We start from the raw sequence: 144,179 nt of genomic DNA, 5'->3' as shown, positions 1-144,179 counted from the left end.
GTATGCCGGAGTCTTGTTTTCCAGAGTTGCAGTTATTCGCCTTTTCTTCTTTTGTCCATACTAAAATATATTATCGCATTAATACAAACTACAGTATTGTACACTACATTGTGTAATAAATAAGCGTAAAGAAACGTAAAAAAAAAAAAAAAAATCCAACACATAAATATAAAAGTTCTCTACAACTAAACAGACATACCCATCTTGTCGGGGGGGTTTGGGATAACACTGCCACTGTGGGACATGTACAGTACGCACACTGAAACAGGACGTAAACCAACAAGAGGGACAAAAATAATACTGACAGGTAAAAAAAAATAAAAACATGGTTAAATTAAACTTCATTTTGTCACCTGAAGAGACTTGAGGATTTCATGATGCGTGAAACAAGTGCGCTGAACGAGCTCAGGGAAGGCAGGAGGTGGTCACCATGAGAAACCAATCATCTTTGTTAAAACAACATGCTTGGTGATTATTAGTCGCTCAGATTAGGAAAAAGAAATCATCTAAAATCTAACGCATGAATTTGCAGGCTCAGCTCTCCTCTGTCTGCAACAGTGTTTCGGTTTATTGTTTGATCGGGACCCGGCATTTGCTGGAAGCTTCAACAGCAACGTTCAATGGCACTTCTGATATGCATGCTTTCTCATTTGATTTATTTATTTATTTTCGCAATTATTTTTGCATAAGGCTCTAAGTTTGTGGATGAGATCAGAGGTGGTGAGTAAAAAGGCAGACGTTTTGGCTTTTCAGTTTCCTTTTCGTGAACGACTAGTTGGCTATTTGAAACCATGATAAGTTGAGCTAACTGAAATGCGGCTAAAATCACCAGATATTCTTGCGCATTTGTAAGAAAAGTAAAATAATAAGAGACAGAATGCAGTTTTTGGGAGGTTATGTTCCAAACTGTTTTAGTGTCCAGATTTTCTAACAAGACCAAAAAAGTTCATTAGTGGTTTTTTGTGGTGGATTTAGTTGAGGGTTCCTATGCAGTCTTGATACAGGTATTTTCCATCCATCCATCCATCCATCCATCCATCCATCCATCCATCCATCCATCCATCCATCCATCCATCCATCCATCCATCCATCCATCCATCCATCCATCCATCCATCCATCCATCCATCCATCCATCCATCCATCCATCCATCCATCCATCCATCCATCCATCCATCCATCCATCCATCCATCCATCCATCCATCCATCCATCCATTTTTTTCTTTTACATTTATACCAATGGGCCAACAACGGCTTTGGGTTTTGTTTGGGAAGAGTTTTGAATCTTTTCAGGAACCCTCTCTGGTGACGCTCACTTTTTATCACTCAGAAATGGAATTGATCATGATTCGGCCAAGCTTGACTAACAGAAATAAAGAACATCAATACTGCCTGGTTCTAAAACGCGTTAGCTCTCAGACGTTTCTCTCCTTAAGGCTCTCAGTCCGACCCCAACAACAGAAATCTGAACTGTAATGCTAAACGGTGTGATGGCGTAGCGCGATAATACTGACGGGTTCAACAAACTCAGCCTGTAGGTAAACCGAGCCACTTGTAGTGCACAGGATTTGTCTATTTTTTTTTCTTCCAACTTAACAAAATACTGACTATTTTTTGTTCATTGGCAATAAAAAGATATAGAAATATCTCCCAACTGTACAGCTTTTAAAGGTTAAAATATGAGTGATAAAATTAGTAACACTGATAAAAAGAAAGGACCCAAGGTGTTTTAGTAATAAAACATTATCTAAAACGTGTCGGCTCTAGCTTCCAAAGTCTGTATAATGCATGTCTTTCGTTCGTTAAAATTCCTCTTCTTCTTCTTCTTCTTCGTCCTTCTGTTTTACAAATGGTTCTTCAAACAGAGGGAGACGTTCTCCTGTGGGGAAAAGTCACTAGTATTTTTTCAGGCACACCTGGATTTCTACACAGTAGTGAAGTGTCAGAGTGAGCGGACGCTGATCCTCGGCGCGGGGCGAGGAGAGAGTCTGATTGTGTCGCACGGAGAAGCCTACTTCCTGCTTCAGTCTGTGTCTGTTTTCTCCTCCGGCGTCTCCTCCTCGTCCTGAGAACCCCCGCTCCGATTCGTTTCGCCTCTGCTCTCCCCTTGGCCCTCCCCATCCGCCTCCTCGGCTGCACCTCCCTCCTTATCTATCACCTCGTCTTTATCGGCGTCGCTTTCCTCCTCCTCAACGCTCCGCCGCATCTCCTCCTGCCTTGTGTCGACTTCCTCTTTCTCCTCCGTCTCTAATGTTCCGTCCTCTCTCTCCGTCTCCATCTGCTCCTCCTTGCTCTCCTCTTTGTCCTCTTCCTCCTCGTCCTCTATCTGCACCACCTGGATGTCATTCATGTCCACCACACCCTCCTCCTCCTCCTCCACCTCTTCCTCCTCACTCTCTTCGTCCTCTCTGGTGCTGCTCCCTCGCTCGTCTGAGTCCAGTAGAGAGGGCGCCGTGTCCTGCCTCTGCTGCTCTGCGGGGACCTCGCCGTCCTCCTCCGCGGGGCTCTCCCGTCCTCCTGCCTGGCTCTGCGTCTCCTTCTTGCAGTAGGAGTAGCGGTGGTTCATGTGCTGGGAGTAGGAGCCCGAGTGGGAGAAGCGCTTGCCACACTTGTCACACTGGTACGGCTTCTCCCCTGAGTGGAGGCGCATGTGTTCGATCAGGTGGTGTTTGTGTTTGAAGGCCTTGCTGCAGATGCCGCACTCGTGAGGTCGCTTCCCTGCCGAGAGAGAAAATAAAATCTGCGTCAACATGTTCAGATCATTAAAAACATGCGTTACTTTAAAATTGTCTCTAATTTGCCCCAAACTGCTTCTGCACTCACACTGACGTTGAATGATGAGCATTCAACACAAGCCAATGATCCTACTGGAAGCACTTTGTCGCCCTCCGGTGGTGCTACTTTACCGTTACCTTTACCTGTTGTGGTCATTCTGTGTCCACTATCTAGAACAAGCCACCTGAAATACTGTTGATACATAAGTTTTACTCCATGGAATCCTTATCAGTAAAAACACAGAAGTTTTGGTCCCAAGTTTTGGTATTTTTTACCAGTAGATATCGGAACACTGCATAGGAAGGTGATTTTCCTCTCATATCCCATCTGTTAAGCTAAACAACTAAACATATAGAGTATGTAGCTGAAAAATAAATCAGCTGAATCTCAGTCAAATTATTGTCTGAATAATGGAGTAGTTCCAAGTTTTTTAACGGATCTGTCACAGAAGCAGCAGCAGACCTGCCGATAGCTCAGCTGGAAACCCTCTCTGAGACATGCAACATGTTCAATTCAACTCAGTTCAGTAATGCTTTACTCGGCCCACAGGGAAATTAAATGTCATGCCTCATATCATCCTAGTGTCTTCAAAAAGTCGTTGCGGGTGGTGACGATGTGGGTAGGAAGGTTCTCTGGTAGCAGCCAGTTTCACACTGAGTCTGAAGAGGCCTCTGACTGAAGATTGTTTCTATATGACAGTCTCACTCAGCACTCCTAATCCACCTCATTTGCTTTTGCAGCTCATCTTTAACTCAGTAGGCCGTATGGTGAGAGATGTTGGAGTAGGGGATGTGACTCTCGCTCATTGTGATGTGTGGAACTTCTTTTCAACTTTGTCATCATAGTTCAGGTATCATTTTAGTTCTTGAGTTGCTAGTCAGCTGCTCCCATTTGTTAAAAAAAAAAAAAAAAAAAAAAAAAAAAAAACTCCCCCCAAAAAACCACATTGTTGCCACGGTTATGTATCATAACAACTGTCTGAAAGGGAAAACATAAAGTAGAGGTTTATGTACGTGTTAAACTACTAATTGATCTGAGCACTCAAACAAGTCAAAATACGTTAAAATATAATATGCACCAACATATTTAACAAGAAAAAAATGTCCTACTAAATGGAGGGATGAGTGGAAAACAAAAAACAGTCCTCAGGTCCCCCGCATTGTTGCGTAAAATGTTTCTACACCCTGAATGCTGAAAGTGTGCTCCATCATCAGCGTATCTAAGGAGAACATTTCAACACAAGCAGCTAGTTTCACCTAAGATGAGGTCACTTGGAGCTGAAAACTGGGCTTCAGAGCCAGGTATCAGAGTAATAAAGAAAAAGAAAACGCCTCTGAGAGCGCTGACCTGTGCTTGGCCATGGAATCATCATCTTCTACTGCTCCAAATCACTACCAGAGATCGCTTCTTGCAACATGCGGAGCCGTACATGAGAAACTGGCAGTGCAGAGGTGGGGAGTTGGTGGAAATAAATTCTCAGACCTCTTCTGTGAGTGTTGAGTAATACCTGCTGGAATGGAGGTGTCCACCCTTCTTCCAGCTCAAAATTCCCCTTCGCATGCACTCTGACTCATGTTTCCAAGCACAACAGTGAGTGGTGATGAGAGGGGTTCCGGTTCTGAGGGACCTTTTGTTTTTCTCTTTGTTTTTTGCTAGGTTTGTGCTCTGTGTGCGATTTATTTTATTTTTTTGTCACGTTTACCTGTGTGTTCGTATTTGTGTCTCAGTAGCGAACTGCTCTTTTGGAAGATCTTGTCACACAGGTCGCAGGCGTACATGCCGCTGTCCGTCTTCTTCATCTTCTTCCTCGCTGGGCCCGAGTCGGAGTCGTTCTGCTCGTCCACGACCGAGAATCCCTCTGAGCCCAGCTCCAGCCTCTCCTCCTGGGAAATGAGACATCGGCATTATGATGCTGATTATCTTTTGGTTTTCCTTTCTTTCTCACAACACAGTGATTCACATCTGCAGTGAAACTTTGCATGGAGTGATGCTGAGTCATCAGCTAGTCACGGTTCTGTCTGAGCAACAGCAACAAGTCCTTCCTGTTCCGGTGGAGCTAAAACCTCCACTGGAGCAAAAGGGTGTTTGGCGTCGTTTGTGTTCTGTTTTACACGGCAGATCTATGCCAATCCATTTAACACTAAAGTATAATACAACAACAGGAAATCAATGCAGCAGGCAGAGGTGCTGCCTTCAAACTGATTCAACAGATCAATATGGTGTATACAACAAAGAGTAGCACGTGTCCTCTGAGTGGAGGCAAACACAGTCACATTTCTATCCATCCTGACTGGTCTCATTAAGTCTCTGGGCCAGAAAGCTCTGTAAAGTTTCAATATGTAGTTCTCAGACATGTCCTTCTTTGTGTAGTTCCTTGTAAAGATCTTCATACCTTTTTTTGTCATTAATAGCAATTTGCTTGTTGGCCAAAAGGTTTTACATCTTCTCATATTTGCTGTGTCGCCTACATGGATTGTGTAGTAGCAGACAATGGATAGATGGTTGTAATGAGAAAAAATGTGAAAGAACAGATTGCCGGGTTTTGGTCGATTACTTATTGTTTTTTTGTTTTTGTTGTTTTTTGCTTAAATATAGCAAAATGTAGCAAATTTGTTGCAAAGTGTATTGACAAAGTTGCTAAGTTGGCAACAGCAGGGCGACCACTGCTAACCGTGAACATGTAGATGTGACATTGTGTGTCTTTCAGTCACCTCTCTCACGGCAGAGCAAAAGCAGACAGTGGATGATGTTCAGACCTTTGCAGAGGTAGAAAAGATTAATTTCTGTTGTAAGAATCGGACGATTTTCAATTTAGCAAAATTAAGAAAATCTGGGGAAATTTATTTGTGTACCCTTAGTGAAGCGGGTTAAGAGGTGTAGATAGTTTTGAAAGACTTTATCACCTGTTGGTGTTGGGATGTTTGTGGCTCTGAACAATGAGAAGAGCTCTGACTGACTGTGTTTTATAATATTCAAACCTAATCTGAACTCTAGCAGTTGCTAAATTCCACATAGAAAATCTCTCTACACAATCTCTACGTCGCAAGTTTATAATGCAGCAGCCATACAGTAACAGAAGAGTCTAAATAAATGTAATTTGTCTTCAAGGAAAATATAGAGTTACAATTTAAACATGATTTATTTTCTTTGGAGCTATGCTAAGGTAACTGCTAGCTTATTGTGCCTAATATTCTAAGCACACTGTAGTTTATAATACTTCTTTATTAAGCCTGGGGGCTATTTAAGGGTACGCACCTTGATTCCATTGAGGTGGATGGTTTCGTGCGTCTCTGTCCCTGCAGGGCTGTTAGCCGTAGTGGTGTATGTGTAAGCCAGCTGGGGGATCAGGATAGTCTGTTGTTTGTTGTTGTTGGTTAGTGCTCGCAGGCATTGCATTGTGGTTACAATATCGAGGGGTTTGGCACTTGGCTGGTTGGCGTACAGTGCGAGGGGGCTTCCCCCCATGGCTGAGAGTGGTGACATGTCCTTCTTTGTGCAAGTTAAGTTCAGAGGTTCCTCCTCAGTGGTCTGGCGGGAGGAAGCAGAGGGGTAAACTCGAGCTGCAGGCGCCATGCTCTCTGCTTCTTCTCTGGCTGGCTTTGGCAGCGACAGGTCCAGGGGTCCTTCAGTGCTCTCAGGGGTGTCGGCTTGGGTGGGACCGCCAGCTGTAAGGTTAAGTGGCGAGGGTGAGGCCGGTGAGCTGTGAGTGCCATTGACCTCTGCTGGCGTAGCCTCTGTGGGGCTATCCTGACTCACAGATCTACTTATAGTGGCTGTGTCCTTCCCTGGGACCAGTGATACCACACTGTGAGCTTCACAGGAGTCCTCTTCTTCTGATGGGGGTGTTGGGGCGCCCAGAGATATCTGACCCTGCTGCATTTTGCTAAACCACTTCTTTACCACATGGATCGGCAGACTGACTGAGTCAGAGATCTTGACCAGTTCGTCCTTAGAGGGCTCTGCATTTAAGGCGAAATAGGCCTTGAGAAGGGACAGGAGGTTCTTGGGGTGGTTGCAGATTCCTCTGTCTGACAGCAAGGCAGCAACCGCCTCAGATTTATCTAAACCTGCTCCGTTCAATCTGAGATCCTCTTTCTTGCAGTGCTTGAGAGCATGGAGTGCTTCCAGCCCCCCTGGACAGTTCTCACACAGTAGACATGTTGTAGTGGTCTTTTCCTCTTTTTGCTGTGCCTGGTCCCTGCTGCCTCTGACTGAAAGATCCTCGGGGAGTTTCTGGGACTTGATAGAGTCAGCGGTACTCTGAGCCGGAGACACAGGCTCTTTCTTTAGGTTATGGGGTGTGAGCTGGCCCTGGTTGGGGTCCAGACTGTAATTTATAATAAGTTTTGCATTCCCATCCTGCCCTACGATTGGCAGACTGATGGCTGAGATGAGCTGCTGCTGAGGGGGGTGCAGCGTTTGAGTGGTGAGGCCCGAGTTCACCTGGCCTTTGGCGTTGTTTTCCAGCACCTGCCTTATAACGTTACCATCCACTGCCACCTTGAGGGCATTCTGTAGGTCTGCCAGGTTGATGCTGATGGGGGACACCAACCCCACAGTGGGCAGGACCACCGCCTGTACAGTACCCTGCAGAGGGGCAGCAGCACCTCCACTGAACACTCCGCCATTCATAGCGGCCATGGCCGGAGGCGTTAGTACCGCCGGCTTGTACTCGTAATCCACGGGCTCCGTCTTGATCTGGTTGAGAGGCAGCTGCTCCTGGAGGGGCTTGCTGTGCTCCAGTTTCTCCCTGATCTGTCCGCAGTGGACTGAAGGGGATGTGGGCAGCCCCGGTGGTGAACCCTGGGCCTGGTTTCTGCTGCCCCCCAGGCGCTGTCTGCTGTTCACTGAGATGACGCTGATGCACTTCTTACTGCTGATGTGGGAACTGTACGAGCCTGAGTGGGAGAAGCGCTTCTTGCAGTGGGAGCACTCATAGGGTTTCTCTCCTGAATAAAGCCACAGTTTGTGAAACAGAGAGAGGGAAAGCGGAGTTGGCCGGGAGGGGAGGTAGAGGGGGGAAGAGGGGAAGAGAACAATTTCCATTAGTGAATGAAGCTAAATGAGCAAGCTAGGCTATAAGCGGTACAGCAGGAAAAAGCTCTAATGCATTTCGATGATGCTTAAACGTTCGTGTAATGGCACCACTGGGAAATGCCCGTCTCTAATTGCTGTCCCATAATGCCAAAAGAAACATGATTACGGCACATTAAGGAGGAGAACCAACACACCGAAACATGATGAAGGAGATCTAAACGCAGGGAAACATAAATAAAACATAAAGCTCGCTGCAACCGAGATTGAAGCATCTGTGGCTTGCAGAGGGGCATGAAGACAACACACTGAACATGACCTGCTCACGCACACACACGCACCCACACACACACGCGCACGCACACACACACACACACAGATAGCATGCTTATTTGACAGGGCTGTGCTCTCACCACTGTGAATCCGGAGGTGCTCCTTCAGATGGTGCTTGTACTTGAATGCTTTGCCGCATTCGGGGCACTTGAATTTCCGGTTACCTCCGGACTGCGTGATGTGCCTCTGTGAGATAAAAGGTGAGGGGTCGTTGAGTCACACAGGCTATGACAGTGTGACCTTTGAACTCTGATTATTTACATCACAATGCTGTTAATCAATCAAGGGCAAGAGTTCATGTTTATTTGTCGTGCTTGGAAACCAGAAAGCTTTTATGTCAAGTTTTTTTTTTTTTTAGAAACCTGTTTCTGCAGCACCTACAGAAGATGTTACAGCCTTTTATGAAATAAACATATGAATCATTCCAGGAAGTTTTGTTAAATAATCGTAAGCTGCTCTTCCTTTTTGTGTTTTGCTTTTAAAGAGCCAACTTCTGTTTTATTTTTTGTAATTTAGAATAGCTCTCCAGTGTTTGCTTGTCTCTGATTTAGGGTAGAGACATCTAACTCCTGCTGTGAACACACAAGACAATGGATCTTCAGTTACTTTTCTGTTGTAAAGGTTTTGACTAATAACCAGCAGTAAAACATAGTGGATTTGCACTACATGTGCTGCACAGTGGCACTGCACCAGAGGGGTCTCTATTTTCTGTATTTAACAGCTGTTTGTGCTGGTGTAAATGATATGAGCAATAACTGGTGGAACCTATAATGTGTCCGCATGTATACACCTATAAGTACATGGCTGTGCTGCCGGTAAAAGAGGATCTTGTGGAAATTTCACAATATCAAGAGGACAGCTGCTGGTTTAGTTTAAGCAATTATCAGGAGATCTGGATCTGAAGGCGAGTGCTTAAGCTTGAAACTCTGATTCATGATTGGACTCTTATTTTGAAGTGTGACAGGAAGCAGTTCTTCAGTTGTCCCATTGTATAAGTCATATAACAAGACCACCTCCTGGAAAACTTTCAAGATTCCTACACCACTTTTAATGGGTTCATGTAAATGATTTCTTTGGTACTTCATATAAATATAAATAAATAAATGGAGACAGAGTGACAGACAATAATGACACACTGTTCAGGATCTACTTTGTAAATTGCTGCTTTCTCTAAAGTATTTTTTGAGAATCTGGTCCTGCAGTTGTAGAAAAAAATCAAATCTCTAAAATAGATTGATCAAATATAATCTATACTGAACATTGATTCTTTGACATTCCATTTAATAAACACCAAACATGAGCATGTCATGATAGATTGATGCATGGACTGGTCCCACCATGTCTGAATTATTTTTACTATTTACTGAGTATTTTATTCACAGTTTTGAACGTGAACATTTTAGATTTTCTTTTTCTCAAATTGTTAAAATATCAACTCAATACTGTGTACTTTTTGTCTCATGGGCTGAATGGATTGTTTAACTCATAACTGAGAAAAGAAAAACATTAAATCTGTCCTGTGACTTATTGTGGCTTTAAAAAACATCGCTTTAAGATATTTCTACAAATTCTCTCCTTGGAAACAAAATACAAAGTTAGCTTTCAGCATCTAAGTGCAGAACAGAACTTTTTACCTGATCCCGTCCTCCCTTATGAACGCTCATATGGCGCTCCAGCTGAGCGCGGTATGCGAAGCTGTAGCTGCACTCAGGGCAGCTGAAGCTCTCCTCTGTCTTCTCATGCCGGTACTTGATGTGCTCCTTCAGGGAGCTGTAGCGCTTGTAGCCCCGCGCGCAGTACGGGCATGTGAGCAGCTGGGAGAACGAATCGGGGGTTCCTGGATGAAAGAAGAGAATAGGAGGAGGAGACGGGGTTAAAAACACATGTTGGGAAACGCTTTGATGTTGCGCATGAGCGGCGACAGTAACGCCGCTCTGTGATTCCACCGGTCACTGAGAGATCCTCCCCTACAGGTAAACAGCAGCCAGGTAACCAAGCAGATCAAAGCTGGTGTTCACTGTCCTTGGCTGCACTTTGATTTCTCTTCATGTTATTTACACATATTCTGACAAAAGGAAAATAAATGACCGTTTTAGACTCTTGAGATGTAACCATGTGATTGCCTATTGTGTATCAGGAGTGTGTGTAAGAAAAAATGAGGCTGGTAAACACGTCGCCCACCTGCACCTGAGCTCCAGACCAACAGAGGGTTTAAGTTGTTCTCTTCCCACACAGGTAAAGCATTACCTTGTTAACAAGTGATGTATTAAGCCCCCCACCTCTTCCTGGGGACCAGGTGAGAGCTGTGGCTGGGAATGCACACACATTATCACCCAGGTAGCTGTGAGTCAGAGCTCACATGGACGTGACAAATTTACTCAGGTGTTGCCATTTCTGAACCCCCCTCCCTCCTCTGGTCCCCTTCAGAGGAAGCAGGTAAAAGTTAAAAGCCCAGGAGCCGTAGTGGCTGTAATGATGTCAGAGGCTGGTGCTAATGGGGGGAGTTAACACCTGAGGTGTAACAGGCAGCAGATAGAGCCATCCCCTCTAGTGGGGGTAATTACTAGATAGGTGTTGTAACAGCGCGAGAGCTCAGCAGCACAAACAGTGAAGTGTGACTGAGGACAGTCCCTACGGCGTGACGTCCGGTACCGTTCTCGTCATGGACGCTGGCGTCGGGGGTGCCCTGGCGCTGGAGGTCATCGTCTGGAGCCTCTGGGTAGATGATGGCCGTGTCTCCTTGCTGGAGCATCTCCTCCACCAGGGCGTCCGTGCTCACGTCATCCTCGCCATCTGAAGCGCAGTCCTCCTTCACTGCAAAGGAACAAACACACACACACTCGTTACAGACTAGCCTTCATTGATCTCATCTCTAGAGCAGAACGGTTTTGGCTCCTGACACATGCCATATGTGATCATGTCGTAAAATCACAGAGAATGCCGTGGTTGGAGCAGCTTCTACGGTCTGTGCTCTTGATCATCCCGTGTTCAGCAGACTGGAAAGAGGCATGCAGCGTCAGGAAGAAGAAGAAAAAACATCCCGACGTTCACAAAGAGATGAGAAAACTCATTAGCATCAAAGGCCAGGGGCGACGGTGAGCATGGTGTTCTTTGTACTGAATGGCAAACCTCTATTAACAATGTTAGGTAAGGTACTTGTTGTGGCTGAACTGATAATTAGGTGACGAATCTCCTCCTCCAACGTTGCAGCAGACAGAGATGAAGCGGGAACTCTCACACGCTCTGTGCTCTCAGGTGAGGCTCGGCCTTCAGACCAACTTTGGCAAATGAGCCGAGCGTGTTCTTCCTCCACATCACACGAGCTCGGCTCGGCTCGGAAGCGGCGCACACGCTCATTACAGGAGCGTAACCTGAGGACTGAGTTTAGTAGGCATGAAAGCTTCCTTCCTTTCTCTTGATCTCGGTTCTCCCCAATGCTACCTGAGGTGGATGCAGAAACCAGGTACAGCATGTCAGCAATTAAACAGAGCACCGCTCCTCAGTGGATGTGTTAGTGCGCCTCTGTGGATCATTACGGAGAATAATTATAGGGGTGAGCTCGCAGCTAAAAGCAAAGTTAGCCTGCTGTGGATACAACAGTGCTGTTTACCGGGTGGATGTTTCATGAACTCCCTCTGCTCAGCGGAGATTGGAGAATTGTTTTTGGAGAACTGCGTACAGTGCGTGTGTGTGTGGGTGTGTGTGTTGAGAGACAGGGCCAGCTGTGTTCTCCTCAGAGATGGGAACAGGTGTAGCACTTCATGACTCACCGACGCACAGCGAATACCAGTACTCTTACAAACAAGTCTCGGTCCAGCTTCCTCTGCGGCGCCTTGACAAAGCCGCAGAACAATGCAATGGCAGTCATTTGTTGCTATGGTTATTGAGGACTGCTGGAAGAAGCCTGCTGGCCTGTTGCAGACCTCAGAGAGATCATGAGGACAAAGAGGCCGTCTTTTTGTGAACATGTCAGCGTGGGTGTGTAAAGTAGGAGAAAGCAGCAGGTGCTCAGAAAGGCCCATCTTGGAATTTGTATCCTGTACTCGGGATACACACAGCTTTCCTCCCACGACCCGAGCAACATCAGTAATACCCCGAGACACATTTAACACATTCCACCTAACATGTTAAGGGAAACACTCTGGCAGTCTGGGAAACACACTCTCTGGCTGTCAGGTTAAGGCTTACAGAGGATTAGCAACAAGTAAATGCAGAGTTTTGAAAAAGTATTCACACCCTGTCAGTCTGTCATAAATCCGAGCTTTGGATAAGTATTCATACCCTAACAATGTTATGTTTTTGTTTTATTACAACCACAAACATCTATTCTATACAAAAGACCCATGGTAACTCTGGAGGAGCTGTTCAGATCCACAGCTCAGCTTGTTGACACAACAGCTGTTGTGCAATTTGCAAATCGGACATTAAGTGAAGACTGGAAGGAAAAATCTCTATAAGAAGTGATGTCGTGGCTCACATGAGAACGGTTCTGTGTGATGGAAGATCTCTCTGTACAACACCCTATGGTAACATATGGTGCTGGCAGGATGGTGGTGGGAGGATGCTTTTGTTTGGCAGGGACAAGGATTCTCGTTAATGTGGAGATTAATGCAATTCTGCCAGAAAACCTGCCTGACATTGTAAAAGACCTAAGACTGAGATGGAGCTTCTGTTTCTGGCAGGACAGTTACCCAAAGCATACAGCCAGCAGAAGCATGTCCAAATGTTAAAATGGCCCAGTCAAAGTTCAGACATAAATACAACTGATGATCTGTGGCACAGCTTGAAAAAGTGACGAGTCTCCCAAGTTGTATTGTGCAAAGAAGAACTGGTATGACTGTCAGTTTCAATAAGTCAGTTCCGATTTCTTCAATTTTTCTGAGATCGGCTATCAGTGGATACTTGCATGAGAAACTGATCTTATCCAACAATCTTGTCTACACCACAGATTTCTGAAAACTGATTGAAACGCAGATGTAGTTAAAAATAGTCACTCCACTTTCCTGCTGTATTTAGCAACTTTTCAGACAAAATTAATCAGTATTGGTCAAAATCGGAATTGGCACATGTGACGTTTTATAGATTGATTGGCCAGAAAACTTCCCTAGTTTCTACATGTGCAAAGCTAGCTGTTGCCAACCCCAAAACACTTGAAACTTTCAATTCAGAGTTATGCACTACGTCACCAAATACAAGTAAAATACACTGAAGATTGATGTTTTTACATAGTAGAATGAGACATAAAGTAAATACTTTTCACAGACAAAGTATTACATCCATCCATCGAAGCTCTCTATCCATTTCTAAATAATGTCACCAAGTGACGTGGTGCAAAAAATGTCAGGAAATGCTGATCAGGCTGGGATTTGTTCCCTCAGCCGCTTCCAGACACACCGATTCACCTCAAGGCTACAAAATGTTGGGCTTGTGTGTGTGTGAAGTGAAGTGAAGTCCCGTTTGGGGCTCTGTGGTGCAAAGGCATGACAGGCTGTTGTTTTCACTCCTCGCCTGTGTGATTCGTTTGCCTCACTCGGCTCTTTTTCAAGTACAGAAGAGGGCCAGGAGGGGTTGCAGCCTTGCTGAGGTGGCTGTGTGTTATCAGGCTGCTCCCCCTGACATGAAACATCACGCAGGCCGCTTACATGCTGACGCAGGAATATGAATGCACCGCTGCACACGTGGAAGATCAGTTAAAAGAGCTCCATAGAAGGTTCAAGAGAGAATGTCAGCGCATGTTCATGTGAAAAAAACAGCAGACCACCAAGTTTCTTTTCTTTTTCTCTTGCTTTTGTCTCTTCCCACTCTCCCTACATCTCTGCAAAGGGGCCGGCCCATGATGCATTTACTGTCCTGTCCATCCCATGACCTGACTACTTCCTGTAGCAGTGCATCCACAACATCTCATAGATTGTGTCTGGTGGGGTGACATACATCATTGAACAAGACAAGGCCTTGTAAAAAAGAATCTAAAGTATTCAACAGTGGTGGGGGGGAACAAATGCTTTACTTTATCTCCAGCCATTGGGAGACAGACTGAAGAAGACATGAGGTATTCTGAAGTCAGGAGAGGAATGATTTGCTTATCCTTGGCTGTGTGCTATCAAACATGCATCTCTTTCCAACTTTCATGAAAATTGTGTATTCCAGAGTCTTTCTGACATCATGGTAACACAACAATAGACACTGTCAATCCTTGAAATGGTTTGTCACGTAAAATCCCAATAAAACACATTGAGGTTTGTCTCAAAATGTGAAAGAGTCCAGTGGGGAGGGACACGTTTGCAGGCACAGAGAGAAACCGCCTATATATCCAGACTTTCTCCATCATTTGGTGCCTCTGCTCTCCAGCTCCACCCTGCTCTTTCACTCAGATGTAATCATTCTCTCCTACTCATTAAATGTAAAGGAGAAGCCCTCCTGGGTCAGCGCTCCATCTACCTGTCCCTCCCCCAACCATAGTCATACCCCAGCGGTGGGCTGCTCCGCCTCTACATAATCACTTAGGAGTCAATGAGTAATGATAGTGAAGTGGGGGCCTTTCATACCCTTTAATCAAGAAGAATCATTCAGAACAAGAAGAATAGTCAGTAAGGATATTTAAAAAAAAAAGAGAAAATGATTTGAGGTAAACAAAGTTAAAGTGCTGAAAAACCACCTTTCTGGTTTTGGAGCGCTGAAGTCTTGTGAGAAGGGGTGTCAAGGCTTTAATTTGAAGCAAACCGAGCTGTGCGGAGAAGAAGATTGCTGGGTGGTGGTCAGATTTTCAAGGCCACACCAGAGAGTCTGTTCTCCCAACAGATTAGACGAAAGACGTGTTTGCTTAAAGAGCCGAGGCTTTCCCCGCGTTTCATCAGTCCGGTCTGCGGAGAAGGCTGGAGAGTTTAGGAAGAGCAGTGAAAAGACCAGATCAGGCACAAACATGGAGCGCAGCCAACTCACTGAGCTGTTTCAGTGCAGCTCATGCTTTTGAAGTGTTTAATGTTCTCCATCCTGGGCCAAAACCAATGACATTAGTCTTCCTCCAACTTTCCTCTTATGCAAGGAGGTGCAGCTGGGGGAGCCGAGCCGAGGATGACAGCAGAGTCTGGGGAGTAGGTGGCTGCTCTGTGCACAGGTCTGTGGTTTGACCGTGCACGTACAGCGTATGTACCAGCACACCGAAACCATGATGTTTGAAACCGAAGCAAATTCATCTGAGTGGAATTTCTAAAACTCTCTGCCCAGACCAAAAGTGAGACGTCACTGGATGTTTTCAGATGTGTTAGCTTGAATTTCCCCGCCCTGCTGCCCATGTTTACATTCATGTACATCTGTTGCTAAGAAAAGTACAGCCGACATCTTCAAACAGAGAACTTTGTGATTTTTTTTGTACCTGATTAGCTGCCATATGTGCAAGTCACAGTTGTTGGCACCCGTCTGAAGCTACCTAGGTGACCACATGCAATGGAGAGGCCTTGAGCCCGTACTGAAACGCCGACATCCTTCAGCACCCACAATTGTTTTGGAGACGACAGAAAGGGAGGGAATGAGGGGCTGGAGGGGGGGGGCGTGACATCAGCGCTTCCTGTGGTAGTGAGCCGCTTCTGATGCCACTTCCACAGGGTTCGAGGTAAAAAGGAGTTCATGGCGGTTCCCTGTATGCCCACCAGTGCTGTAAAGCTTTCCACCGACACTTGGCTTGAAAGGCTTTTTTTGTGTGCCTGAAGGTCTCTCTGTGTGTTGGCATTGTCTTTGTTTAATATCATACTTCCTGCCTTAGTTTCAACCCGTCTGCATGTAGTACCCGTTTCCTTACTCTCTGTTTCACAATGAGACAAAGACTGCTATATAACTATGTGCAGATGTAAGGGTGGCATTTCTCAACTTAAGACTGTATCTCTTCAGCTGACATCATAATTGGATCAAAACCCACCTGCAGAAAATAATCCAATCTCCCAGGGATCTCCCAAGTGTATGGTAATCCTGGCACCCTGCCAGGCTGCTTTACTTGCCCCCTGCCAGGTTTATAGTTGACACACTGAACTTGAGGGTGCGCTCACCAGTCACACCGTCCGCGCCCTTGTGCACCGTCGCGGTGCCGAGTACGACGGCTCATTTTCGGAGAATGAAACACGTGTATACATCGAGTTCAGCCACACTGCTTGCTTGGCTCAAGAGTGCTCAACAGGAACCTTTAAAAACGCAACTATAGCTCAGCCTGTGGTGTATTCTCAGAAAATAAGTCAATTTTCAGCCAAAGGTGGCTGACATTTAAACAGACTGGTTATAATATAATGAATACTTGAATTTTGCACCTTTCGAATACATAGTTAAAAATATAATTGTTGTAACACCAAGCTGATGAGGTTGGGAGTTGGTGTAACCCACAATGTGACTGCTGCTCTGGTTCCACACTGACAGGTGTGCAGTGGCTGCCTTGTTGGAGAAGAAATGGGCTGAACGACCAACTCATCAAACTTGGAAAATGAAAGAATTTGTCGTGAGAATTGTAGAAACTGATGCGCTTGACTATGAACTCTCAGTTGTCCATGGACAGACTCTGTGCTGGACGCCATTGTATCCGGGAACTTTTTACACTGTACATGAACCTCGACACGTCATTCCCACTGTGGAACTCTGTAGTGGAAGCATCATAGTGTGAGGATAAAAGCTGGGAAGACGGATGAAGCTAAGTACACACCAATCCAGAAGGAAACTAATTAGAGATTACAAAAGTGGTGGAGGTCTATGATGAGAACTACGTTAAAATTTGTGGTTCTATCATGACACAAGGTGGAAAAGTTCAAAGGGTGGAAATAACTTTGCAAGTCACTGTAAGAGCCACAGCATTATGTCCACCTACCGTAACTGTTAGCAGAAACGACTCTGTTCACTTTTCAGCGGTCAGAGAATAACATGAGGCTCTCACCTGGGTCCCAGTTCGGCACGCTTGGGTGCTCGTCGTCCGGCAGCGTGCTGTCACAGTCTGCCCCGTCTGCGAGGCTGCCTTCCTCCTCCACGATGTGCAGCTTGTCCTCATCGTCTGAGTCTGAGCCTGCCTCCAGCACATTGTTGTAGTTGGTCACTGCACAAGGAGAAACAAGATCACAGCTTAGAATGAGTACCGAGCTTCCTGACTCTACTTCGAGTGCTTTATAAACATGATGAGATGTGTGTGGTCTTTAATTATGAGTGCTGGGAGTGAAAGGTTAAAAGCTGGCCGGGTTAAATATATGTACCATGTCGTTTTAATGTCAAAACTATTAAAGGGACTGGTTGTGGAGGCAGGGAGCTGGAAACACCAATTAAACAGAACGTGGTCCGCCTTAGACAGATGAGATGAAACTTGAAATGACCTCCACAGGGAAAAGATTTGGATTAAACAGCTAAGACACTGACAACCTGCTGAACAGGGGCCTCTTTTAGGTGTGACAACCGACCCTGCAGCAACAGGCAAGCAGAGAAAATTCGCACTTGGACATGCAGACACACATGCACATGTGTGAGATCACTGGATTGCAGGCTGAAGTGGTTTCAGGGCTGTGTGGGAGTCGGTGTGATGTGGTCGCCTGTGTTATAGGCTGAAGGAGCCAGGAGGCGCGCAGAGAGGCGGCCCGCGGAGAGAGAGAGAGGGTTATTACAGGGAGTAAATTTTCCTCACACACACCCCATCCGTTTCAGTGTGTGTTTGTGTGTGCGCCGAGCGTGTTGCTCTGGCATCGTCTTTTCATTTCCACAGTGTTCCTCCATCTCTCAATTCCACCTGGGCTTCCATTCCCTCCCCCCCTCCGCCCCCCCCCCCACACACACACACCCCTCCTCCTCCTGCTGCTGCCCTCCAGCCTCCCTCTGTTCCGCTGAGAGAGCTACAGATCCTCTCGGAGGCCAAATCAATTCTCCAGTGAGAGCAGCTCAGTCAGCAGAGGGCCTGGGCTGCAAGCGCTCCAACTACCTCTCATATCAACACTCGCACCGCACGCAGCGCTGGCACATCCACACACCACCTGCATTCACTCACTGAATGCGGACTGCCAGTACAAAGCACCTGAGCGTAGTGGAGTTTTTTTTTTTTCTTTTTCTCCATCTATCTCCACTCTCCCCTACCCTCTTCGCCCACCTCTTTCTGAAGTGGCTGAAGGAGGAGGCGTATCAGGTGGAATCGTGAGCCTACCTTTCAATCAATGAGAATTGTTCTGGCGAGATCTCTCGCCGATCGCCAAGCGGGTCGTTATGGCCGGCCGGCGTTCGCAGAGGCTCACCGGAAGGTTCAGGCTGAGGGGGAGGCGTAGGGGGGCGAGGAGGAGGGAGATGTGCTGTTGTTTGTCGAGCCGTTCTTAGGGGTCGTCGCTGCTGTGCTGCAGCTGCGAAATTCTGTCAGGTTCATCGGGAGGGCCGTTTCATTCTCAAACTCTTTACTGTCGATCATTCAATACTCACCTTTTCCTTGTGATATGGACACTTTTGGTGTCATGTGAGAGATGAAAGATTTCAAAATATTTTACAAACTCAAAAACTGCTTTGTTTTTTTTCATTTTCAGCCTCTTTTACTATGACAACCTTAAAGAAAATTTATTAAAAGTCGAAAGATGAGCAATTCAAACTTAGTCCATGACATAGAGAGTTAGGTTTAAACACAGAATTCAGAGCCTGGAACATCTCACATGACTCTGTTATGTAGCGCATTGTTTGATGCTTTGCTTCGTACAGGGAGTCTGAATCCTCAGCTGTCAATAAACCATTGCTTGCTGGAGGTGTGCACTCTGTTAAAATTTGAAATGATCAGATTTTATTTTACCCAATCACTAATGTTTGGCTGTAACATATGTAATGTGGCAGCTCAACTTTAAAGAAGCTACGTTCTGAAATGGGAAATTGTGTGCTGTAAACAACCTCATAAGAGTAGGGCCATGACATTTTTGCCAGTAATAAAATGTCTTATACCTCTTGCTGCGACTTAAATGGCACAATATTTTTGCCAAAATGAACTGAACGGCTTCATTCATTTTTTCCGCTGCCATTGCCAAACTAGAACCCTGTATTGGCAAACTACAATTCTAAAGCAATGGAGAAACAACCCAGGATTAAATACTGACTGAGAAATCAAGCTCAATGGGAGAAATCCCAGATTGAGCACTGAAGGGAAATGAGAATCAAACGCAGTTGCACAGCAAGCCAATGTTCAGGCTAAATACGAGGTAATCAGTGAGACTGCAAAAGACCTTAGACTGGGGTGGAGGTTATTTCATACATAAAGCCAGAGCTGAACCTTTGAGTGGTCCAGTCAAAGTCCAGTTTTAAATTCAATTGAGTACTTATGGCAAGTCTGAAAAAAAATGCTATTCATAGATTTTCTGTTCAGGTGGAGTATGTTTAGGTTATTTTGCACAAAAAGAAACTTGTTTGTAAAAATGCAAAGCTAATGGAGGGATACACCGAAACACCTGCTGATGCAAAAAAAAAATTTCTAAATGTAGCACAACACGGAGAGTGTCTCTAATTTTTGACACTGTTTCTTCACTAACATTCTGTAACAAACTGTACCTAATAATTAGGTGGCTTCTACTTTTGCAAGGCCATGCATCTCTTGACCATGTATTACTAGACATATTTTACATCTCTATTGGAGAACTCGAGAGCCACAGAGGAGGGATGCCACACACACAAACTGGTTTTACACAGCATCATGTGACACTTGTTCATTCTCCTCCTTTCTCCCTCTCTTGGTGCCTTCCACTACCTCCTTTCCCCCTCTGCCCACTTTTCCCCTGGAGCGACTCTGCCAGGTGATGTATTGTCTGTTCAGCAGCCCCAACAGGGTGCAACACTTCATTTTGAAACAGAAGGTACTTTAGGATGATTCTGAGAGGCTGTTTAGGGCCACAACCACTCAGGTGTGGAGCTGAGGTCAGCGATTACAAAGGCAACAGTCCCCAGCAGCAGTGGCGAGAGAAAATGACCAACTATAAAGCTGTAGAGAGAAAAATCAATTCGCTGGTGTTTGCAGCAGCAGCAAGCGGGACAATAAAGGCGGGAGCCTCGAAGTGAAGGGACTGAGTAAAAGAGTCAAAGGATGGAAGTGTGTGTATGAGATGAAGAGGAGGGGTGTCTTCTTGTGCCAAATGGTCGGCGTCGTCGAAACAAAAGTGTGTGTTCCTGCACGAGATGTAACACCTTGCATCAACAAAGGCTGCGGTCCCTTTTGGCTGACCGGCTGAGCGTTTGGACAGCTGGTCTCATTAGCGCTAACATGCTAGCACGCAACAGGAGGACGACTCCTACGCATCTGAGAGAAGGCATCGGGAGGTGGAGGAGGTGATGAGCTTACTTTCTGAAAAAGTTTGCTTTTCTACATAGGCTGCAATGTGTTTAACACCTGAGAAAATAGCCCGACTCAGATCCCAGCTTCACAACACCCACACGCAAAAAGATCACATCCTGTAGGTCTGGGTAATAAGACACTATCAACACAAACTCAGCACTAAACATCCACCGATAGGCTCAGATTTTGGCTCATTAATAACTCAGCTTATGGACTGGTAAGAAATGTACCAGACTGTCCATGTCAGACACACCTAAATAAGCCCGCTGTAGGGGGAGGAGGTCATGTTGTTATGACACCTGCCAGGCTGTATCAGTTACCAGCACCAGAATGGGTGACTGGCTGGTCCAAAAACAGGTCCAACATTACTCTGGTGGGAACTGGGGGGGACACCTTGGCAAACTGTCAGCAGTACAGCACATGAAATGCCATATGTCCATTAGTGCAGGTTCCCTTGTTGGTTCTGCCTGACTCCCCCTAATTGTGTAAACTCTCCAGTTCTTATTTTAGTTTCTCGTTATGCGATCCGTTCCTGATTGGTGAATCATTTCAGGAATTAAAAACCTCTGCAGACGAGGTCTCCAACTGCAGCAGATTGCTCAGTTTGGACTTTCCAACACTGAGACATGCCAGATAAGATAGGAATATCTCAACCTCTGTGGGAGGAAACAAATCTCATGTTTGGAGAAGTGTGAATGACTGGCCTAATAATTTGGACAAAGGATAACACATACAGATTGTGAAGACACATATTAGTGTCAGAAAACAGCTTGTTCCTTGATTCATTACCTTTAAGGACATCTGTTAGCAACTTGAAACCTACACCTCGTCTGTGCAGCCCGATGGTCCTGAACCAGAATGTGTAGGAGGAATGTCTGGAATGTCCAACCAAAACACTTTTCTCTGAGTTTGGCTCTTAAAGCCACAGATCAAAGCCTGTGCTTTCTTCCTCCGCCTAATGTCATTCAACTGACTGACACATATTGCAAGGTCTGCTGTTGCCCTGCCTGTGATTAGACAGATTGACTCATTGTAAGCAGCAGTGACTGCTTGCTTGCCCTTCTACCTTTCCTCTGTGTCTATATTTAGCCTCAGTACAGGCTCCCTCGTTGAGGTACGCCACTTATCTCATTCTGAGCTCAGGGCCAGGCAGACAGTGGTAAAACGACCACAGGCATCCTCATAGAGGACAGAGTCTGCCGTCACAGAGTCTGCCCTTGCGGCTCTGCAATGCCATTTTCTCAGGAAAGGCAACCACTACAATAAACCCAACTCCTAACCAGAGCAAAACAAAGCAGTGCCATTCAAAACCCTCAAGTATGCCGTCTCAAGGTAAGGCGCCTCATTCAGCGCAGAGGTAAAGGCTGACGGTTTTTGTTGAAACAACAGCCTTCCTCCTGCCGAGTCAGGAAGGTCAGCTCAAGAACCAATAATAACAGAACAAAAGAAGTGGGGATTTTTGTAGTTAGCTAGTTCAAAGGCTCCTTCAGTCTTCCCAACTCCCTATACACTGCCAGACAGAGGGCGCTAGTTGGTTTCTGGAAAAGATCAGCAGGATCAAAGGTCGCAAAGTGAACAGTATGGCCTTCTTTGTTACAACCCTATAGATAAATCTCTAAGACTTCCCCAGGCAACATCAAGTGATTCTTACTCATCAGGCTAAGATGGCAAAAAGCAGAACCTTGATGGTGAAAATAGCCCTTGGCACTCCTGAGTATTAGTCACTCTTTTATTAAGCATTTACCTGCTCTCCAAAGCTTCTAAACAAGTCAAATGCTCTCTTGATATTCACTAATAAACAAATGTTAAGTCAAAATCAACAACCTGTGGAGATGAGCCCTCAGTAGGAAGCATTTCAGAGGTGATCAGGAAGACAATGGACCCTTGTCTTCCTAATGAAGCTGATCAAGGTTTCAGCATGTGAGCTAATGAGCCTCCGTGGGTCACTCGACCACCATCTGATGAACACTGTTTTATGATAACACTAATGCTAATGGTAGCTATTGTTCTCTTAATCTGCATGATGATACTTGGAGCTGCAAAGAAAGTCAGTGGGTGTTAATGAGTGGAAGGGAACGTGAAAGAGACTGAATCGTGCCTCAGAGTTTTTCAGATTAAAGAAGAAGCCTGTTAACCTGGGCTATTGCTTTGCTCTGCCAGTCAGGCCACGTGTTTTATTGCTCAGGTTAGTCCCAATAATGCTGCTGTAGCTAAATGGCACCCAGGCTGTAGTTCTACTGGAGGGAGGTGGGTGTGAATGATTGTGGCTGCTGATGGTTTTTTCTTTCAGAGGCTAATGAGAGCACACACACACACACGCACGCATGCACACACATACACATGCACACACACCGACATTCTGTTCAATGGACGTCCTCTGAGGGTTTCTGCTTCTGGCTCCTCATTGCTTTTCTAAATAAGGCCAGGTGGGCTGGTAGAGACCGACGGGTGTCTTCACACACACGCACACGCACACACACACGCACGCGCACACACACACACAATCCACAGCAATGCCTCGGCCACCAAGTTTACTCTTTGTTTATGTTGGAGGTGAGACAGCCCCATCCAAGGTAATAACTCTGCTACACCTAAGTCAGAGTGTGTGGTCTGGATGTTAAGCTAGTAAGAGGCATGGCATGTAGAAGGTTCCTGGTCATTATGGGTGATCACATGATCCAGGCCACAATCACACTGATGTCTTTACAGACTGGTGCCACCCAAAAAATGGCATCAAAAAATGTCAAATTTCAAACCAGATCAACCAAGCCAATTTTTTTAAACCACCTCCACCTGAAAGCACCAACTGTGTCTCCATTTTTAGTGCATTTTGAAGTATTGCATTAGAAAAGGCTCACGGAAATGTCATGTAAGGGTTTGAAATGACTTTCTCAATTCCCCCCCTCAAAAAAACGTTTTTACGCTCGCTTGGTGGTTTTGGGCTTTCAGGAAAAAGAGTTAATGCTCTCTTTCGGTTGATGGAAACACATTTTCCAAATAAGTTCTGATGTAATGAACGATCCCATCCTCTGGTGTGTCGGTGCCTTACTAGAGACACGAAACCTGGAAAAACATTCAAAGTCAAAACCTCTAGCTCAGAGGGAGAACTGTTGGCCTGGAGTGGCCGACATGAGGCACCACACATTGAGATGTATGAGTCCATGCTAGTTTGCAGCTCTGTTTCCTGTTTATTACAGCTGTATATTATGTCAACAAAATTCAGCTCAAGGTAGCCTGGTCAGTTTACTCTCATTGAGAATGGAGACATGCCTAATTCGCTTTTTTTCTTCTTTTTTTTTTGCACCATTATTAAAGTTCTCTCAAAATTTGCATGACAGTTTGATGGAAACATAGCTACTGACGTCAACACTCTTAGGAGTGAACAGGATTGAGCTGGATATTTCTTCAGCATCAGTGAGGTGTCTGAAAATGAAGCAAAACAGCCAGCACCAAAGGTGGTCTGAACTTAAAATGTACATTTTCTAATGCCCAGCGTTAAGGAGAAGATTGTAATCCACTGAAAGGTGTATTGACAAGTCAGACCTCTACAAAATCCTACCATCTCTACGCGAAACGCACTAAACACACGCAAAGCTAAACTCGGCGCTGGCGTCTCACACCATCTATACATCCTCCGCCCGTCAGCGGACAGGCCTGCTCCGGTTCTCAAACACTCAGCAGCTCTGTGGTGAAAGAATGCCCATCTCTTCCGCCAGCCGAGCCGTATATAGCGTAGCCAGGTGAGTGAGGAAGAAGTGTTGCGGGGGGTGGGTGAGCAGCGGGGGTGGAGGTCAGAGAGGTGAGGAGAGGAAACATCTGTTACAGATTCTGTAAGGCCAGAAAACCTGCGGTCACACTTCCGCAAACCACCTTCCTTCTGCTCTCTCTTTACTCTGCTCCTCTGCTCAATCTGTCACTGTCAATTTCATTCACAAAATAAAGCACGCCAGGCCCTCGTATGTGCTAAATAAAAATACGGCACGTTAGCTGAGCTGTCCCTCTGCACAGGAAGCAGAGAAACAACAGCACAGAAAACCTTTGGCACACACCTGGGTAAACAGTTGCTTCCCTCCTGCCAGCGGCTGCTTCCACTTAAGCCCGGCTCATCTGCAGGAGCGGGAAGACGAACCAGAACCCAGACCTGGCTGCTGCTGCTGCTGCTGCTGCGTTAGCCTCCATCAGATCTCATTTAAGAGTCGCCGGCAACACAAAATGTCCCTGCCACCTCTGCTGTCAGACTCCATTCACACTGATGGCTTTTGAAAGCTCCACAGTAGTAGAACGCTGCTCTTGTCCTTTGATTTTGCCAGTTTGTGTTTAGCCGTGACATTTTGAGTGGAGTGGTTATTATTAGAACGAGAGCCGAAAGGTATCCGGCCCGGTTTAAATGTGGTCGCTTTACATCAGCAGCGTCGAACTTCATTATGGGGCTTGTTCCTCTTTTTTTTTTTCTGCAGTCACTTCGGCTGTAATGTCAACAACGCGGCTGGGTCAGCAGGTGCTGTCTAAGGGCGGATGTGTGAAAACCTTCCACTGCAGGGTAGAGGAATGGTTCCAAGGTGAGACTATCCTCCTGGTGGAGTCAGTCCTGTTTCTGTTGTTGGCTGTATGGAGGCATTAAAAACTATTGAATGTTTTGTCGAAGGATCTGCATGTGAAGTGTGAAACTTGCCAGTTTCCATTCCCCAGCATAATGATGGCACCTAATTTCACAAGGATTAGTGATGCCCCGATATGATTATTTTGTCCAATATCAATATCCGATATCGCTGTAATATAACCAATATTTATCAACGTTATATATATTTCACTACACCTTCAACACCTTGAAAAAAACACCATCACTGATGTCACCACTACTTACCTGCTTCAGTTAAACTGCCCACAATGCTTTGCTGCATCACTATCACTGTCACATGACCAAACAAACACCACATGATCGTCACCCTCCCCTCTCAAAGCAAACGCCAACATGTATCGGTTGTATATCGGTTGCTATCTACCCAGTTTGGTTTATATGTTAAAACAAGATTATTAAAATCAACCAATATCGATGTTAGTACTGATATATTGTGAATCCCAAAAAGTTCAACAATTTATTTATTATTTTATCTTAGAGTTGTGAAGTATAAGTAATAGCTGTACTGTTGACAGATCTAGCAGACATCTAAGTTACACAGGATTTTATTTACAGGCATCAAGAGTCTATCCTTTTCAAACTTACATGTCACTTTTCTCTAAAAGATAAACTCTTGTCAAATTAAGTCTTCACAAATTTGGGTATAAACTAAAATCTATCTTAAACAAGTGGTAGACCCAAATGCTGAAGCATCTTTATGAAATATAAGGAAGTAGAGGAGAAAAGTCTGAAAATACCCTCTATTTTAGAAAAATAAAATAAGCAGAATTCCACTGAACTGAAGGATTTAACTCTTGTTTTCTTCTTGTAAAGACGTTCTGCTGACCAGCAGAACTGGATCACAGTGAGGTGCATGTTTAAATATATGCAATGAGCAATAACGCTGTTATCCAACCAGGTTGTGCAGTGCACATCTATATTAGGTTAGTGTAGCACAAGGCTGTTGCATTTTAGGAGCAGGTGACTGGACATTCCTGCCTGTATTAGGTCTGACAATTTACTGTGGGGGAGTAGCAGACCGGGAGAGCTGCACTGGCCTATGAAGAGGGAGGCAGGGAGTGAGCTACATGACTATACAGCTCCAACCAGAAAAATCTCATTAAATCCTGCTTACCTGTACACATACCTTGCTCTCGCTAACATCACCAAGGCAAACTTTATCTAATCAAGGAGGCCGAACGTCACAGCCTTCAGCTGTCACATATTTATACACTCCATTCTTCACTCAATAATGTATTTGTTGGGTAGATTAATGGAAATTTTGCCAGTCAGCAGCGAGGCGTGTTCACACACAGACTACGGAGAAAGAGGACAGAAGAGACAAACGGTAAAGGGGGAAAGATGACAAAGGTGGGAGGGAAGGAACTGCTAATGGCCTAAAAAGACTAAGCTGACCTGTCACATACGATGCTCATCTGAACTGATGGCTGCCCCAGGGAGGGAGTGTCACTAACTGTCAGCCTGACTGAGGGAAGAAAAAGGAGAGAATATTGTTGGGAGACAGAGGTAGACATTAAAGGTTGAAATGAGGATGGATGTCGCAGGAGGAATGATTAACGGAGCAACTGCAAAATGCAAATACGACCTATTAGGGAGTGGAAGGATGAGGGTGGTAGACAGGTAAAACATTTACACAGAGGTAGTTCCTGTCTAACGCTAAGTTCATACACCAGGTTTTGATGCCCATTCTTTTTTATTATTAGTTCATGTTACTAAATGATGCAACCGCAGTCAGACTTCAGTTTGAACAGTTAATGACCCAAACGCATGCGCAGAAGAAGAACATTGTCATGCAGCAGCACTATGTTTACAGAAGTAACAATGAACGCCTCCGACTGTGGACCAATGTTAACGTTACTGTGCAATAGGAGTCGACGGTGTTCTCACAAGATCATAAGAAGACGAAGGAAAAAAGCACAACTAATTGCAATGGATTTTTTGTGAAGCATTGACTGCAACTTTGTCACCTAAAAAAAAAAAAAAAGAAAAATAACATCAGCAAGAAAAACAGTGCATAGACCTGGAGGGGCGGGGCCAACCCAGGGATCCTTTCATCGCTCCGTTTTACACTTTACACCATTGCAAGTTCCCCAGCAATCAGCAAGTCAGCTCACTTCAGTGCAGCCCTGGCCAAGATCTCTGTTGACAGCCTACTGTGGCTTCACTAATTCCGACACTAACACACAAAAGTGGACCCTTTTCTGCCTTCTCTGCTCTTTGTGGGACTCGGACAACAAATGAACGCTCCTCTGGCTTCCAAAATGTCAGCTCTGTCACAAGACTCCAGAGGCCAGACGTCCTGCACAACCCCTGACTCGCACGGCGCATAATCAAACACGCTGCCCCCGGGGGCTGCTGCTCGCTTTGTCACACTTGCTTTCTTGTTATTCATGTGAAGCAGGAAGAGAAAGGGGTTAACACAGTAAACTTACATCCACAAAGGCGCCTTTGTCACCTTGCTCCTCCACTCCTTCACCTCACCCCATCACCCCTCCCAGGGGAAAATAGCCTTTTCCCTGTGTGATCGAGAATAGTTAGCACCCCCACCACATCTCCCTCCAGGGGGACTTCCAGCTGAAGAGGCGGTCAAGCGGCGCTGCTCACACCATTACCCTGCTGTTAAATGACCATGAGGCTGGACTCCCTGTCCAATGGACAGCTATGAAAATCTGTCCCGCTAAATCAGGCGAGGAGAAGTATGTGTGTGTACACATGTTGGTGGACCTCATCTAAAGGGGTCAGGTGGGTGTACAGTGGCTGTACTCACCAACTCGTAAACTGTGATTTGTAGAGCAGAAGAAGGAGCTGTTAATGCAGCTGATGCTGATTGAGGCAACGGGTAAATGCATTGATGACAAAAAGGTGACGACTGATCACCTTTTAGTGCATCAAACCCGTAGGTGTGCAGGCTAGGTTTTTAATAGTTTCAGATTTTCCATTAAAGTTTAGCTTTATTTTGTTGTGACTTTCGTTTGTCTAATTGAAGTCGCTTTTATTAGTTTTGCCAGTTTTCTGTTAGTCAAACAAACCAGAAACAAACATGGAGAAGCAGCGTTCAGCTTCTATACACTTCAGGTTTGGAACAAACTTTGAGAAAACTGCAGAACAGCTGAAACACTGAGTTCCTTTAAACCTAGGCTAAAAACCCAGCTGTTTAAAGTTACTTTCAACCCATAATTACTGGAACGTTGACCAACATAAATGATGTGTATTGATGATTTTAACAGTGGCCCTTGAAAAAAAAAAGCGATGTTTGTTTCTGTTCTGGTTTTCACAGTTGTTGACTGTATGATGTGTTTATGATGTTTCAATGTTTTCTCGATGTAAAGCGCTATGAACTGCCTCCTTGATAAAAAGTGCTAAACAAATAAACTTGATTGAAATGTATGGTTTTAGTTTGGGTTTTATTAGTTATGCTAGTAGTTTTATTTTTTCATACTTTGGTTCATTTTTTTGGTGCTGAATTCAAAATGGTCAGAGTATTGTATTGTAATTATGTACATCTATTGGGTAATGAATACATAACAGAAGATTCAATTTAAAAAAAATGAATTGAATTATTGTTAAGCAACCAACTGGCTGATGTTTTCTTCCAACCTTCGCTGTTGCCATTTTGTGGACTTGCGTGAACTGCTTGTGTGGGGAAAAAAAAATTTTTTATATCAGTTCTAAATGCTAACAAACAGATTCATAAAACAGAAAGAAGGAAATAAAAGTTCTAATTCCAGTGTTTTAGTTAGTTTTATAAGCATATGATATAATTCCAGTTAGTTATAGTTTTTCTCCATTATTTGCCATTTTTATTTATTTCAGTTAGCAGACATGTTTTCTCAGTTTCAGATTTTGTTATTTTGTTAATTTTAGTTGACTATGATAACCCTAGTGTTGGGCGCGCGCGTGTGTGTGTGTGTGTGTGTGTGTGAGTGCGTGCGTGTGTGTATGTGTGTGTGGTTGCCAGCAGTGCTGAGAGGCCATTAGTTCAGTGTGTCAGGATTGGAAAGGAGAGCATCGACAGTCGGGCCGGGATAATCGATAGCAGCAGATCTCTCATTCCCCTCCGCCATCTACAGTAATGGACCCACAGTCCAACACGGCTCCTCTGCAGCTCTGCATGCCAGAAAAAAATGAAGAGAGGAAGGCAGTGGAACGGATCAGCAACCGACTGCTGGTACTTTCTGCCTTGTTTCCTCTCTCTCTCAGCTTTTCTTTGCTGTTGTGGTCAGATGCTGGTTTCTTCTCCCTGTGGGATAAAAGATGGAGGCCAGAGAGGGGTTTGTTCGCAGCCAGCAGCCAGCAGGGTGGGGCCTTGATTACTCAAGCACGGTGCAACTGGACCGCGCTCCTGGGACTATCCCGTCTGATGTCACCCTGAATGGGAAATCATTGAAACACTTGAACGTTTCAAGGAGAGAGTTTCTGTTTTTCCTCATTTGGCTTCGGCTGAGTAGAGACGTTTAGTACCACTTCATGAAAACAGCTTTTGGTAAACAATACGTCAGTAACTGAGTCTTCCTTGAGTGAAAATACCAAGCTATAACTGTAATAACTCAATGATTTCAACTCAAGTTTAACAGGACAAAACATTCATAAAAACAAGAGGAGATGGAGCTGTAGCAATGTTTGTGTGAAAACTAAGAAGCTCTGTTCACAACATCAGAGTCAAGGTTTCACAAACCCCAACGTGGGGTTCGAAGAATCTGATAGAAGAAGCTAAGTCTTCACTGTAGGTAAATGTGACCTAATATGACTTCTTGAGCCCATATGTGAACCAAATCTGAACTTCTATGACATTCTCAACTAGGGGTGCACCGATAAATTCCCAGATTTCCTTAATTCTGGGTAATCTGCAAAAAGCCTGTCGCAATAAATCAATTAATGGCATGATACACCTCCAGATAATGGATAGTAAACTATTTGAAATAAATGGTGTAAATGATTTAAAATATTTTATTATCCTTTACACGCGTTAAATGTAAACGAACATTGCATCAGCCGTTGTGAGGGCTGATCTATTGAGAATCTGGTTCTAACTGTTCTGAGCTGCAGATCTCAGCTGCATCACTCTATTCATGCTCTGCTTGTTACAAACTAATCACATCAACATGCTGCTTTCGAATCCTACAGTAGTTCTCCTTCAAAATAAAAGTCTTTCTACAACAACATTAACAATCATAATATCAGACAGACCTCATCACATTTTGTTCTGCTCAGGTTGCACATTAGATTTAAAATGTGAAGCCTAAACATGTACTGCTGTAGCCTGTAGGTTGCAAGTGTAGATTTCAAACTTAATGGGCGGGGCTCTGTTGGCTACAAATCCATAACCAGGAATATTTCCAAAAAGACAGATTTTCCTTTCTTGTAGATGAAAGGAAAGTGACTTCTTCAAGCCAGCTGAGCGGCAGTGTGCAGCAACTCTCTGGTATATCCTCTCCAATCCAATTAACATATTTTCAAGCGTAGGAACAGCATAGTGGACGATGTATGTGCTTTGAAATGTAGGAACTGTGGGGGTATTTCCCATTTCCTGCCTTGTGTCTACTAAACAATTTCTTCCAGCTCATAGTTGTGTGTGCTGATATGATTTGGTTAGACGGACATAAAAAAAATAAAAAATAGACAGAGTCTGTTCTTTATGTACTCTGAGGATGGTGACCACCTTGGGTCACACAGCTCTGTGTTTTGGCTGTGAGTGGGTCCCTGCTGTGTCTGGGGGAATTCCATTGGCCAGAGGCTGACCCCGAACACTGGCCTTCCTGTTGCACAGCGGCCATGTGCCGATGAAGCCGGAAGAAAACCGGTTCGGTCTGACGACCGGCTCTTCTGTCAGCCTTACGGCCCGGTCTGTGTGTACAGAGATGTGTGTGTGGCTGGGTGTTTATGTGAGACAGATCAGCGATGACACCCGGCCTTTTAATAAGCTCAGCAGCGAGTGTGTGGCTGGCTGAAAGCTGCTGTGATTGATGCAGGCTGTAGCACTGTAAACACACGCACATGCTGATGAGTGCAGGAAATGATGATTATATGTAAGCCTGACGCAATAAGCAATTATTAAATTAATCGCATGATAAATTAAAATGAGCTCGATAATTTCCATTCTGATAATGAATATTTTTTGAAGAGCAGTTTTGGTTATAGACTAAATGTTGCAACAAATAAGTTTAATCTGTTTGTGTTTTTATTTTTTTTTATTTTGGATATCTGAAATGTCTTCCAATTCCAGTATAGAATGTTCTGTGCAAAATTAAAGCATATCTGTGTTTGACAGGCCAAACTAACACTTAGGACTGGAACGATTAATTGGATTAATCACGATTAATCAATCAATAATCGCCAACTGACCTAGTTGTATCTATCACACATTAACGCAAAGAAAGGCAATTTTCTGAAAAACCCAGCACATTCAGAGCAGTGATAAAGTCAAAACAAATATAGATAACATTTTCCCTGTCAATGTGTTTTACCCAAAATTCCTCAAATTGCAGTTTTTTTGTATATTGATCCAACAAAATGTTTATTTTCTTACTTTAACTTTTTTTTAAAATATTTAGTTATTTCCGTCTTTTAACATATTTTTAATATTGTATAGAAAAGGTTAAAGTAATAATAATAAATAATACATCTAATTTATATAGCATTTTTTGGATACTCACGCTTAGTCTTTGAGTGTCCAAAAAAAGTATGAAAAAAGTCAGAAATTAAAGTAATTTAATGAATAAACTCCAGATGGGCCTTTTCTAAAAATATAAGCAGAATAATTGATTGATCTATTAGTAAAATAATCAACAATTGCATCCCTTCTAATGTTATAATGTTATTATCATTGTATTAGTTTAAACTACTGACAAAATAACATTAGTATTATTGAAATAATTGTGACAGACTTAGTTATACGTAGCAATGCCAGCATGACTAATCAGTGCTCTGCTCAATACGTTCCACATTGATCAGGTGGTACTCGTGACTTTTATACATGAGAATGTTTTTGTTGTTTTTCTTTTGTCTTGCCATTTTAAAGTTTGGAAGCAAGAGAGGAGGAATATTTTGGAGTTTCTCAACCTACAGCTGCTTCCTCCCAGCTGCTGGACTGGACATAAACAACAACATCATCAAAAAAGAAGGGAATTGTGGAAATACTTTTGGACCAGAGGAGCCAGCTCTTTGCCTTGTTAGCAGTTAGCATCTAGTTATTGCTGTGATAGCTGGCTTTTCCACGGCAAGCAGACGGCAGAGAGCTTCCACAGGTTTCCTCTGACTGAGCCTTCACAGGCGAGGAGGAAGTGCTGTCTAAGGAAGGACAGGAAGTAGAGGGGGCTATCATGGAGCTGACACAACACTTCCAGTCCTTGCCAGAGGAGACAGAACGGTGACTACTTTCAACAGACGCAGATCTGACTGAACTCTGACAAAAGCACTTGATTCACCCAGACATTGAATGACTCATAATTAATCATCTCAGTTCATTTTAGTATGTTTGTTCCAGTTCTTATTTATTTAGTTGAAGAACAGCGAAGGCATTTATGTTAAATATCAGGGTAACAAACCCATAATTCAGGTGGCTCTGTGATACCTTTCAAAAGTATTCACATCCCTAGAGCTTTTTCCACACACAGCCACAAACTTTAGAACACTTTAGTGAGATTTTATGTGAAAAACTTATTTTTCATTTTCCTAAATAATCTGGAGAGACTTTTGTGTTAATCCCCCTGAGTCAAAACTTTCTAAAACCACCTTTTAATGTCAGCTGCAGGTGTTTTGGAGTAGATCTCTACCAGCCTTGAAATTCTGGAAGCAGATTATTTTTTGTTCATTCTGCTTTACAAAATAGTGATACTTAAGTCATTTTGGAAACTTAACTTTCACAAGCTGCTACAGATTCTCAACTTAATTTAAGGGGCAGTATTATGTATGTTCCAGGCACGAAGTGTCATTTCATGGCAGAATCAGGTAACTGTTTTGTGGGCATCAGTTGCTATGAAAATGCTGAACATATAAAACATGACTTAAAAAGTTATTGACTTCAAAAGTTGACGCTTTGAAATTGGGGCTCTGTCTCTTTAAGAAGCTCTGGGTCTTACTGAAACTTCGCCTTCAGGAAGTCAACACAACAAAGCTCCTCTATTAACCCTTTGACAACATTTATACCAGTGTTTCACTGAGAAGTAAGTCCTATAAAGAGCTCAGCAGTTGTGCATTTCCACCAGATGTTTGCTAATTGCTGCTGCCACTAGTATAATGCTGCCACCACCGTTCTTCACTGTGGGGCTGGTGTTTTGATTTTCAGCTGGACAAATCAATTACATTTTTGTTCACAAAGTTTAGTACTGTTTCGTTGCCAGAGCATCTTCAACATGTTTGCTGTGTTAGGGTGCATTCACACCAGGCCTGTTTAGTAAGTTTTAATCGAACTGTAGTTTTTGTCTTGAAAGCCCAATTCATTTGGGAAGGTGGGAATGCATAATTAAACTCTGATGTGGACCAAAAATTGAACTTTGGTGCACCTACAAACCTAGATCTCTGTTTGGTCGATCTGAACTCTGGTGCTGCTCCCATGCCTAAGTGACCACCAAGCAGACTGGAGATCACTCCAAAAGCTGGAAGCAAACTATAGTGCAGGGTATTCTGGGTAAATACAATCAAAATCAATGAGTGAGTCTAGAACAACAGGGAGAAACGGCTTGTGGTTTTTTTCCCAGAGACAAAAGCGAAATCTTACCACCTCTAAAATCTAATGTTACTCCATTTTTGTTTACATTTTGTGAAGACGGAAGTTGAGCTCATGTCTTCTTCAGAAGTTTTATGTCGTTTCCTTTAGTAGTTTTGGATACAGCGCCACCAAAGGCAAGGAGTGGGACAGGTTTTTCAATTATTTTAGATGATTGACAGTGCAGTGTGAAAGTGAACTGCATCAGCTGAAAATGTAGCAAATATAATGGACTTTACTGGACTATCAGGTGTGCTGGTCTGGTACGTGAAATTCCCTTAAACGTGGTTTGGAATTTGTGGTCAAAAAAAGCGAAAACTGGAACAGTTTAGGGGGTGTGAATACTTTTGTGAGTCATTGTACTTGCCAACGTCACTGAATATTGTTAATACATTAGCCAGTGTGCTTCACCCTAAGACCAGGTAGTGAACTGACGAGGGCTGCCACAACAATATGCACACAGACTTTGACTCTGAAATATAACCAAACTAACACTAAATACACAAATGCTTCATAAATAACAACACGTATTATTACCACATGGGCTCCAATTGCTAAGAGTGTGAGGCATGTTTCAGAAATCCTCAACCGTGGTGCGGGAACCCACCCAGCGGCCGCACCCAGCCTCAGTCAGACTGGAGGTGTTGCCGTGTGCAGCGGGAGACGCCGCCAGGGAACACATCAGTGCTGTGGTTCAGACGCCTTGCAGCCCAAACATCCCCGTCTCTTCAGCGCTGCTCTTCTGTTCCGCACCAACAGGGAATCCATATGGAAGGCTGCGGGCGCGTCTGCAGCAGCCTGGAGTTATTCACCAATAAAAACAGCTGGCGCCACGGGAGCCGCACACGTCACCACCGACACACACACACACACACGCAATCACACACATCTCAACCGCCAGAGCAGGGATGTAAAAAGTATGGCTCCAGGCCATTTGTGGCCCTTGAAATAATTTTGTTCGGCCCCTGACTGCAGGTCAAGAATGGTGAAAACTTGGCCAGCAAGATAAAAAACAATTAATGCCCACAAACATTTTTGGAAATTGTCTTTTTCTTTCAATGAGGCAATGGTCCAAAACTCTTTTTATGTTTGATCTCTAGTAATATACAGATTTCATAAACACTTAGTTTATTGTTAAGCAGGTACATTAAGAAAAAAAAACCCTATAAAAATCAATTTTGCATTTTTAGGATAAAATAAGATCTTTGTCATTGTAACAATGAAACCCTGAACAACAAAGGTTCTATTCTCTAGAAAAAAAAACATGTCTCACTTTAGAAAAGACTATAAACAATGACTTATATTATTCTTAGCCCTCGTACAAAAAAAAGTTAACTGAAAACTAAAATAGACGAGGTCAAATTGACCACTCACTGACCAGCAGAAAAATATCCTTTTAAAAAAACTAAAATCGCCAAAAATGTGGATTATTTTAGTTCCAACTCAACAGTAAACTAAGCATGAACTATTTGAATTAAGCAATCAGTTTGTTTTTTTCTGTAGAAACAGAATCATGGATCTAAAACTTCAAATGGTTTTTGCAGGTTTTCCTTGTTAAATGAAAGGAATCCAGTTGGATTATTATTTTGGGCTTGATTGAAGAAAACCAAACTTTTAAAAGATCCTTTCTCAGAAATATAAATTAGATCTAGGTCAGTCTTGATTTGCAAACATTTACTGTATTAGCCAAGTTTTAATACAGCAATTAAAAGCAGATTTGTTTGCACCATTTGAACTTTAGAAAACAAGTCAATGAGTAGTTGTTGTCCTAGTTACCATAACAATAGAAGAAAACCAGAAAACTTGTAAAAGATGATCTGTTTATAGCATCTAACTTTTTTGTGAGAATATTTTAATTTAAATTTCTTAAATTGTGGTTCAAATGGTCCTCGGACCCCACTTTGAACACCCTTGTTATAAACTTCTCATCTGTATTTGAGAGTTAAAACAAGTTTGCATTGTTTTATGGGTATTGCTTAATGTTTTTATAAAATGAGATTAGAACATTGAAGGTGTATTATCACTCCACAACACTGGATGGTGTCTGTTACCATTAAAAAAACAATCAGAATCGGTCAAGCTTTTTAAAGATAGGTTTTGGGCCGAAAAACTGCAATTGGTGCACCGCTATGCTAAATAATCTGATTAATAAAACACCCAGATTCTCACTCTGAAATCCCTAATAAATCCACCAGTCTGTTCATGTGTGAACCAAAAACATACCTGCAATAAAAAAAAAACTAAACAAAACAAGACAAGACAGTGGAGCTGGACAAACAAGCCGAGGTTAAGCTGGCAGATCTGTGGTCCTGTTAAAAGCAGCACATCCAGCCTGGCCAAACAAAAGCTGGCTGATAAACCCAGCGGCCGCATCAAAGCCGTCCAGATTATAGATTACCATCAACTGAGCGCTGAGCGGCGGCTGTGGACGGGGCACCTGCCACTTCACTGTAACGCCCCTGAATCGGCGGGGCTGGTGAGTCACTGCCTACCTGACCTGCACACAAAAGCTTTAATAAAACAGGTGAAACAAATGTGATATCTGATTACTCTGGGTGTTTCTAAGGTCTTTGGTGATGCCTGATTTATTATTTTTATTATTATTTCTAAACACATTATATGAATTCATGTCTGATCCTCAATCAGTTGCTGTGTATTTACAAAGTCAGACCGGTTCTGTTTTAATTGGCTTTAATTAGTGTCTGGTGTTCTGTGTGTGTGCGTGTGTAAACAGAGGGGCGATGGCTCAGTGCCAGGATGATAGCCCCCAACGACGATGTGGTGTTACAGTAAAGCATCTTCCCCTCTCTGCCAGCAGGCGTGTGAGGATTAAAGGTAAATCCAAACCGTCTCTAAAGCCTGCGCTCGCTTTAAAAGGCTCCTCCCAAAGTATCGGCTTGGATTACGGCACAGATTTTCCCTCCTGTCCCAGTCCCACCTCAGCAGGACATAAACACCTACAGGACACACTTGCACTGGCTGATAGCTGCCTGTCCAGTCTGGTTCACAAGATCTGCTGATATTCAGTATACAGGGTGTGTGTGTGTGTGTGTGTGGTGGGGGGGGCGGGGGGGAGGTGACGGGGGGGGTGGGGGGGGGTGCGTGTGTGTGTGCGTGTCTGTTAGCAGAAACGCTCGCTGATGCCCCATCTCCTGATTGAAGTCGCTGGTGAAGCATTTTTTTTTATTATTAATTTTTTGTTTAATTTTCATCGTAACCTTTAGCTTCATCCCCTCCTTCTATTGTCTCCTCTTCCTTTTTATCCAAAAACAGATTCCTTTGGAAGTAATCCTGGTTGTTAAGGTGCAACATGCTGATGCTGTTTTTTTTGTTCCACACAGGACAAATAATTCACTATGGAGGCAAATTTTGGTATATTAAGATTCTGTTTCCAACAACCTTTTGTGCCAAACTTGAGGCAGTGCAGGACATGTGATGATCTGTTTTAGAGTCTGTTAGACAGCCATGTTTGGTACTGATTCAAGTTTTATGATGTTCAAAGCTTGGAATATAGTTTGATAACCAAACTGTGCGTTAAGTCTCCCCAGAACGTTCTCTGTTACACTGAGATGAAATTACACACAGAAGAGTCGCACTGGATTTTCCGTCCGTCCGTCCGTCCGTCCGTCCGTCCGTCCGTCCGTCCGTCCGTCCGTCCGTCCGTCCGTCCGTCCGTCCGTCCGTCCGTCCGTCCGTCCGTCCGTCCGTCCGTCCGTCCGTCCATCCATCCATCCATCCATCCATCCATCCATCCATCCATCCATCCATCCATCCATCCATCCATCCATCCATCCATCCATCCATCCATCCATCCATCCATCCATCCATCCATCCATCCATCTAAATCCTAATAAAACACAGTGTGGTTTGTGAAATCATTCTCCAGGTATGAATACTTATGTGCACCGTATTAACATCATATTTCCAGCAGTGCCATAAAGCCTGTGTTGTCACACGGTGTCAGAGGGCGTGTTTCATCCACGGCCTCTCATTGGTTATGTATGAAGGACTGTGTCCCTGCAGCCGTTTATCTCTGGAATGGAGGGATGAATAAAGGATGAGGGTGGAGGTTCTGTTCAGCACCTCTGGCTCTCTGCCTGACGCTGGAGGATAGGAGGGGCAGACGATGGGGGGGGGGGAGAGCAGAAGAAGACATCAACACTGAACACTGCTGTTTGGACACACCGAATTCTACCGGGTACCTTAACTATACATGCAGCAGATGAGGGGGATTTTTCTGAGACGCTAAAAAAAAAAAAAAAGCTACTTGTTGACTTGGAGTCTGGTTCCATACGCCTCCGCAGACCTCGTCCCTTTGATCCACCTCAGAAGAAAATGAAAGGCAGTGGAAAAAACGAGAGAAAAAAGAAAAAACAGAGGAACAGCAACCTGAGGAAAAGAAGGAAAAAAGAGGGGGATCTAAGAAACAAGTTTGAGAGCAAGATCTCTGAGGGAGAAGGATCCAAGGTAGCCATGGTTAGTGAGGCACTGTGTGACAGTTGTCAGTTGGCACATATAGAGGATTGGGAACAGATGCTGAACTCCTGACGCTGCCAGTCTGCTGTACCTCCAAGGCAGCCATAATGGCTTCCACCTGCCCTGACTTCCAGCAGCCAGAGAGCTGGTGGTGGCAGCAGCCAGCACCACCTGTGCTCAACAGTCAGGTCACCACATCAAACCCCGCCTGGAGGAGCAGGAGGAGGGGCTCAAGAAACCAGCAGTGGAACAAAAAAACTAAACAAAAGAAAAAGATTTTCTTGGATCATTGCAGTGAAAAAGCTGCTGAGAAGCCTGAAGCTTTCTTGAAGTGTGGTTATTAGATCATCTTCAGCATTAGAGTGGTGTGTCTGCCTTTCAGTAGGCAAGGCTTCACACTAGCAGCGCACAGATTGCAGTTTTCTGGCCAATTGCTGATCTTTAAAAAGCCTGATTTGCTGATTTCAATTATGGGGTGCTGGGGTCAGTCCACTGGCAGCCAACCATGTTTTTTTTCATTTCTTTTTTTTGAATGATTTTTTGGCTCTACTGACCAAAAAAATAAAAATAAAAATTGAAGTAAGAAAGTGGGTTGTGTGAGAGGGGGAAGACATGTGGGAAAGGTCAACAGGCCGGGAACTTGTGACAGCAGTGTCTGGAACAGAGGCCGCTGTTCACGAGTCGCTTGCATTACGCCTGGCTCACCATGCTTTTGTATGTAAAAAATTTGAAAAACAACTAAAATTCTGAGGTGCATAAGCGGGCACCATAATTTAGAAATAATAGTGTGTGAGGATAATGTACAGGTGCAATTGCAGTTAAATGTATAAACTATGAACCAACTTAATCAGTCTTTACTGTCACTGTTATAAAAAACCTTTTTCAAAATAAACAAAGTGTGCTTAGCCTGGTGGAGAGGCTAGTAAAGCCTGGTGGCCGACCATGCTTATAATACATTGGGAGCAGCTGGATTTACTTGCCTGAAAAGTCACTACATATAGCAATACATTTTCTAAGTTAGCAACAGTGCAGTGACTATAGTTAACGGCTGATATGCATTCGTAACCAGGTGGGCAGGTCTGCATGTCAGTAGGTGAGCAGTCACAAACTGCTTTGCAGTAAAAATGGTAAAAAACAGTAAAAGCAATAAAAACCACAAATAAATAAAGAGATGTGAGACTGAAGTGGAGCGTCAACAACTCGAAACCTACAGGCAAAGCTAGAATTGAACATGCATGTGTTAAAATGATCTAGTCAAAGGTCAGACCCAAATCCAATTGAGAATATATGGTAAGATTTGAAATTTGATGTTTGTGCAGTTTGATTGAGATTGAACTGTTTTTATAGGAAGAAGAAGATTTTATTTTGGTAGAAATATGCCCAAAAAGACCAGAGGTGGTCTTACAAAATATTGACTTGATACATAAATAGTCTTGGAACTAGACTAGAAATTCATGTAACACTTTTTAAATTTGTACTAGTAAAATAATACATTAATAAAAGTTATGTATCCTGTGAAATCCCCTAAATAATCTGTCAGTTTATGGTTCTGATGTGACCGAATGTGAAAAAGCTCCAGCAATACAGTGAGTGTTTGCTGACAGTGGCAGTGATTGTGATGAGGCAGTTTTTTTTTGTCTTTAAAGAAAATAAAGAGAATAATAAAAGCAGAGCCACATTCTGAGTGTGGAGCTGCTGAGGTATTTGAGGAGCCAGTGCTGGTGCCATGTGACCCGCCATGAGAGCATCTTATTTTAGAGTGGAGATAAGGTGTTGCCGAGAGAGGGAGGGTGGCTCCTTTCCCAGGCCCGCCGCTTCTATCCAAACCACAACAATCCTCATCAGAACATTCATCCTGATTCAGAACATTTACTGTCCTGCTGTTCCTGCATCCCTCTCTGCCACACACATCAGTTTATTTAGATGCCATGTTTACATTCCTGCTCAGTCGGCCTCTCACATGTGTGAAACATGAACATGTGAGTGCAGTCACGCAGAAATTGGCCCTGATGTAAAATACGAGATCAGGGATGAAATAATCCAGGATTGGTAAGAGAGAAGCGATGACAAGGCGGGGCCGGAGGTCCCTAATTGGACGGGACCATAGTAGGACGTCCTGAGCGCTCACTGGCCTCATCATTAGACTGACTGGCTCCTGCGGCCTCCGGCAGAGTGCTGTCTGCGCGCCCTAATGACCCGCTGACTCACTCGCCACATTAGCCCGGCCCAGAATAGGCTCAAATAAAGAGAGATGAGAGGAGGGTGGGGACGTTTGGCGCCCCTGCAGTCATGGAAGACATAACTCTGTGCTGGCTGTGGACGATACACGTAGTTCTAGCTTAATTAGATTAAAACCTCTGTTTTATTAACCTGAGCAAGTCCAGCTGATTCAGGCAGTGGCTGAAAGTGCTGCTTAATGTAGACGTAAGGAGTCATAATGAGTTGCGTTTTGATTACTGATGTGTGCAAATATTTGTCCGTTTTCTGCTAATGATGAAAAAAGACTAATTTGCCTTAGTGGTGTTTCCATTACAAAAGAAATTAAATTAAGACAAGCTAGTCACGCTATAAGTCATTAAAAACAATGGCAGCGATGGATGTAAAAAGTTACATGAATATATTAATAGTTCAGTTGCGACACTAACGTCATCATCTATCAGCCAATCAGAAGAGATCTTGGCGTCTCACTCTGGCGCTGGAGTGACAAGCTCCACCTACTTGGGAGCGGCTACGTATGCAGCGTTTTGAGGACATAATTGTCTGTGATTTGGCAGAAGAACAGTGGATTCAAGGTGACAAAACTTTTTATGAACTGTGTGATGCTGTGGGAGCTCTGGTGGAGTCGACTGAAGATTGTCCAAACCACCTCCAAAACAAACGTCATCCTGCTACTTCTGGTCGTCTTCTTCTTTTCCACCAGTAGTAACATCCGGTTGTTAAGCACACGTGACTGGTGTGATGCGAAAAAAGTTTCCATTGCAGTTTTATCAAATACATCTATTTCATTGCAGCCAAAGAACTACCTTAGCCTAGGACAGAAACTTTTTTATCAAAAACCTGAGGGTTTTTTGTTTTCTCCAAATTGGCATGTTTCTATCAAGCAAATTTATTTTAATAATTTCAATTTGCGCAATTATTTTAGTTAATGGAAACTCAGTTACTGCCATCATAACCATTTAAAGGTTGATTTCAGACAAAAAAAAGTGACTTCCAAAATTGCTTCCTTGTTGTTGAGGAAAAATTTCATAACAGGGTTTGTGAGTGAAGGCCTGCCTGGAACAACATGCAGAGCCTGGTGGAGGAGATAGCTGAGGGTTAACAGGGCTGTAAAACCCACATGATGGCCGGACAGAGGACGGCTCTGTTCACTGACCACAGAAGGTAGGAGGAAGCAACAGAGTGGGACAAGGACAGGGAGCGTTTTTGTGCTGTTACCCCACCCCCCCCCCCCCTGCACACACACACACACACACACACACACGCATGCACGTATGCACGCACACACACACACACACACACACTCCACCAGCAGACAAGAAATAGCAGTAAATCTCCATCAACACAGCTTCTACAACTAAAAAGTGTCCAGGTCACACTCCAGGTGGGGACATAAGACTGGGTGAAATAATTTAGAATTCCTACAATTTTTGTATTCAAAATTTTGTATTTTAGATTTTCTTGCAGTTTCTAAAACATTCTGGATATTTCACCGCATACTTCTGACATTACAATCCATATACAGTAGCTGGGCTTTATTATTTGTAAGCATACAAAAACAGAACTCTGAGCTCTGTTTGGTTTCTAAAAAAAATTCATTTATCTGTCATTACCTCAAAATCCAATATCATAAATGAGTCACAGGGGGGAAACAGAGTTGGGATTTATGAAAGCAAATGGATAAAGGAAATCATTTAAATTTGAAGTAAAGAGTAAAAACACATTGTACCTAAGGTGCACCAGGCATGCAAACAACAGCACTGATACTGTGTTTAAAAGAATTAAAGTCAGGTCGCATAGGAATGTATTTCCTACGATATGGCTGTGATTCAACCAGGCTGCAAGAGAGTAAGACTTTCAGTAGATAACATAAAGGCCAAATGAATCACACCAAGATACCCTGTTCTGTGCTGTGGCCCAGAAGGTTAACAAAATGCAAAAGTAACAAGACAACAACAAAAAGTCACAACACAACAACAAAGTCAACAATGTTACAACAAAACGTCACTACGCAACAATAAAACACAACAACACAACACAAAGCTACAACAAGAAAAGCTGCAACAAACCAACACAGCTAAAACAGAAGCTATGCTAACAAGTTTAGCATACTTTCTGTTTTAGCATAGATTCTGTTGCTGCTTTTGCGTTTTATTGACCATTCTGAGCCACTATAAATCACTAATAAAATATTTTAAAGACAGCTAAAAATTTCAACTCAACATCATTTTGTTTATTTTCTAGAATAGTAAAGTTTGATTCATATGATTTCACTAATCTAATTAATATATTTAAAATGCTATTTGAAAGTTGTTGTTTGGCTTCATCTTATTTCTCTAACAGAGAATTTGCAATGTGCTAAAATTAGAAGTGAAAGATCAAAAACTGCAGATCAGCTACAAATTTTCAGTCAGTGCATCTTTAATTTAAAACCCATTTCCATAATACAAAAAAAAATTATATAATGTAAAACATTATATAAATTTTTATCTTTTCCACCCTTATCCAAAGTTGGAAAATGATTCAATTAAATTCCATACTTTTCAGGGCTAAATAAGAAGTGTGATACCTGCCAGTCTTACCCACCAAAACAGCTGATACCAGCAGAGAAAGCAAGAAATAAAAAGAAACGTGTTGTACGTAAAGTAAGTGCAGAATCAGCCAGAACTACTCCTACCAAATCAATGCTGCATATTGATTACTTGTACACAGAGCTTATGCAACTACATCACTTCAGAGTACAATTATGGTGTAATCACAATCCTCCAGGGCTCTGCCCAGCAACGTGATTGTCCTGTGGAGAAAGAAAACTCAAAGCCTTATGAGTCTACAATTGAAACTCTGGGAGAACTGTCCTCACAGAGACACGGCCATGTTAAATGTTAGCACAGCCCTGTGAAGGCCTCGATGGGAGAGGTGGCTTTGGGACAACAAGTCGTAAATCTGAAAGTAATTCACGGCAACGTGGAGATGAACAAAATGTTTACTTAAGGCGGAAATGGAGACACAATCATCTTTCTTCCTCTGCTACTCCTTTTTCTCCTGACCCCCCTCCTCTCCCTGAAACCCAACACAGAGTCATTTCCACCAGGACCATGACGTGAGCTTGGAGACGGCCGTGCTTAATCGATAGTGCCAGGTTGCCAAGACGACGTTGATTTCCTGTCGCCGGTTTTGCCGAGTGCCGGTGATTGCGCCGGGTGTCTGTTGCACCTGCCGCCCTCTCCTCGCCCCCCTCTCCTGCTCTCCCACCGTCTCATTGAGCTCTCCTCATCCCCTGCCTCCCCACCTAACAGCATATAACCACCGCACACAAAAGGGGAAGACAGATGTACAAAGGCCAAAGCGGATCACACCCCAGATGTTGGCTCTGAACGGTCCAAAACAGGTACAGAGACGGGGCAACCTCAATGAACGCCAATGTCTGGTCGTTCCTTAACAAAGGAGCACTTTGACAGCTATCACGTCCACCTTGCAAGATGATGTCAGTGCACCTGGGGAGCATTTACTCTTAGCACCCTCCCTGTCCCTCTTGCAGGAGGGGCTGGAACCTCCAGTTTTTTTCATTAATGGAGAGCTCATTAATCGTGTCTGATAACGAGGATGTGGGACAGGGACATGATTAAGGGGATCTCTCTCCTTTAGCTGGGCGCCCTTGGGGATAAGCAGCCCTGCCTGCATTTGAAAATGTGTGCATGTGTGTGTGTGCGCGTGTGTGCGCTGCATGTTAAAACAGGTAAAGGACATGCACACCAGCCACTATCTATAGGACATCTGCAGGATAGGATACTACACATGTTTTCCTTTCTGCAGCCTGGGTTGGTTTTAGTCATTTCTGTGCCCACTGAAGGTTTGCTCGGGCCTGTGCGTTCACTCACCTTTACTTCAGCCAGAGTTTGGACTTAGTTTCTCAAAAGCTATGGGTTAACAATAGAGGCACATGGAGAGGAAGTTTGGATGGAAAACAAACCTCTTTCAGAGATCTACTCTGGGGAGTTTATCAACTAATCCTCGTAGAAATTGACAACTTTCATCAGACTATATGCCGGTCTACTATATAAGTCTGATGTTTGTATCTAAATCTGTACAACTGGATTGTGCTGAAATGAATTGGACTGAGTTGGACTAAAACAACATTCCATGAAACAGAACTGTTTGTCTTAGAAAGTACCTTGACATCCCAGTTGTTGCGAATTGTTAGTATATTCAGAATTTTGGATGTAAAGGTTTACATTCACCTGATAAATAAATGTTTATTAGAGTTGTTAAACTGCATGTAGGCTTGATTTAGACTTGGAATATAAATCAAACCAAAGAGAGGTCAATTAAGTAAGCTATGAGATTGTTAAATCTCAAACAGGCCTCAGGTCAAAAAGTTGTTCCCTTATCAAAAAGGTTAAGAACCCCTGTTCTCAAGGCCTCCACACCAAAGCAGAGCAACATTCAATTTGTTGAATTTTTTTACTCTAGGAAATTCAGTTATGATTTGTCCTTTGTTTTGCTTAAAATTTAAGACAGCCAATATAAGCCAACTCATTTTATGTTATTTTTTTAATACACATTTTATGACATCATCAATGTTAGGCTGTTGACAAATCCTGGGTTGTTCTATGCAGCCTGCTAACTCAGAGCTTCCTTGGTAACAAGAGTGGTTTTCTTGTCTGCGATGGTTATTTTCTGTTCAAAGCAAGCAAAGAAAAAAAAACCTAGCATTTGTTCCCTTTTTCTGTACTCCTGAAAATGTACCAAAATGTGACCCAAAACCAAGGTATGTAGCGGACTGTGGTTTATGTGGACCATGTTATTAAGGGTGCAGCGGTTGTAGAACTGAGCTGGCAGTGATTGTGTTATTCATTTATTTTTCCTTTTATCTCAGCAAAGATGATCAAATTCGAGCCCTTTATCACAAGTTTGCAAAAACATGACATAAAACCTTCCATCTCAGTGCAAATAAATTTGTTAATGACATTATTTTTAGGTAGGTAGCTTTGTGACTTCTTGTCTACTTATCCATGGAAGATAAATCTTGTTGGTTTTACACTAACCTTTTACAACAGGAGCATCTGTGTCAGTGTCACTGGTTGATGTTATCCTGTTTGCTGATTCAATGACAGAGGCTCAATGTCAGAAAAGTTAGACTAGTATCTCAGCAAATCCACATTCTATTCATTGTAACTTGTTTGAAAGAGACATTTTGAATCTACCATGGTATGGGACAAATTGATGAGGAAGAGGGCTCAAACTTTACCAAAAGATTTGAAACGGTTCAATATAGATACTGCTAAAGTTTTTCTTCATACTATTCCTACAATTTAAAGTCCTTTAATAAAGTGCCAGACAAAGTGCTGCTTTTTACTCTTTTTTTTTTTATCCCAGTATGTCAAACATAGAGCTGGCTGAAAACACACTATTCCCTCATTCCCTCAGTTTTGAAGACAAACTCATCAGAACTTTAGGGTCACACTGTTCGTAAAGTGTCTGACTGCAGTCTGGCTACCTCAGCTGGTAGCGTGACTAATTAGCCAGCTAATTTCAGCTTGTCAAACTTCTGCTGATACCCTGTAGTGAGCAGAATGGTGTATTCCACGAAAGAAACACATCAAGTCAACTATAACATTATTTAATAGTTAATCTATAGTCTATACTTCTAAGTTTCAAACTCAGAGTTACAGTTAGGTAACATCATAGTACATCAAATGTACTTCTATAGAATCTATTACAGACATTAAAGTCACAAAGAGCCTCACGAAGACACAAATATAAGAACGAGGATATACAAAGGATGATATAAAATTTTGCGGTCCAGTTAAAAACCTGTGATATAACAATGACTTTATCTGCTTCTTTAAGAGGTGGTATTATGTATTTTCCAGGGTCATAAAGCCATTTTATAGTACAATCAGGTAACTCTGTGGCCTTCAGTTATTACAAAGGAAATTTTACTTTGTAATTTAATGCCTTGAGATTGGGCCTCTGTCTCTTTAAAAACTTCTGCTCTTTCTGAAGCTCCGCCCTCAGTAAGTCATCAAACATTGCTCCTCTATTAACCCTTTTAACAACATTTTTACCAATGTTGCTTTGACAAGTAACTCCTACATCATGAACTTCCACCAGGTGTTTTGCTAATTGCTGCTGTCCAGTCTGAAGAAGCTCCAAGGAGGAGTTGCATCCCGAAGACGTCTGAAGAAGATAAAAGGATTTCTCAAACAAAATCAAAGCCACAATCAAGGTATGTTTTTGATGAGGGACTAGCATAATATGACGTAAAACTCAAAAAAGTTGATTTTACTTAATATTGCTTGTCTAAAAGAGTGGGTGACTGTAATAATCACCTTTCCTTTCTGTAAACACTGAGATAATTTTCTGAAGGTTATTATCTCCACCCTAATTAACATGCAACAAAAGCAGGATTTTGTGCCACAGTTGACCCCTAACCAGTGCGCCGTTGCTGGATGTAACTGATCCACAAACACAAACAGGATGCGACTGCATCAGAGCCAGAGAGCAGAGATCAGCCTGTACATACATGAGGGCTTTGTGGCGCTTCCATCGTTTAGTCTTACACTCACATTAAATCCAATCTGTCTGGACCAGGACCCTAATCCCCTCTCCACGGCCACGCAGACAGCAGACACTAATCCTCCATATTTGTATATTAATAGCAAACAACCACTGAGGGGCCTCCCTATATGTTGTGATGTATGTTTTATTAATCGTTTAATCTGCTTGTTGATCACAGGGCTCGTCTGTTTGAACGCTGGCTTTAAAAAAATGCAGCCGGCCCTGCCTGAGGGATAAGCTCCCTAAGGACGGTGCATGCCTCAATCATCAACAATAAACAGCTTTACATCTACGTTATCTGTCATGGGACAATACAGTTATTAGTCCTCTCAGCCAAGCAGATGTAAAGCTTTCCTCAAATAAGACCCAGCAACTTGTTACGTCTTGATAAACCTGAGAGTCTCTTTGCGTCTTCTCTGGCTCTGGTTGAGATTCCTTGGCATTAGACGTCTGTCTAGACTAGCGGTTCTCAACGTGGGCGGTACCGCCCCCCCAGGGGGTGTTCAGAGGACGGCAGGGGGCGCTGGCGTAAATTTTTACAAAAGGGGGGCGCTGGGATGCCTTTTGGGGGCGTTTGGTCGAAGGTAAACTTTACACCTTAAATGCCCAACAATGCCAGTTTAGACTTTGAGCAACTTGGTAAAACTGTATTGTGTAACATTAAACCATGCTTGGCTGCAACTGTATTGATGGCAGCTCTTCTTCTATTCAGTGTTTGTTAGCTTCTGTTAGCTTCTTGGCGCAGCTCCGTTCTCCTGCTACTGGTAGCTAAAATCACGATGCCCTCACTGTGTATCCCTCTGAAAAATGAACCCATTTAAATAAAGAAATCCCTCCCTGGGTGATACCACGATAGAGAGCGTTCACCTTATAGCGTTAACACCGGAGCTGTAAGTGGTTCGGTATGAAACGGAGGTGATAGAACAACACAGCACTTTTAAATTTCAATAATCAGAATGCATTTCCGTTGTTTTAAAAGGTTTATGTCAGTCTGTCTTTCCCCCATCGATACGCTTCCCGACCGCCCTGCACCTTAGGGGCTTAAAAAAATAAGACGTTCACATCGCGCAAAACTCTGAAACAGGAGAAGCGGGACATAAAACGGAGCGACGAACTAGATGTGAATTATGACATAAAAACAGAGAAACCGCCGCTAAACAGTGAAAAATCAACACATGATGTGAAAAACACAACGATTAGACAACGCAGCAGGTGATGAGTGAATATTATTGGTGGTGAGTAGCGTCAATAAATGATAAAATAAATGTAGCAACAGGACAGAAACTAAAGTGGACATAGCAATAAACCAAGAGAGGATAATACTAATCAAATTAAACTAAATGGAAATGAATGAAGAGCAAAATGCAAGAATAAACTAAGAAAGTAAAGTAAATACAGAGGAATAAACTGGTATGGCAAGACCTTTCGAGCAATAATTAATACAGAGGACTGTATGGCAAGAATAAACACACTATTTCCAGATAAAAGGTAAAATAATATTGTTGAAGTGCCATGGGTTTGTTGAGACCACATCTAATACTTAGAATAAATATCTTATAGACCATAACAGTAAATAACTTATCACTTATTTATGTTTTTAATTAGATTTGATATATTTATTTCTTCAATATTATTTTTCATGTCAGTGTTTATGTCATGAGTCTGATGACTCCATGACACTTTTTATTTGACTCATTAGGATTTGATTAAGAACCAGATTTATTCTTTGTAGTTTCTGTCCAGTAAAACTATTAATCTATAAATCAATAGACAGATCTATATAAAGATATGATCCATGTTTCTGTCTCATATTTGTATGGCATTGGAAGGACCTGAAACTTTTGTTTTTCCACTGAAAGCTCTGGTTTGCACAATAAATGCTATGTGGGTGAAATTTTATGGATGATACTTTGATGTCCCATTCTCCTGAAGGCAGCACAGAGCTGCACCACCAGAAACAGACAAACACTGAAGAGAAGAAGAGTTATGATTAATGTAGTTACAGTTCTATCCATGTTTTAATGTTGCAGAGCTCAGTCGTTTTGTAAATAGTTCAAAGTTTAAACTGGCATCTTGTACATCTTTTATCTGGTCATTTTGTAGAATATTTAACAACTAGAAAATGGAAAAGAATAAGAATATTTTTCCACTCTGACTGGCTGCTGTTAGGCCTACCAATTTTAACTTGAATGTTCATTGCATTTTTCGTAGACACCTGTGAAAAAAATTTCTATTCCCATGACTTTTTTGTTCTCTGGGAATTTTCTTGATGATAAATATAGAAACAAGCATACAAATCAAAACATCTACAATAGTGATAGTTATATTAATAATAAAATAATGGTCAGTGCAAAGTAGCCTGCAAATTCTTTGGTGGGGGGCGGTGAGGGACCTGGATAAAGGCTAGGGGGGAACTGGCCCAAAAAAGGTTGAGAAACACTGTTCTAGACGCTGTGTCACTGCCACCGTCCCGATTCTACCTAATTGTCAGGGGGGCCGCTCGCTTAGAACATTAGCTGCCCGAGTCGGACAGAACGATGGAGGTTGGTTAGACGTTACCACAGAGGCGACCTCACTGCAAAAACACAAGATCTTACCAAGTTTTTTGTGTTCAGTCTGTAGTGTAAATACCTTAATACACTTAAAAATAAGACCAAACTAATTTAAAAGCAACTTTTCAGCAGGATTTAGACGCTTGTTTTAAATAAATCACTCCTTAATATCGATGAAAAAATACTACTTCCACTGGCAAGTTAGTTTACAGGTTTTAATTTGAAGTTATGTTTTTATGTGCTTAAGACATTTTTCCCATGTTATAAGTGATATTTTCTGCCAGTGGAACTAGAACTGTCCATCTATCCAACCATTTTCTAACACCGTTGTCCCTACTTGGGTCGGGAGGGGTGCAGGGTGTACCCCACTTCTCGCCCGGAACGTTAGCTGGAGATAGTAACTAGCACTGTTTCATCAATATTAAGGAATTATTGACTTGAAACAAGCTCTTATATCTTGCTGATAAGCTACTTGTACATTAGTTTTATCTTATTTTTACTTAGATTTTTGCACTTAGGGGTTGGCATTTATTGTTTTGTTTATAATTTATTGTGGTTTAACGTTGAAAATTCCAATTAAAAATTTTTGAAATTGCCCAAAACTGTCCGTATTGTTGGTGTTATTTTTGCTGTTTTCTCCGCTGTTTGTTCAATGACAACATCAACAGATATAAATCAATTTGAAAATATGATTAAATGAAGTTGCTGGGTGCTAATAGGTGATACAAATCACACCTTCTTAATGTGACTAGTGTTCTAAAGAAGTGTATAACAAATAGGTTTGTTTTTCAAGAAAAGTATTTGTGCTTGTGGGGCTATGATTGCTGTGCCATGCAGTTACCTAGAAAAGTAGATATAAATAGTTCTTATTGTCTCATTTATTGTTATCATAAAAGTGCCACAAAATATCATAAAACTTATAGCTCATATCACCAACCCCTATTTGCACTAGAAACTAGACAAGAAATACTTGGTAAAATATAGTGTTTTTGCAGTGTTCCTCTTCATTGTACTTGAATGTAACTTCAGTTTGTATTATTCTGTGCTGTATTAAAGAGACATGTGGTGTCGCAGGCAGAGTTTTATGGTTGCATCAATCAAAATGGCTTCCATGGGGTAAATAAACAAGTAGCTTTTAAACATCTGGTTAGGAGAGATAGAGGGAGAATGATAGGGGCCCCCCAGGGAGACAGGAGGTTTTCCTTGGAGATCTCTGGATCAGAACAGAGGAAAGAAAACTCATTCCAAAAGAAAAAATAAATAAATAATGAGAGAAAGTTCACATTCGGGTCAGAGTTAAGGTAAAGATTAGTAACATTCTCAGCAAACTACATTTGACAAACCAAGTCACCGCCGGATAAAAAAAGTAAATAAATAGAGAAAAACAAAGTCTCCAACCATGTGACTCTCACGGGGTAATCTCATGGGAGCACCCCCCCTCTCAACCCCCACCCCCTTGAGCTCCCCTGATGGACTGTAACAACAGGAAGTCGGCCAGGCCTGCATCATCCTACCACACCCACAGATAACCGCCCCCCCTCCCTCACACTCTCTACCTTCTAACACAAACACACGGAGGCCGTCCTGGTCACAGATACCTCACCGGTCCCGGGTTAATCCCTTGGATTGCATCCGGTGTGAGGCAGAGTCAGTAATGGCACAGAGCCCGCCTGCGACAGGGCGGAGTGGGGGGGGTCGAGGTTGAAGGCTGGCAGCGAAACAAGAAGAGGCCGAGGTGGGCAGGAGGGGACTGAATGGCCCTTGTTTATCTAGGTCCCTATGGGCAGTCAGGACACTGCAGTGAATAGGAGCCAGTTAGCAGCTATGGCATAATAAGAGCAGGGGGGGGGAGGTTTGGGGTGATTGGGGTGATGGGGGCTGGGGGGGATCATTGAAATTCAAGGCAGACTAATGTCGAGACAAACCACCCCTGCCAGCTGGGGCAGAAACTTAAAGGAGAAGGAAAGTGTTTCCAGATGCTAACAAAAGAAAACTAGCCAACAAGGTTTATGGGTCATGAAGGTAATGTAAAGTAGTTTACAACACCTAAACTGAAGTGATCTGCTTCAGACATCATCAGTCATGGAAAATTATTAAGTAGTGCTTATCAGTTGTCCTTTACAGTGACCCTGTAAAAGTGGGGAAACTTTGTTCAACGATATTGTGTCTGAGCCGGTTAACACTATTGTTTTATACCACAATTTTAAACAGTTATTGGTTTTAGTTAAGCTTTTTTTTCACTTTGTGCAGAACATAGAGAAAGGTGTTATCTGTTAGCATGGAGTTTGCATATTCTCCCAGAGCATATGTGGGTTCTCACTGGGTACTCTTGACATCTTCCCAAAGTCCAAAACAATGTCACCCTGTGATGATCTGGATGAATTGATGATTTCTCTTGAAGGTATACAACAAAAAGATGGAATTCAAAATAGATTTTTCTAGTCTTGTTGTCATGAGCAACCACTAATTATTAATATTATACTATGTCCACTTAGCAGGCAAGTATGACCCATATCTGATTTTTTTTTTCCTTTTGTCAGTATGTGACCTGTATCTGACTTCTTTGCAGTGGTCTGAACAGCCCAATTCTGATCTTTTTCCCCCAATCCTATCTGACTTTTACATCACCTGACTACACATCCAAACAGCTCCTCTACAGAAGTTGCAGTCAATGCTCTAGAAAATGCTGTTTTTAGTTGTGCTTTCTTTTTTCTTAGCTTTCTTTGTATTGTTATGATCTTGTGATGACATTGTTGGCTACCATTGCTCAACAATTTCAAAATCGATCCATAGACGGCAGCGTCCATTATTAATTATTTCTGTACACAAGCGCACTGCTGTATGAAGTTCATACATTTATTTAGTAGTATGGAATGCCCATTCAAAATAATAAAAAAAGAATTTCAGCGAAAAATTGGAATTGTGTTAAAGTTGCTTTGGACGCAAAGTTGCTTTGCGTCCAAAGCAACCACAGAAGCGTGGCAAAGGTGATACCACACTTCTGTGCAAGAGGTGACAATCAGTAAGAGTTTTCTGATTTTAAACTAGCTTTAGCATCTTAAATAAGAGATTACCATGTGTGTAGTAATGCTAACAGCTAGCATTACTACAATGATTCATGTATGTATTCCTTAAAACATAAAACTCTAACACTAAGATTGACAGGATACCAACATTTCCAATTCCAGTTTGTTCCAATAGTTGTTGAAAAGTCCAAAAGGTGAAACCGAACAACTTTGCTTTTCTCCGTTTAGCTCATTTAGCTAATTTTTTCTGGGCCTGAATGAATCTAAGCTATCTCTTGACAAGAAAAAGAACTCGGGTTTCATCACTCCTTAATAATCAGAGATACACAATATATAGGCATTAACATAAGTATCTGCTGATATCAGCCATTTTAACATGGTTATCAGTTCAATAAATAAAGCTAGGTTGATATTATTAACTGATGTAATCCATTTTGTGGCTGTTTGTTTTGTAGGTGGAGTGGTCATGTGGTATTTATTTGGTCATATGACAGTGATAGTGATGCAGCACAGGATTGTGGGTAGTTTAACTGAAGCAGAGAAGCAGGTCAAGTCAGTGAAGTGGTGTTTTTTCAAGGTGTCAAAAGGGTGTTAAAATATATAATAAATATATTTTCAGTAAATATCGTTTATCAACCATAACAGCAATTGTATTATTGAATATTGATAATGCCCAAATTTTCATATTATGCATTCCTAGCAATATTATCCATAACAAAGAGTGTAGTTGTCTATTGTAGCAGATAGCAATTAGTAAAGTGCCGTTCATGGAACGCAGAAAGATTAGATCAAGTGGCTCTTGATTCGAAGCCTGTCAATAAAACAGAATTATTATTATTAATAATGGAAGATTACTTTACAAACACTGGGAATAACAGGTGTGTTTCTGTTTCAAATTAAACTCAAGTTAAACCAACAATTTTGTTTTAATTTTGACTTGTTACCATGAATCTGTAGTATTTTCTTTACCATATCTAAAAGGGCAAGTTCTTTTTTCAAGGCTTTCATGTTTTGTGCCCCCCTCGGTTTGTAGTTTCCACAGCCCCTGATCCTTGATGAGGATCCCTAAATAGGCTGCCACAGGTGCCGGGGGGCCAGCCGGGTGAAGGAAGGGGTCGGTGAGGGGATTGGAGGGGGGTGTCCTGGATGGGAGCAGGTCTGCAGGAAGCCTCTTGTTTTCACAGAGATAAAGGGCTTTCAGGTTGCATCCTGGGCCGTAATCTCTCACGCGCTTCCTGGTTTTGTTCATGGTGAGGTAAGAGAAAATGACAAACTAACCTTCGCCCCGAGAGGCTGATCGATAGCTTCTGATGAGGCAGGATGTCTGCATGTGTGTGTGTGCGTATGTGTATGTGTGTGGATTTGAGGGGCAGAAAATGACAGACACAGAGTGCCAGTTTCATTTTGAACTTTGTTCATTAACAGGCCTTGATCAGAGGAAGATTTATGGCTTCATTTATTCTGAGTGCTGCTTCATTACTGATGAGGATTGTAAAGGTGTGCATAGAAATTCTTCTCTGACCTCTTCAACTGCTTTTAGAGCACAATTAACATTGTTCCAAGCTCTTACATCTTAATTACAGAAAAGATAACACTCCTTCCTTCAAATATAAATCCCCACTTAACCAGTCACTTAGAGCTGGCCTTGGGTTTCCTAGAGATCCATTTAGTAAAAAAAAATTTGCATAGACGTTTTATGGATAAGTTAGCCTTGAGGATAGCGGGAATCTCAGAAGGACAGCATTCACATTTTTTAGTGTTTTACTGTTCTGAACATCTACCCCACCCAGCTGGGGGAAACTTTCAATCGTCCCGTCTCTCCTCGCTCTGGCTGCAGTGCTGGCTTGCTCATATTTTTTGTCAGGTGTTATTTATGAGTGCTGTATAGCTGAGTTGCTGCATGCCTTCAGCACCTGCTGCAGCCAGAGAGCCGGGGCCGAGGCAGCTGCCGGGGATAGAAATGACGGGACTCTGGAGATGGAGATGCAGTGGCATAGTGGGAATTCATACTGGGACAAATGCATGTGTTTACTGGTTGCACCACCGACGATGAGTGTTGCGTAATGTCGGAAGGCAACATCGTTAAGAATGTTGTCTGACTCTGAACAGGACGGCCGTGCTTCAACGACATGTTGGCAAACGTTTTAAGAAAGAGGAGGTAAAGAAGGTGTTGGTGTGTTTTGCCTAGAAACACCTGAATGTTGGTAGGGGGTGAGCTAAGCCAGGACAGGTGTGCTTTATGATGTAAGACCTACATGTGGGTTCAGCACATCAAAATCTAAAAAGTATAACTGTGACAAAAGGTATGTAATAACCAATAAGTCTTATTCTGAAAATTCCCCCCCGCACGCCCAAAAAAGAGTATGACACAATTGCAAACCAACTAAGACATGGACATCCAGTTCAGGTGACAGTAGCCCATGCTAACTCTGAACTCAGTTTGAACCCGTCATCACTAAGATGGAAACATGGCAGTAGCAGCGTCATGCTGTGTGGTACTCTTATTCTGTAACCAGCACTGCCAACCGTGTCTAAGTAATTTCTATAACCATACTTCCAAATAGGAGTGCACCAATTGCAGTTTTCTGGCTGATCACTGATCTTTAAAAAGCCTGACCTGGTCTAGTTAAAAAAAATACATTTGAAATAACAGAAGACTAACTTAAAAGTAACTTTCCAGCAAGATAGGAGCTTGTTTTAAGAAAAATAATTCCTTTAATATTGATTTTATTGGTAAATTATTTCACTTATAACAAAACATTTTCCCATAAGTGAAAATACTGCTAATGGAACTAGTACTTTTTTAAAATCAATATTAAGGAATTATTTTCTATAAACAAGCTCCTATATTTGCAGAAAAGTTACCTGTAAATTAGTTTTCTCTTATTTCAAGTGTCCTAAGATATTTGAAGTAGAAACTATATTTTGTGTTTTTGTAGTGTTCACAGTAGAGCGAAAGGGGACAGTGGGTGAATTTCAGACCTTTGTGGAGGTAGACAAGATTGATTTCTCATGTGGCCAATTGCTGATCACCAAAAATTTGGCAAATCGAGCCGATTTATTAGCCCACAGATTTGTCAGAGCACCTCTACTATCTAACATTATCACATTAATCCAAAAGTTTTAATATCTTGCTGATTTAATGAGTTGTATAATTCTAGGTCTAACTACAGTATTTTTTCTGGGGTGCCTCCATCATTCTCCCTCTACCTTTGTGTAGTTCCATGCGTGGGGGACCTCAATGAATCACTCATGGGTTAAATGGGGCAAAGTGGATGCTGCATGCTCCCCTCCCTCTTGGTTCAGCCTGTCCATTCTTCTCTCATTAATCCTGTGTGGATGTTTATCCATGTTGACATTCAGCGTCGCAGTCGGCGTTCCCTCTGTCTACCAAACACAGTGACTAAGGGTTTTCTTTTTTCCCCTGCAGCAGCTATCATTAGGCCTGGCTTGTTCAATAAGTTTCCAGGACGGAGTAGTGAATCTGTTAGTCACTGCGGCCCCTGGGACGTCACGGCAACGTTGTGCAACTGGGATCGGGATGTGAATATGAATGTGTGGCCCCTCAGGAGGGCCATTATCAGTTCTGTGTGCTATGGAGAGGAAAATCAATACGGTCATCATAAAGGGCTGGCAAAACTCCAGGCTAGGCTGTTTTCAAAGCGCCAGGCATGACAGTGGATTAGTCTTCATCTCCTGTCATCTCGTTTCATCGACGTAGACAAACACGCCGTGAGACCACCGTAAGGTCAAGCCCATCTAAAAGGCATGAGACATCCAGCATGTAATGGAGGTAAGACTAAAGCAATCAGATGTTCTGAGCTGGAGCTACAGCAGAGGGTTGTGATGGGAAAAGCCCCTCGCCGTGCCCGCCTTCTGCCTATTGTGTTGGTCCGGTCTTTTTCATTAACCGCTCCATTGAGGACCTCGAGCAGGGTGGAGACAGAGGGGGTGGTCACGACGTGGGGACAAGGAGGGGTGTGCAGACAGACCCGGAGGGGCCACCAAACACATGATTAAAACACACATCAACACACTGCGCACACATATTTATCTCCGCACGGATGGCAATTTGAACGTAATCTCTCCCTCAAGTACACATGCTACTGAGAGTATCTGTCAGGGAAGGACTGAGGGAGGGAGCTGGTGACTAATATTGGTTTAGGGAAAACATATAAGAATAAAAAGATGTCGTCTCGCTTGTCTCCTCAGTAAGGAGTCCTTTCTGCTCATTTGGTTTAGATTACACAGGTAACTGAGCGAGGATCTTTGTTTAGGGGTCAGCACATCTTTCTGGACCACCAGAAGCATGTCGATGTAGATGTTGTGTCACGCCAGGCAGGCAGCTCCGATTTCTACGCCACCAAGATGATTTTTTGCACTGTGAAGGGGGGTGGGCTATTTACGTGGCTATTATGGGGTGACTGTGTGAGTGTAAAAAGGGGAGGAGGATTGGGGGGCAACGGTTAGGTATATGGACTGTTCCGAGAGCTGAGGAAGCACAGGGAGCCTCACATGTACAAGCACTAATCATAAACATTAGCTTTGCTAAACAAAACTTTTGAAGAAGTTCAAAAGTTTTGAAGAAGTTTTTGTTTAGCAAAACCCTTTCATAAAAAAGAGTTACCCTAACCCTTCTTTATCAAATGTAAGCAAAATTGGAGTGGTGTCAAATTTTAGCAGTTGTAGGATTCCTCTTTTGTCTTTGGCTACGTGCCATTTCTCCCGCTAGCGCTAGACAGGGGTCTTTGTTTTGGTTGTATTTACCCAGAATGCCTTGCTCTGTAGTTCATTTCCTGCATTTGGGGTGGTCTTTGGTCTGCTTGGAATTCACATGTGCATTTCAGTTAATTTCAATCAAGCTAAGATATATGTTTTTAAGCGGACCAGAGTTTGCTTTTTTGGTCCACCTCATAGTTCAAAGATACATTCACACCTCTCCAAACGAATCGGACATTCTAGACAAATGAACTAAAGTTTGATTAAAGTGAACTAAACGGGGCTGGTGTGAATGCACCTTAAATCAAATTTACAATCTTGATTTGGCCAGTCTTGAAAACACATGTTCAGATGTTTCCATCTGAATGAGTTTTTAGGAAAAATGACTGGGGGAAACTGTCAGTCTTGCAAAACTGTTGTTGCTTGTGAAGATGTTCAAATGGTGTGAATGCTTTTGCATGGCCATGTAAACATGACAGATTAAGAGCCCTGGATGGGACTGTGTTGATATTCAGGTGGAAGCCACAGTCACATTGAGCCCTGCAATGCAAGTCCTCAAGAGGCTTGGAGACTGCGTGAGAGAAGGATTTAAAAAATTCTGCAAACGTTCCACGGATTCCACCCTCACAGGGACCTTTGCAGAAAGAATGGGTCATATGCAAATGGCGTACACAGTGTGGTGGAGAAGTTTCCCACAAGCTGAGTGTGAAAAGGGCTCTCCCTCCCCATGCCGGGCCTGCTGAATGGTCCTTTTCTTCTGCCGCTCAAAGTGTATGAGGTAGAGCAGGCGAACTGCAAAGGTAACTAGGCTCTTTCTCCTCAGGCTCCCCCCTTTACGAAAGCCCCCAAACTCACAATGGTTCATTTAGCCATTCAGCCACACAAACCCCAATAAAGCACATCCGAGCGCAGTTAAGGGGGTTACTGAAACTGACTCGGGGTTTAAACCTCCCTCTTTATGAAGGGAGAGCACCTTTTTATAGGCTAATGCTCTCCTCCTCCATGGGTTAGCTAATCATTAAGCTGCCTCCGCAGAGATGCCAGTCTGCTCGTCCATCACCCTGTTTGACCAGGAAACCTTTTCCCATCTTCACGGATTGATGAGAAACAACTTAGAGGCAACACATAAGAGTGGATGGCTTTGACCGCGAGATGCAATGAGTTGCATATCATACGTCGCATCTGCCAAAGCAGACGCTTCCCCACTTGTCACCTGTTGTACGCCCCCTCCCTTCCTGCCTCCCCCAGCCGCTGTTCCTCTGCAGGGCAAAGGGAGCTCCCACTTTAAAAGAGGAGGGGTCAGAGAGGAAAGGAAGGGAGTGCAGAATCCCCCCGTCATTGAACAGACTTAAATACAAACACAATTGGACATGCTGGAAGCCACACAATGGCACAGAGGGGGGAAAGTGAAGTCATACTCTAAGAACGCATGGGTGCCCAGGTCAGGGGGCAATCAGCCACCTCCCACCTGCCCCCCTTAGCTACTGTGTCTTAACCTTCCCTCCCTGCCCACCGCCCCTCTCTATTCTCCAAAATAAAGCCCTTGCTCTGGAACGAGGGGAGCGAAAGAGAGAGACGGAGAGAGCACTGAGGCACTGTGGGGGATTTTCTTCTTACTTGGCACTTTCAGATGCGGCTCACTGAGGAAGTCACTGAAAAGCTGAGAGATAAATGAAAAATTTCCTCCTCTGCCAAACTCCTCACATGACGGGGTGGACCCCTTAAATGTAAACAGATGTCTTTTAGAAGGCAGGAGTGGGCAACCTCCTCCTCCATAGTCCTAAAGGTTCCCCCTCACCAAGGATACACCACTGTCTCTCACCGTCCTCCCTAAAGCTGAGATCAAGCTGAGACTTAGGTGGAGCGGAGTTTCACCACTGGTAACCATGCTCCACACCGTTACATAAATTTTCTTTTTTTTAAGTCCCAGTAGGTTTTCACTGTGTGTGTAGATGTCAGGAAGAGATGAGATAAACATCTTACTACATTCTTCTAGGCAAAATTCTGTAACTTGTCAAATACAAGAACGACATGCAGGTGAAAAAGTCTCCTAGAACAGACGCTTGTTAACTGAAAAGTAGATTTGCAATTAAGGTCCCACAGCAATACTTCGAGTTTTATTTAGGAATATCCATTTTTATGTTTTCCACAACATTTAATAGTTTTCCAGACTTGTCATTAGTCTGTCAGACAATTTGTGAAGCAGAAATCGAGAACTACATTAGGAATGTTTTTAGGGGTGCACTGTAGTTTTCTGAACAATCACCTATATGGAAAGCCTGACCTGCCTGTTCCTATTTGCAATTCTTTTTGTGTGAAAAGTTGCTAAGTTGGGAACTGTTTGGCAACTATTGTTAACCTCGTCTGGATAAGGGCAGACGAGACCTGGTGGGCGGGTCTGTCTCTCTTATAGCAGAGCAAAAGGGGACAGTGGTTGATTGTCAGACCTTTGCAGAGGTAGATAAGACAAGTGGATAAGATTGGTTTCTTCCATGAGATAACCCAAAATAAGCAAAATCGGGGCCAATTTATTGGTGGAGCTCTAGAAGGTATGGCACATATTTCTAAAGTAGTCAGATTTCAAAATGAAAACCACAGAAAGTAAGGAAGATGGATAGATAATGGATAGAAGGATTGAAGGTAGGATGTATGGATGGATGCACTGCTTAGAAAATGGGATGAGAATCAAAATATTTTAAAAGTTCAATTTTCTTTTTTCTTCTCCAGCTTGGTAAAGTACATTATAAGTCAAACTCCACATTTTTCCAGAATCTTGTACCTGGCTGCATAAAAGTGTGGAGAACTCTCTAAAAAAGAGCAGTCCAGCCTTGTTTATTTTTGCAAAGGATGTTAATGCAGGGTGCATTCCTCTATTCCCAAATTGCTGCATTAAATTACCGTTGCAGAGGATGGTTGCTGCTCCCCATGGAGGAGGGGAGGGGAGGTCCGACTGGGCGACGAAAGGGGAGGCGACTGGAAACACCTGTCGTCCTGCAGGCTGTTAACACCTCTCTGTTTACAGTCCGAGAATGGAGCTCACCTTGATCTCAGCCCCTTTGTGTCCCCCCTTTTGCCAGGCAGGAACCTGGCTGAGTCATTGCCCGTAAGGACCCAGACTAGTGGCATATTTAGAACAAAACAAGATGCTTAAAAATGGATGAAATGACAATAAGGACCAGAACACTTCACTTAAATGCAGGGAAGTTGATCTACATGACAGATTGTCAGCCTCTCACAGAGGAGGGGGGAAGTCCTAACAGCTCTTTGAAGCAAAAAAAGGGCAAAGCATCAGAAAAAGGCATCTGTTTGGTCAAAAAAGGGGGACTTTGCATATCAATAGAGCTCTGTCAATATTCTGAAAGGTTTAATAAAACACAGTTAACTTAAAGAAAGAGGTGCAAGAAAGAAGATCTAATAAAAAGTTTTAAAAGATTCCGTACGATGAACAAAAGATAGTTTTAAAGCCCCCATTAAGAGACAGAAATAGTCAAATATGACAAGAAAGGAGTAAAAACAGAGCAGAAAAACAATCCTAAGTCTTCTGCTGCTGCTGTCCACAGAAAACTTCCAGGACAGCCAAGCCCGCAACACACAACACCACGCGGTCGCATTTTTCCCTACCCACGGATTACTGTTATAGCAACATGGGCTCACAGTGAGTGAAACAACACCGAAACAGCTGCGTTACCTCAGTTCCTGTGAGTTACACCCGGCGATACAGGCCAACGCATGCCGGACAGAAAGATAGTGAACCCCTTCGATAAAAAACAACTTCCTCCGTCAAGTAAATTCATGGGTAATAAAGAGCAAACAATGGAAATTTTATATTTATAGCACTTATTTTAATATTTAACACTGGTGTTACACAAATATAACTTAAAATCCCCCAAAAGCTACTAATATCACACCTTTTAGGTAAGCGTAGTCACGTAGAGCTTCACAAATACATAAATCGGCTAAATGTAGCGAGAACAGAAAAGAAAAGGGAAAACTGAGCGCGTGTATTGGTTCGCTCGGGTCCGTGGTCCTACGAGAATCAGGATTCCCGTCGCGCGACAGGAGAGGATCCGCTCTCCTTATATGGGCTGCGCTCAAACAGCGCGTGAGATATCCCTCGCTCTCCGGAACCCCGGTCACCCCGTCCGTGTTTTCTGCTGAGCTTTCACTCCATACTTTATCATTTCAACAATAAAATAAAAGTCACTGAATGAAAACACTTTTCCGAAACAATGTGAGCAAAAATGCAAATGAGTTCGAAACAATGACAGCTCAAAACCAGCTTTAACACGAAATAGGTGTTTTTTCTTCTTAATTTGTTTTATTTAAAACGCAACTGTGGTGTCGTCGATAGGACTAATATAAAGCAGCCGAATGGAAGGCAGAAACGAGGCAGTTTGTCCGCCTCTTGTAGCTCAGCAACAGCCTGTACCTGCTCGGAGTGGACTAAATAAGAGCGGACTAAACAGTTGTATTCCTATTTGTTCCGGCACAACAAATTTCAAAAGCGTTCCAAAACAAACACCTGGTTAAATGTAATGTTGTTTCTTCACCCAAACTGTTTTAAGATAACCATTGAGGAACAACCAGGTAGCGTTTAATCCCGTTTTCCAACAGAAACAGGTCCGAGTTTTACGGTGGGCTTCCTAACTCGACAAAACACGGTTAAAATCAATGAATGCTCTCTGGTTTCTGGTGCTAAATGTTTATTCGGCTGAATAAATGAGAGTAAAGTGAGCAGAAAGAGCCGCTGCGCTCCCAGCGCTGTGAGGTGCGCGTATAACGGTCCCCAGTGCGGCGGACCGCTAGGCGGAGGGGAGAGTCGCGACCCAGGTATAACGGTACACCACACCGCTACTTCCCACCACTTTCAGCGTCAGAAAAACAGCGCTCACACACTGCTGAACTTTTCGGTCAAATTAGCCGGCGACAGAAGAGCCTCCGGAGAGGGAAAACTCCTCGTAGGAAGTAGTTTTTACTCACCGTTGGTCCTCCTCGGGTTCGCCTGCTTTCTGCGCTTACACCTGGGGCCATCCGCCATGATCCTTTCGTTGTGTCTAAATGCTGCCGGAGAGTCACCTCCTCTCTCACCCCCTCTCCCCCTCCTCCTCCACCACCACCTCCCTCGCTGCCTTCACCTCCCCTTCTTCTCCGCACCTGGTTTACGACAAAAAAGCTTTACGGCATTACCTTCCCCTATCCCCCCCAGAAACACGTTGAATGCGGGAGAGTAGAGGGGCTGTCTGTGTACTGTTACCTGCCTTACTCTCTCAGTGTACGTCCTGTGTGTATAAAACACACTGTAACAATTTTTTTTCAAGGTGTAGTTCTGCTACCTAGTGGTGGTAATAGTTTTGAATTGTTAATATAAAAAAAAATAGCCAACCCCCCCCCCCCCCAAAAAAAAAAACCCTGCTAAACTGGGCTGGCCAAAAGTTGTATGGGGCCCTAAGAAGAAATTAATTTGAGGCCACACCTCAGTTTAGTACACCTTTCACAAAAGCCATATTAAATTCCCAATACTTTATTTGTTTTTTCACATTTTGGACAATCCAGATGATTGTTCGTCTAAATACCAAGTCATTTTTACTTAACATTGTGATTTGGAAAAAATTGTGATTACTCAAGATATCAGTCCATCTGATCAGTAGAGCCTTGTTGGTGCTCTCCAGTTCTGTCAAAACTGAAGTATACATTTGGATGATCAGTTGTAAAGCAATTTTGAAAATGATACATTAATGTGTTTTCCGTGTTTTCTAGGTGTTTGAAAATGACCCCAATAGACTCATGGTTAACTGCTGTGGTGAACTGATACAACCAGAAGACTCAAGCAAAGTTTCTAGACTTCAATTATTGAACATTAAACCGAACAGCATTAAATGTAGTCTGTTGTGAAATTGCATTTTGATAATAACCAAAAACACATTGTTCTAGTCATCTGACATGAGATGTTTGAGATGTTCTAAATTGCTAAGGTCAGCTAAAACAACCAATAGTGATTCATGTTAGCTCCTACCATTGATTTATTTTTCATTTGTTGTCATATCTCTACGTAATATCACTAATACAAACTAAGCCTTTAAGCAACACTATATTTTGTATACTATGGCCTACTATGACTTCTCCAAGTGATGCACTAGCTATGATTCCATTATAAATGTGCACGTTTTTGTGTTGTCTGCTAATGTCGAAAAAACACAATTGCGCAATTGCAGCGTTTCCATTAAATAAGAAATGCTATCAAAATCACACACAAATAAGTTTTTTCACGTGATAAGTGATTCAAAAACGTCATCTTTCTCCTACTACTTCCTGTTGTCTTTTTTGTCTTTTCCGGCAGTAGTAGCATCCAGTGACTGATCACGTGACTTGTGAGATGGGAAAAAATGGTTTCCATTGCAATTTTGTGAAAACCACTAATGTCAATACAACCACAAAATAAAAAACACCTCATCTAAGCACAAAAAAGTGAATGTTTTTGAAATTGGCGTGTTCCCATAATTTATTTTCATAATTCCAATACGCGCAATTATATTGTCAATGGAAATCCAGTTACTGTGAAACTATTAGCGCCAACTGGCTGAAGTCCCTTTAACTGAGATGAGTAATTATGCAGCCAATTATTTTATGTTTCATATTTTCATTAATTTCATATTTTGCGAAAATCAGTTCTAACTTTGACATTAAAATGACTTTTTTGTACACTTTTTGTCAAAAACAAATTATGTTGATCTTCTGAAGAAGTCAATAAAAAATGCTAAACATTTAAGGGGGTGAATACTTTTTATAAGCATTCGAAATAAGTTTTGACATATGTAATTTTAAAACATAAACAAGATTTGTTTTATAGTGGCTCAATTGTATCTTAACTGATTTCGATCAAAGCCATTTCTATATTTCTTTTCCTTTTATGATTTATCCCTATTTTCTTCTTGTTCCTTTAGTAACCTATTCTTTTCATGTAAAAAGAGTGTTATTTTGTTTTTTACTAACAGTTACAATGTGCATAATAAGTTTTCTCATCTCAGACTGAAACAGCAGAATTGATTTAAGGAGTTTTAAAAGATCACCCAATCCAGCAAGGAAGTTCTAAACATTCACAAACTGCGTTTCGATTATCCATCCATCCATCCATCCATCCATCCATCCATCCATCCATCCATCCATCCATCCATCCATCCATCCATCCATCCATCCATCCATCCATCCATCCATCCATCCATCCATCCATCCATCCATCCATCCATCCATTTTCTAACACCTATGTCCCTAGTGGGGTCGGGAACCATTATCCATGAAATTGTGCAAATTGAAATTCTGAAAATAAATTACCTTGGCAGAAACACTACAAATTAGAAAAAAAAAATCAAAGAAAGTTTTCCAATGAAACATTTTTGCGCTAGGATGAGGTGATGAGCGCTAGCGCCATGACTGAATTATGAATGTATTTCATATAGCTATTTACATCCGTTGCTTCCTTAATTTTAAATGACTTATTGCGTGAACAGCTTATTCACAAGTGATTTTAATTTAATTTCTTATTTAATGGAAACACCAAAACTGTGTTTTTTTTTACATTAGCAGAATTTCGCACATTTGTAATGGAAACACAGCTACTGTTTGAAATGCCTTTGGCCAACCACAATAGTCTTTTGTTATCATGGTTAGAAGTATAAAACATTTCTTTTATGTGAGTGATAATTAACCGTTGCTGATATAGGCCTACTTGTATCCAGTTTCCAAAACAATATGTATTTTTCCTTCCTGCCTAACCTGGCAACCTGTTTGTGTTTGTATGTGTGTGTGAAGCACAGTGGGGGGAATAAGGCAGCAGACAGAGCACATGTGCGTTAATGGAGAAAGAGGTCATGAGACTGTCATCAGTGATTCCATCCTCCTCGTGAAGAAAGACCCCGCTGTTCTGCCCAGCCACTCTCACAGGCGCAGCCATGAAGAGGACGGCAATGTGCGAACCCAGGTTCAGTCTGCGTCCAATCGCACTCATACCTTCACCCGCACGTTATCACAGCGCTCTCTGTGTCTATGGAGGAGAAGAAAAAAACACACACCCAGGATCACATGTTCTGAGGTGAATTCCTGTGGATGCTCTTGCTGATGAGGGCAGTTAGTTCACAAACTCACTGCAGAGGAAAAAGATGCTTGAGGTCCCATGACTTGTAACGAAAGGAAAGAGGAGTCACAGTTGCTGCCTAGCTTTAGCTCTTCTAGAAGATGATGATGATGATGACATTAGCAAAGATGAACAACAACCACAGCGCATAGCCTTACACCCAGTCTGACATTCACACTATAAGAACCTAAAGGCTTCTACACCATGACTCATGTTTTTCATGAGCAGAAAATTTGACAAATAGCCAAGCTTACTTTTCTTTTTAACAGGAAAAAGTGTAGCAGCCTTTACTTCATCCAGTTGACCAGCTGGATGAAGTAAAGGCTAGCAAATGCAAAGTAAGTACACAGCAACAAGTAGAGGAGGGACAGAGCAGTGCAACTCTATGCTACAGAAAACAGGAAAGCCACCAGTCACTTTCTCTGACAGCTTAGTAAAAGCCCATAAAAGCCTGTCCTGTTACATCTGATTTGCTAACTAACAAATATTTAGGAAAAGCAACATCAGACTGACAGTCAAACATGGTGTGGTAGTGTGATGATCTGGGGCTACTTTGATGTTGGAGGAACTTAATGTCCCTTTTTCTGTAACAGATGGATCTATGAATTCTGATTTCTGGCAGAAAATCTCGAAGGATCCTGTGAAAATGGTTATATAATTGAAAATTTCTGTGCAGCTTTGCAAATTTGCTGTTGGAGTATTTACTTACTTTTCAGTTTTTTTCTCTGTTTATGTTGATCTGTTTATGTTAACGCCTGCCATTTTCTATTACATTGTATTTGCTGCCATAACAAGTCTTTAGTAGCATACTGAAGTGTCCTAGTCATAGTCCAGATACTCAAAAATCCTCTCATCTAATAAATTGAAACTACTTTTCAAAGTAAAGTGTCCCAAAGCACCTCAACTGTGATTTAAGATACTGATTAACAGTTCCCCAACACTTAGTGAAATTTGTTTTTGCCAAGTATTGCCACAGTCAGTTATTAGATTTATGGTGCAATTGCTTGATTTGGTTAGACTCAGAAAATCAATTAAAACCTGATTTTTTTTTTAATTTCTGTGGTGATCTGAAACAATACACTTCCACAGCAGTGTAGGTTGTATTTCTCTGATAATTAGGCAGTCTCAAAAAAAGATTACTGGAATCTAATCTAAAAGTTTAGAACTTTTTAGTTCTAATCTAAAAAGATTAGAACTGAATGAAAGTGGAAGGGCTTTCAGGAAGAAGTGAACAGTAGTTATCTTGTGCGCTGAAATATTTGGACTACCTTTGTCAGACTCCGTGATTTAAGAACTCACACATTCCCTTATGACATAACATCAGCTTGATATAAATTTAGCATTCAGAGAGACAATACAACAAAAGCCCTCATTGCTGGACAATCAGCTTATCATTCAGCTACATGTGACAGCGTGTATACAGAGGATGGCAGATCTCCTGGGTGAATAATTCAGTAGCAGCAGAGCGAGCGCTCCAGCTCTCAGGGCAGCCTGCCCAGACACAGACTAATAACTTTAGCATAAACAACACATCCAAGCTTGCTCCAGGTGGCCTCTCCCACCAGAGCAGCCTGCCTGTGAGACACGGAGAGCTGTGTGGGGAGGGTTGCCCAGCTCTCTTGCTCGGCAACTTTGCAGATGAGAGGGAAAAAAAAGGAGAAAAGAAGGCCCCAGAAACTGCGTGCATCAGCAAAGATCAATGATGAGACGCCCAGCTAACCGTGCGGTCGAAGCGTCGCTTCGCCCAGTGCATGGAGACCTGGAAAAAATGGGATGCATGTCATCCAGTGGAAACGAGCGTCTTTCCCATTTTCCTTGGATCAAAGCACTATTAACATGAAGTCATTTTCGTTGCCTCTGTGGAAAACAAAGAATGACGATTCCAGTGATTCGCGAAAGGATCCAAAACCCTTCAGCCTTTCTCGTTAGTCGCTTTACAAACCCTCACTTCAATGTCTCTGTTGGGATTTTAGGTGGTAGACCAACAGGAAATAATGCACAACTGAGGAAGACAATAACATATCGGTTAAAATTATTATTATTTTTTTTTTAATAATTGGAAATTCTCTGAGTTGATACTTTGTAGAAACAGTTTTCATAGTACAGTATCTAAAGCCATGAGTAATTTGGGGGTTTCCTTCACCAGCTTTGCAAGGCTAAATCCTCAATTTCTTCTTTGCCAGATAGATCAAATTTAGTCAGACCGAATGGAGAACAATTCAACTCTTTCCACTGATTCTCCATTGGATTTAGCCCCGGACTTTGACTTGGCCTTTGTATGCAATTAATCTTTTTTTTTCCCCCACATACAAATGATCCTTCTGCAACCTTTACATGTTTCTGGTAGAGGCATAAATCTGACGCACAAGCGACATCAGAATACAGCAGCGATGAATAACAAACATGCTTCTCTTGGCTCACTGAGGGTGAATTTTTGCTTCATAAAGTGATCTGATTGGACGCTGGAAAAGACTATTGCTGTGTTCAAGTTTTGGAAAGGGAGTTGGACAGACAGGCAGAAAGAGACGGAAAGAAAGAGAGACAGACAGGAGGAATGAAAGACGACTGAAAGAAACAAACAGAAATTTAAGTTTGAGAATGAATGATGCTAAAGAAGCTGGAACTAAACTGAAGCCGCAGACCAACTCTAGTAAAACAGTTTTTTTTGTGTGCATATTTTAACTAGAGTAAAACACCTGGAGCACTATGGAGCTAGCTATGGTTCCCATAGCTGCCCTGTGACCCCTTTCTTATCTGGATAAATGGGAGTGCACAGAGGGCAATTACAAGACATGGATCTGATTTTGTAAAACCAGTCACCTCACACTAAAGCAAATACCTCGGCTAATGAAGATGGAGGCCATTTTTATCAGGAGTCCAGCTGCAGAGGCGCTGTTCACCTGAGTAATGACATCTGTAATAAAAGCCAGATATTGTTTTAACTAAAGTGGGCCATGAAATGAAATGAAGGGCTGACTCTTGCTCCTCCGACAGGGAGTTAAAGCAGAGAGGAGCGGAATGGAGGGGGCCAAAAAGTGAGGGCTGAGCAGCCATCCTCCACTACATTAAGGGATCATGCTGCTCCCTGAAAATGAGTATTGATCCTCTTAGGTCCGGGATCGTTTAAGAGATTAATGTGAGTGGTGGCTGAGCTCCACGGCGCTCCACACGGGATCGACGGGGATCAGAGAGCGGGGCTGCTGTGGCTGGGCAGCCATAACTCCACGCCATCTGGGCAGTAAGCTGAGAGAACCAGCTGGATGTCCTGCAGGGGGTGTGGCCACAGGGTCGGCTCAGGTGGGGGGCAGGAAATCTGATTGGTCACCCACACCAGAGCTGTCAATCACTGTCCGTAGCGCATGTAGATCAGCATTTCAAATTGAAACCTTCAGACTGAAAAAACTATTAATAAATAATGATGCAAAGTAGCTTTCCCCCTTTTGTAGCTTCAAATTTCGGAACGCAGTTCATTGCAATGTAAAGGCCATAACATACTCAGATGTACTTCAGGCCACAGAAATCAGCAAGGACTCAAAGCAGGACATCTGCGCAAAGGTAAATTTTTACAAGTAAGTACCTCGAGTCCCACAATAAACTGCTTGGAGAGAAACAGTGTCGCATACTAAACGGTTTGTAAGTGACACCTTCTCTAGTCACAAGAACACCTTCTTCAGTAGTGTAGAATCAGCCACACCACTCTGTCGCACTAACAGGTGTGCGGCAGAGAAGATACAGGACTAGGCTCCTCGTTAGGTCATCAGCCTTGCGAGCTAGCAACCACGGGGATTGTGGAAAATGAAGGAATTTGTCACAAGAAAAGTGTCTACTATGAAATCCTACATGTCCGTGGACAAAGTGCACAAAGTATGTTCGAGTTTGAGTGGGCTTCAAGTAGGTATGTGGCTTTTATAAAAAATAGGGTTTTTACATATTTGTTAATATGTTAACACGGACGAGTTGGAGGAGCGGAGGGAACAAGAGCGAAAGAGAGGAACAGAAAGTGCAAGAGACGGTTCAGAGGACGGAGCAGCAGGCGGTGGCAGTGATCGAGAGAGACTGAACTGCTTAATCTCTCCCAAGAGACGGCAGCTAAATGTGAGGTCCTCCTCCCCTCCTCACACCACCAGACCAACCAACCCCCAATGAGGCAGGATCCCAGCCAGGCCTCTCCTCCGGATAAAAGATACAGACCAAAGCTCTCTTGTTGGGGGGCTTTTGGTGCAACGGATACCATAGCCATGAGAAAAGATCAATTTTAGGGTGAAGGAACGATGTTGGACCCTTCGCCCTCCAATCCCAACCCTACAACAATCTGCAAATAAACACCTCCTGATGCAAGCCTGAGAGTTTTCTCTCTGCGGGCTCCTGAGGTCAGGCCGGCCCCACGGGGGGAAGGCGGCTAAAATAAATATCAGCTCAAGCATTCAGCTGCAGCTGAATGCAAGTTGTCAAGACTCTGAGTCCCAACAATGCCAATGTTTTGGGGACTGGACGTCAGTCTAAAGACACGGTATTCTTTGCTCACTTCCGGCGTCCCCCCCCCGCCTCCTCAAGACAGGAAGTAGCCAACATGTCCGTCTGAGTTTAGCCACTCCTAAAACAACTTATTTTCAGAAAAAAAGTTGGGAACAAAAACACGACTCAGACGTTCTCCGCTGCGTTTAGACGTCTCCTCAAATAACGGAGCCCTCAAATATTCACAAAGGACATTTATCCTGCATGGAAACACTTACACTGGATAGGAAGGAAAAAGATAAATGTTTTATGAAATGTTTTACTTCTGAGAATCTGAAAAGACTAACATATATTTCTATCTCCCCTTGACTAATAGCAGCTAAAAAATGTACATGGATGAGGCCTAAATCTGTAGAATTCTAGAATTGCGCCGCTGACATTCATTGAGATTTTATACTTTTTTCAAACTCTCATTCCTGTCTTTCTTGGAGGGAAATTGCATTTTTTTGGACTACTGTTCCTCCTGGTTTTTGATGAATTGTAGCTGGACTGGTTTTTGCCAATAATTTCTATACTTCTTCTCTTTTCTTACAATGTGTGACCATAGAGACAGGGCATAGAGACAGGGTGGCTTACAGTGGGGAGCAGCTGATTGACACCGTAAAGGCTAAAATAAAATCACAGCTGAAGCCAGAAATCCTTCACTATCGTCCTCATGAGATTGTCTTAGAAAAACAGTGTTTTCAGTCAGAGGCCTCTTTAAAATTGCTGTAACACAGACTGCTACAGTGGTCTGTGTTACAGCGTCCTCTTCATGAGATTGTCTTAGAAAAACAGTGTCTTCAGTCAGAGGCCTCTTTAAAATCGTTGTAACACAGACTGCTACATCCATCACCATCTACAATAATTTATTGAAGAATTTTAAATTAATATGACTTACAAGAACATTTAATTTCCACTTGGGATCATTAAAGTATTTTTGTATTGCACTGAATTTTAGGAATGACAGCCTCTTTAGGCTTTTCTTCTACCATTAGTTGTTGAATACAAGCAGATGTTATCTGCAGCGCCTCTAAGGTTTAGAACAGGAAGTGCAGTTTTAGGTGTTTCTCACATGCCTGAATCAAAAGAATGGCTCATTATCAGGCCTCAGCAGGGCTGAATGACTGGATGCTGACAAGGGAATTCAAGCCATTTGAGAAGCTGCAGGATGGCAGCTCTCCTGGACTGGAGTCACCCACCACTGGTTAAACTGTCTGCCTTCGCTCTGGTTAAACTGTCTGCCTTCGCTCTGTCCCTCTTCTTTCTCTACTTCCTTTTTCTCTTTAACTTCTGTTGCTACTGAAGTTGAAGCTATATGTGTGATTTATGCACATTTGGCAGCGTATGGAGCTATTCCTCTGTATTCTGTATTTAGTGAAGTGAGAGTAGTTACTAATTCTGTAAGTGGTAGCATTAGCTAAACAATGAGGGAGAAAGTCACTGTGGGACAAAAGCTGGTCCTAATTTTTTAAGCATGTTTACTAAGTCAGACTTTGTGTTCTAATTTTGAAGTATAAAACCAACTTTAATCTCTTATAGTTTGTAGCACCAGTAAATAACGAACAAACTAAATGTCCTTTGTTAAAGCTAAAACAAATGTTTTTCATATCTTACATAGGGAGTTTCCATGTATAAAAAACTATTTAAAAAGTATTTCTAATTTAGTTTGAACAACTAGCTTTATTTCAGAGTTCAAAAAATGTTTTCTTAATGAAACTGATTGCCGTCTTACATATTTATGAGGATTGTCTGCAGAGATCGTGTCTGAGCAAAAAGGAAATTCCTAAACGCTTTTCAAACATTAATTTCAAATAGCAATCTGAATGGTGTGGCATGCATTTGTTTTGGCCTACATGTTTGACCTGTAGAAAAACTCTGGTTTGCAGAAAACTCGATGGAATGGTTTAGATCAAAGCATGATCTCATGTCAGAACGGTCCAGTTGAAGCGTGTCGCATAAAACCCAATAAAACGCAGACTTCAGGCTTGTGGTAAAATGCCAAAATGAACAAAGATTTTTTTTGTTTTTTTTAAGGGGATGTATTTCTGTTCTTTATTGCAAAAATGAAAGCCTGGGGACACAAATCCCTTGGAACATTGGGTTACCTGAAACGGGTTCGAAACATTCCAAACAGTGAGAACAGGCTGGAGTAATAAAAATGTCCCTCTTTGCTTCCCTTTCCCCTGGTTTTTTATTTTATTTTATTTTTATTTTGTGGTGAGCCACCAATCAGGATCCGGTAGCCCCCTTGGGGTTAAGGTGGGTGTCAGCACTGAAGACTGTAATGGAGACAAAGCCTCACACTCCCATGAATACTCAGGGGTGGGTGGCTTTTTGACCTGTAGGCTGCCGTAACACTGCCTGTCCAAATAGCGCGCCAACATATATACTTGTTTTGGCTATGGATACACGTGTGTGTTGGATGTGTCCACACACACACACACACACACACACACACACACACACACACACACACACACACACACACACACACACACACACACACACACACACACACACACACACTAGACCGGGCTCTGCAGACGGACCCGCTCTAGTCCAGAGGCAGACAGCAGCTCTCTGGAAAGCCCAGTTTAGATTTATGCTGTATTTATTGGAGCCTCTGTTGCGTTTTACTGCTCGTTTGTCCTTGTGGCTGGAACAGAGTCCGTACTCCTGCGAACACGTCAAAGTTAGTCTCCAAGGGTGTTATTCCTGGACCTGTCTTCAAGCTGTCTGCAGCGAATTAATGAGGGTCAGGCGTGGAGTACGGTGGCAATCAGATGATCTGGTTAGCCAGGCTGACGTGGCGAACGCGTGTTCTCTAGAAAAGATCCAGCGGTTCTCACATCTATCAGGTTCAGACATAAGACGGCGAATCAGGGGCACCGGAGATAGGAAACAAAAAACAGAGGAGTACATTTCCGCTGAAAAACTCTGAAATTTTGAGGATAAAGCTCAGATGTTTTCTAGAAAAAGCAAGGACATTTCTCAACTTCAAAGTAGAAATTTTTGCAAGAAAAAAAACTCTGAAATTTTGAGACTGATCTCAAAATTTTTCTAGAAAAAACTTGGAAATGTCTGCGTTAAATTTTTCAAATTCAGAAAAATTCAGACAGTCGAAGATTTTCCAGTTTTCAAACTCTGAAATTTTCAAGTTTTTTTTCTAGCAAATTTTCCACTTTTCAAACTCGAACATTTCTGGAATGTTTCAAAGATCAAATCTAAAAATTTCTGAGTTGTTTGGCTGAAATTTGTACAGACATGACAAAGCTGCACATACTTTTTTTAATTTAGTCTTATTGTATTTTTTACTGTATTCAGCCTGCGATGTTATAGTTAAAGGTCAATAATTTTTTAATGAACTTTTTCCATGCTTTTAGCCTCTGGATAGGGTTATGTTGTGACGCCTTCCTGAAGGCGGAGTTTTAGAAAGACCAGGAGTTTTTAAAGAAACAGAGGACCAATTTCAAGATGTTAAATTACGATGTCAAATTTCTTTTAAGTCATTTTTTATATACACAGCATTTTTATAACAACTGAAGGCAACATAGTTGTTATTGTGCTATAAAATGGTACTATGGAAAATACATAATACCCCCTCTTTAAGGTAATACTTTGACAAATTGTTTTTAAAATTCTGTTATGCAAAAACCTTTTTATAATATGTTAACTTTGTTTTGACTTAAAAACATAATGATAAGACTGACATGACACTGTCATAAACATGACATAACACCTATGTTATGTCATGTTGCATGATTTTGTAAATTATGATAATTTTAATTTTAATGGACTTTCAATGCAACTTTTAAAGCAAATTTGAATTAAAAGTGTCATTATTTACTGAATGACACTTCATGACAACTGTCATAAACATTCATAAAGACTTCTTTATGTTCATGACAGGTGTTATGTCATGTTTATGACAGTGTCATGTCAGTCTTATGCACACCCCTTCAAATAAAGTGTTACCAAAATAACTTTATCTCCATTCCTTTGAAAGCCGACATCTGACCAAAACAATCAGAGAATTCTTCATTGCGTCTCTACCTATAAATGACGTTTGACTTCTCAGTATGAAGCGGATCTGATGATACAGATCTCTTTATCAGGTCACTGTTACAGTGAAACCTGTCGGGGTGTTTGTGGTTCTGAGCGCTGTATGAGCAAATGTTGCGTGGGTGGTTTATGTTTGTGTGTCCTTATGTCTTGATCTGCGAGAGCCCACTGCTGTTTTCACTGGATGAATGTGAATGCCACACACCTACTCCTTTCCCACATGCACTCGCAGAACATCGGAACATTTTTCTGTTCGCGTTGGAAAAAAAAAAAAAAAAGAACTAAGAAGCGCTATAAACGAACATCCAAAATACCAGCAATTACCACGGTGTCCCTTAACTCAACCTCTCCAAATTAAGCCCTGCTTGTCAAACAGATTGTCTCCGCTGCAGCGAGCAGCCTTTGCTGTGAAACGCTTTTTCATTAAGAGAGGATTGCCTCTGGCCTTAGGCTGGTGGCTTCGTGTAATTTCACAGCTCGGCGTCAGAGCGACCGGTTCAGGACCAGTCCAAGGCCACCCACACCTTTACAAGAACCAGCAAGAGGTTCTGAAAAAGGGTAGCTGGTGAGTTTTTGGGAGCCTTGAAATGAAAATCCAGCACAGGAAATGACTGATAATATCATAGCAACCAGAGAGGCTTTAAGAGGTAAATATTTTTAAAGATAGAACTCATTGAGAAACTCTGTAGGATGGGTTTAAAAAGCTTTTGGGACGCTTAGTTATTTTATGGAAATTAGAAGCGCAACATTTATGTAAACGTGGAGGATTTCTGAGTAAAAAAGGGTCAGTTACTGTCTCGGTCTAATTTATGTCAGGGCTTTGACTAGGCCATTTCAAAACCCTGAGATTATTTAAGCAGTTCACAGGTGGTTTTGGATCCCTGTTCCACTGTCTAACCCAAGAACTGAGCTTTTTTTTTTTTTTGAAGCAAGATCCACGAATCCATTAATTACAAGCTCCAAAACGGCTAAAAAATAGACTTACCATCATGCTACCATCACCATGTTTGGCTGTCAGTGTAATGTTTTGTTTTCAGCCTAAATTCTGAGTTAAGTTTATACCAGATGTAATATGTTGCTTTCATTGCAAAAAGTTCCACTGTCTCGTTAATCCACAGAATAATTTTCCAAGAAGTCTTCCAAGTTATCGAGATGTTTTTTTGGCCGTTGTGGTTTTGGCCCTGGAGCTCTACTTCACATGGTCTGGTTTTGGATAACATTTTTTTTATTATTATTATTAAATAATAGAACTGAAAACTCTGGGCTGCCTTTGCCAGATAAAACAACTTGTTAGACCATCAGAAACATTTTGGCGGTACAAAGGAAGTCGGTGCTGCGTTGAACTGACCACTTCTTCCTTCCCGAGGCGTTTCCAGACACACACAGGTTTAAATGTCACCTGAGTGTCTCCTCACGCCAAACGTCTCAAGAGCGTTCAACCTCCAGGGTTGTGAGCTGAGAGCACAGCGGAGGTTCCCATTCAAAACCTGACGTGATAAAGACAGCACCTTGTAAATCAAAACGTCGTTTGACATCTGGAGAAAAGGGAAAGTGAGATGGATTCGTGTTTGATTTTCATGTTTTACGGTTTTGGAAGGAGCACAAGGGCTTGACTTCAGTGTGTTGGAATGGTGACGAGCTACAGTCACAAGATATGGCTTTAAAATTCTGACAGGCAAAACACATGTGTAATATGGAGCATATATAAGGCAGACCGGCTAACAAAACAAATAATCTGGACCTTCTGAAGGATTCTGCTGTGAATGAATATCTCACTTTGTGATATCTCAGATTGTTGATTAGTAGAGGAGATTTTTAGCAAACGGGTGGAGAAGTTGCGAATGACGATGACACTGTTTTAGAATTGCAGTCTACCAGTAGTTTTAGCAACAACAGCAGAGGAAGTGAACAAAGTTGTTCAGTCCGTGTTGGTTACGCGTCCAAATATTGGATAAACATTAACAGCTGCCTCGGTCGGCCTGGCACTTCTCTCTTCGCAGTGGAGGACGGTTGCTAACGATGCCGGCAATTTCTGGTTCTGCTTCTAAGCGCCGGACTGGTGTCACAGACAAATGTTAGTGACTGGGCATGAAGCAAAGCGTAGAACGAGGGGCTGGTTCTTCAAAGGCTAGCGTGAGACACAATGTCACTATCTGCATTTCCATTGACCGTTTGATTGAAATTACGATTAGAAATTTGGCTAAAGGAAACACAGCAATGTCAAAACAAACATTTTTGACAAAAGGGTTTGGCACTAGTTGTAGGTGGTTTTTCGGCTGTCTCAAAATTGGTATGTTTTGCAAAACTCCAATGGAAACACTTTTTTGCATCACACTGGTTTGCAAACAGCAACAACACATTTATATGGAGTCTCTGGCCTCCTGGGACAGCATGTAGCTGGCTCCACCAGAGCTCTCACTGCATCGTACAGTTCATCCAAATTTGACTTTGACACTCGAAAATATTGAATCCGTCGCTCTTTTGTAAAATCGCAGATTACCATGTTCCCAACATGCAGCATACGCAGCCGTCCTCAAGCCGCTTGTAGCTCCACCGCCTGAATAGGACGCTGATGTCTCCTCTGATTGGCTGATGGATGGGTGCCAATGCCATAGCTGAATCATGAATATATCTCATGCAAGTGTTCACATTCATTGCTGCCATAATTTTTTAATGACTTATCCTGTGAGCAGACTTACCCACGTGTGATTTTAATTGCTTATCTTACTTCATGGAAATACTTCAATTGGTAAATTTTGGACGTCAACAGAATATTGACACATTTTTAACATATTTCTAATGGAAATGCAGGTATAAACATCTTTCAGTCTGGAAAAGGTTACAACCTCACTTCCAAGGCTTTCTGACTCCACAGTGAGGACCATTAGTCCATCTAATAGAGGAAACAAGGAGTACTGGGCTATTATTTTTTCAAAAACTTTCCCTCCAATTAGTAAATAAATTTGTCATGTTAAGCTGACTTTTTTATACAGTCTTATAATTTTTTCTAATCTGAACATCAATGTTTCACAGAAAACAAAAAGCAGGACCAAATCTGTATGGGGAAATTACCATTCCACACCAACCTCGTCGTGTTTCTAATCAATTGAGAAACAACCTGAAGACTAATCAGTCCTTGTTGATTTAAAAAAAAAAAATTACAAGTTTTTGTCGCCCGTTGTTTCAACAATGGGCGATAAAAATATAAGAATCAAACAACAGTCTGCCCAATATTCCTCGCATGAGTCAGGAACAAGAGACACTCATGCTTATTCAGCGTGTCCACTGAGGTGTGCAGCTCCTTCATTTAATATTTCCATAAGGTTGCATAGGAACTCGCTGGATATGCCAGGAACTCGCTGTAATAAGGACGTAATGTATTCTGAGCCAATGGCGACGAGGCACGCCGGGAACATGCCTCACCGGAGCGGCGGCTTTTCCAACCCGACAGTGGACACATACATAATTAAGCCAACTAAAGAGAATGAATATTTCATCTCAAAGCATTTTCATCTCCAAAACATCAAAACACCTCAACGTCTCACATAATGAGCAAGGTAGGTTACTTTTATTCACAGAGGGAATACGAAAAGAGGAGCGCTCGCTCCGAGAACTCGGCTTAAAAAATGCATCAGCTGGAAGAGAGGCGAAGCGCTCGCACCATTTATTTTGCATTTTGCCTGAATTTGTTTTGCTGTTGAAGGGACTTCATCAACTTTGCCTTTCGTGGAGGCCCGATTCTTTCCAACAGATGTTTCCATCCAGGCTTTATCTAACCTGTAACTGTTCTATTCCGACGTTTACCTTCATGCACTGAACGCCCGGTGACCTGTAACCAATGGCATGTCGCGCACACGGGCCGTCTCCGGACCTCTGGGTACAGCCGCATGGGGAGAGGATGAACTGCTGCACGGCGTTGCAGGAGCAGAAAGTGGATCAGTGCTGTCTATTTTTGTGAAGCCCTAACCAGAATTTCTTCACCTCTGAATGGCCGAGCGTCCAATGAACAGGTCAGAAGTCACTTTGCAGTGCTTTCATAAGTGGGGAGAGTGGTTGCAGAGCGTACACAGAGCCAGAACAGCAGCAGCACTCTGCAGAGAATCACTCTGACCATCCAACCTGACTCAGACTGTACACCTTCATAGAAGGGAATTAACCTGCCACAGCTAGAAACGCTTTGCTGAGCTCCGGTCGATACTGTCATTATCCGAAAGCAATTCTTAATTCTATTTGGCCCTGAGCTAAAGATCCTCGTATTGATCACAAAGTAGGGATGCCACAACTACTTCTCTCTGTGCTGAAGACCACCTCGTGTTGCTAAAAAAAAAAAGAGAAAAAAAAGAAAAGCTATTCGCACCACGAAGACACTTGTGAACCTCAAACTTTTCCAAAACGGCACCATGTTTTATTGAGCTTTGATAGCAAGTGACACACAGTTGTGAAGTGAAATGAAAATACTACATGGTTTTGAGTCTTTGAGTTGATGGGTTGCAGGAAATTGAAACTGAAACACATCAACCGAGAGCTTTTCTTTAGTCGGAGAAAAAACTGAAAATGATGGAAAGATGGATGGAATTCAGTCCTGAGAGAAGCCTGTTAGGAGGTAGAATGAGTAGAGGACCCAGGAATTTTACTCAATTCTAGGTTCACAGTGGCAAGATTTTAAAATTGTTTGCCAATGTTCAAAATCTGAGAGACCACACACACGACAATACAAAATCTCAGGTATAGCAGACTTAGTGTGGTGTCCAGCCACATGGCAAAGACAACATGCCACCAACAAAACAACAGATTTTACTCACCAACATTCAGATGTAAAATGGACATTCTCGCAAAACCCTTTGAGGCCAAACATGAGTTTTAAAGAAAACAAACATGACTGACTGGAAAGAAACATTGGTGATAATTTGTGGACCACATTTAACAGAAAAAAACAACACAAAGTTGGTTATAAAGTCTACTGATATTTCAGGTCCGTCATGACAGTTGTTTTGCCATTTTATTGCAGAAAGTAACTATGTTAACTTCAGTTGTTATAAAAATGACATATATACCAACTATAATTTAAAAGACATTTCACTTGGTAATTTATTGCCTTGGGTCTGTCTCTTTAAAAATCTGCTCTTTCTGAAACTCCACCTACAGGAAGCCATCACAACATGACTCCTCTATTAACCTTTTAACAACGTTCTTACCAGCATTGCACTGAAAAGTAGATCCTATAATGACCTCAGCAGATGTTCAACCAGGTGTTTGCTAATTGCTGCTGGCTAGTCTGAAGGAGCTGAGTGGGGAGGTCATGGGGAAGAGCTGCTCTGTGAGGCAGAAGCTTAGAGACTCCAGCTTCAAGGAGGAGCTGAGTCTTGATTATTATTCAAACATGCATGTAAGAATCAAAGTAAAACTCCAGGTATAGTTTTGATGATAGACTAACATAAAATGATGTAAAGCTCAAAAAAGTCGATTTTACAAATTATTGCCCCTTTAGCAACAGGCCATGATGAACCATACCAGCTGTCTTTAAGATTCTCAGAAGAGGGAAATTGGTACTAAAATTGCCCAAAAATTTTTTTACTGTGTGATTTACGCATTACAATAGAGATGCTTGATTACTCAATTAAAAGGATATATGTTGCAGTAAAACTACTCTTAAAAATACATTGCTTCCAAAAAGTTGCTTACTAAGTAAATTTAACAGAGTAAATCCAACTGGCTGCTGCCCACCTCTGATGACACACTGTGAAAAAGCGCAGGAACGCTATCTTATGTTTCAGAGCGATACCTGAGGAGGTGATCAAAGGTTACTGGCATGATGAGACGCAGTCATAATGAGTGATACTTCAGTGTTTTGTCGAGGGCTGCAGAAAAAGGCAGCTCTCTTTCATTTCCTGTTTCGTGAGATGACAAATATTGATATTGGTCTCTGAGCGCTATCAGCATGAAACAGGGGCTGTCAGAAAAAACACCTGTACCGAAGCATGACTCTGTTCCCCACCTTTCAGTTTCTAGGTGTGGGGGGTGACGGGCACACAGAAATCATAAGCGGCATGTTGGTTAATGCATCTCTTTCTGTTTCTTAGTCACACACGCACACACGCACACACACACATACACAAAAAGGGAGCATCATCACCTGCCACAGACTATACACTGTGGCCTGTGACAGTGGTTAACAAAACAGGACATGTGTAGCCCCAGGTGACTCAAACTGCAAAACTAACAACGCCATGCTTCAATGCACCAAGAATTCGGTGTGAAACACCAGCAGAAAGGTTTTGTGTTTGTGTGTCAATGCTCATGTGTGTCTGTAGGTGTGCGTGTTGATGGTTATGCATTTGTGTCACAAAAGATTCATCCTACATTTGCGATGTCGCAATTAGTATGGACTTCATTTGGGATTCTCAAAGCAGCCTGCAGGGATAAACAAATAGGTTAGGCTGAAATAGTAATATTATTGCTGCAGTAGAATGTAACTCTACTGAGCTATCCCTCCATCAGTGTAAACTGTTGACCGTATGTAGCTGTTAAAGCAAAAAAAATAACTTTTTCCTTTAGATTTATGCTACAAATGCTTCTGCTTACAGAGAATGTCACACAAAGCATCCAGGAAGTAACAGCAGTGTTAACATTTTTTCACATTTTGTTGTCTTAGAACTTTTTTCCATAAGGACTTGCAATCATATTCTCTCCTCATATTCGAACACAGAATACCTCATTATGACACAAATGCACAAAAATGAGCTATATATATATATATATATATATATATATATATATATATATATATATATATATATATATATATCTTTGTAGTCAAATAAACCAAAAGGTTCGTCAAGATTAGACATAAGCAACACAGTGTGACTTCACCGAGAGGCGAAAAAACAGTCAGTTTGACGACTTGCTGCTAGACAGATGAGGGAAGAGTCTTCAGACACCTGAAGAAACCAGAGTGAGGAGTTGTGATCCGCCGGCTCTGAACAGATATATATATATATATATATATATAGCTCATTCTCCACAGGCGTGGCTTTAACCAGTCAGACCCTGCCAGATTTGTCTTCATTGCTGATCCTGCGTGGTCCCTCCCTGTGTTTTGGAACCACCTCAGGAGTGGTACAAGCCAGATCAAGCCAGGTATTGTGTTCAGGTGATTTGATTGGCAGCAGACTGGAATTGTTGATTGACCTTTGGGCTTGTGCCACTGGATGAACGAAGGCGGTGCTTGAAAACTCCTTGAATAACAACATCTCTACCAACTGCTGCCTATCTCCATTGGTCATTGGTGGTGAGGCGGGGTACATCCTGGACAGGTTGCCGATCCATTGGAGGACATCCATGGTCAAACCTTGAGGATCAAACTTCTTTTTCAATTGTGGCAGAAGAGCAAATACAGCACAAACTGGACGAGGCAACCTACAATAAACAAATATACGGAGAGATTTCAGAGAAATGGCACAAGCACAAAATGACATCATTGGAGCGTTGACAACAGCTCCTGAGTTCTCATACAGACTGGTGGGAATGTGCTTGCCAACATTCTCACCTACGCTTCTGTCCATAATTATGACCACATAGTGAGGAACACACTGCCAACGGAGACACACCCAACTTAACGAGAACCGAACCAGACGTTAACCAGCTATAACGAAACTTAACAAAGAAGAAGGCGTTTAAGCATCTACAGCTTTTCCTTACACTCAGATGCATCATGTTTCCAGTGAAGATCTTCCAGATCTTCAGTTCAGTCAGTACATGATTTAATGCAAGACACATTTCCCACTGAGGTCTCACAGCTGACAGGTACACATCAGAGCAAAACCCTAGCTCAGACTTCTAAGGTATTACCTGCAGGCTTTAGCGACTGATTTGAGTTGTTGATTATTTGAAAACTAGATGTTTGGATCTACTGGGTGCCTGCATAGGTCTTTCCACCTGACCAAAGTTAGTTATCAGGAAAAAAAAGACCTTAACCACAGAGGTGATCAACAAAGAGTACTTCCACTGCCTGTTGGACTCTCACTGGACAGGAAGAATTAAACCCAAATGCCTAATGTGGTGTCGTACTAGTGTGACGAGAGACACGACACTCGTCTTGTGCTGGTCAATGGTACAGTATCACTGTACCATTGTTTTATGAAGCTTCAACAAAAGGGGGCCTAGGACTGGCGGGGTACTTTTACAGTGGAATCAGACAAAATAGCACACCAAACAGCACCGACTTGTGCCATACTGTTCGGTGGAAATTCATTTTCTTGATTTAAAAAAAAACAAAAAGCAAACCGCTACATTCATGTCACAATCAGCTTTTGGCTGAGACTGTTCCAGGTGGATCTTGGTGGAATGCCCCTTTAACTTAACCTTTTATTATTAGTAGTTCAGGGGAGGCGTCGGAGGATGCTGCCATGGGCGGTTGCCCATGTCGACCATATCAGAAATTGCCACAAACTGCAGGTGTTTTGATGGTTCACCATTCCCATCATTATCACATATTCTCTGTAAATATTAATGTGCAGCAGTGAAAATTGCATTGCTGTGAAGGCATCAGATTCATTTCGACATACCCACAACTACAAGGGGTAACATTTTGGTTAATTGTGTATTACCTACACAATAAAGTACACATTACTTGATTGCATGTCTTATAATAACACGAAATGTACACAAGTTTTTATATTTTTTTTCTGTAAGTGGGGAGGTATTTTACTAAGTATCAAATATAACCAATTATTCTGTAATCAACTAGTAATTTATAATTTATTTATTGTTTATTATTATTTTTGCTTCAGTGAGGCGAAGGGGTATGCTGGTTCAGCATACTACATATAAAAAAACATACCCTTTCATAAACTACACTTTCTATTAAACATCTATTAAAACAGAACACCCCTTCACAAAAGTTAGTATGCTGTTTCTATAAAGTGTCCAAGTAGGACTTCCGGCATACTATAAGTATTGTTTAGGATAGGTATGCCAAACCGACAGAACAACGTCACTGAAACGTCGTTCTAAAGAGTAACGCTTTCCTGTCACTCTGTGTGTTGTGTGTGTGTGTGTGTGTGTGTGTGTGTGTGTGTTGTGTCTCAGCTGGTTCACAGCTCCAGCTGTGTTATGCTCTTAGTTTACTACAGGGCTGCTGATTGGCTGCTTACACTTAACACAGCAGAGTGGGTCTGCGGAATGTCACGGACCGTACCATTTCTGCCAGGCCGGGGGTGCTAGCTTAATACAAGGAATGCAGTGTTTTGCTTTAGCTTTTCGAAACCGATGATATGGCTAAAAATATTATATTAAGAATATAACTGACTTATTATCATCGTTATAATATGCTTAAAGTGCTGTAATAGGGAATACAGAAAAAACTTTTGCCTGAGTGGCACCCTCCAGATCAAGTTGACGGTTTGGCTCAAGATGGCTGGAGAGAAACAGTTATGAGGATCGCAGGGTTTTCTAATTTTTCATGGAAAATGAACCGCTCTGCGCTTTGAAGACGCTCCCTCTCGGTAACTGGGGATCCAGGTGAGATACATTCAAAGTCATTACCGCGTTTTCACTCTTCTAGACGACTTTTAGACCAGTAAAACCAACCCAAACTCTGCTCGGCTGTAGGGTTTTGACGACAGCCTTTAGGAAGCCTTCAGCAAAATTCTCTGTTTGCTTCGTATTTTGAGCACGAAGACCGGCTGAAACCCGCAACAACTCACTTAACGTGGTCGCCGTTGCGCCAAAACGCATATGCAATAACAAATGTGTGGAGAAGTTGTTCCTCGGCTGTGGAATAGGAGGTGTGCAGCTAATGTATAGCAGGCCTGAGGCTAAACTCTGCAGCTGTGCAGCGCTGGTAGACGTCATGCAGCCGGGGTTCCCTGCTGTAATGTTGCTGCGCAGACACAGAGCAGAGCTGAACCTTCAGTTTGATTAGTATCTGTCAATACTGCTGAGACCGCACAGCCAAATAACTCGGGCACAGTCAGATTGTATAGCTTGTTTCATTTCAATGAGAATAAATGCTGTTGCTAGGCGCCATTATCTGGCTTAAAATATTTTAGTTCTTTTAGCTTTACCCTGATGATGGCTACCTTCTTTCGGTGGAAGTTGGTGTTGTGCAGTGGAACCACCTGTGACAGCTAAAACTTCCGGTTTTATTGTTTTTAAATAAGGGTACACCGATAGGCAGTTTTCTGACCAACCAGGGATCTTCAAAAGGCCTGATCTGAATCTGATTTTTGCCCATAACGATTTACCGATTTGCCGATACCGCAGTGGTTAACGTCTGCTTGTTAACTGCTTACGAGGAGACGTGACATGCAAAACGGGACAGTGGCTGACTTTTTCAGACTTTGGTGGACATAGATGAGATTAGTAAATAAGATTGGTTTCTCACATCAATATCAGCCAATTGCCAAAAATTAAAGCTGCATTATGTAACTTTTATAAAAGAAATGTTAAATGTTTTTACATATTTGCTAAAACTGTCATTATGTTGTGAAAATATAGTATGAGAGTGATAATTTGTGAGAAAAAAGCCAGGTCCTCTGCATCTCCCATGTCGTTCTGCTGCCATCTACAGAAATGCATCGCCCCATTCAGAAACAACCAATCAGATTCAGGAGGAGGGTGTTGGCACTGTAAATCACTTTAGTGAAGATGCTTCTCACACCCTCCACCTTACTCTGTCTTTTTGTTAGGCTCATGGCAGAGTTTGTCAAGAATGCTAGGGCTAGCTAGCATAGCTGTCGATGACAGCGGATAGACAATTTTCCTGTAACATTAAACAGTTGTTTCCCTGCTGTTAACACATTTAATATCGCATAGACAAGTTTAATTGACAGCACTAAGACCCTCCTCCTGGTTCTGATTGGTTGCTTTTGAGTTGACATGTTCTTCATGTGCCGATTCCTGTTCTCTCAGACTACCCAGACTTCCTCCCACAGTCAAAAACAGATTTAACCTGATGGATGGATGATTTCATTTAGTTTAGCATTAGGTTTGGTTGTATCCTTTTTCTTGATTTATTTATTTTTTTTCCTCAGCAAAAATCTCAAATTTGTGGGAAAAGGTTAACAATAAAACAGTCTGGCAATAGCATCAATGATGCACAGTTTTTTCCCCATGTGAGGAATGTTGAGCTGAACTCCATAAAGCAGAATTCGGTTGACACAAAGCTCTAGTTTTTATCAACTTGCTAAGGTTCTGGAAAACTCAGCTCATCGATTTAAGGACAGTTTATTGTTACTTTTTTGTTTGTTTGTTTGTTTCCATAGTAACCGACAGTTAACGGCCTTGCTAAAGAACAAGTTCTTAACAATGGGTGCATTTTGTTATTCATGATTGTATGATGTCAGTAGCATTTTTTTTGTTTTTGCAAAACAACTCAAAATAATCATTCAGTAATATTTTTTGAAGACAGCAATTTTATTTTTGGTAGCATATGACATTTTGTCAGTCCCAACATCACTTCAAGTTTTTTTGGAATCCATCCAATCAACACTAAGGTGTGTATAAAGTATCATGATGCAAATGATAGTCATATTCTCACTAACATGAACAAGAAATAAACATGATTTTTTTTTTGTTGTGTTAATATGCAAATAGATTTTTTGATGGGTAGGACAGAGGTTTTTGAAGACTGCATTTGTCTCTAGATTCAGGTTCTACAACCTTCGAAGGATTGGACGTTTTGAAATTTGGCGGTCTAGACTTAAGATTTTATTTCCTGGATTTATCCCAGCACATGTCCTGTCACCTAGCAACTGTGACTGTGCTAAAGACAACCTGGTAAAAATGGAGTTAAAAATCCTGAGTTTTTTTATTGCTTATTTAACACTTTTTACAAAAAAATATAGTAAAACCATGTCTGCGTAAATCACATCTCTGATGTAATCAGTCTTCAGATGCGGCCCTTCAGGGATTCAACCCTTGAACTTGGTGCATTTCTGGCAATTAAATAAAAATTCTTCTTTGCAATTTTGAAATCCTATAGTCATTGTCGTCACCACCTACTGGTCAGGCATTGGCATTGTAAGGTGTTTGGATTAGGGGTGCACTAATTTATCGCCCAGCCGATTTATCGGTGCTGATTTCCCTAATTTTCAGAAATCTTTGATTGGCTGATTTTTTTTTTTCATGTGAAACCGATTTTATCAACTTCAGCAAAAGTATTTAAATCAACTACTTTCTTCTTCTGTTCTACTGTGAGAGAGGTTTGACTACCAGACCAGCCCACCAGATCATTCCTATGTGTTTGTAGTTAACAATAGCCACCCCACCTTTGGCAACTTGTCGACTTTCTTGCTATATTTAGCAACATTTCAGACAAACAAATTGATATCGGCCAATATCGGAATCGGCAAGTTAGGATTTTTAATATATCGGTAATTGGGGATCGGCCAGAAACCTGCAATCGGTGCACCCCTTGTTTGGATGTTTTATGAATGCAGATTTTCACACAAATTGAATAAAAAACATTTGTTTGAAAAACTATAGAGTAGTTGTACTGTGGGATTGTGTCTAACAATATGTCTACCCAGTTTTAACCAGAGTAAATACTGTGTTTTTGGTTTCATCAATCCGAAAATGGACACATGACACACAAATGGATTATAGCAAGTTGGTGAAGAATGAATGTAAAGTCTAAGATAAATATTGCATAATCAGATCAGAGCAGCAGCATCAGTGTAAAAATTACTAAAGAGTAGAGGTGTGCCAATCGAATTGTTACCGATCACAGTCGACCGATTTCTGTGAAAAAGTATATGATCAGGGATCGCCGATCAACATCTTTTATTGCCGATCACTAAAACCGATCACTAGCATCTCACTTCGCAGCCTGCCTTGTGCATCTTCTCTCCTCTTTCCTTGACACTGCGCAAGCGCGCGGCAACACATCCTAAGCAATATGGTGAGGAACTATAACGGGAAAAAACGACGCCAGAGCGACCAGACAGCAGGTCAAGCAGTGCACAACTACCAACACTCCCCAGATAAGTAAGATGGCCAGAAAGCTAAACAAAATAACCCGAAAAATAATTTAAATCAACGAGCTAGCGGTGTAAGGGGCTGTTGAACTGCCGCTACGCACTACTGATAGCAATATTTCACAGATGTAGTGCCGTTTCTGCTCCACCTCATACTGCACCTCTACTTAAAGCTGCAGCATGTAACTTAAACAAAAAAAAGGATTTTACATATGTATTAAAACTTTCGCTATGACCTAACATAAAACAGTTAATTTCTGAAAAATTATCGATCTCCTCTGCCTCCTCCTGGCATTTTGCAGAATTACTCCGCTCGGTCAGAAACAGCCAATCAGAACCAGCATTAATAAGCTAGCCATGCTCTCAGGACGTTTTGATTTAGTAACTCAGGATTGTTTATTTTGGTGCAACTTACATTTGACTTTGAATGAATGTGCCCTTTCGTAGTTGACATTATTTTATGTAGGCAGATTTATTTGACTCATGTAATTTAGAGTAGTGAGAACCTTACTGTTAGATATTATTTTACTGATTTAAAGTTTTCACTTGTCCTTTTGACTGAATAGCTGCTGTATTGTGCCTGCAAATATTTTGCATGTTTTACATCTCAATTCGGTAAATTTCTTGGCAGATCCTTTTTCCAATTTACCAGTTCACATAGTAGCATTTATACCTAAAGTGAAAAATTAACTGCCAATCCTGGTGATTGGATGTGATTGGAATCGGCTGCAAAATACCTGATCGGAGCATCCCTAATAAAGAGTTGATTCTTGATCAATTCTAGTCTTAAAACTTTCCATTATTGAGTGGACAAACAAATTTACCAGCAATAATCTACTCTGCTTCAATAAACCATGAATAAAGTAGTTCTAATATTTTTGTAATAAAATCTTAAAGTTAGTGGGTAGGATAGTCTTTCCAAATGTTGCACCTCATATTCAGGAAGAACAGCTTGTTCTTTGTCCGTGTCTTAGAGTAAGACTGAGCTCTTTAGCATACCAATAACTCTGTAGTGTGCATGAAGGTTTGATACGTATTCTCTGTCCATTTGCCCGTCCGCCTCACCACAAGGCTTGTGTGAAGGGAATTCTGTCTGTCCATCAGGGTCTTCCGGGTTCAGCTACAGACGAGGGCAGCTCAGAGTTTTGTGACTGCCCTGTCTGTGGGCACAGACAGCTTTGATAGAACTTGCATTACACCACAACGCCATCTGACAAAACATCACGTCTTTACCGCTGTAGTTAGTCCAACTAACTCTAACAGCAGGAACAGTTGAAAGTAGTTTCTTTGGACAGACTCATTATGCATGGTTCTGGCCTTTGAGGTGTTCTTGGAAGCAGGTGTTCCTGGAACTTCTGACACGTTCCTCAATGCTTTGGATCATTTCATTGCCTTAAAATCACAGTTAGTTTGGCCTGGGGGGAAAGTTGGCTGCCCCCCCTTAGTGTGGTGTTGATTGTGTGGGAGCTCCAGCCATGTCCCAGAGAGGTGGGCTTCCGCTCAAACTGTCACACCCACTCAACACAAACGCAATTATTTCTACATGTACGCTCGCCCACATGCACTAACACAAATAATCCAAAGCTGAAGGTCACACAAACACAGGTTGCTATTGCATCAATGTCGCCTGGCTACTTTAACACTGGATACAGTCTTGATTTAATAAAGTCAATTATTCAATAGCCATTCCATCTTATGAAGTCCTTTTTGTCAAGACATCTTGTTTTCTATCGAAACATTGCAACTTGATGTCATGCACGCAAGATCCTCCCCTCCAGCTTTCTGCTGGAGGGCAAAAAACTGCTGGCCGACAATCACTACCATTGGTGTAAGCTGGCAAATTGTCAATATAATGCTCTAAATATATATTTTTAAGGTTTTGCTGGCTTTGGTGGTCTTTATTTGAAAATAGTTAAGCATGCAGGAAGACATGCGGCAAGTGTCTCCAGGCCGGGAATCAAACCTGCGACCACCAGCATGAGGACTAAGGCCTCAATACGTGGATTGTGCTTTGCCCCTGCGCCACCACAGCATCCCACGCTCTAAAGCTTAAACGTATGTGTGATACATAAAAGACAAAGGGACGTTGTGCTTTGCTACTAATTGTCAACACTACGACAACTAGATAACAAGGTCCACAGGTATCACATGTAACCAGTCAGAAATATATGTATATATACACACACAGATGAAGAGGACTGTAGGTCAGTTATGCTAGCTAGACTTTGACAAACTGATAGATGTGCTGTGGAATTCAGTAAGTTTCGGTACAGTTAAAATTTTTAACTAAATTGTTCTACCATGGCCAGTAAAAGAATAGTCTTTTTGCCCTCCAGCTTTGTGCCGCAATTTCTATATGTAAATGCTGAGATAGGACATGTTTTTCAAAACAAACAAAAAAAATAAAATGCATAAATGCAAAATCACATATTCTTGGTGCAAAAATTCCCTTGCGTTACTTTTGCTCTTTTTTTGTGACTCTTTGTTGGGCCCACACAGTTTTTCTTCTCCAGATTTGTTATTTGCTGACTAAGAACAGCTCTCAAGCTTATAGATGAGTCAGTGTGAGGAACACCCTCCTTTAACCCCCCTCCTTTGTCCACACATCAAACAGAGCTGGGTTAGCCTTTGACAGCCCCCCAACCCCAATCCACTTTATCACACAGCCCACTGTGGGAAACGTCTCGCTCTTTAAAGGTTCATCGCAAACTGGCGATCACAGTAAAGGAGAATTACGTGGCGAGATAGGATCTGTCTGCGTATTATGAGCGAGGGTCTGACATGCAGGGCCGGCATCCAGTGTAAACACATGTCAGCGTGACTGGAGCGTTTAGCTTGAGCCGCTGAGAGGCTCTGGTGCGGTTTCACATGTGGCTGGATGCGGAGGGGTAGGGAGCCGGCGCAGGAAACTGAGATGCTTGTCTAACATTTCCGCTCAGTCATAACCGAGATCGTCTTACCATAACACACACAGACCCACCGGGTTCTTGGACCCCGGCGCCACTCGTTGCAGAAAAAAAACGAAAAAAACCCTTTTGAAGTCAGACAAGCTTTTTGACAAAATCTTCAACCTAATAGAAATCCACAAACTGGATGTAATAGCGGCCAAACTTTCAGCCGGTCGTTCTGCATGATTTAGCCTTCAGCTTGGACCGTGAAGCTGATAATTTCATTTCCTGATCTATATCTTGGCGTGCTCTCATTGTGGAGTGCCACGTAAAAGTATTGACAGACAGTAGGTCATTCCTGTAAATTTGAGGAATCCATATTAGTCTATAAAACATATGGTTTTATAGATTAAAAATTTGGAAAACATGGTGATCATATGTATCCAGTTCCCTTAACTTGACTCCACGGAATAAAATTCAGAGCTTTCCATTGGCGTGAGAAGTCAACTGAATCAACTTGTGTGTAATTTATTCAGAGAAGCAGCCTAGCTCAGGTGGAGGTGGAGGTGTATAAATGCTAAACCAAAGCCTCATTTCCCTTCCCTCAATTGTGTTCTGTGTATGAAATGAATGCATCACAAATTTCCACATAATGCTATCAATTTTGGTATGAGATGTACCACACAGGCACATCACCAACCAGGCAACTATCATGTGTTTTCCTAAAAACACTTACATGGCGGCTAAATTAAGGGAATTTCTGGATGAAAACCTAAAGCGCTCCAACAAAACGAAAGTCGAAAAGCCAATTTAGCCCTCTTTTTTTTTTTTTTAAAGCTTTAGATGAATTTATGCGAAGTGCTGCCCAAAGAATTCAAGAGGAGCAGAGTGAGGAACAAGGAAAGTGCATCTCCAGCTTCAATAATAAATGTGGAACATATTGTGGATGGAAAAGGGAAGGATGTGGTTCGGTAATAGTCGGCTGAACGTTTCTTTCTCTGCTAAATTGTCGGGTCTTACTGCATTCATTTCTAAGACAAGTTAATGAAAGTTACATGTGAAGCCTAACGACGGACTTTTACAGGACTTTGAGGCTCCGGGCAGCGAAGGTGTGTTATGTTGGGCTGCTGAGCATTAGCGTCGTTCCTGGCCGTTTTCCACCTCTTGCAAAGCATTAGTGTGAGATTTACAATGTCGTTGTGTGGCTGGAACATAGGAGGTATGATGATACTGCAGGTTGGAAGCTATACGATTTGTTTCAAAAGGCAGTAGAAAGAAAACACTGCCTCAGTGCTCTTGAGCAGGAACCTCGAAGCGGCTAACAGATGCTGCCGTGGTTTCGCCTATCAGTTTCGGGGAACTCACAGTCTTCCTTGTAAAGCACCAGCTGAGTGATTAAAGCCTTTAAAAATGGAAGTTGTGTTCTCTTTCAGTCATGAAGAAGTGACCTGCTCTTACTATAGGATGTTGTATTCAGGGGCTTTCTGTGGTTTATTTTTTTGAAGAGGAACTTTCAAATACACGCTCACAGCAGTTAGTGGAACTTGATTCTTTTTTTTTTTTCCTTGGCAGGGTCTTTTTATTATCTTAAAAAGTTTACAATCTCTAAACACATTGTTTAGAGATTGCATTCATTAATAGTTAATGGTGAGCTATGACGATAAATGTAAACTTCATGAGGCGATTTTGCCCTTAGTGTGTGTTTTGGATTTTGAAAAAGCTAAAAGGTAGAACAACATTCCAGTAGAATTATTGTATACATGAAAAGTAAAGTACAGCCTTTGCTCTAGACGTCATAAAGTTTGTGATTGTATAATTCATGTTAAATGCTTTTTCCTTCATATAGACTGTTTGCTAATTTATGTCTGGCAGCCTTAGTTTGTCAATTAGCAGCTGACACCAGGGGAACTCAAAGTCATTTTGGGGCTCTGTGTGTTTCTCTGAGTGGAGCTCGTGAATTCGAAACCCAAACCCCACGCTTTGTCGCTCCCCCGAGGCTCCGCCCACTCCAGCTTCGCACGCTGCGGCACGCGTTCCAAGAGCAGCAGAGAGTTGTTCACTTTCACCCCCCCCTCCCCCCCCACATCATTTAGCTGCCTCTCTAACACAGTCTCAACAACCCCCCCCCACACCCCAGTTCATCTCTGTTGCTCTGCCCACCGTCTCATCAGACTCTCATCTCCCCATGCATCCTCTCTCTTCCAGACACATTTGCCCCCCCCCACACCACCACACACCCCTCCCTCCTATCCCAGCTATGATTTAGGCGTCAGGGTTGCTCCCACTCTCTCCCAGCCCTGGATCAGGTTACCCTGCCATTACTCAGTCGTTCCCCCGGCGAGGGCGCTCCATGTCAGGCGGTGCGGAGCCTGTTTGCTCGCCTCTCCAGAACCTGCAGACTGGCTGAGCCCAACCACAGACGCCCCTGGTCAGTGGAGCCCCTCCAGCCGTGGCACAGGCTCCCTGGAAAATAATCTGCAGAGGCATTTTAGGGCTGTGTTTTCAATTTTCGCTGGGGTTAAGGTGAAATGCGGCACTTGGAGCGTTTAAAAGACCAGACTTAAGAAGATGCTGCAGTTACAAAGTCTTGCCTTTTCTCCTTGTACCAACTCCCCACCACCCCCTAAAGAACCAAGATGCCAAGACGGTTGGTATGGCTGCGAGCCGCACAACAAGGCCAGCTCCCTGCCTATACCGCTGATTTGTGGGCCTCATCGTTTTACGGTTATGTAATGTGGGTTCTTTGATGACTTAAACAGCGTGTTAAACCTTCCTCTGCCCTGTTTCTATAAAAGTGAGTGATGCGAGGCCCTGCTGTCCTGTCACACCCAACGCCCATCATGCTCAGCATCACATCGAAGTGGAGTATGACTCTGCAGAAATCCCTCCCACCCCCGCCGTCCCCAGTTGGGATGCGTCACTTTATTACGGCACATTGAGAGAAACGGCTATGTTGAAAGAGGATTTTTGAATCCTATGATAAACTTTCTTGATCATCATAAATTAGACAGAGAAACAACAGCATCTATCTCTTTCTAAGCCTGTTGTGCTCTCTTGTGGAACCATAGCTCCTGCTCTCTGCTATCAACGAGCCGTCAGCGTCGCTGATTTATTCCGGTCGGACATCCAGACGTCCCATCTGAGGAGAGGTAGCAAGGCCCGTTCAGGCCAGGCTAACTCGTTCGAATGGAAGGAGGGGGCTCCGATGTGGGCCAGCTGCTATGTGGCTCATCTTATGGTTCATTTTACAGTAATGAGACAGTCAGGGCTGGAGAGCAGAGCTGTTGTGGAGGGACAGTCGGCTCCGCAGCCCAAGGGCCCGTGGGCCTGGCACTGACAGAACAACAGAGCTGACAGCTTGTTTACTGCTGTATGTACAGGAGGGGATTTAATTTGGCCCAAATGCAGGTTTGGAGGGAACTCCTCTACTTGCTGATGCTCAGATTTTAAAAAAGGAATATTCCAAAAGGATTTCTGGTGTTTGTTTTTTTACTCAAAAGTTTGAATAATAAACTGAACTTGACTACGTTGCTCAATAACAAAACCATTGTGCAGTCAAAACTCAGAAAGGTTTGTTGTAAATTGATGCTGAAAGCGGAAACATCTTGATAAATATCAGTTATTGAATCGTGAATTGATAGTTTTTCAGTTATGTTAGGCATAGCTTTAAAAATATTTGTCCATTATTGTCACCAAATAACATGCCAGGGTTTGAACATTTGACTTGTGTGGTGGTGTCATGTGCAGCACCTGTCGTGTTTGATCCTTTATGTTCTGTGCGTTGTGGAAACAGTTGACTGGTGCCTTTTCTGACTGTTTCAACCATAACATGATATACATGGTGTGCAACTCTGTACTGCTATGGAGAACAGATATGCTTCCACATCAGTATGGTGACGATAAAAAAAACTGGTATGTATAAGAATTTTGACATTTTTCTTTTTACAAGTTTAAAATCTTTCAAAGGCAAGTTAAAGTTCAAGGTAATAACCGTGTTTCCATCAGTGTTGTTTTTAAAGTATCACATTATAAGTGGTTGATTGAAGCGGCACAACTTCAGATAACTTCCTCAGTTTTGCATAAATGTTTTTACATTCGCTCGAGGTATTTTTCAAAAAAAGAGCTAACGTGTTACAGGAGAGTTGCAAGCACATTTGCCGAATAAGTTCTAACGTAGCGAACATTTACCTCACATGACTGATCAGCTGTTTCTGCTGCGTCTTCTTGGATGTAACTTTGCCAATGCTAGCTGATATGACAGAACAATTACAACTTGGCCGATTCCTGAAAGCCTCTCTTCATTTTTCCTAGATGTGCGGGCCATGCTAATTTGCAACCTCTACTTCCTGTTTTATAGTACAGCCATATCTAACATCAACTGGTGTACTGGTGTAGTCTGACTGATTCACTCCAAACCAGTAGATGGAGACACACTTGTAATTTGCATGTTTTTGTGACATTTTAGCTCAAACTTAGCTCAAAATTTGCATGTCAGTTGAATGGAAACGCACCTTGACTCATTAAATATGCGACTTCTAGGTCACCTCTAACAATACATCACTGTAGGTTAGGACTCCAAACCTGTACGTTTTGTTTAGACCTATTTCACCACATGGAGATTTGAAAATTTTCTTTTAATACTTTCTAGCACTTACTTTTTCTCTTTTACAGTAAAACATGCATTGCTGCTTCAGTCTGTCCCTCACATACCGGCTTCCTTTCACTTTTGGTTAAATGAGATTCAAATTGAGATTATTCTGTGACAGTAGTCGGTCTAAACTCAGGTTGCCATCTCTGTTGTAGGATACATTCAATCATCCATCTGTCCATCCACTGCCCTTTTTTGCACACTAAAACCATTTTCAGATCATAGTTTTGACTACCTATCAGGGTGAATCAGTCACCTAATTATGTTTAGTTGACTTGAATCCCCCATTCCACGTCAGGACCTTTCTATTGACCCCGAGTTGTAAAGAACATGGAATGAAACGGTGAACTGAAAGAGAATGAGTCTTTTTCTGAGGGACCTGGTGCTGCATGATGCAGTCTGCACACCGGAGACCCAGTTTGACCCCCTAAGCCCTCTGTCGTCCTCAAGAGACGGCAGAGGGCTGTCTCTTGCAGGTCATTGTTTCATTGCTTCTCATGACCTGAAAAGTCTCTTGCATCTTTTGAGGAAGTCGTTTCTTTATGTGCACTTAATGTTATCAATCCGTGGCTATATCTACATATTTACAGAGATAAAGAAAAACATTCTCACTCTGACCGGTATGAAACCTTGGCACAGCTTTTTGAGAGATCTAAGACTGATACTACACAATTGTAATCCATTATTTGGTTGGTTTCAGAGCACAGATTGCAATAGTTCAGCATGTACCTGTCAGTACTAAATGATTGCCTATTTCCTGCTCGCTCTGGGGGGGCGGGTTGGTGTAGAGTAATGGTAAGCAGCTGCTTCATCTGGACCGTACCTTTCCTTCTCTTTCCTTTCCTTTTTTTTTTTTCTCAGCCTGCTGTTCTCGAGCCAGCATGCTTGCCAAAACGCCTACAATTCCTCAAGATTTACGCTGCCTGTTGAAGATACCAACCGCCGTAGGTGGCGTGTAATCACGACGGAGCGAGAGCAAAAGCTCAATCCACTTTGATGGGCGGTGTAACTTGCGTTGGGGCGTTGGACAAGGCCTCGCGAGCAAAAAAGAAAGCAGCATTGTCCGGCAGGCTCGCTCAACGCCTACTGCTTATGACAATCCTTTCTCATTCCTTCTGCTGTGGCTTTCCTCTGTGATTAGCTAAATGCCCCCATCGATCCCACCAAGTTGAGGCACCCGAAGCGAGGGAGCCATATTTATTACACAGTGAGTGGAGCGTACAGGATGTTGCACTGGCTGTCCTTCTTTCATTGGAAAACGATAAACATAAATCTGTAGAATGTGTCCGTGTGATATAAACTCCGTAGTGGAAGGGGGGGAGGGATAGAAGGTGTAGGAAGAGATCTGCTTTTGTTTTACCCAGTCAGGAGAATTAGGAGGCCGGAGTTCTTTGGAATTTGCTGACATTTGATGTGGGAAGGTGAAGAGAGAGAGAGGGAGAAAAGATCCTACCTTCAAAAGTCTTTTCAAGTCGGCAAAGACGGACTTTAAAATCTGCGCCACAGGTAAGGAACTGCCGCTTTTAGAAATCGAGGTAAGGATGTAAGCGTTTGTGTGGAGCCCCCTCAGCAGAACACAGGGATTTCTGCTAGGGCAGGACATCTTCAACTAATTAAGGAAGCAATTAAGATTCAAATCTTTGCTTAGAGGAGGACACAAAGTTGGCTATGCTTTCAAATAGGCAAAGTAAAAATCCCCCCCAACCCCTATTCACGAGAGAGGCAAATTAAACCATTCACGTCCTTTACTTTTAGTGATGTGTGCTGAGACTTCACACAGGATATCTGTGATAATGAGCAGGGCAGCATTACAAGCTGTGTTTCCATTACAAATAAGCACAAAACTTTGTATTCTGCTAAAGTCAAAGAAACAATTTTCCAATTGAGGCGTTTCAATTAAATAAGAAATGCAATAAAAATCACACGCGTATACATTTGTTAATGCGATAAGTCATTAAAACTCAGGGCACGAATGTAAACATGAGATATATAGATAATCCAACACTGCACTAGTGCTCATCATCAGCCATCAGAGGAGACACTGGAGACTTGATGAGGCATTGGAGGGACAGGCCTTTTACAGAAGAGTAATTTATTCTACACTTTCCAATGCTAAGCTCAACTTTTGATGAAGTTTTGTCTGATGCCAGCTGTGCTTTGTCCAAGGATGCCAATGTCAACAAATGGGCATGTTTTGATTGGCATACCTTTAGCCTGGCCATTACCTTCCTACATAATTCTGCTCAATTCCCATCTTCCTTTAAAGTTCTCTGTCTGGGATTTCTCCCATTGAGCTGGATTCCTCAGGTAGAATATCTACTTGGTAGATCAGAAAACAGAAGAAGCTGTGAACGATGATGTAATTTTCTTTTTGTTTTGAGATATTTAGTGTTAAAAGATGCATCAAGTCAGCAAAAAGGTCAGAGTCAGGTTAGTGTTCACTGACCTTTTCCCACTATAACGCTTGAACTGTTGGCTTTTTATAGATTTTGACGTCTACTTGAAGAGAAGATTTTCTTTTGTGACCATCTGAAATTAGCAGTGTAAAAATCCCGTCTTAAACACTGCATTTTAGGTTACAGTACAACGTCATCACATTAGCCAAATCACATCCTCTTTGTTCCCCTCTCATTCTGGAAAGGGTTACTCTCCATGTTTCCTGTGTAATTCCCAGAGCGCCAGCAACATTCTGATTGCTTTCTTGATGTTAAACATTCCCAGGCTCCTATAACCTTTCAGCTCGCCTCCTCCATCCAAGACCCGTCCCAGGTGAATGAGTGGGCGAATCGCCGTTTTTAAGGATAAAATCTTCATTTTTTCCCCCCTCTTTACTCACGGGGGGGAGGGGGTGTTGGGAGAAAAGTGTACGGAGGAGCACGGAGCCGTGCGATGGGAAAGTATTCCTGCGTTGCATTCCATTTAGTTGTTGTAAGACTGTGGGAAAGCATATTTTCCCAACCATGGTTCACTTAGGATTGTGTTTTCTTGTGATTCGAGCTGAAGGTTGGGTTGTGAAAAAGCATAGCGTCTCCATCTTCCTGGCGAACGTGTCTCCTACTCAGTCACGTACATCCCCACCTCTCTGACATCTGATCGACAGCTGAGTTATGTTCTCCGGGCTGAGTCAGCGCAGGGTCCACGGCGCTCGTAAAGCAGGCAGGGACCCAGGTTGCGCTGCTATATCTGTGTGGAAGGCTGGATTGTGGATGTGACCCCGGAGCAGAGCCGGGACCCACGCGGACTATATTTAGCCCGGCGATGATCATGCTAATTGCCCTCCCAGGCCTAATCATTTCCAGGCTCTGCAGCTCACAAACGACTGGAGGGGAGGCCAAACGCCCACTAACCTCGTGTTACGGGGCCGTCGGCATCAATGGGGCTGTCAGAGCGCGCCGCAGACAAGACAAATTAGCACATTACGCTTCCTCCTCTTATACTCCCAGATATCCTCTAAGCGGATTGGACTGAAGCGTCCAGCATTTCTGTCTGCCTCGTTGTATTAATGGAATATTTTGTACTGCTAATGTAAAACGTCTTGGCAGCATCTTCTGTGAGTGACATTGCAAGGCAGAAGCCTCTCTTATGACTAATAAATCCCTCCTACAGCCAGCTTAGCTCCTCGGCGTATGGAAAGCACCAGCACCTCCACCCTCATGACTCCATCCAACCACCCACTGCATCCATTCCTGTTCGATTCAACTTGCACCACTTCCTCTGTGGTTCCTGTCCTAAGATATGAGGGTTGAGGGGTGAACAGGTTGGTTTGTGCCCACTTCACAAGCTTCCTTCCTCAGTTGGTTCCCCAAGGGAGAGATGCTCATGATCCACCAGCAGTGATGATGTCACACTATGATAGGTTAACACTGATGGGTGGCACATTTACAGCCTGGATTCCACCAGTTGCTTTGAACTTGGAAAGAATAGGAAAAAAATCACCTAGAGGAAAAAATCTGCTTCAAAATCTGAGTAGATCTAGATTCATTCTCCAAACTATCGGTGATGTTTTCGGCAGCATTTCAGTTCAAATTCGAGCTCATGACCATATTCGCCATTGAGCTAAATCACATTTGGAGGCAAACTGTCTCCTGCCAAAGACGCTCATTGTGGTTGTAAATTCAAGCTAGCTGGGATTATCTGTTTCTCCTTCACAGTTTAACTCTTGAAGCCACTTAAGCTGTAAAAACAAATCCAACACATCGGGTTTGACATAAGTTATGTGTTAGACATTAGGACGAACGTTCAGGTTATTCTCTAACCTGAGAGAAATATCAACAAGTGATTCAACCCGCCATGTGTGGGTTTAAGCAGATTATAAAGTAGCTGAGTCAAGGGAGTTCAGTGAAAATCTCCCATTTGTATCTTAAAAGCAGCGGGCTGCTTCATCGCAAGGTGAACTCTGAGCCAGAGAGGAAAGAGGAGAAAGAAAAAGTGAACTGTGTTTGTCAGCTTTTTAAACCCTGAAATTGATTCTTTCTCTCTGCTCTTCATTCCACTGACAGCCTAATCCCTTTCTCCTGTTTCTTTCTGTTATAAATAGAGGTTGCTTTTTTTTTTCTTTTTGCCTGAGCAACACTTTGTTCTGCTTCTCAAAATTAGCCCTCATGATGAGTCTGCTCTCTCAGCAATCAATTCGCTACGCTGCGTCCCTCCAGAAAGGTTACCTGTGGCAGCGCAACTCCGGTTTTGCTTCTCCTGCCAGTTCTTATTCTGCTAATTAAATAAATGGATCTGTCTGGAGAGGTGGCTATAAAAACTGTCGAAAATTCTGATGCTGGATTGTTGCTCAATTTCAAGGCATTTGTCAAAGGGAGGGAAAGGGGCGCGCATGGATGAGGGGTTAGCGTCAAGCCTCAGGGCTAGTTTAATAATATTATTAGATATTTGCTTATTTATGAGGCTCTAAGTGATTCATGCTCAGCTCAGGCGATCCATCACAGAGGAGCTGGTTAGGTGTAGCGTACTGCAGTGACGTGGCTCGGAAATGCAGTGTTGATCATCAAGTTCGCTTGTGATCAGTCACTCAGATCAGGAAGCTGCTGGACAAATCTGGTGATTCGGCTACTTTTATTATTTTCCAGTGTGCGAGTTTCAGTGAACGTCGGCTGTTTTTCATCGCAGCAGGTTGGCCTGATTTCGCCTCCAACCTGCCTCATGCTGTAGCGCTTGCTAACAAGCTCAGCATGCCTGGAATGAACAAGATCAACTGTGTGCGACCACATCTGAAGGTAGAAGTGTTAATAGCGCTGCTTAAAGCAGAAGGTAGTGCAGCGAACTTCGGAAGTCTTCCGACTACCTCACCAGTTTCAGTACCCTAGTTTTGATGCTCTCTTTCACTGTGAGATGCTCAGATCATCTTTAGATGGCTGAACTCTCCTTCAAGCTTTAGGATGTTGTTGATGACTTTTAACAACAAACAATCCCTGATTTCCCAGCTGTTCATGCTTTAATATGTAGAGGTAAGACCTCAGTGTTTAACTCCTCTGTGTGTAACTCAAAGCGTCGCTATGATTACCTCCCAGGAGAGAACGCCTGAATATTAATGTCATATGCTGAGTAATCTTAAATCGAGCCACATCAGCCTTTGTTGAAGTACGGCCATTTTTAATACACCTGAGAGGTTTCCTTCTGTCTCTGAGTTATCCAGCTCGTGCTGGAAGTTCTTGTTGGGGAATCAAATACATGCATGCACACATTACTGATACATTGCAATAAAATATTGATTCTCATTTCATTTATCCCATGTTTTCATTAAGGTTAGAGCAGCACAATATGTTAATCTCAGTCTTCAATACAGTATCATATATAATGGACTGTTGGATGCAATGTTGTGGTGAGTATAACATTTCATCTGCAATGCATTAAATCATTGCTTGCCAATCATGCAGTGAACCTCCAGTATTTGCAGGGATTATGTACCACAGCTGCTAAATCGCTCAAATCATCTAATACTTGAGACCCTCTCTAAAAACGCTTATAACTGCCAATTTTAATAGATTAAATGCCAAATATACATTAATATGCACACCTACTGGAAAAAGTCTTAGCACTGTGATAGAAGCTAACATCTACAGTCTTCCTTATATCCACTTTTGGTTGCATAACATCAATAAATGATACTAAACATTTAAAAGGTATGATTAAATGTAAGCATCAATCGCTGTTTAACTGTAAAATTGCACTGCTTAAGAAATTGTTGTGGCAGTAAATGTCACAAAAATTGTGAAGAAAATTTAAAGCCCTTATAATCCATCCCTACTACAGCCCACACCAGACTGGAAACACTCTACAACAGCCAGAGTTTTGGGTAGGAATGCAAATAGTTAATTGATAACTTGCATTCCTAGTTTTAGGGATACTCAAACGGAGCCAACTAACCAAATAATTAGAAAATTCATAGAGTCCCTATCCAATCTTATAGTTTCTCCTAATGCTATCCCGTTGGTTGCCTTGTCTGTTCAAAGAAGTCTCTCCAGATAGATGCTTAAAGTCTCCAAACACTCACCATCCTACATCATGGAAGTTTGTAACACTGTGGTGGACACACTGTGTGGACCACACCCTTGTGGTCCTTGATGACCCAGTAATTGCTTAACAGCATTTAAAGCTTCTCACGACATTGTTATGGTATTCACTGGTAAATGAAAGGAGCCATCAACATAGTCACTCCTGTGAGTTAACTGGTGACTCCACCCCTAGACATCCAGTGAACAACAATCTTATGGCATCAACTTTTCAGCCCAACTTGGCATGCTTGGAACCCCGGTGAAGTAGGTGCTAAATGAGGGCTGGTACTATGTGTTCTCCTTTACAATGGAGAAGTTGAGTCAGGCTGAGTAGGTACTACTGGAAAAAGGTAATAATACCGTAACAAATTTTGATAATATTTTTTTTTCCATTATTTCATATAAGGAGTGGATATTTATTTAGTGATTAACAAACTATTACTGCTATTTCTTTGTGACATTAGCTTAAGGTGTCTCATCTTCATTTTATAGTCGGAACTCAACTTAATCTTCTGAATCCTCTTTTTAATGTGCAGATTTAGATTCCCCTGTCTGCAGGAAGTAATCTCCAACATGTATCTTTGCTTCTGGATAATAATGGAGAGAAATGAAATGCATGTATTTTTATCACACCACCTTGTTTTTTTTTGTTCTGGCAACCAGGCAGATTTACTGTGCGTTGCCAAGATGAGGGGTCTCTGGTTGCCCTGATAGCATTTGTTCCCTTGAGGCCCCCCAGCTTGATGTGGATAAGAACACCAGCCTCATCCAGAGTCAGATCTCTGGCCAGTTTGAAATGATCCTGTGTTTCAGCAGCCAGGACCTGGTTCGGATATAAAGATCCACTTGCATTTGATTGAATGAGGAGCTCATCGGATGCGTAATATAGCTTTGATAGCGGAGCGCCCGTTCCTTCTTGCGTGAGTCCGACTCTGCTGGCACACATCGGCTGCCTGGATGTACCCTCAGAGAACGAGCCCACCTTTCTGTTCTCCTCCCCCCCCACCATTCCTTTCCTTTCTCCTTCTCTTCCCTCAGATTTATCTTTCTTCTCCTCCGTCTCCCCTCCCCAACACCTCGTCAGATCCGTGGGGTTAGATCTTTATCGCTTTTCTGCGAGTCCTGCGAGGGGAACCTTGAGGGTCTCAGTGGGATCAATTTAAAAGGGAAGTGCTTGTCTCTTACTCCTCTCCTTGGCCCTCTCGGCTGATTGGGTCCGCTCGCCAGGAACTCACAGGCTTTTGATCTCAACCACCCCCGTCACCGCCTCCACCCCTGCTCAAAGTTTTTGTTGGAGCTCGGCTCTTGAAAAAAAAATAAAAGAAAGAATCTGTTCCACTTTCTGAGAAATCTGGGCCCCATTCCTTTTTTTCCCTTCACCTGTGTTGAGTGGAGGCGCCGTTTTGTAAACCCACTGGGTGGTACTAACAACCCATGGCGTGATTGACTTTGCTTTGAAGATGCAAGAGCGATCTATTTCTCCAGGTAAAGGTAGACTGAGGAGGACCTATGCTCCTCAGGCGGCTCACTTGAACAACTAGTGGGAAGTTGCTGGAAGCAGCAATGTATTATTCACTCTTTCCCTGGTTGGTTGTTCACTCTGTGTGGGGAACGGCCGTCTCTGTTACAAAGAGAAGAAAAAGTACAAGGTGGGGCCTGCGAGCGTTCCCATGCTGGGCTGCATTGAAGTCGTTCCTCTCCTTGTACAACTTGAACAGTGACCCTGTAGCCAAGGGGGTACCTACAACTACAAAATCATCCAAGCTGTGCCTGTCCAACTTTCTTAGACAAATCTAGCAAGAATTCCTTTCATAAGAACACAGGTTAGTTTCATCTTGCAATCATTTCTTTTGGTTTTCTTAAAATAGCTTGCCAAAGCAATAAACCCACTACAGCTCAACAAAATGAATGAAATTACACGCTCAGCTTTTCAGTCCTGTTGTCAGTTCTGGCAAAAACCTCTTGAATTGTACTCTTCTTAGCTGTATTTATGAAAGGTGTGCTACTTTGTACTCCTGACACGTTACTTTTTTAAAGCAAAAATGTCATATTAATTCCACTATGTTGGAGTAATTTTCTTCAGATTAAAATGTTTATATTTTACATAGTAGCTTCATGTTTAGATTCTGTTTCATTTATGTCTGAAAATGTCAGTCAAACGTAAAATCCTGAAAATTAATAATGAAAAAAAAAACAAGATTAAAATTAAGTTTTGGACCTTGACTTTAGACAGCTCACTTTAACTTTAGTTTACATGTGTTTGTAAAGGAAGACATTTTGTAGGTCTAGACCGGAAAGTAATCATGTTGTCCAAGCTTAAGTGAAGAGTTCTTCTGACATTTAAGGTTAGAGCAGCTTGTAGTCACAGTGAAGCAGTAGCTGGCATGAAGCGTCATTTTCTTTGCTCATATGATGTAAACGCATGTAATAAAAATATTTGCTAATTTGTAGTTTTTCTGGACGTTGGATGTTTTTCTAACATAATGGTGGAGAAGCCCCGCTGCTCTGTTGGAATGTATACACTTTAGTGTAGGTGTTTAGCTTTATGGTTGTTGACCGGATAAGAACCTTGGACAGTCTGAGATACACAGATTGTTTTTTCACTGCATTTTAGGGGTGAATGTTGATGGAACTGAACAGAAATCAAACTTCAGTCAAAGTTAAATAATTTCTTTCTACTTAAATGTGTTCTTTAGTAAAATTATCACATTGTTCTGTTGTGCTGTCAAAGGAAGCTCTCTTGGTTGACCTGTTGAGTTCAGAGATGACTCCCCACAGGGACTTTCCTATTTTATAAATGATAAAACTGTGCTATTAATAGCTTAGAAAGAGTTGTGCAATACTTCCAACCTTGTTTAGTTTTCACTTCAACAAGTGAAATTTCCTCTATATTATACCTCGTGACAAAGGTGGCTGGCAGAGGTCAGGTTAGGGCAGCAAAAGGTCTCCCTCTGGGTCTGCCACCCTCCTGCTCCTTGTCCTCCCCCCTCCTCTGTCTCCTGCAAGGTCACCAGAGGTCACATCAAAGTTTTTCTTGTCCTTCCTCACTGACCTCTCATCTTTTAGGGGGGAAAAACACCCATCAAGAGTCTGAATTAAAATTCCAGGTAAACTTAGCCAAACTGGGCTTCAGGTTTCTGACTGCATAGAGAAGGAACCTAAAAGTTCAAAGAGTGCTCAACTTTCACTTTCTTGTGTAGAAAAAGCAGCACCCTGAATTTCCAGGGCCTTTGGGTCCCTCAATGATGACATCATTTGTGTGCTTGTGCACTAATTGAGGTTTAATACTGGAGTAGAGTGAGCAGGGCTGTAATTTTCCTGCCCTGGCCTGGAATAGAGACGAGTGCTTTTCATGTGGTCTAGGCTAATTTAGGCTGCAGTGCTGCAACTGTGGAACACCTCATACTTTAGTCCCTCACAGGCTGCCAAGAAATAAAAGAAATATGGAAAATCAGCCTGTTTATAAGGTAATGTCAAAGACTTGGCACTACCTGCACTTCTACCGATGGCAGAACTGACTTGAAACGGTGAGGTTGAAGTCCGTAAACCCCAAATGGGACTTAAGATGGGTTGACATTTGTTCAAAAAACAAAAATATACAGAAAGAAGAGTTAAAAACTGTATTAATTATAGAGTTTAGCTATGCTAACAAAGCTTTTAAATACAGTTCAAACATCAGATAATGAGCTGCATTCATCAGTTAATTTTGCTCAGTTTGAAAAGGGAAACATTTATGTAATGACATTTTGAATGTCTTTGAAACCTACATTGATATTTGTTCTTTTACCAAGACAAACACTCAAATCCATAACCAGACCTCTGACTGTTCTTTATACCGCCATGTCAGACCTTGTGTCAACATTAGGTCTTTTTGAAGTGGAAAGCCTTAATCATGTGTAATCACCAACATCTCTAGGTTGTGACTAACTGCAAAGGGGAGAACTAGTGGCAGGGTAGGAGACACCTTCAAAACCTGCAGAGACACTCAGTATGATAGTTTTAGGTAAAACTAATACTTCATCAAACAAAAGTCTGAGTGTTGACAAAATCAACTTCATGTGGTCCATGCTGACTAACAGAAAAGTCACACACCCAGGAGCTCTAGTCAGATTTGGGTATAAATTTGTAGATTGGTTGACCAGAGATGGGTATGTAAACAATGTGATTTACTGGCAGGTCTGGAACCAACGTCAAAAGGGCAACATGAGCCGAGGGATGTGTTACAGACAGTTACCAGAGCATCCAAAAGTCAGTTAAAACACTCGCTGAAGGTCTCCAGACATGGAAGGATGCTTCATATGTGCAACAGACAACATTAGTAGCTCTTGGTTAATTTTTAATGGGGGTAGGAGGGCAGGTGTCACAATTCTGGTATATATAAATCCAGATGGTCGTATGGTGCAATTCTCAATGTGTGGGGTCTACAGATGTCACAGTAGCATGATGCATGTTGGACAAGACGCAGACCACACAAATGCCTTGTTTCCCCAGAGTGGTACGGCATGAGTCGTAATGCTATCTTGTCAATTTTAATTGCAAAAGCGGCTCATACAACCGACCTGAACCACATTTTTTCTCTGCACCTTTCAGTTGTATGTTTATAGGACAATAGTTCAACACGGTTAGGACGGAGATACTGGCATCACACAACCAGTAGCTCAGTGCAATAACCTTACTTCTTGTGCTTTTTGCACCATTTCATCTTTTTGTAGTTTTAGTTGTTTTACCTTTTACTGGCACAAGATGGCTATTTGTTGTTTTCACGCAAGGCAGCAAACTAACATGGAGCTGACTTTTTCAGCAAATAATAGGAAGGATGAATGTATTCCAGCAAAGTTGCCCTTGTTTTATCTTTTTGAGCAGTCAACCTCTGTTTGAAGTTATGGTACATTTGGAAATGTTGGTAACCTATTGGAGAGCTCAAAGTTTAGAGATCTACATTCTCCATAAAATGAATCGATGTTTACTGTGGAAGTTTTGCTAATGCCTAATATGGGAGTGCATGCATACCAGCTCTATTTTGGTTCAGTTTAATCAAACTCTTTAATTTCCCTAGAAAGTCCAGTTTGTTTGAAAGGTGCTGATGTGTAACTGAACTTTTAATGCGAGCTGAAGATTTGTTGACACTTGCTAAAAAAAAGCGAACTCTGGTCCGCCTAAAATCCCCCGTCACCATTTGGTTGAAGTGAACTCTGGTGCAGATTGAATTCAAATGTGAATGCCAAATGGACTACAACACAGGCCATTCTGGGTAAATACAACTAAAACATAAGTGTGTGACACTACTCCATTTTTGGTTGTATTTTTCAAATACGGAAGTTGCTCTCATGTCTTCTTCCTGATTTCCTCCAGTAGAAACTAGTGGTTTTTGGTGCAGCGCCCCCACGGACGAGGAGGGGAACAGGTTGCTCAAAGAATTTACTTCATTTGACAAAGTACAATGTGGAAGTGAAACACACCAGCTATATAGCAAATGTTGCAATTTTGGTTCCCAATCAAACCTAGTCTACTGGTGTGAAAACACCTGCAGGAATCGCTGCATCTGTATATATATTTCATAACATCACTGCGTTTCCATTAACCTTAAAATTGCGCAAATTAGAATTATGAAAATGGAGATACAGCAATATTGAAGAAAAAAAAGCCTCATGTTCTTCTATAAAATATTTTGCGGCACGTTAAAATTAGCGTATTTTGCAAAACAGCGATGCAAACACTTTTTTTCATCACGAGTCATCGGATGTTACAACTGGTGGTAAAGACAATGAAGACATCAAGAAGTGGTTGGAGAATGATGATGTGATGTGTTTTTTCTAAAGATGTGCCGATCAGATTTTTTCCTGCCGATACCGATTACATTTTTTTTTTTTTTATCATAAACGCTACCGGTTACATTATGTGGAAAAGGAACCATGAATTCACCTTAATTTAGACAAAAACTTGTTTTTAATAACTTTTTCCAAGAAGAAACTAAACAACACAGGCATTGTGCAAATTGTTCTGCTATCAATAATACTATCTTTAACAGACTGATAACATATGAAGGCTCTGAAGAGGCTAAATAATGCAAAGAGCCAAAATAAAACCTCTCAACATTGCCAAAAAAATTCAAGTATAAAACTTAGCATTCAAAGACAAATGCGGGTTCCATTACAGTAAACAATCCTGAGTTACTGAATGAAAACTTCCTGATAGCATGGCGGCTAGCTGATTACTGCTAGTTCTGAGTGGCTGTTTCTGACTGAGCGGAGTAATTATGCAGAGCAGGGAGGAGATCGATTATTTTTTTTAGAGATTATCTGTCTCATGTTGGGACAGCGAAAGTTTTAATACGTATGTAAAATTAATTTTTTGAAGTTAGATGCTGCAGCTTTAAGCGAAGGTTCGGTGTGAGAGTCACTACCAAGTGGAGCAGAAGCGGCGCTCCGCCTATCAAATATTACTACCTGTAGCACTTAGCAGCGGTTCAACAGCGAGAACAGAACCAGCGTCTTACATCGCAGCTCGAAGACTTAAATAATTTTGCGGGTTATTTGTTTAGCTTTCTGACCGTCATGCTAATCCGGGTGAGTGTTTGTAGCTGTACGCTGCTTTACCTGCTATCTGATCCTCCGTATGTCTTTTTTATTGCAGTGAGCCTCGATGTAGCCAAACTCCGTCAAGTATGGCATGGTTTTTATGTTGTATTAGCTTCATTGTGTTGATGCATTTTGACGTGCTTCAATTTTCCGCCGCAACACGCAAACGTCCCCATTCACTCAGTGCGTTATAGTTCCACATTGCTTAGGATTTGTTGCTGCGTGTTTGCGCAGTGTGAAGGAAAGAGGAGACCAGCTGCACAGGCAGGCTGTGAAATGAGATGCAGGTGATCGGTATCGGCAACAAGAGCCAATGATCGCCGTTCACAGATCATGCACTTTTTCACAAAAATCGGCCTTATTATGATCGGTGACCGATCGATCGGCACACCTCTAGTTTTTTCTTAACTTATCGCTTAACTTATTCAAACTTATTCACATGTAATTTTAATTGCATTTCTTATTTAATGGAAACACGGCAATTGCAAGATTGTGTTTTTTTGACATTAGTGGCATATTGACAAAGATTTACACATATTTGTAATTGAATAACAGCTACTGATTAGCTCTCAGATATGTTATTACAGTCACCAACCAAAATAAGCAGCAAATGTCATTGTCAGTTGGGTACCAGTGCCCCTGTAACCTACAGTATCTGTTGTGTGTGATTTCTTTTTTTTGTAGAAAGTGTCTGCTGACTAACCTTTAGCACATGCGTGCCCTCACACGCACACACACACACACACATCCTGTTGTACCACTCAGGGCCTGGCTGGCCTCTGCCTGGGCCTGTTAACTCCAATTCAGGCAGTAGAAACTGGTAATGAATCCTGTCAGGATTGACATAACAACCTGCTCACCACTGGTCCCTGCAGTCGGACTCTTTCTGGAGTCGTCTCTGTTCTTCCTACTGAAATCAACAGTTAGGATTAGCTTGGGATTCACAGCAAAACTGTATGGCCTCAAAGTTAAAGTATGAAAGATTATGTTTACTTTTAATGCTGGCATATACAAGCAGACTTTTTCTTATTCTACTTTGAAGTCTTTTTTTTCATCTTTCTTCAGTGTCAAGGGGTATTATAAGTTAAGCTTTTTTTGAGGGCAGTTTAGGTGGGATGTGTGAATGCACACTATGATAATTATGCTGGAATAAGACTTTTTGTACTCCTTAAGTATGTGTAAAAATGCATCTTTCTTCTTTTTAGCTATGCCATGAGACGGATCTGGCATAAACTGCTGTGCCCTGTTCTGCATTTAACTAGGAGACTAATATTTGTTAAGCAGGAGTTGAGCGTTTTTTCCCCATTTGTTCCCATCATGTCTCGTTATTATCAGCATGTTTAAAGTGGATGACTTGCTGTGTTTTCTCATTTGAATTTGTGGATCTGGATAAAAAGAAAACACCCCGTCACAGTCGTGCATCACATGGCCTGAGCTTCTATTTCTCAATAATTCATCCAGACAACTAGAATGATAGTTCTATGAATATGCACTAAAATTCCTTTCCTGTGCTCTTTCTCTTTAGGTTTGTACAATTTTTGTGTGTATTTGAATGTGTGCATGTGAACAAATATACAGCTGTGTGTACGCAGCTCTTTTCCGCCAGAAACAAAGGAGGTGTCAGGGCGAATTAGCCCCCTCCCCACACACACACGCACACACACGCGCGCACGCACACAACTGAACGCCAACAGGGCTTAGGGATGCACTACAGGTTCTGCTGAGTCGCGCATGAGCCGCGGTGTCTGCCTCTTCGTCTCTGCTCCCCCCTCTTCCTCCTCCACTCCTGAGTTGCTCTAACAAGGTTGTTGGAAGAGGATAAGGCGTGTTAAATGAATAATTTACACAGAAGAGCGCTCCTTATTTATTTAATACAGCTGAATGTGACTGAGTGGGCAGCATGCGTCCCCAACTGCAGAGACGCTGTTGGCTAAACGAGCTCTCACTCAGCTTAATGGAGGGCCAAGGCGACAGGCATTTAGAGCGAGTAAGGGGCTGCAACGGAGAGTTTGTTCTGTGCATCTCTGAGTGTTTGCATTCTCAAAACGGGCCACGCAGAGCTGAGCTAGTGTGTAAAACCACAGAGCTGCTGTCTGTTGTATTCTCAGGGTCAATACACCATGCCTTCAAAGAGCCCAGGTCAGATTAGAGCTCGAGATGCAACCGATATTTATGCCTGTATCGGTCCCGATATTGAAAAAAATTCTAGATCGGCTATCGGTGATTTGAAAGGTTTATTGCAGTTTATTTTACAATGTTTTACCGAGATAGTCAAACTGGTGTTTTTGTCAATTTCAGTTTTTTTTTTTTATCATTTATTTTCCATTTTCTGTTCTACTCCTAACTGCAATGACTGAATTGGTTAAAGTTGTTGTTTTTATATGTTTGACCAAACTTGTGAAGCTATTGGTGTATTTAAGTGTGCTGTACTGGTGCAGAGTTGTCAAGTTAATTTGTAATTCATTACATTTTTCTCTGTGTTTTTAAAAAAAAGAAACATTTTAAGTTGATCCAGCAATGTTTTTTTGCATCAGATCGGTATTGGTCGATACTAAACCTCAGATATCGGTGTAGGAAGTAAAAAAAGTGGATCGGTGCATCCCTGTTTAGAGCCTCTCCCCAATCTGAAAATACTTCCTGAAATGTATGGGGTAGCTTAATGCCTATAAATCTTTTTTTGTCCTACTATATGAGGCTCTTAAGCAATCACGACTTGAGTTGTAAAAAATGGAAGAACATCTTTAAAATTCAAGGGTTTTACCTGTTTAAATATATGTTTAATAAGTTATTACATGAAGGAGTCTGTGGTTTGTGGTTTTGTTTACTTGAGGTTAGATTAATTTTAGAACCTAGTATGGAAGAGACATAAAACAATAAATAAAAACCCTGCCCACTTTTGTTTTCTTTGACTACGTAAATACAACACTGTCAGTTATTCTGTTCATGTACATAAAGTAACATTTATTGATGAAAACTCACACATGGGTAAATAAATTGACTACTATAAGCAATGTAGCCAAAAGAAACAACAACAGAATAATGTGACTCGTTATGTGGTTGGATCAGCGGAAGGCTTGGATCTGAAGTTCAAACCTTTCAGATGGTCCCCATTCCATCTAAATAACACAAATTACAATTGGAAAATTGTTGTTCCTTTCAAGATGCTGATTTTGGGATTTGTTCATCATGTTCACAAATAGTACTGTCTTTAAGATATTTTTTACAATTTGAAAAGAAAAGTCCACGTTCATAAATAAAGTGACATGATGCATACATGCTTCACGGATAAAATAACTGGAGTTTAGCCTATCAAAATACAACGAAAAAGTCACAAACATAGGTTGAAATCATATTTTCAAACATGCATTTAGCCCTCTAACTCCAGTCAGGTCTATAAATATAACTAATCAGTTGCCTCCAATTCTTGTGTCCATAAAAAAAGAAAAAGAAACTGTCGTGCAAAAACAAAAAAATGGGGCAATTTCACAGAGAAACTAAAGATAAATAGACTGCCTTTGTTGCATCACTTTGACATAATTAGCCTCTTAATGCGACCTTCCAAGGATAAAGCCCCAGAACTTATACTCACCCTTCAAATAATTAACCTCAGCTAGTTTCTTTAGCTCTACGTAACAGTTTGATTAAAAACGAAAGCGAACAGTGATTGTAAGCTAGGCTTTCACTGTAGCCTGTTTTAGCTAAATAAGATATACATTGGACGTATATCTACTGTACTTCACAACTGTGTTTTTGCCCACTGTGCTACGTGACAAATTCAGGTGAAAATTTTGCTTTTAGTTTAAAACTATTTTGACACCAGTTTCAGGGCTTCACTTTGGTGCTACTTATTATTATTATTATTTTTTTAAATTTATTTTTTTAATAACTTGCTAACCTTGTTTTGTGTGTTACCAGGGGGAGTGTGGTGAGTGGGGGACAGGACCACTACCAGGGCGCCACCCAGAGAGAGGAGGGCAGGGGCAGCACCTGAGGAAGGAAGAGTCTTTCACCTGGTAAATGCTTTGCTTAATATACTTGGAGTTGTTCATCTTACTTATACTGGTTGTATGAATCCTCTATGTTTTTCTGTAAGACTGAAATGTGACATGTCAATGACCATATGATCTAGATGTGCTATTGTGCAAAATTCATGCATAAGATTTTTTTCCCAATAGAAATTAAGATCATCATCCAGAAAAAGTCCTTCCCATTCTGTCTCTGCCATCTTCCTGCTGTGGACAGAGGTAGCCCCTCTCAGCAGGAGCCATCCTTCGCCACAGCTTCTGTGTGTTCCCCAAGAGAATAAAGTCCACAGCTCACATTGACCTCATTATAAAAATAGCTCATCTATCCAGCAATCCCAGTTTCCTTTTTCTCCTCAGCCTTGAATATGGGACTGATCCATCCTACCTACTGCTCCCTTGTCTCTCTATCAGTGTTTTCATCAGACTTAACATGAGATTAAATCTTATGCAAGTGCTTGTAATAGTAAAATGTCTCCTAACCCTGCCATGCCCAATCTGGCCTTAATCTGTGATGCCTTTTAATCATGAAGACCTCTGCGCTACAATTCAGATTGTTTGCTTGATCTGTTCCCATTGTCTCCTGGTTAAAGAGCTAGTGTTATTTTTTTTTTCTTTTTGAAAATGGAAGCTAACCGTTTCTGTCATATTAAGCAGTGTTCATGTCTGTTTAATTTAACAAAAGCTTCAGTGGTCGTTCTTATTCACAGCTGGCTTCTTTTGTTCCAGATTCTATTCGCTACTGTTTAAATGACTCACCAAAGATGACAAAGCAGGATGCTTGATTATAGAATTTAGTAAAGAATGAGAAAAGTTGGCCAAAAACTTGAGGCTATTTAATTTGTTCAAAGTTAACAACATTGTTACTGATACCAAAATTGCAAAATTTCTTCCAGTTTCACCTGGTGCGTCTCGCTTTCACATTCCACTGTGTCAAATGAACCAAACCTTTTTAGCAACCTGTTGTCCTCTTTGACTGTGATGGTGCTGCACCAAGAACTCACGCAAAGGAAACACGCAACCTCTGAAGAAGACACTGAAAGCAACATCCTTCTTCACAAAATGTAAACAAAAATGGAGTAGTGTCAAATTTTAGTGGTTGTGGGATTTCATTTTTCATCTTTGGGAAAAAACCACAAGGCATTTCTCCCGCTAGGCCTATACTTGTGTGTGTTTTTGGTAGCATTTACCCAGAATGCCCTGCGTTTTCGTCCACTTCCTACTTTTCTAGGGTTTCCGGTCCACTTGCGTTCACATATGCATTCAAACTGCACCAGAGTTCACTGAAACCGGAATAAGACTTAGGTTTGTAGGCCGACCACAGCTTGCTTTTTTTGGTCCGCATCAGAGTTCAATTATGCATTCACACCTCCCCAAACAAACTTTCTAGAGGAACAAACTGGAGTTCCATTAAATCAGACCTAACAGGGCTAGTGTGAATACACCCTGAAATACTTTTAAACCCTCGTCTTCTTTTGATTAACTCAATGTTGTCTTAGTCCTGTTAGCTGAAAGTTTTGTTATACGTCCACTCATTTGGGCAGTAGGCTTCATAGGCAGCACTCATGGTAGAAAAGATTGAACGTTTCCATTCACTTCTGACAAAATACCAAAAGGATTTTAAAAATGAAAACCACATTTTTTGTGTCTTGTAACACATCCCCCATTCCAAGACCCATTTAGAGAACCAAGCAAACATATTTGTTCCTTAAGCTGTCTTTAAATATTTATCTTGCACAATGTTGTCAAAGTTACCAGCAAGTGTGAGCAGACGTGTTTGTTCCCATCTTTCCTCTGCCTCATCTGTTTATCCAGCACCTAATTCGACTGGAAGCGGTCATTTCCTGTTTATTGGGAACAAGCTGGTTTGCATTGACCTGCTTTTAGATGCCCATGGTTCACCTTAACAGCAGAAGAACTGTTGGATTCATCTGCATAATCGTTTGATCTTGACAGAGCTGGCGTCATTACGAACATTTTCACACTGCTCAGTGTTCGATAACAGTACGGTGCTACCTGTGTTCTGAAGTTTGGGGTGAGACCAGGGCCACTCTTGCCTGTCCTTCACCGCTCAGTTGCTTTGTGTGCGTCTGTGTTGCCTTGCCCTCTTGGGGCAACATTCCCCTCACCTGCACCCCCTCTTATCTCATCTCTTCTCCTCCCCAACTTTGCTGTTTATCCGTCTCAGGGCTCATCACGTCCCTGAACCAGCTCTAATTAGCATCCCACACAACACTGTTTATTTACCCAGGTACCTTCAGACGTGGAGGGAGGTGAGAATGAAAGAGCTGAGGGGGAAAAATGGAGAGGGAGAAAGCTGGAAGGAGAGAGGGCTGGGAACAGGAAGAGAGGGAGAAACTGTGCAGACAATCAAAGAGCTGTGAGACTCCCTCATTCCGGATGAAGGGTGTAATGATGGTTAGAAAGACATGATGCTCAGTCGAGAAAGTGAGAGACGGATAAGTTTCCCGCCTCCCCATACCTCCCCTCTGCCTTTTCCAGCGTTTCATCTGAGACGCAGAGTGCCTAAAATTAGCAATTTGGCAGCTTCCTTCCTTTCTTCCTCCCTTCCTTCCGGGGAAGCCATTAACGTTCTTCCATTACATCGAGAAATCTTTAAGGTGGGACTGGGAGTGTAGGTGTTTTCTTAGAGTTCCTGTTGGAGTTGGAGCAAAATCCACCTCAGTGTTTGTGTAGGAGAGAAAATTCTTTAAAAAAAAAAAAACACTCTTGAGCTTAACATCACATCAGCCACTCTGACGGTTCTCTCTGTAGTTCGCTAGAGTCCAAAAGCCATCCTTTCTGAGCTGATGGATGCCAGTTACTGTTTCTCATCTGTGCTTGAATTTCTTTACTTTATTCATCCCAAAGTGAAATTAAATGTTGTTGTAATTCATATCATTCCAAAATTCTTCAGAGTCCTTGTGAATGGTGATGCTGTGAGCAGGAAGGCTATCTGGTAACAGTCTGTCTTGCAAAAATGCGAAAAAGGCTCTTACCAAAGACGCTGTTGGTGGAAGACAGTCCCATGAGTGTCATGACATGCCAACAGCTCAAGATCAAGGCAACAGAGATGATACTCCACAGTAACATTCTGGAAGACATTGGTTGTTGGCAAGCTCTGCTAATCTATCTCATTTTCTTTTGCCGCTCCTCTTTAAATCTCTGTCTGGCTGTTTGGTTTGAAACTCGGACAGAGAAACGCTGGAGTAGGGGATATAACTCTTGTCCATTAGGATTGATGGAAGAGATGTTTCTGCTCTGCAGCACAATTGTAGAATTCAAGTGATTCTTGATTCTGCAAGTCCACCTTTAATCAGGCTCAGGCTTTCAGGTCTGGAGCCTGGTTTACATTGGATCAGGTTAGTCTGAATAGCTTTTTTCTTCCTAATAAATAAAACTCATTTGAGAACTGCCTTTAGAATAGAGTTTGTTTGATCTGCAAGGCATTTTAAGTGGCAAAACGGAACAAATATCTTCTCAGCTCTGGATATTGACAATAGAACCTTTTGATATCAAAGATTTTGTAATTTCATAAATATTGAGTTTGCCTTTTGGATATAAAAAAAAGACGTGTCTCTTTTATCTGGTGTCTGGTTTTACCCCTGCCTACAATTCCCTTCAAACTGAGGTAATTATTTTGTGATCCATTGCCTTCAAAATCTTGTTTGCTTCCTGCTTTATTTTCTAATTCTCCCTCCTTTTTTTAGTCTTGTGTATTATCTCCTTCCGCTTTTAAGATGACATCCTACCCAATCTGGGCTCAGTCCATTTGTTGTTCATTTTCTGTTTCTGTGCCATCAGGCGGGATGGACCTGTCGTCATATCCTGCATCTTTCCTGTTGCACAAAGGACTAAATGACAACCTGCCCATCAGTGAGTTTAATTTTTCTCAGACAGGCCTTCTCCTTGATGCGCTTTTCAGGTTGATAGTTTGAATTCAAGGTGCACAGGTTGCAGTTTTCTGACCAATTAAATATATGCGCTTCCTGATGCCTGCTCAGTTTAACTTCTTGGAATTTCCTATTCCTTTCTCCTATTCCGCCCCTCTTCCATTTTGTGCTGCGACTCTTTAGTGCTGTTTGACCTATTCAGTGGAGTCCAAATGTCACCGTCAAGGGAAAGGTCAGGTAAAGGTTTAGCACCGAGCTAAGTCTGAATGGCTAATACAGTCCTGGCTGCCTGAGGGCGTGGTAGTCGAGGGGGTTGGGGCAAGTTGATACTTGAGACCTTGAACACACACCTCTCCATGCTTACACACACTCAAACACACCGCTGTCACCTCCGCTCCAGTTCAATGCCACTCTGCTCCGAGCCAGCAGCCATGTCACGTTGGCGCACGCAACTCTGCCTGCATTCGCTCGGATGATTGGGAACTTTACAGCTTCCCCTGGAATGACACATGCCCTTAACACGCCTCCCGTTGGACGCCGGGCCAGAGGTCATCATTCGTCAGAGGTTTATAGCATCCTGCCTGCAAATGGCAAGGTCCGATTTGACATCGGTGCTAAAGCGTCCACTTCAAAATGTGTGCTCATGGAGTTTTCTGTCCTGCCTAAAAATACTTGTCACAATAAATGTGAAGACGAGTGCAATCATTTCCCCGTTTTGGTATCCTGGCCCGGTCCCATTTTTGTGTTTCTGTATAAAAAAATCGCAGGTCAGCTGTGGGATTTCTGTATCGATTAATCAGCTTCCTCATGCAGGGGGGAGCAGCTGGATTCTAATTGGAATGGATTTCTCCACTGCATTGATTTGCTCAGGTGACAGTAGATGACATGCAGCAGTGCGTGTTTGCGTGTGTACCTGGTTTTTGTTGCCTCTTTAGGATGTTTTTTGATATAATCTCCTAGAATGTCGGGGGTTTAAGGGGACCAAAAGGGTGAAATGCAATTTTTGGGTTAGGGTTAGACATGCACTCATGAATGGACGTCTGGATTAGGAGAAAAATGCAAACTTGCTTGTGGCTATGAGGGTTTTTTGTTCTTCCTCCAAATACCATATGGTGCGCTAATGTCCTTCCTGCAACACCTTTCACTGCTTGTTGTTGGGTGAAAAAGGTAAAACGGAGCAGATGGATGTTACTGAATTGCCTGGCATTGATGTGTGTGTGCCTGTCTTTTAACGCATTCAGTTGGCCCAGTGATGAAACCAGGACCTCTGCAAAACACTGATTTAATTTTCCCCATGACCGCTTTTAAATCCACACCCTGCACTGCTACACAAAACACACACACCCAACCTTCCTTATACTTCTATCCATCTGAGGACTTTGTAATAATTTTCATTCATTTTAGTAACTACATTTATGCCTAGCCCAGCCATTTTTACCCATATTTAGTGATATATTACTAACCCACACCTTACCCAAAACTTTAATTCACGCCACATCTCTAAACCTAACTAGTAGAATGAATTAGAAGTGAGAAAAAAGTGAGGGAAATGTCCACACTGTAACAAATGACCTCCCTTTGTTGGTGGAAATGGTGAAACTAGTCCTCTAAATATAGTGCATACGCACGCGCGCGCACACACACAACAACCCACCCATGCACATACACACACATACACACACACAGGTATGTTTTTCTGTTTTTACTAGGACTTTTCATTGACTTCCTTTTATTTCTACAGCTTGACTCTTACCCTACACCTAACCATTACCTCTACATGCAAAACCCTAAATCTAACCTAAACTCAATTCACATCTTAGTCCTACACCTAACCCCTAAAATAGATGATCCTCATCCTCATTTTACTCATCTGGCCTCTCTTTCCTAATCCGACATTCTGCTTCTACGTCTTTAGGTGTTTGTTTGAGGGAAGAGTAGGAGGGTGGTAAAAGATGGCCGCTGGACATGGCTTCTCACAGCTGGCTGGTCCCAACCACCCTCCCCTCCACTTCCCCCATGATCTTCCCTCTTATCTAGCCCAGATCCTGGCCTTTCATCTGGGATAGAACCTGGGGGGCGCTTGGCTTCTGCTGGGGTTTTCAGCTCTTTCTCCTGCATACACACCAATACACTTCATTCCAGACCCCCTCGATCCCCCGGCTCTATCTGGGAGTCCCAGATGAGCTTTGCTCTCACCTACATGAAAGATAACAAGCCCTACACGACTGTTCTTTCTCTCTGCTTAGTTTTCCTCAAAACACTTCTAATCAGACTTTTCAAATCTGCAGCACAAAAAGGCAAAGAAGCTATGGCATTTGTTTTCTACTGTTTAACACAGAAATTACTTTAAGCTTAAACTCTGTTTTTGATGTTGCGTATTTGGGTCCTGGCTGCTTTCAGGATAAACAGAGGGAGAAGTAAATAGTTTGACCCTGCAGATTATTGAGTATTAGTGAGACGAAGTGGAAAGTGAATTCATCATAGACCCAAAACGAGTCCTCCGCATGCTGTAAAGTCTCAGAAAGGCTCGTTCAGCCGCACTAAATTGCATTACCGGCTAACAATTGGACCGTTGTTTTAGCTGATCAGCCCATTAGGCTAGGCTTGTCCAACTCTTCATGTGACCCAGGTCCAGGTTGAAATTGGTGTTTTTGTCCGTTTATGACATGCCATTCCATTCTGCTCCAGGTGGATCCCTGGTCTGCCCTCTGCTCAACCCTGGCCCGTTTCCAGCCTAAACAACAGATCCTCACCTCTCACCCTGCTGCCTTTACCTGATAATATGTCTCTGTGGATCAGCCCTCACGGTCTCTCCCCTCTCTTCCTTCAGTAACCCTCTCTCTGGCTCCGACCTCTGACCTTGGGCATAACAGACCATTTGGCGTTTCGAATCGAGCAGCAGATTGAGTAGCATCTGTGACCTCTATGTGCCATTCTCTCCTAGCCATACCGTGTTATTATTTTTATTAGGTGAGGCTTCTCAAATCTATGGAATATTTTAAGCTTCTGTACGGGTCAAGGCTTGTACAATGAAATGGCTAATTTGATCAAAAAGGTTGCTATGAAACAATTAAATTAAGCTCGAGAAAAATTTCCTAGTTCTTGTCTTTTTGGCACACGGTACATTCCTTAATTGGTAGTAAATTGAATTGACTGGATATGATTCGGTGAGCACACAGATGTGTCTCTGTTGATCTTCGAGGTCAAACTGTGTTGAGGAATGTGTGCTGGCCAGGGTTTCGGAACGTCTCCAAACATCTCAAAGTGTTGTAAACAGACAGCGGTCAGTTGATTTACCTTTGAGGTCTGGAAGCGAAGAGAAGAACCAGCCACCCGGCCCGGGTACAAGGGCAAACGTAAAAGGAAACACTCCTCTCTGCTACTCACATCTTTCTTATTGTGTCATTGTGAACTTGGTCATATTTTCACTACCTTTATATCAGCAATGAGAGCAAACTCTTGTCTGTCAATCCTCTTGCCTCATGTCTCTCCTTTGGTTAACCACAAGATGGAGAAACTTATTAAAATTCTCATTAGGCTAATGGAAGCACATAATAAGAAGAGCAACCCACATTATCAGTCAAAGTCTAAACAGAGTGGACATAATGGTTGCCTGGTGCCCAGACTGCCTGTTTTTAAAATGTAATACTGCTTGATGATTGATCCGTTCAGGGAAGTGAACAACTTGATGGAGCCTGAAGCAGTGCGGTCACCGACTGCACCAGCACACTTTCTGAGATTCTGCTGGAAGAAGGTAAAGGTTATTCCAGAAAACACCTCTTCATGCCAGGCCTGAGACGTATTCAGACCATCAAGGTGGGATCTGTGAAACAACTGAAGCAGTACTTGATGTTCTGTTCATCAAGTACATCAAAATATGTTTCTGGAAGTTGAGTAATTGTGAATGTCTTCTGCATTAACAATCACATCCACAAAATTCTGACCAATCACACAATATTTTTTTCCATCCACAGGATGGCAAAAAGTTCACAAGGAGAATTGTGACAAGAAGGGGTGGATGACATGAGGCTAAGAACAAAATGATGCAATTTTCATCTTACAACTGAGACACGGAATTTATTTTGGCAAATCAACCCGACCATGCAGAGCCCTTGCAAGCAGTAGATCTGATCTGCCTCCACATACTTTAACAAAGGTGCCTCTTGACAAAAACAACTGCACTATGGAGGTGTGATCAATTTTAGAACTGCTAAACAAAGTAGAGGCAGTTTCATTATTCTCAAGTCTGCTTATTGGCTCAATGGTGGTATACAACTAGTTAGCAGCTGGTTGACCATTTCTGAGATCAATTGTCATAGTAAAAAAAAAACTGGTTTCGTCTTTTGAAGGGTGGCAAAAAGTTCACAAGGGGAATTATGAACATTTTGAAAATGTGACTGAAAGGGACTGTTTTATTTTCTGAGCAAAAGAAATAAGAGATTGCCTGTCTCCAGTAGTCATTGGGAAGGAGATGAAATACCGTATTTTCCGCACTATAAGGCGCACCTAAAAACCTTCAATTTCCTCAAAAGCCGACAGTGCGCCTTATAATTCGGTGCGCCCTATATACAGTGGGGCAAAAAAGTATTTAGTCAGCCACCAATTGTGCAAGTTCTCCCACTTAAAAAGATGATAGAGGCCTGTAATTTTCATCATAGATGTACCTCAACTGTGAGAGACAAAAGGAGAAAAAAAATCCAGAAAATTACATTTTTTTTAAAGAATTTATTTGCAAAATATGGTGGAAAATAAGTATTTGGTCAATAACAAAAGTTCATCTCAATATTTTGTTATATACCCTTTGTTGGCAATGACAGAGATCAAACGTTTTCTGTAAGTCTTCACAAGGTTTTCACACACTGTTGGTGGTATTTTGACCCATTCCTCCATGCAGATCTTCTCTAGAGCTGTGATGTTCTGGGGCTGTCGCTGGACAACACAGACTTTCAACTCCCTCCACAGATTTTCTATGGGGTTGACATCTGGAGACTGGCTAGGCCACTCCAGGACCTTGAAATGCTTCTTACGAAGCCACTCCTTCATTACCCGAGTGGTGTGTTTGGGATCATCGTCCTGCTGAAAGACCCAGCCACGTTTCACCTTCAATGCCCTTGTTGATGGAAGGAGGTTTTCACTCAAAATGTGACGATACATGGCCCCATTCATTCTTTCCTTTACACGGATTAGTCGTCCTGGTCCCTTGGCAGAAAAACAGCCCTAAAGCATGATGTTTCCAACCCCATGCTTCACAGTAGGCATGGTGTTCTTTGGATGCAACTCAGCATTCATTCTCCTCCAAACACGACGAATAGAGTTTTGACCAAAAAGTTCTACTTTGGTTTCATCTGACCATATGATATTTTCCCAGTCATCTTCTGGATCATCCAAATGCTCTCTAGCAAACTTGAGACGGGCCTTGACATGTACTGGCTTAAGCAGGGGGACACGTCTGGCACTGCAGGTTTGAGTCCCTGGCGGCGTAGTGTGTTACTGATGGTAGCCTTTGTTACTTTGGTCCCAGCTCTCTGCAGGTCATTCACTAGGTTCCCCCATGTGGTTCTGGATTTTTGCTCACCGTTCTTGTGATCATTTTAACCCCACGGGGTGTGATCTTGCGCGGAGCCCCAGATCGAGGGAGATTATCAGTGGTCTTGTAAGTGTTCCATTTTCTAATAATTGATCCCACAGTTGATTTCTTTACACCAAGCTGTTTACCTATTGCAGATTCAGTATTCCCAGCTAGGTGCAGGTTTATAATTTTGTTTCGGGTGTCCTTTGGCAGCTCTCTAGTTTTGGCCATGGTGGAGTTTAGAGTGTGACTGTTTGAGGTTGTGGACAGGTGTGTTTTATACTGATAACGAGTTCAAATAGGTGCACTTAATACAGGTAACAAGTGGAGGACAGAGGAGCCTCTTACAGAAGAAGTTACACGGCTGTGAGAGCCTGAAATCTTGCTTGTTTGTAGCTGACCAGATACTTATTTTCCACCATATATTGCCAATAAATTCTTTAAAAATCAGAAAATGTGATTTTCTGGATTTTTTTTCTGTCCCTTTGTCTCATAGTTGAGGTATATATCTATGATGAAAATTACAGGCCTCTCTCATCTTTTTAAGTGGGAGAACTTGCACAATTGGTGGCTGACTAAATACTTTTTTGCCCCACTGTATGGACCAATACTGAGCCACAACAGGTCTAGCAACTATGGTAAGCAGCCGCCGATTTCATTTTTCCCGTAGAAGAAGCGTGCGGTGCATGCTGGGATAGTTGTCAAAAAACTGGTTTGACTGACTTATCTATTTACGCATAGACATAATATAAGAGTAGACCCCGCATTGACTGCTCCGGCGCAGGAAATACGGCGGCCATCTTGGAGCGGTCGTCCCTCATACTTTGCTCAACCAAAACGGCAAAAGATGCCTCAGCACTGAGGGATATTGTTGTTCGGATCGATGGACTATTGATGTGAGGGCTCCACAAACAACATTTCACAAGTAAGATGGACATATTATTGTGTATATTTTGTGATTAGAATATTACTTTACTGTATTTATGTCCACCGGCGAGATACCAGCTAATATTAGCTACAGTAATTGGTGTAATACGGGGTTCAGCCCCGCTATGAAGGCTAACTGAGATTCCGTAAATCTGAAAAAATTTATTATTCTCTAACATTGGCTTAGATTATCTGACACAAGAGCCTACATTAGAAATGATACAATGTAACATATATTATAAAACTTATATTATGTGTTATAACATTCACCAGCAAAGTTTACACAGGTGGTAAAGATTATTATTTATATGTAATTCTTTCACTCTGTCAAAAGTAAGATAGCTCCCAAATCTTCCGTTTTTGTTTTGAAGGTTTCCTAAAGACACGATGTGAGGAAGAAGAGGGAGATATTTTTTAAAGAGAGAGTGATTCACTGCAGCACGGATGAATCTCACATCGGATTTTGGACTCAATCTCAGCTGCTGAATCTCTCTGAAGATGGAACTCGTCGACTGAAAAACATATACATATATCTATATATATATGTATGTATATACAACATGTATCCAATATATATTATTCAGTATTAATAATTATTTGTGTCATTATTAATCATTTGTTTGTGTTTGTATAGTTATATAAATATGTATTGATATTGCTAAATAATTTATTAAATAAATTATGAACGGCTGTGTGCTTTGTAATATGCTCATCATTCATCAATATCAGAATATTCCATTCCTATTCTATTGTTATAGCCACTAAGCATATTTAAATATGCTGAACTATGTATTAAAAACATACTTAAAAAATACAATTGTTTATAAATGTAGCATTGACAGATGTTTGAATATGGTTTCCAGTAACCAAAAAGCTTGTTATGATCGATTAAATGCGCTGATACGTCATAAACGCATAACGGTGAGTGAAGTGGTGGACCGCTCCAAGATGGCCACCCTAAATCTCGTCAGCAACAATAGGCGAGAGCGGTCCATGAGGCGTCTATTCTTCTATTATGTCTATGTATCTACGGACCTGATAATCAGGTCATCTGCAGGTCATTTAGCACCACGTTCTCCACGAACATGCTGTGCGCAAACGGAGAAGGGTGACCATTGTCCGGTCACGCCCTGGTCCAGTCGCAGAAGGCTCTCCTCACCGACCGAGGAGGGGGCGGGGGGAAGAGAGACAGAGACTGCGGCGGCAGCGTGCCGGTTGGTCTGTGTTACCCAGAAAGCAGTTGGGCACAATATCGCAACACCAACACCGTGAGTGAAACGATGACTGGGGCAGCCTACTATATAAAGTACTCGGGGATTGCTTCATTATTATTACACATCCACATTTGACCAGATTCCAGCAGCACCACTGACAAATCTCTCTTAATTTAGGGTTTGTTTAAAGTTAGAAACTTGCCACACACAAATGGTAAATTGTGCTACATCTATCAAGATTAAGATTTGGATCATTTCACGTAGGAAAGTTCCAAGTCATACCCCCTAAACTGTACCATCTCTCCTTCAGTGAATTGAGACAGATTTATTGAAGTTGAATTTTGTTCCGAGAGCCAAAAGTGACAAAAGTACTACGATCCTCCTGACTACTTCTCCAGCTGTTCATACACACCTTATTTTTCCATTCCTTAATGTCCAACAGTTTAAATTAACATTGGAGTGTTATTCAACATGCATGGCCTTTGCCCATCATCCCTCTTTCTATACTTACATAAAACGCCCAGAGAAACACACATCCTGTGGTTTTTATTCCATTCCGTGTTCAGCCAAAGTCACAGTCAAACTAGAATTAACTGTCCGCACAGACGAGGAATATCTCCAGTTTTATGGAGTCGTAATGCGGTAGGGTACTGTATAAATAATCTGCCAGCACAGAAATACTTCCAGCTGTTAAACAATATGCCTGAGCAGTTTTTCTTTTCTTCTCGTTCTTTTGAGTGAAAAGAATCCCTTTTATTTATTGAGGAATGATTGCTTGAATGTTTGCCTTTAGTAACACCTCCAGATTGTTGTTCCTTTTGCTGATTATTGTTTCAGAGAGCAGTTTGAACTTTGGCAGGACCACATGTTGCGATTGAACATTGGCTCAAAATGTGAAATTCAAACCTTTGCCCTTTTTTTTAACAATTAGGCCCTTTGAAGTTTACCTCTGTAATCTTCTCCTCCTTTTGATATGACGACGCTGTGTTGATACAATCGTCGGGAATTTCTCTCTTGTTTTTATAGTCATACCTGTGGCTTTTGATTGATGGATGGAAACTCTACGGTCAATTGAGATAATAAAGACTTGTGTAAAACCTCACTTTGAGGTTACAGTTTCCCTGCGGAGTTCAGCCGTATTCTGTGTCACCGCTGTCAGAATGGCAGAACAGTGTGGAACAGCCTCACCTCCACTGCAAAAGCATGAAATGTTATTGGTGAACAAGGTAGGATAAAGTAAATTCTAGAGATTGTGTGAAACATCCTCGTTGCCTTCGCCCAGGTTGTAGAACTGGTCAGCGGAGGGGGCGACGAAGAGGGAAACCCCTCTTCATCTCCTAAAGATTCTGCCGCTTGGCAGCTTTCACGCACTGGCTGATTGTTCCAGGAAGTGGGGGGGACAAGAAGCCCCCTGCAGATTCTCAGCATGTACCGTGGCAGCATGCTGAGTACGTATCAAAGGGTGCAGTCTGTCCTTAGCCTGGGGCAGAGAGGCTGTGCTGTGTGGGACCAGAGAGCCATGGATAATAGGACAGCTTGTCACACTTGTAAAAATCCCTGGATTTTTTTTTTTTTTTTTTTTTGATGATGTAGTTTGTTGCTTTGTCTTGCTTGGCTTGCAGAGTAATCAGACCACATATTAATGGAAAAGTCACATATATATTAAATACATTGTGTTATGACCACAACGTTCTGCATCAATGTCTGTTATTTCTGATCTTTATCTTTGAGCGAAGAGATTTTAGTTTGAATGATGCACCATTGTTGGATAAAGATGCACTAATCCGAGTGGCTAGTTTCAATCTCCCCATACCAGTATTTACCTAATTCTGATTTCGCTTTTAAAAACTTTGATATAAAAAGGTACAGTTAGGCCCAAAATTATTCATAGTCCTTCCAGATATAGATTTAAACAGATCTTTTGGGCATTCTGGGTGTTTCTTCTGACCAAAGGTCATATTAGAGTGGCCATTCAGGGTAACTAGCATGAGTTGAGTCTGACAGAGAATCTGTGAAGGATTCTATGTCCTGGAGAGTGAGCAACGTTGCTGTAATATGTTCAACTTTTCGGAAAGTCTGAATGAACCCCAGGCATGGCTCAATATGTCATAGGATCTAGCTTCTTCTATTGCTTAAACATCCCACTAACGTTAGTCTGTTCCTTCAGTAACAGCTTCCACTCTGAAGAGTGTGGTCATTTCTACTGCTTTTAGCACGTGGGTATTCACAAACTGGAAAATCATGGAATTTTTGAGTTTCCCACGCTAACTGACCAAAAACATTGGCTGAAAACCTGTTGTCTTGCTAACTGCTATTTTGATGCTTTTCTAATATTTATGTTAATGTTCATGTGAAAAGATGGTGTTGATTCTTTCAAGTGCGAGTCCAGAATTTGGCAGTATAGCTAATGTAAACAATGTTCCTTTTTTCTATGTGTTTCAGTTGGTTGCAAGTGATCCATCCCATCAGATGAAGAGCCTTCAGTTCCGGAGCATTGCTCCCAAGGCCCCAGCTGTGGTGCCGTCACCCTCCCCTTTTACCCCATCTTGCCAACCTCTACCAGCTCTACCTGAGGCGACTACTGCCTCTAGCCCCAAGTCCATCCTCGTACCCACACAAAACTATGCACTGATGCAAATAGCAGGCCAAGATGGAACCTTCTCCCTGGTTGCACTCCCACCTTCTGTTTCCTCTCAGACACCACAGCAACAAACCCAATCAATCCAGAAAAACCTCAAGTTACCCATACCCAGATACCCATCAGCGAGAAGCAAGAGGAGCTCAGAAAAGGTCAAATCACCGATTGCTGTAAGTACAAAAGCAGCTTTCAACGTTCCTGTACTGCCTCAGACCAAGTCAGTGGGGAGTGGAACATCTGCAGTGTCAAAGCTAAAGCTAGAAGAGACTAAGCACACAAGGGAAACCACAAAAGAATCTTTAGAAAAGGTATTTCTGATTGACCCAGCCTCTTCTGACATCTCTGTCACTGCCGTATTACCAGAGAAGGCTCTCCTCTGTCCTGGTTCTAAGTTGGAGCAAACGTCAGATGGTAATGAGCGACCTGCTTCAGCAAGCCTTGTTCAGAACCTCCACTACCCTTCTGCAGCGTCCTCAAACTCTACAAGCAACCCCCCTGAAGAAACTAAGACCACAGTGGGGCTATGCCAAACTAAATCGACTGCTGCTCAGCCTCAGGGCAGTATCACTGTCCTGTCACCAGCCATCTTCAGTAAAGCAGTTCAAATTATTCCTTCACCACCCAAGGGTAAGCTACCCATTCTGCCTTATGCTAAGATGAAGAGCTCTCTGATGCCAGCTACAAAGGTCAGCAGTTTGTCCCCAGAGAGAAAAGGATTTTGTGGACAGGCAGGAGTCTTCACTTCTGGAGATACTACGTCCAAGAACATGGAGAATGCCGAAGTCTTGAGGCAAAACCCGGTGCTGAACTCCAAACCCTCACTGGTTCCTGTTACTCTTCAGAAGCCACCTGGAAAGAAGAGAGGAAGGAAGAGAAAGACAATGGAAGACATCTTGGCTTTTGAAGCCAGAAAAAAGAGGTCTTTGTCTTTCTTTCGTAGAAGGGTCCCTGAAAAACCTCCAGCAGTAATTCCAGGCTTCAAACAAAAAGAAGTTGATATTTCCAAGAAGTACCGAACTATCCGACCCAAGCCCATGTTGGTTATGGAGACGGTTCCACAACTGGTGAGTTTGCCTACGGTAACACCAGATGGCCAAGAACAGGAGCTCTTGCTTGGTCATCAATTATCCACGTCTGCCACAACCAAGGCTCTGGACTGTTCCCCCCAAACGGCTCCGGTGACCCTTCACCTGAGAGCTGGTTCCAACCCAAAAGTGTTCATTGGCAGCCGCCCGCTCCACCGCTGCTCAATCTGCAACCGCTGTTTCCAGTTCAAGCACCACCTCCAGAACCACATGAACACTCACACAAATAGTCGGCCCTACATCTGCCCCTTGTGCCGCAAAGCATACGCTCACAGAGGCAGCCTGAGCACTCACATGAAGCTTCATCACTCTGAAGTACGGCCGCGCCGATCTCTGTGTTGCGAGTTCTGCGACAAGGTCTTTGGATATGTGGGAGTTTACTTCCGTCACCTGAGGGAGGTCCACAGGGTTGTGCTCACCGTGGAGCCCTCAATCAGTCGTCATGAGGATGACGTGTCTTTGGAGGGGTAAGGTCACTCTTGGATAGCCATTGAACATGTGCAAAGCCTCTTGACTTTTTAGCTTGAAGCAGATTGATTACCTGACTAAGCATTTTCCCGTTTTCTTCCCAGAACTGTCTCTCCGGAGCCATCGGACGAACAAGATCGGGAAGACCCTGTAGAGCTGCAGATCAAATGCGGTCGGTGTCAAGCTACCACTCCCACCTTTGCTGACATGAAGATGCATTTGCTGTACGTACATGAGGAGGAAGTCCACATCCGTGCCCATGACGGTGTGGCCCAATGTGTCGGCCGCGAGGTCGAGAATGAGCTGGTAAAGCACGCCGCTCACTACTGGCGCCAGCTGAACGAGAAGCGCAACCTGGTGAAGTGCGGCAGCTGCGACGAGGAATTCTTTTCCTTCTCCAAACTTAAGAAGCACATCATGTCCCACCACCGTGTCAGGGACATGGAGGGCGACGAAACGAGATCAACCTCTCCTGAGAACGGCAGTGACTTGGGGGTTCTGGCAGCAGGGGCGGCCTTTAACTGTGTGCTTTGCAGTAAAGTGCTGGACACTAAGGAGTTGATTATGGAGCACTGGAGAAGTCACCATCACTGTGAGCAGCCGGTCCTGCTGTGGGACGCCCTGAGCTCCTACTCTGGACAAGAAGAGGGGGAGGTGGATGGAGACATAGACACTCCTTCTCCTAGCCCTCATTAAGCGGCTGAGGCCCATACCGTAGCTCCTCCTCATACTCACTCAGTCCTAACAATTGGCAGCACAGGGATGGAGAGTTTCTCTTAGGTCTTTTGAACTCTAGTTTGGTATTTCACAAGGTTAGACAAGGCATAAGAAATGAAAGGGTCTGATGTTGCAAGTCGTAAGAGATTCTCTCACCAATTCACTTATAGAAACACAATAATTTTTATTTTTCTGATTGCACTGTTCTGTTCTATGAGTTTGGAGGTATTTAAGATCCTGTTTAAAATATTTTTTCTACGTTTTATTTAAATGTTATTGTGGCTAATATTTAATCCAACTGACACAACTGTTAACTAAGGGTCTCTTAAACCTTTAACTAATCTAACCATGCAGATCATTGGTTTATGTTGTGCTGGAGTTCTCCTCATTTTGTTTTGTCACCCTACATCTGCTGAGTGGTGATTAGAGGAAAACTGGCTGCATCTTTTGTTGGCTTTGTTAGCATCCTGACCCATCGTCAAGTCACATCATTTTCTCATAAATGATGTCTCTTGAAAAGCTTTGAGCACAACCAACACAGTGTGTTTAAAAAGTCTGCATGGTTAGATAAAACTTGGAGCAAGTGACGAGGTAAAGATCACATGACTGTAAGACATCGTCTACTTATTGTGCTGGCTGACAGTTTTCTCCATTAACTTTTGGTCATCAAAGATGCAAAGAAATGAGTGTTTGTACAATCCTCTGATGTAACATTTTTCACGGAGTCGAAAAACAACATCTGTCATCGAGCTCTGGGTTTTGAATGGTCCCGTTTCTATTAAGATCCATGAAGGAAAGATTTTTGCAACCAGCTCCAAGTGACATCCTCGTGGAATTTAGAGAAACATCGAAAAGAAAAGCAGAAAGTGTTCATGAGGCTAATAGTTACTATGACTCCCTTTAGGCCTGTTTCAGTCGATTAATGCCTGTGTGTGTGTGTGTGTGTGTGTATTCTGTGATATGCCAGGGTCTATTCAAAATAGTAATTATAGAAGTGAGTACTGTTCGCTGATTTTAGTAAATACGCAATGGATTGCCTAGCTGTTGTTGCCAGCTCTTGTATGCACCTGTGGAGTTTCGTGCACCCAGACTGAGTAGAGTTAATAGAAACTGTCGTTAAATCCAGAAGAATATGCTATTTTGTACTTTAGATTACTACAGAGAATATTTATGCTTGTGGTTGGTGATTACAGAACCAGCACTGAAACATTTTTGGTTTGTTTGCCGCATTATATTTTTGGGAAGAGGTGTTTTTTTTTTGTTTGTTTGTTTTTTTCTTCCCCAAGGGTTAGCTTGGATTTAATGAAGTGAGTCTTCGGAAGTTGCTTCCCCCGCCTGCAGCAGGAAGATGTGGAATGGAAATGGAAAAGTGAAGGGGTTGTAGCGTCACCGTAGGAAAATATTGAGTAAAAACACCACAGATTCATGGTGTCAAAATGTGAAACAAAAATATTTAACATGATCCAATTGCTTTTTTGTAAAACAAAGAAGCACTATTTATTCCTTCTGCTGGTGGAGACTTAAAAAAATATTAGTAGGGCTAGAAAAATAGTTTTAGGAGTACTCCAATTGCAGTTTCCTGGCTATTGACCAATCTTGTTTATGTGAAAAGTTGCTAAATCCAGCCACAAAGTGGTTCATTGGCAATAGTGGGCTGAGTATTGTTAGCAACACACATGCAGGCGTAACCTGGCAGAGCAAAAAAGGGTCAGCGGCTGATTGTCAGACATTTCCGGAGGTAATTAAGATCAGTGAGTAAGATTGGTTTGTCAATCTCCCAAAATTAAGAAAAATCTGGGACTAATTATCGGTGTGTCTCTAGTTTATTTGTGACCTTGAATCTATGAATCAAGCCCCAATGTGGAATAAACGCTCATAATTTATTTTTGGTTTTCAAATTCTTGTTGAGCAGAAGGTTTTTGTTGTTGTTCTCTCCAAGTGAAGTTAAGAGTTGATATTAACTGATTAAATCTGTTGCGGCAGGCTGTTTTAAAGACACGCTGCTCGGAGGTGGCGAACTGCACTTTTGCACCTGGACCTTCGGTTTCATGAGCAGAAGTATTGCCAAATGACTATATTTATCTTTTTTTATAAGCAAGGGATGAGTAATCCACAACAACAGGTGAGAGAGGGAGTTCTGAAACTTTGTAGAAGCATCTGTAAACCTTAATCCCAACAACCAATTCATAGCTAAGTATTTGAAGGTTATCAGCTAATTTATGTCTGTGTCCCACAGACATAAATATTTTTGCTAGTGCATCTGACTATCTGTTATAGATAGGGTATCTATTACTCCAAACTTCCTAAAATCTCACTTCAAAAAACCAAAACTATCCCTTTCATGGTTGGGTTGGCATTATTACATAATATGTAGCTCTGTTACCATATGTCTGTGTTTATGTTTCATATAAAAAATAGTTAACAGGGTCAAGTGAATGTACCTGAATGTTTTAAAAAAAATTACCAAAAGTAAATATATATAAAAATATATGCTATATAGACATTATTCTATGGATAGAATACCTTGATATATATATATATTGAGAAGAAAATATCTATATTTACAGAGTCACTAGTGAATCAGCTGCTTTGTTCTGTCCACATGGAAGAGTGCAGGTGCAGATATCATTACGACAAAAGCCATGCAGAGCGGTCTTTGTGTCTGGGCCGAGGCCAAAGCATCGATGGGGGTCGGCTACAGTAAACTCCACCGTGGGGGTCATCGGTGAGTTGTCCTTTATTTTTTATTTTTCTCAAGCCCTTAAATATCAGGCAGGAAGTGACAGAGTTCAGGGTCAGTCTCTTCGTTCCTCAGCAGCAGGAGGAACGCGCTACTGTCGGCACGTGCTTGGAAATGGCAAAACTCACGTTTTATTCACTTTAACACGCTGATGGTCACCCGGGTAATAAAAAACAAACTTAACAAAGGAAGGAAAAAAGACTGAAAATGTTTTGTGCTTGTGACTGTTTGTGTACCTGAAGAACCTGATGTGAGAATAAAGTTGTTCGTTGATGATGTCGTGTTGTTCTTTAAGATGTCAGGAGCAGACTTTCGCAGGTTGAAATGTTTTTCTGTCAAATGTTTTGGCAACCTATAGCTGAGCACTGCTAAGTTATCAAAGGCCCTTCCTGAACTTCATAATTCTGTTTGGTGAAAACAGAAGCAGTTATCTCTGGTGCTTGGTTCAGATGAGGTAAGTGACAAGGTACAGTAGCCCAAAATAAAGAGCCTTTAAAACGCTGTGGAGAACAGGCTAGCAGTGATTCCCAGGGTTTACTCAACATTCACCCCAAACCGAGTCTGACTCTGCTGATTGTTGAGTCGCTTCAGCGCTTCTCTCAGAGGTGTCAATGGAAACGTAAAACCCCTAAGATCCTTCAAAAACGTAAGGTTAGTGTACAGAATGCTGCATTTAGAGCATTTACAGGCAGATTTTTATTAGTAGTACTGGAGTGTTGTCCACATTTTCAATAACTTGATATGTTCTATAGCAGTAATGTCCAAACTTTTCAAAATTGGCAAATTCTAACTTCTAGCAGGCTACAAAATTCATTAAATCAAACATGCATAAATGGGTTTTATTTTTGATTATTTTTAAGTTATACCTGCAACATTTTTAATTAAATCTACAAACCATTAAAGATCCAGACACTAGCCTTGTTAAAAGAAATACAATTTCCAAAATGTTGTCTTTAGTAGTCCCATTTTTTTTAACCTTTTTTGACTTGTATTCACTCATTGGATTCCCCTTTTCTACAGTTGAAAATCAGTTGTTTTTTTTGCAAATGTTACATCCATGACCTGTAGGGGGCGGTAGACCTTTGCTTCTTTTTGTTTGCATTCTTGCTGTCACACCTGGAACCACTTCTTATCAAGGCAGTGTAAAAATGCCATATTGCGCAATTTGTGATTTCGAAAATTTGTTTAATGGAAACTTCAATTTCAAAAAAACTTGTTTTTGATAAAACATTTGGCACTAAGAGGAGATGGGTTTTTTCTTCTTTCTTTTGGTTGTGTCCAAAATGGATTTATTTCTCAAAACTGGGATGGAAATGTTTTTTGCGCATCAAAACTATGATCAACACCTGGATGCTGCCACTGGTGCTAACCACAAAGACAATAAAACAATAGGAGGTGTTTGGAGGAGGGTGGTGCAACATGTTTCTTTATAACTTATCACATAATTGTATTTCTTATTTAATGAAAACACCTCAATTGCATATATTGTGTTCTTCTACATTGGCGGAATATTGACAAAGATTTGCACATTTGTAATTGAGACGCGGCTCCTGGTCCGGCGCCGGGCATTTCTGTGTTTAACTCTGAACAGAGTACTCAGTGTTGTAGCAAATTCTGTTTAGGTCATGTTGACGTTTGAACTCTTGCATGTTAGAAAGTGTTTAGATGGGCGGCTTGGTAGGGTTTCTGAGCCATTTTCTTCCCTGTCTTTGTGGCCAGCCAGAGTTTAGAAATTGTAGTTTTTGTTTATTTGTTCAGACTTCAGATTTTGTTTTTGACCTAGAAGGGGTTTATTTTTGTTTGTTGATTTGGCCTTGGAAACCCTGAAGTCTTTTTACTTCCCTTGTGTTACGACCCTGAGCCAGTGGACTAATGGAAAGTAAATGACTGGCTTTACTTTTAATCTACAATTTGTGTTGCACTCCGTGCCACCCTAGGCTCACTCAAAGGGTTGAGACAGCAAAAACGGAGAAAGTAACCAAAGCTAATCATCTAATTTAGTAGCTTGTTTAGATTTTTATTTAGTGAAAACCCAATAAAAAGTAGTTTCGAGAAGCTTTCTTCCACTTTGTTCCACTAGGAAGGAGTGAGTGGAGCTTTGCGGAATTAGACATTTTTTATTACCGTTCAGGTCCAGGTTGTCTTCGGTTGACTGCTATGAGCACACAGAGTCCCAGGCAGCATGATGAGCGTGACAAGTCTCAGTGGATCGTCCTTTGTACACTTTTAACTGGGAATCCTAAATGAGCTTCCATCTCTTGGGCGACAGAGCCCGATTCTTCTGTCACCCTTTTTGACACGTTTCATAGTCAATATTCTCTTTCCTTTGCCCCGTTTAGGTTTACTGACAAGAGGCTGATGAGACGCATCTGAAATCTGACAGGAGAGTTGATGTGACAGATTTTAGTTAGGTTCTCGTGTAGTATTGGCTGAGACGAATTGTTAAACTGGTGTGTTGTAACAGAAGCAAAAGGCAACAACAAACTGAAAGTGCTCAGAAAAAGTGTTTTAGAGCCTGGTATTAACTGGAGAAGTGTGTGTGGAGTGAAGGAGGATCAAGCAAAGTGGGGGAAGCCAAGGGGCTGTTGGTAACCTACATCTGCCTCACCTCTGTGCTCCTCCCCCACTTAGTGGGCCTTCCATCTGCCTGATTTAGTGTCACTGTGCATTTAGATTCCATATACAGTGTTGGTCAGAACTTTAAATCTTCTCACACTCTCAGTATTTTTAAAATAATGTTTGTTTTTAAGGAGTATTTGGTTATTTTTTTCAATGTACAGCTATCATATAACTAACAGCTTGAAGTATTATTGAAAATAATTTATTTTTTTAAGAGTGTCCAAGTTTCAACACTCCAGCTGTCGATTTGGTACAGAAGATTAATAACTTTAGTTTGTTCTTCCTTCATTTGTCTTGCGAAAGTTGAAGTTTTGATCCTACGGCAAGAACTCTCAAAAATATAAGCTGTGTGGTACGATGGCTTCATATTCAATGATCTGAACTCCACCTACATTTGGACTCCACTCACAACAGAGACAAATACAGTTGCCAGGAAATGGGGTGTTTGTCCCCTGCCGTGGTGTTCCACAGGCCCATCCCTGGCAGCCATTGCCATGCCAGTGTGGAATGCACATCTTCAGCTCTAATTGACTAGAAAGAGCACAACCTTGTATCATGAGGTCAAAGTGCAAAGCCTGCATAGTTCCTGCTGTCGCCCAAACAAACAACTCTCAACTTTCCGAGCATCCAGAGGGTTTGAAATGAGGGCAGGTCACCCCAGGGTGGCTTCCAGCTCTGGAAGAACGCAGATAATGCTGCCACGCGAGCACAGACCGAGTCTCAATCTAGTGTCGCCATCGCACCTCATCGCAGGCGCAGATAAAAAGGAGCTCGCTGTACAGTGATGCATATTTCCTTTTAATCAGAGCTAACGTGTAGCACAGCCTTCACAGTGCACTCCCACCTCGCTGTGGTTCTCAGGGGGGGACAGGGGAGATCAAAGCAACACCCCCAAACACACACACACACACACCTCACTTGTACATGATCAGGAGAGCTGGGGGCTGCTCTCCATCTTTATCTCCGTCTTTGAGCAACACCCCCCTTCAAGACAGCTTTGGAAGTGTCGGGACCGAGCGAGAAAGCACGAGGGATTAATAGTGGAGCGCTCTAATTTGTACCTGTTCGGGTTTTGTTGTCTCTTGCACGGTTGACCCTGATTTCGCGGAGCTGGCAGGAATGAAACAAGAGCGTCAAACAACACGCAGGGACACTTGGAATAACAGAACTGGAGTCACATGGAGGGACACCAGGGGAGAGATTTATGGGACAGTAAAAATGTGACCCACACTGACCACAGATGTTTTTGTGAACCACTTAGGTGGGGTGAAACCTGAGTCCTGCTCTCACTCTGGGGCTAATTGAAGGCCCACTCATTCACCTTCTGATGCCATTTTTTCTTAATGCACTAACAGCCGTGACGCTTTGGACCTCATGCAGACTTTGACACCGATACATGCGCACCTTCATCAAAAGTAATTCAACTCTATCCAGTGACAGAACCTGGGCATACAAATTTGTTGCCCCACATCTACGGGTGCCTCCCTACAGATGTCTTTCGATGAATCTGGAGACCTGGATCCGCCCTTCTCTTCTTCTGCTGCCTCTCGGTTTCAGGTTTCAACGCAGCGTCCCGGCTCTCCTCACCCTCCCAGATTAGTCATCTAATGAGCAGCAGTGCTGATCAGGTAAATAATTGATGGCGGGGCGGCTTGGAGAAAGCCATCGATCCGAGCGGGGCTGCAGCTCTAAAAGGAGCAGAGAAAGAGGCAGCTGGGGAGGACAAGAAGCCGTAGATTCTTCACTGTAATGCAGTTTGCTCTTTTGGCCAGATGGGATTCAGATTCCAGGATCCAAGAAGCCATCCCTGACTAAAGAGCTTTACTAATCAAAAACAAAACTGTCACATAGAATAGGCGCAACTGTAAAGGCAAGACATTCAGAAATTTGGATCTAAGACGTTGACAATGAGGTTTCATTTTTCCTTCCACTTCACAATTATGTAAAATTTTTGGTCTGTGTCCACTTGTATGTACTCAGTGCTGCTCGACTCGACACTATGTGGTTCAAAAGGTTTTCCACTAGTAATGGTTACTTGGTACCAGTCCCTCTTTCAGAACCTACTTTGCTGGAATTCTGAGTGTGTGGAGTTAGGTTGAAAATCTGATGTTAAAAGACTATTGGTTACTAATTGGCTAGAGGGTGAAGTCATTGGTTGCGTCACAACAGCAACTTCCCTTACAACGGTGGTCTCAATCTTCAAGGGCTACAGTCCTGCAAGTTTTAGATTTCTCTTGTCCTACACATTTGAATTCAACAGCTAAATTGCCTCACTAGCATGCAGTCAAGTTCTACAAAGCTCTGCTAACGAGCTAATTTTGGAGGCAAGTGAGCTGAAGCAGAGAGACGTCTAAAAGTTGCAGGACACCGGCCCTCAAGGCATGTGGTTTGAGATCTCTGCTTGCAATAACCTAATTTGCAGAATTTTTTATTTTTCTTCCATGTAATTTTTAATACAGCTTAATATTCTCAATTGTTGCACAGTGTTTGTGTAACGTACCGATTACGTTGTACATCTATCTGGCCACCTGACTGTTTGATGACCGCACCCATTAGAGCTGTTGTTCAGTGGCAATGAAGAACCGCCCAAACTGTAGAGTTGAGCTGAGTTGGGCTGCGCTGATGAGTGCCAGTGGAAAAAACCTTTGTATTTATGTGCTTGTGGTTCTAAAAGGTGAAGTCTTTGTAGGTCATCCTTTAAAGTTAACCATGATTCATAAAGATGTGCACTTTCATAGTTAACTTTCCACTTCACACCTACATGCTTCATCCCTGGACAACCTGACAGCCTGGTTTTAATGTGTCCAGTCACATGGGATTTTGAAAACTATACCTCACTGTAGCACCTAAACATTCCTCGTAAATGCTTGAACGCTTTGACAGATGCAAACATTTGACATTGCTTTGATTTTTACACAAGTGGAACATCAGATCCGCTTTGTTTGCAGGTCACTCAACTCAATAAATGGGACAGTTTATTCTCACACGGATCTGATGGAATGTCTGTCGGTGACATTGCTCGAAGTGAGACCTCCTTTTTCCATGATGCTTCACTGGGAAATCCGCTACAGGGTTGCTGCTCGTTGCCTTTTGGTCCAGATGGTCAAGAGCTCCCAGCGTTCCGCGGGCTGGGCGCCGACCGCCCCAGGGGGAGGCCTGCCATCTGCTCCTGTCCTCTCCTCTCTACTCGTATAACTCACCGTCTCAAGTCCCGGAAGTGCTGTGCATAAAGCCTTGTGTCTGTCGGATTACCTTCCATGCTCCTCTATGGCTGATTAATACCTACAGTGGGTTGTCTCTCCTGTCTCAAGCTTTTTCCTGCTAATCGTTGCTTCGTCTTCATTCCTCAGTCTCACAGCGGCTTCTATGTCTGCCTTTGTGTGTGTTGTGTGCGTGTGTGTGTGTCCAATAGAATTCAAACAAGACAGAGAGCATCTTTCGGTAGTCATTTTAGCTCCGGGGAACGTGGTGAAACGACCGGATGCTCATCCCACTCTTTGCCTTTGGGGAACTGGGCCTGCCTGAGCTGTAACCTACATTTACTGATCACTCTTACACGTAAGGTTAAACGAATCAGACCTGCTGGAGGACGAACAGATCCTTCAAACACACACACACACATACACAGATATAGCCACCATCAATGCAGACACTCCACGCACACACTCAAACAAGGAGGTTTCTGTTTGCTGTAGCGCAAGAAAAGCTAACAAGGTCAGCAAGTGAGCAGGCATCTGAATGTGTAATTAATTTATTTAGTCTGGCTCCAAGGAGCCGTGGGCGGAGACTAATAAGAGGAGGGGAGCTGTTCTGTGGAGAACAGAACATGGGAAGGAAAACTGAGATCCATCTTCAGGAGGCCCAACATTTCCCCTTTTGTTTCTTTTCTCCAACAACCAGAATTAAAAGAGGCCAATGGAGAAGTATCCACCATGGTTTTGACAGCTCACCAGCTCATAAATGTGAGACGTGATGCTGTGGATGGTTGATTGGCCAGACGAAAGCAGGCGGGTCTTGATGTGATGCGTCTTATTTCTTTAAGGGGAATCAGACCACAGAATGGGTTCAATTTTTTAAAAGTGAAACACGAAGAAATACTCTCCCCACCTCCGCTCCTCTGTCCCTCCTCCCCACCCCGCTACAGTGACTCTAGCTGGGATCCACTCACCGTCTCCCCCTTGGGGAAGACCGCCATCCGACTCGGGTCGTCAGAATCAATTATCCTCATCCCCCTTTTTTCTCCTCGCCAGCGTTTACATGACTCACATTTTTCAGACCCATTATTTTTCTCCTTCTTTCTTTCCTTACCTTGCGTCTTCACGGCAGACCCTTCTCCCCTCACCCCCCTCCACGCCGCACCGATCCAATGCTTATCCCATGCTTAGGGGCTGAAAACAGCACTAGGTGATAAATCTGTGGCGATGTACTGTAGAAGAAAATGAAATGAAGGGAAAGAGAAAGGAGGCCTGGAGGCTCAGCAGTACAGACTGCTCAGCACAGCAGAAATTTTGAGAAGAATAGCCTGTCCTGGAAGGATGGAAATATAGCAAGGGTGTAACTGAAGGGGTTGAAATCAGTTCTCATTGGCGTAGTTGTGCAAACAAAATTGCATCATTTTGTACACAAGGAGGCGTCTTCCTCCACTTCTCCACACGGATCCGGTTTGGGCTGTTTTTCAAAGAGCTTTTTGTGACGTGTTGTGTGATTGGTCAGAGGTTTTTGCTGCAATATTGATGTTTTGCTTGATCTAGTCCACTTCCCCTATCTGTTTTTTGTATTTGTCTTATACCAACATTTCTTCAGCTATATTAGTAAAATGATATGCAACATTTAAATGCATTTATTAAAGGTAGCATGCATGCACACTGAGCATGCATGTATTGACAGTGAAGAGGAAAAAGCCTTAACAGGAAGAAACCTCTGGCAGAACCAAAACCAGAATGAGCAGATGTCAGCCACAACCAACTGGAGGTTTGAGAAGACAGAGCACAATGCACCAGAAGAAACAGAACTGGTGTAGTTGTGTATGTTAGTGAAAAGTTAAAATTATTTTTTTTTTACTTTTCACCAACTTTTTAAAACTTTTCACCAAACGTAATAGATGTTGCCATTTTGGTCCCCTTTGTGGGACCAATTTTGCAACATCTGTTTTGGGGACCAAAATTGCAACATCTGTTACGTTTGGTTGTTCAAACAAACAAAAGCCTTTGAGCAACATGTTCCCCTCCTTGCCTGTGGTGGCGCTGCACCAAGAATCGTTGAAGGAAACGACATGAAAACCACTGAAGACGCTGAGCACAACTTCCTCCTTCACAAAATGTTAACAAAAATGGAGTGCCGCCAAATTTTAGAGGCTGTACTGTTTCTCTTTTATCTTTGGTAAAAGACCACCAGTCATTTCTCCCACTTGCACTAGACATGTGCATTTGTTTTAGTTGTACCCAGAACGATCTGCTCTTAAATACGCTTTCTTCTTTTGGAGCGCTCTCTGGTCCACTTAGCATTCACATATGCAGAGTTCACTTTTTTGGTCTGCATCAGAGTTCGTTGTGCATTCACACCTCCCCAAATGAATGGGACTTTCTAGGCAAACAAACCAGAGTTTGATTAAAGTGCACTAAACAGGACTGGTGTCCATACACCCTTAAAGTCAGCAGCAGCTTCTCACGGAGTGTCTTGAAGCTGGAGGCCGTCAGTACACCGCTTTGAGCCAGACCTGTAAAAAATAAGCTCCAATATTAAAACAAAGCAGATTCACATTGGGTCTGCCATGTTCAGTTGTTAAAGTAAAAGCCCAGGTATCATCCTGAGATGAAAACAACAGATCTGTGACCAGGGGGCGGATATGTGTCCATGAGGATAATCAATACCATGCTCTGCCGCGAGAGCAGAGTGAAAGAGACGTGCTGTATTTCTTCATATTTAATGCCTGACTGACTTTAATAGCTCACACACTCCATGTGCAGGGCGGAGGAAGAGAGCTTCAGCACCAACTAGCATCCACAGTCACCTTAAGAAACCCTTTCTGAGGCAGACCCGGAGTGTTTACCTGCCCCAATGAGTAACATAAAACACAAACAATGCTCGGTGTAATTGGCACTGATGTGCTTTAAAAGCCCTCCTCCTCTGCAAACACCTGCAACCCATGAAGCCCCCGCGACCCCCTGGGAAATCACACATTAGCATTTAGCTTTTTCATCTGCTGCACTAATCAGAGCCAAACGTTTCAATAATACAACACAGGAGCGGTTACGCAACCCGAAGAAAAGGGGATGAGAAGGGGGGAGAAGGAACAGTCGGTACGGAGGTGTTTCCAGAGGGTTGCGCAGCGTTTTGGCGCCCAGGCTTAATGCTCAGATGGATCTGGGTGGGGTTGAGGGCGAGCCAGTGACCTTAGCCGGACTCCAGCTTGTTTTACATGCAATAACAGCATGTTGAAATCTTTCTGATTTACCAACACACTTATGCCTTTCCAAGAGCGGCTGCAGAGAGTTAGCAGCTTCTAAACAATCTGTGATAAATAGAGGCGGAGGTGAGTCAGCGAGGCGGTGCAGCCGAGGTTTAGGGCTCAGTGTTAACTCCGTGACCTCACAGATCAGGACAACACAAAGGAGGTTAACTGCCTCCAACTCTTAACTATACCCACTGAGTTGTTGGTCGCAGTTTTTATGCAAGCACAATAACTTCAAGGTGAAATATCTGTTTGCACAAAGCCCACTTTTCTTTCAAAGATATTCTTCACAAGTCCAAGAAAAGTCTTTGCAAGTCTGTGTCTATTGACTGAAATATGAATGCAATAATTCCTGTATGTTGGGAATCACATGACTCAGTTAAAACAAAAATAGGAGCATTGAAAACTAATAAGGAGCATATTTTCCCCATTAGGAATATAAAATTGTATTTGTCTCCATAGAAAAATGATGTGGACTTTCTCTGAATCAACAAACATGAACTTTTATTATGCATAATGATGTAATAAAGTTTCTACTGGCTCAATTAAATATGTAAAAACATGAATTTGCTGTTATGCTGTTGATTTTGACATGCATCACATACAACAGATACTAATACATGTATAATTTTTACCTAACAGGGAAAAAGTCTTTGCTTACACAAGACCGCTGTCTGGAAACTGCTGCTATTTTTAGATATTGATTGGAGAAAAGTTCCACACCCACAAGAGACTGCCAAGATACCTTGGATCTGCTGTAGTTGTCATGCCAGGGCACTAGATGGCACTGTGATGTTCGCATGTCATTGAAACACACAAGGGGTTTTACCCTTAACCTCCATCTAATTTCTATGATAACCCAAGTGCTCATGTAACACGTTTATATTCCAGAGGATGTGTTCAATACAATGAATACAATGCTATGCACCTGACTTTTTAAAGAAATATTTTTTTATTTTTTACCATTATCTGCATGCGTTCGCCTTCCCACCTGTGTAGTACGTCGGAGCACTTCCCGAAAAGTTCCACTCTGAGACAGACCTGGTTTCAAACGGTACCGCTGTCAGTGACATGTACGGCTTCACTGAGAACCTGCTCCATGAATCCTTTCAATCAAATCTGGGATGGACATCTACCGGATTGCCCATCAGAAGTTCATCAGCGGCCAGTGATGTATGTTTCTAAAAAAAATGTGCGTCTTTTGTATTTTAATATAGACCCTTCACAGCCACTTTGCAACTAGTGAGAGTCAAGCAATCTCTTCCAGCTTGATTCATGTACAGACTGTTAAAGGCAAGAAAAAGCTCGTTGTACAGGTCGTCCCAGTCGGGTTTCAGCTGCTCACACAATCATGCCACTCAGCTGGCTTAACCTTTCATAAATTGACTGTTCTGGGACTGTCACTACCTCACATGGTGTAACAGAGGATGGTTGACTTTAGGCCCCACTCGACACTGCCATGCTTTCAGAAATATGACAGACAAGGTCAGGAAGTGGCTGAGACCTGGTTCGAATTGTTTTATGAAAGAAGCGTTGAATGGAAACAGGACCATGATCCTTGTCCCGTTGATATTACATCAAAGACCACAGGAAGTCTGCAGATCAACACGCTCATCCTCTGGAATGTGTGGGTCGTCTCTGAAAATTCCACACATTTTATTCAAATTTATGCTTCATTTACACTCCAGGACTACACTTTACTCTGGAGGCACCTCAAGAACATTTCATCAGCACCATCAGTTCTCCGTCTTTAGACGCCAACCTGCTCCTGCACTCTCTGCTCCCTTCCTGGAGCTTGGCAGCTCTTGATCAGCCTCTCTGGCCCGCAGCGAGCAGGAAATGACCTATTGTTCTGAGATAATGTGAAATATAATGTTCCCCTGCACTCTTGGAGAAGGCATCCTGCCCTGGCAGCCTCATCGCTGTGGGCAACGGTAGGCGCCAAATATACGAGCACCTGCCAAACAGAGACGTCCATCAGCGGCTGGTTTACAGCCGAGATGAGAGGGGAAATCCCCCGGAGACTTGAGGGAAAACAAGCAGCCTCTCACTCAGCCGTTTCACGAAAACTCACCTCCGCCCACGCAACACAACCGGGGAGATGTTCTCTTCGAAAGCACATGCGGAAAAAGCACCTCCGAGTGAAGCCGAGGCCGCGAAGTCAGAGAGGTGAACGTGAAACAATAAAAGAAAACCTTCCTCGTCGTTCCCGCCGGAAGGAGCCGCGGCCAAAACATCTACCTCTCCGCCCGGCGCATTCAGTTTCCTAAAATCAGTTCGTCAATCAAGAAGTGTAAATATATATATAAAAGTAAAACTACGACAAGCAGAATCCTTATCTGTGACCACGCGAGCGGCGTTAATGAAGCGGCCTGGCAGCGCGGCTCGACGTGACGAGGACCTCCGTTTAGTCGGAGGCTGGAGCCCCTCATCGATCTCATCGATCTCATCGATCTCATTGATCTCATTGATCTCATCGATCTCATTGATCTCATCGATCACATTGATCTCATCGATCTCATCGATCTCATTGATCTCATTGATCTCATTGATCTCATCGATCTCATCGATCTCATCGATCTCATCGATCTCATCGATCTCATTGATCTCATCGATCTCATTGATCTCATCGATCTCATCGATCTCATTGATCTCATTGATCTCATCGATCTCATTGATCTCATTGATCTCATTGATCTCATCGATCTCATTGATCTCATTGATCTCATCGATCTCATCGATCTCATTGATCTCATCGATCTCATCGATCTCATTGATCTCATTGATCTCATCGATCTCATTGATCTCATCGATCTCATCGATCTCATCGATCTCATTGATCACTGCGGTTCGCCGTGGAAACAGCGAGAGTGTGTTTATTTGAGTGCGTCGGAAGCCAAAAACTCATAAATATCCTTGGCATCCGAGCAAATGAGCAAATCAGTTCTTGCAAGAGAAGAACAGCAAAAGAGCGGGACGACCCAGGCGGCGTAATGGAAACGGTGGGAAGGTTTCCACCACAAGTACCGCTAACTCATTCTGCTCCTCTTGAGAATAAAGTGTGAAAATGGAAGTTATGTTTTGTCCCCCCCCCCCTCGCCTCCCCCCCTAAACTTTTAACAGCATGTCCTTTAAAGGATGCTCTAATTATGGTGCTTGTATTTTAAAATCCAGATGGAATAACAACTCCATAAAGTTTATTTAGGACTGAACTTTCACGGCTTTCTCGGCCTGAACGCTAAACTGCGTCTGCTTCCCTGGAAGCTTGCGCTACACCTTTTCTTCTTTCTTTTCTTTTTTTTTAACCCGCTCCAAGTCTATTCAGCTGTTGTCTCAGATAACGGGCTCTCGGAAAGCACAAAGAATAGCTCCCACAACTTAAACATGCTCCAGAAGGATCCTCGGTGAGGTGAATTATGTGGAGGGCGGTGCATTCAGGTAATAAAAGGGTGTAAATCTGTCAGATTAGTGACAAAAAAACGAGTGTGTGGGATTAAGGTAGAGCCTGGATGTGGTTCCTTTTGCTTTATTACTCATCTTACATTCAGAGGATCCTTTTTGGAGGAGGTACGCACCTAAATGGATTAAAGTCACAATTCGCTCTTTGCACAAAACAGACATTTAGGCATATATCCTCTCCTCTGTATCTTTGTGAGTGTGTGCTTTGATGTCGAACCAGCCGCCCACTGTGACTTTCTTCCAGCTGCTGAATTGTCTGTTCAGTGCAGCTTAGCTCCAAACATTTGGAGGTGCCTAACACTGCCATCTATTGTTCTTCTTTTTAAAGCTCCTGGGCTGCGCTGCATGCTTGGAAGCGTATTGTTTTCACAGATTAAAAAGGAGCCTGCCTGTGGAGATTCTCAGCACACGGTGGAAGTTTAGTCAAAAGTGCTTTTGGCTACGCTTCACCTTACCTGGGTTTAGTACTTTTTCATATTTTCTCTGAAATTAGAAGGTTTGCTTTGTTCAAACTACTTGTTCTTGTTTTTAATGTTTTCCTGTTCAATTTTCAACAAACGGATCTCTCCCAACAAACCATCATGGAAATGTTGGGTCACACCAGAAGCATACGTTACAAGAAATTTTTCTTACTTTGCACCCTTGAAGAATTGTCGACATCGTCTTTTAGTCATGTTTTCTGCGTCCGTGAATATGTAGTATTTCTGTATGAACCAGTTCAACATAAAAAGAAAGAGGATAAATCTGAATCCAGATTCCAGAG

At 42.4% G+C, this 144,179-nt stretch overlaps 2 protein-coding genes across 3 annotated transcripts in view; one reads left to right on the top strand and one right to left on the bottom strand.

Annotated features, from left to right (window-relative positions):
- zeb1b (zinc finger E-box binding homeobox 1b) overlaps positions 1-62,560 on the bottom strand; it is a 63,002-nt gene extending 442 nt beyond the window's left edge. The window contains exons 1-8 of the mRNA XM_008438430.3: positions 62,314-62,560; positions 17,050-17,205; positions 10,794-10,955; positions 9,776-9,978; positions 8,222-8,327; positions 6,030-7,723; positions 4,477-4,657; positions 1-2,717 (exon numbers count right to left, since the gene is read on the bottom strand). The exon at positions 1-2,717 is cut by the window's left edge and continues 442 nt beyond it. Of these exons, the coding sequence (XP_008436652.1) occupies positions 2,023-2,717; positions 4,477-4,657; positions 6,030-7,723; positions 8,222-8,327; positions 9,776-9,978; positions 10,794-10,955; positions 17,050-17,205; positions 62,314-62,371 (3,255 nt within the window). The 5' untranslated portion in view covers positions 62,372-62,560 and the 3' untranslated portion in view covers positions 1-2,022. The remainder of the gene's footprint in view (positions 2,718-4,476; positions 4,658-6,029; positions 7,724-8,221; positions 8,328-9,775; positions 9,979-10,793; positions 10,956-17,049; positions 17,206-62,313) is intronic.
- A 20,724-nt stretch (positions 62,561-83,284) lies between these two features.
- On the top strand, positions 83,285-131,163 carry znf438 (zinc finger protein 438). 2 transcript variants are annotated; one of them, XM_008438427.3, is made up of 5 exons: positions 83,285-83,539; positions 111,530-111,627; positions 115,441-115,512; positions 125,682-127,429; positions 127,535-131,163. In XM_008438427.3, the coding sequence occupies exons 3-5, from the start codon at positions 115,495-115,497 to the stop codon at positions 128,124-128,126; spliced, it is 2,358 nt and encodes a 785-aa protein (XP_008436649.1). In that variant the 5' UTR covers positions 83,285-83,539; positions 111,530-111,627; positions 115,441-115,494; the 3' UTR covers positions 128,127-131,163. The 2 variants fall into 2 exon arrangements, with proteins under 2 accessions (XP_008436649.1, XP_008436650.1); XM_008438428.3 differs by lacking the exon at positions 115,441-115,512 and having other exon boundaries at positions 83,291-83,539.
- Positions 131,164-144,179: the final 13,016 nt, after the last annotated feature.

This window comes from Poecilia reticulata, chromosome 20 (genome assembly GCF_904066995.2).
Source record: "Poecilia reticulata chromosome 20, P_reticulata-male-v2, whole genome shotgun sequence".
NCBI lineage: Eukaryota > Metazoa > Chordata > Actinopteri > Cyprinodontiformes > Poeciliidae > Poecilia > Poecilia reticulata.
The sequence above is the reverse complement of the archived record's forward strand: the minus strand, read 5'-3'. Positions and strand labels throughout refer to the sequence as shown.

Coding starts and splice junctions, on each gene's coding strand:
- znf438 (XM_008438427.3), top strand. Junction 127,430..127,534: donor GATGACGTGTCTTTGGAGGG/GTAAGGTCACTC, acceptor TTTTCTTCCCAG/AACTGTCTCTCCGGAGCCAT.